At 37.8% G+C, this 133,958-nt stretch overlaps 2 protein-coding genes across 4 annotated transcripts; one reads left to right on the plus strand and one right to left on the minus strand.

The window, feature by feature from the left end:
* The first annotated feature begins 3,254 nt into the window (after positions 1–3,254).
* Positions 3,255–112,396, plus strand: SENP6 (SUMO specific peptidase 6). 3 transcript variants are annotated; one of them, XM_055137234.1, is made up of 25 exons: positions 3,255–3,639; positions 25,115–25,208; positions 28,232–28,292; positions 36,726–36,862; positions 38,561–38,659; positions 42,856–42,876; positions 50,882–50,952; positions 56,009–56,157; positions 64,577–64,871; positions 68,768–68,997; positions 73,831–74,001; positions 78,337–78,370; positions 78,784–78,978; positions 80,543–80,769; positions 84,354–84,463; positions 84,571–84,687; positions 91,443–91,565; positions 92,574–92,666; positions 97,138–97,568; positions 97,995–98,075; positions 102,642–102,745; positions 105,490–105,578; positions 108,871–108,939; positions 109,297–109,447; positions 111,025–112,396. In XM_055137234.1, the coding sequence occupies exons 1-25, from the start codon at positions 3,588–3,590 to the stop codon at positions 111,232–111,234; spliced, it is 3,414 nt and encodes a 1,137-aa protein (XP_054993209.1). In that variant the 5' UTR covers positions 3,255–3,587; the 3' UTR covers positions 111,235–112,396. The 3 variants fall into 3 exon arrangements, with proteins under 3 accessions (XP_054993209.1, XP_054993212.1, XP_054993210.1); XM_055137235.1 differs by lacking the exon at positions 97,995–98,075 and having other exon boundaries at positions 3,257–3,639; XM_055137237.1 differs by lacking the exons at positions 25,115–25,208; positions 28,232–28,292 and having other exon boundaries at positions 3,256–3,639.
* LOC129404449 (non-histone chromosomal protein HMG-17) lies at positions 52,060–53,245 on the minus strand. The gene has a single exon (XM_055137238.1). It carries the CDS (start codon positions 53,145–53,147, stop codon positions 52,875–52,877), a length of 273 nt encoding a protein of 90 aa, XP_054993213.1. The 5' UTR covers positions 53,148–53,245; the 3' UTR covers positions 52,060–52,874.
* Positions 112,397–133,958: the final 21,562 nt, after the last annotated feature.

Below are 133,958 nucleotides of genomic sequence, written 5' to 3' on the forward strand. Positions count from 1 at the left end.
GAGTTTTGGGTGCCAAGACCCTGTCTTCTTTTTCTTTTTTTCAATTTTCCTTAAAGGAATAAATGGGGGGGGGGTAGGGAAGAAAGCTTTTTATATCTCTTTAACTACTCATTCATAAAGGTCTAAATTTTTCTTCATTATAATTATTTTTATATCAGAATTAATTGTTATTAACATGATAATTAGCATATTGCCTGACAGCTAAGTAGAATTTGCGAAGCTTAAACAATAAAGACAGGCTAGGTTCTTAATAAAAATTGAATGTATAACTCAGAAAACTTGTCTTATAATTAGCCCTATTACTAATATTCACAGGCATTATCAGTAATATCCCTTAGGAACAAAATGTACATAAAAAAGCTACTAATTATTTGCAAATTTACTGAATATATATTTGTATATATTCTGAATGCATTTAAATTTTAGGGGATAGGTCTTAAATCTGATGTTTTGTGGACCCTGGATGTTGGATAAAGGAATACATAAAATTATCAATTGTCATGATCATATTCATACAGAAGAAATTAATTTCTAAAAATATCTTGTCATACTTTAATATGGAAATATCTTCAGTCATACTTGATCATTTCTCTAATAATTGTAAATTCACAGAAAAAGAACTGAACAGAAAGGACTTAAGAAACTGCTTAATCTAGTGGTTCTCATAGTGTAGTTCCTCCTGATTTGAGAAACATCAATATGACCTGCTACTTTTTTTTTTTTTTGAGGGGAGGAGGTGAGGAGAAAAGGGGTGGAGTTTGGCCCCAAACTGAGTGGTGCAGGGGAGTGAATAGGTACAGGGGACAAGCTTGCTCATATCCAAGTAGACCACAGGCAAACAAGCACCTTAACCTCTGTACTATGGCTCATGACCTGAGAATTTGTCAAAGCAAAGAAACTCTTAGAAATGTGGTAGGTGAATCAGTTTGAACTCTATTAGATGATCTTGACGTAAACTAAAGAGTGAGAACCATTGGTTTAATCCATGAAATCTCTTTCAAAAGTTGGAATTCTATAGAAATTAGCTGAAATGATATAAAACGATGGAAACTATTTGAATGATTGATGGTTTAATTTTGGGGTTTGTTTGGCTTTTCTTTTCCTTTTTTTGTCCCTGGCAGGACCCCAGGGATCAAAGTGGAACTGGAACTGGGGTCCACTGCGCAAAGACCAAAAGATTAACTTCTGTACCGTCTTTCTGTTCATAGGTTTTAAAAGACATCTTTGATAGAAGTCCATCTTGTTTGCCATCTATATGAATCAGTTTCCTATAGATGCTGCAATTAATTATCAGAAACTTAGCAATGAAACAAACTTTTTTTTTTTTTGGTCACACCCGGCAACGCACAGGGGTTACTCCTGGCTCATGCACTCAGGAATTACTCCTGGCGGTGCTCAGGGGACCGTATGGGATGCTGGGAATCGAACCCCGGTCAGCCACGTGCAAGGCGCTGTGCTATCGCTACCCACTGTGCTATCGCGCCAGCCCCAAATTTTATTATCTTACAGCTCTGCAAGGCCCAGTGATCCAAGGGCTGAATGGGTGGGTTGAAGATGGTGTTGCAACCCTCCAGGCAGAATTAGATTTCCTGATACTTCTTGCTTCCAGAGGCCTCTCAAAATTCTAGACTTCTTGCACTTTTGTCCATTTTCAAGGCTGCATGTTAGGTATGTTAAAAACATTCACATTCTCTAAAACTACATTTTCAGTCAGTACAAACAAGTCCAATCACTCCCATTTACCTACTCACATACCTCAGGACCACACTGGCTAGGGCACAGCAGCCACTAGTCAGAGGGCCAGAGGGCCACCAATTGTAACAGCTTCGAGTAAGAAACAATATTAAATTTATCCCATCAGCCTGACTAAATCAAGACCAGTTGAGGAGGGAGAGTGAGGTCGCTCATTCGTGGGAAGGAATTTAAAGTTTTAAACGATGATTTTTCTACTTCTGGCTCGTTTAACAGGGCTGTATCGAGCAGCTGAACGGCTCACTCCCTAAAGACAGCACTTAATCATGGGGTTTCTGCATCATTTGAATGGCTGCTAAATATTCATGGACACACAGCACGGCTTTTTATTTTTCAAACAGGTCTGAAAAGGGATCTAGGGAGCATGTTTGATCAAAGGACTGCAGAGTTTCTCTGCGAGCAAATCCCTCACATCGTCTTCTCTATTTTTCACATTTTCATTAACAGGCGCCCCCCCCCCCATTTTTATATTAAAAAGAAAAAAAAGAAAGAAAGCGAGCAGAAAAGAGACGAAGACATCTCCTGGGCTAAGGAATCAGAAGTCTGAGACACACATAGGACAGGGTTTCTTTCTTAAGTCCTGCTACCCAAAGCGTGACGGTCGACGCTTCCCCAATAAACTTATTTTGAAAACTTTACGAATGAATGAATGAAGCTGCCCCCCCCACCCCCCTCCCCCGCCCCCCCCCCTCGCAGCACGACGTTCTATAACACGGGATCGCAGTCCCGCGCGGGACCTTTCCCCGTCGGCCGGCTCGGGTTTAAACTCTCAGGCCCCCCCCCGCAGCGAGGCCTGGGAGCATCACTTCCCGGGCCGTCCCGGCGCCCCCCTCGCCACCCCCCGACCCTAAAGTCCGCCCGGGGCTACGCTAAGGCAGCCGCAGCGCGCCAGGTCCGCCATGGTGCGGTCGGCGCTAGGGATTTTAAACCCGACGCGTCGAGGTGACTCGGACGGGTGGGCCAGAGCGAGCGCCCGGGAGCCTCGTCTCCGGGTGGGCTGCGGGGGCGCCGCCCGCTCGGCCCGCGAGCTGGGCCGGGGCTCTCGGCGGGGGAGCGGCGCTGGGGGCGGCGGCGGCGGCGGCGTTCCGGGCGGGGGCGGGAGTCGGGCTGCAGCTCCGGCGTCCGTGGGGGAGGAGCGGCGGCGCGGCGGCGGCGGCGGCTGGGGCTGCTGTGGCGACGGACGCGAGGCGGGTGGCAGAGGAGACCCAGCCCTGCCCACATGGACAGTCGCGTCGGCCCGGGCTGATGCATTCACTCCTGGGCGGGGTGGGCGCACGGCCGTAGCGGCGCGGCGGCAGCGACGGTGGCGACGGAGAAAGGGGCGAGGGGGCCTGAGGGTGGCTGACGGTCGCCCGGACCTCGCCGCCCCGGTGCGGCGGCTGCGGCCATTTTACGGCCCGAGACGAAGGGAGGCGTGTTCCTGCGCCCGCCTTCGACCTCTTCCTGGGGGCCCGCGCTTGGAGGAAGCTTCTCAGGCGGCCGGGGGGCGGTGAATGGGGAGTCTGGGGCCGAGAGGAGCCGGGCCCGGGAAGCGCCGCCGCCGCCGCCGCCGCTCGCACTGCCCCGGAGGGCCCTGAAGGCCGCCGCCGCCGCCGCAGCCCAGGCCGCGGGCCTCAGCGCCCGGCCGCCGCCGCCGCCGCCGAGAGGCCCGGGCGCGCCCGGCCGGCTTTTGTGTGGGCCCGTTTGGACCAGGCGGCCGCCTTCCGCCTTGACGGCCGACTCGTAGGCCCGCCACCCTGCGGCGGCTCCCCGCGTGCGGCGCGGCCCCTCATCCCGGCGAGTGTGGCGGCCGTGGGGGCCATGGACTAAGGAGGCGGCGGCGTGGGAGGAGGAAGATGGCGGCTGGCAAGAGCGGCGGCAGCGCCGGAGAGATTACTTTTCTGGAAGGTACGGCTCATCGGAGACCTCGGCGCGGGGGGTGGGGAAAAGGCCGGGAAACGTCGACCCCCCCTCCCCGCACCCACAACACCCTCCCCCGGCCCCCCCACTCGCACCTCTCCCCCCCCCCCGCATCTTCATTTATTGGCGAGGATTGGGTTGGGGGGGAGGGGAGGGCTGCGGAGGTCGAGGGCGGCGGGGGCCGGCGGGGGCCGGCGGGGGCGCGGGCGGCGAGGGAAGACGCCCCGGGAGCGCGCCGGGTTCGAGGCCGCCGGCCCTGGCTAGAGGGGCTTGGCCGGGCGACTGGGCGCCGCTCGATCGGGCTGACGGCCGGGTTTGGGGGAGAGGGTGGCCTTTGAGGGCACACGCACAAGTCTTTTGACGTGGTGTGTGTATAAATCTCCCCCCCCCCAAAAAAAAATGGTGGTCGACTAAAACCCTTTGGAGCTTGAGCGGCGAGGGCGTTTGGGTCTGGCCGGGTGTGCGGCGACAAGTTTCCAACCCTCGGGCTAACGTGAAGTTGGGGGGCGCCACTGCTGCAGGGGTGGGGGCCGGCGAGGGGGTCGTTGCCCGGCGGGTGTTAACACTCTCAGAGCTCGGGACCTCAGAGGCGTTTTGCAGCTCGCCGTCACAGGAGGTTCGGGTCCTGGCCTGAAATTTTTGGCAAGTGTGGTGGGTTAAAATACGTAAAAAAAAAAAAAAAAAGAAAAGAAAAGAAAAGAAAAAAATCAGTCGGGGGAAACGGAGCAAGAGGTTCCGCGCGGCACCTCTTGATGCAGTGGGTAAAGGAAGAGCGGGGAAAGTTTTCGGCCGTTCCGGCTGCGGGTCCCGGGGAGGGGAAGTTCGGTCTTGGCCGTGGGGCCAAGGAACCGGGCCCAAGGCAGGTTTGGCTGTTGGTGGGCGACCCTGGCCCCTCGCCCATCCCTAGGAGGCTCCAGCTCAGTTCAGCCCGCCACCCGATTTCTAGGCCAGGGACGCACCATTTTCCACGTTGCTTCGTTAAATTCCGGATTCCGTGTTTGCCCCAGTCAGTAATTGAGATGGTTAAGTGTGAGGGACGTTGAAGGAGCTGTTTGCTTGTGCAGGGGATTTTTAAAAGTGTTCACTGCACTTTGATGACTGTAGAGGTACGTTCTCGACGTTGCATTAGCTCTGCTTGATGAAAAACTTAGAAGCGTTTCTTAATTTAGGAAGCCCAGTTTGAGTGTGGTCAGGGTTCGGTAGGGTGGATGGGCATGCCTCGTTTTACTGTTGCTATCTGTGCCCCTATCCCAATATTCTTCCATTGAACTGTAATATTAGGGTATCTTTTGGGGGAAATGTCTTAATTTTCTTAGTTTTGCTTTCTTGAGTATAGCAAGGCAAAGGGGGAAAAAACGAATTCTGCTGTGCAAGCCAGTTTTTACCGAAAAGTGGTAAGAGGTGTTATGATAGTCTAGATTAAAAAGAAAATGAAAATCTTGTACGTTTTTCTGGGCTGTTTTATTATTATTATTATTATTATTACTGACCTCCATGCTAGTTTGAATAGGATAGATACCTGCCATAGACTGAAGGTTTGGTATTTGCATTCTTTTCTGTTTTGTAAAGGAAATCTCAAAAGATGGCTTTTGAGGGTGCTTTTTCAGAATGTGGATGGTTAAACCTTTGTGCCTGTAAATTTGGGAGCTTCTAAAGGCTTTTGAGTTTGGTTTGGACTATATGAACATAAGGCTAGAATGTGTAAATAAAGCCAATAGGCACAGGGCTGATACGAATTTCAAATTTGGTTTTAGTTTGAGGATCTCTGAGTGTGCAGGTGTGATATCATGTCTTCTGCAGCAGTTGTCAAAAAAGTTGAGTAGTAACTTACTTAGAACATGATCATAAGATAAAGCAAAGATTTCAGTTCTCATATTGAGTATAATAGTCTTGAGCCCAAGATATAGTACAAAGGTTAAGGTGGTTGCTTTGCATGTAGCTGACCAGGGTTCAATCCCTGGCACCACATGTTTTTTTTTTTTTTGAGCACTGTCAAGAGTGATTTCTGAGCTCAGCCAGTAGTAAGCTCTGAGCACTGCTGGATATGACCCTCTTTATCTTCCCCCGGGGGAAAACCCAAACAACAGAATCTTTCTTAATAAATGGAATGTAATTAGTACTACTTGTATTTTTGTGTTTTCTTTTTCCATGATTCTTTGGGTTCCCTACACACTTTTAGTAATAAAATACTCTACAACTTGAATTACATTTTTATTACCATATTTTAAAAATATTTTCTAGTAGGGGCCTAAGATTCAATATTTAAAACATATGCGCCTATTTGCCATACTCTACAGTAGACTTAAAAATAAAACTGAAGTGGGTTTTCATTCATTCATTCAATATTTTTAACAGCCTTATTCCAGTAGACACTACCAAGATGACTATAGTGCTATATGGTTATAAGACTGAACCTATAGTTTAGTGGGAGAGGCTTTTAAATTATAAAGTAAAAGTCCATTTAGAACAGTCTTATTCTGAGTGTTTTTTTTTTTTTTAAGTTTATTCACCTTTTTCAGGTCTGCTCAGCTATGACAACCTACTTAATTTGTTTGAGTTTTGGCCACACTCAGTCATACTCAGGGATCATTTCTGGTGGTGGTTGGCAGATTGTTTATGGTGTTGGGGATTGAACTAGGATTGGCTGTGTGCAAGACAAACCATATTAAAAGTCCTGTTCTCTCTCTGGTCCCCTGACAACCTACTTAAAAAGAACACTGTCGTCCTCTTCCTCATGTTTACACATACAATATTCCCTATTACTTTTTTTTAAAAAAATAATGCCAGTTCATGTTTGTTTTTATATATTTGAATCTTATGAAATAAAGTATAATAAATGCTATAGAAGAAATACACAGTAATGAAACAAAGGGAAAATCATTTTACATAATGTTGAAGTCAGGAAAAGCCCTTCTTAACTAGTTCAGATAGCACCAGACCTGTGAGATTTTAGTCTGGCAGAGAATGAGACCTGTAAAGGTGGAGGTGAAAAGGAAATCACTGACAGAGCAAGGAGAGGGTGATAAAAAGGCAGCAGCCCTTGCATGCAGGGTATTGATAGCTCATTCCAGTTTACTTCTGCCTTACATGTATTACATCCTGGCTTCATTCAGTGGAATTAATACATTTCATTTATCACTTGATTCGTGTACATGCATTGATCAGAATAAACATTTTTATTTACATTAGAAATGCACTGGCAGTATAAGGCCAGAAGGCACAATACCAGAGTTCAGCATGTAGAGTACTATTATTCTGTGATTTTGGATGGATCACATAGTCTTTTTGTGTTTTTATGTCTGTAAAACTAGAGTCACAATTACAGTTTTATTTCCTGAGGTTAATATGTTTATATATACATAACATATATGTATATACATATATGTGGTATATATTTACACACATGCACACACATATATACACACACATATGTACTGGAAATGTTTTAAAATATGTAGTCAATTTTTAAAATAATTCCAGGCACATAAAACAATTATTGTGGGGCCTTTTTGATTGTATAGAGGGTCAGGCACTTCCCTTGCACATGGCCAACCTGGGTTTGATCCCCCAGCATCCCATATGGTCACTGAGCAGTGCTAGAAGTAACTCCTGAGCACAGAGCTAGGAGTAACCCCGGAGCATAGCTGGGTGTGCCCCTTCCCTTTCCAAAATAAGGACTGTTTGGGGCTGGAGTGATAGCATAGCGGGTAGGGCGTTTGCCTTGCACGTGGCCGACCCGGGTTCAAATCCCAGCATCCCATATGGTCCCCTGAGCATCGCCAGGAGTAATTCCTGAGTGCAGAGCCAGGAGTAACCCCATGCATCGCCAGGTGTGACCCCCCCAAAAAAAAAACAAAAAAACCAAAATAAGCACTGTTTGATGTTTTTTCTTAGCAGGTGGAAGAGAACTTTTTCTGATATCTCTCCTATCTTGCCCTCTCTTATTTGAATTCTAGTTACTTTTCTTTGATTTATTACCTTTTTCTATGTACTAGCTGATTGTTCTTGATGTTTTAGGATGTTGTTATGAGAGAAGAGAATAGACTTATGTATTTTGTGTCTAGATTTCTATAAGTTGATCATTACTTTTGTCTTTACAAACTTACATTAAATATTTGAGGGAATATTTAATATTTAAGAGTAAAATTTTTAATATTTAAGAGTATAAAAGAATATTTAATATTTAAGAGTATAAAAAGGTTTTGGACCAAGAGTAAGTTAGTAAGGAAATCAAAATTGCATTTTGAATTCTAATTTAGCTTTAGGTCTCTTTCAACATTGCCTTCCTTTCTCCCTTTCCCTGTCATTCCTTATCCCTTTGCTATTTTATTCTTTTCCTTATACACTTTTTCTATTGGTATAGGGGCTGGAAATAAATGGGAAAAAAAAAACCAACCTGAAAGTAGTGAAGAATTAACCATTAATTGAAACATCCCTTTAACATATTGACAGCAATGCTGCAATATGTGTTTCTTACCACCTGGTGGCTTCATTAAATTCCACTCTCTAAAAAAAAAATTATAGTTTCTGTTTGTTTTTCTGTTTTTTTTTTTTTTGGGGGGGGTGCACCTGGCAGTACTCAGAGGTTACTCCTGACTCTTAGCTCAGGGATCACTCTTGGTGGTGTTGGTGACCATATTTGGTGCTGGAGGTTGAGTCAGGTTTTCTGCATGCAAAGCAAGTACCTGACCCACTCTACTATCATGCCCTAGTTTTGAAATAAGTAAATAAAGTTTCAACTATCACAGCTTTTTTTCTGTTTTTCCAACCAATTAAACTATTGTACATATTTCGGAGTATAGTCTGTCAGATGTGACATAAAGTGTGAACCATCTGTGGTACGTGGTGTCTGACAGGGAGAGATGCAACTGCAAGTCACTGGTGATGTGTGCCATCGTCAAAATCTCTTAAGGACTAATTTCAAAAATTGCAGTGTTATTTTTGTCCACGTTCTGTTGACTAGAAGAGCTTGCCCAACCCAGAGATAGAGCTCACTGGCGCAGAGGGTCTGCACTGTAAGCATATGGTTATTAGTTAAAATGTGACCCATCTGTGCTGAGTGCTATCCCATCAACTCCACTGTCTGTGGTCACTGGTGCCACAGCGTTTTTCTAGCTGCACCACAACAAGGACTGCATGTGAACAGTTCAAAAAAGATGTGTGATTTCTACCCATGCAAGTGACCACTCGATGTAGATCACCAGAGGTCACACTTGCACTGCTAGGAAGTGTGACCCCTGGTGAGCAATATGAACACTACAATGTCTCTCTAATAAGCACGGTCCTATAGAGTGCAAGTTCTGGTGAGAACAAGTGCAGTGATGTAACTGTGAGACAAACCAAAGTGAGCAGTGTGGCTAAGCAAGCACCTACCTAGCCTTATGTGTGTAAACCCTCCCATCCATGTAACAAGAGTTAACAACAACTGAGCAGTGTGTGTAGTGGAATTAAAGTGACACTAATTAGCCACCCAGATTTAAGAGGAGGGGTACATTATCATTCAACAGGAATGGTGGCAAAGTTAGGGTCATCTTTTTTTTTTTTTAAGTGAATCACCATGAGGTACAGTTACAGACTTAAAAATTCCTTGCTTGCATTTTAGTCATACAATGGTCGAGTATCCATCCCTCCACCAGTGCCCATTTTCCACCACCAACGGTCCCACCCCACCCTGCCTATGTGGCGGGGCATTCCCTTTTGCTCTCTCCTTTTGGTGTTGTGGTTTGCAATAGAGGTATTAAGTGGCCATCATGTTTGGTCTATAGTCTACTTTCAGCATGTGTCTTCCATCCCGAGTGGTTCCTCCTATCACCCTTTACTTGTTGGTCCCTTCTCTGTCTGGACTGCCTTCTCCCCCAGCATGTGAGGCTAGCTTCTAGGCTGTGGAGCAGTCCTCCTGGTACTTACCTCTACTATTCTTGGGTGTCAGTCTCTCATTCAGTCAAGGTCAGTTTTGCACAGCCATCTTTCCCACCTGTTACATGTATTTTTTCAACATAGTTATAGTTTGGAAAGCTAAAAAAAAAAAGTAGGTGATAGACTGTAAAAAACTAATGCTCGCTGAGGGGGCGCGAGCACTCGCGGGCTCTCCGGGCGGCTCTGTCTCACCGCCCGCGTCCGGTGCCCCAGAACCGCTGTGTGTGCTGTCAGTCGAGGGCAGGCGACGGAAGGAAGAAGGAAGAAGGCCAAACTGGTTGCTCCATCCGTTTATTTCATTCTCTCCCTCCGCTTCTCTCCTGCTCTCCTGGATCTCTCCCCATGGATCTGGCCCTGTGGATCTGGCCCCCCAACCCACTCTTACAGCCTAGTTAAATCTCCACAGCATGAGGGGGTTGGGGCATACACATAGGTGTGGTCCCCATCAATAGGGTAAGGTTCCTTTCCCTTAGGGGATGCATCTCCTAGGACTTAATTCTCTTTCAGCAGGAGGATCCACCCAAGGGCGGAGTCCCATGAATGTGTTTCTCTTCTCCTCAGCCAGCAAACATATAAGAATTCATAATATTAATCATTTTGTATGGACACAATAAGAGATGCATTAAAGCTTATAGAATTGCTCTCCTGGGGCCATCTCAGTCTCAGACTACAGTGCTCAGGCCAGATCAGTCTTTCCTATCTTCCTGGCAGGGTCCCAGTCTCATAATTACTATTGGATCATGACAGCATTTGTCTATGATCAAGCTCTTAACTTATAGTTAAGAATTAGGCACTTTGGCCAGGCCCATCTCGATGCCAGGGTAGCACATAACTCACCGCTTGCCTTGGATCCTTCCCGTCCCACGTCGGGGACCCTACTTTGGGGTGCTAGGAACTGAGGGCAACTGAGGCTTAAGTGGAGAAAGCAGAGGCCCGGGAGGGAATAATATTTGAGGCCAATTAATTCCCAAGTTATAAAAACATAATATTGTCTTCTTGTGTCTATACAAAACAGACATAGCTTTAAAGTAAATTATTCAAAAGGCACAAGAAGAGGAGAAAGGCAATATTAACTTATATAATATAAATTCAGTATCCTAGGAAGGTCTGACCTTGCAAATTAGCAGTCAGATTAAGGGAAAGCCACGGATTAACTGTTTTGGGGAAGAGAACATGGAGAAGTGATTATAGCTAAACAAAGGGATGGGAGAGATTCGGGAACACCTTGGTGGGTGAGACTGGGGTAAGCCTAAACTCTGGGTAAAACCGGGACAAGCTACTTGTGGCAAGGAGGGAAAGGGCAAAGTAATGTCATCCTACAATAGACCAAGAAAGAAATGTTTATTGCTAATTATCAGAAATGCAAATCAAATAAAAGATGTGAGTCTACTTTATACCTGTGAGAATTTTCTACATCAAAATTTACAGAAAGTAGTGTTGGTAGTAATTATGGAGAAATGGGAACCCTCTTACACTTTTTTTGGGAATGTAAATTAGTCTGGCATCTCTGGAGATGGATGAATCTACTGTTAGAGTCAGCAGTTCCATGCCAAGGTATCCAAAGAATATCATCATCATCATCATCATCATCATTATCATCATCATCATCATTCTGTTGATCGTAGATTTTCTCGAGCGGTCTCAGTAACGTCTCCATTCGTCCTAGCCCTGAGATTTTAGAAGCCTCTATTTACTCATCCTTCTCAATGGTGCCGCATTGGAGGCGCTTTCAGGGTCAGGGGAATGAGAATCATCATTGTTACTGGTTTTGGCATATGAATATGCCACGGGGAGCTTGCTAGGCTCTCCCATGTGGGCAGGACAGGGAACTCAGGGTAGCTAGGCAGGATCTCTGAGAGGGAGAATTAGGCTATCAGATATTGCATGCGAGGTGGCCATGGGCTTCCGGGAGCTTGGTTTTATGGTCTCTGGATGTTGGTTGCTGATGGGATTACACTGTGTGTGTGGGGGGGGGGGGGCACATTTTCTGGGTGTGACTGCCTAGCTACTGGAAAATTGGGGATCTGGGCAAAAGAGTCCCAGTCAAGATCCAAGCAGGCTTGGAGATCTCAGCCCCGGGTACCGAACACCTGGGTTCCTCTGCTGGTTCCTTCATCCAAAGAATATAAACACGTTAATTTGAAAAGATACACGCAAACTTAATGTTCATTATAGCACTATTTACTAGAGGTCCTATGATATGAGAACAACAAATGCTCAGTGACTGACAAATGAATATATATGCACAATGGGGAATAAGTCAGTCATGAGGGAAAAAATGGAATGTTATGTTTCTTGACAATATAGAGGGAATTGTAGGGGATCATGGTAAGTGAAATAGAAGGAAAAAGACACAGACAAGAATAGATCACTCAGGATGCACAGAAAGATAAAGAAACAGACAAATCTAATGAAAGGCTGTGGTTATAGAAGGGAGGGAGTGGGGGAATTGGGTAGGGGAAAGGGGCTGCTGTGTACTGTGGTGTAGTGATTTGGTGGTTGTGTGTGATGGAATGACATAGGAAAGTCATGAAATTGTACCCCTAAAACCCATCTGTGTAAAGCAATGTTATGTCAGTTTCAATAAAGTAATTGCAGGGTAGGAGAGATAGACAGGGGTTAAAGTGCTTACCTTTCATTTCACCCTACTGACCCTGGTTTGAATTCCCAGCACCACAGGTTGTCCCCTGAGCACCATTAGGGGTTATTCCTGAGCACAGCCAGGATTATCCCCTGAGCACCTCTGGTTTGGCCCCACCCCCGAACCCCAGTAAAATGAGTGATTGGAGCAGTTTGTACTTTATTTCAAAGGTGTACATAGCAACATAAATATTGATTTGACTTCTTTGATAAGAAATGGAATCAGGAATCTCTAATACTGCAAATAGAAAAATTTTATTTGGTGATGTCTAATCTTTCTGAATATGTTAGTCTTTGTCATTTTTATTTCCTGAAGTCTTAGAAAACGTGTTCACAATTTTCAATATTAAAAAGGAAACTAATGATAAGAAAACTAAGTCAGAGACAGCTTAATGATCATAGTTACAACCCATTTGACTTGTACACTTAGTCACATTATTTTGAATGATACAACAATAGATGATTCGTTATTGTGAACTGCAAGTTATAGTTGCCAACCTCAGCAAAAAATGACAGTGAGTAGGGCCAGTGAGATCCCTTAGGCTGGATTACAGACAAGAGATCTGAGTTTGTTACCCAACATTATATGGTCCCCTGTGTACCGCTGAGTTTTGGAGAGTAGTTCCCCAAATCAAACAACAATAAAATCAACAAAAAGATCACTTGCAGAAGGTAGATTATGGTATCCATCTGACACTAAAAAGTTTTGCTCAGCAGCTTACTTTTTGGACTACCTTATGGTTTTGTACGTTCTTAAATTCATCTTCTCTAAAATGACCTTTGTGTCCTGAGGACATAGACTTTTAGTGCTAAAATTGGGACTGTCCATGCAAACTGGAATGTTTGCACACTTGTCCCAAGTTACCAGTGACTACCTTGAGTTCATATGAAAAGTTATAGTAAGTGGTAAGTGAATATTAAGTGAAGTGCAGTGAATAGTAAAAGATAAGTCAGTATTCTGATTTTATCTCTGGAGCTGTTTTTGCTATTTCAAATATGTTTAGCTTGATTTTCAATAGGGTTATTTTCCTACCCACATTTATTGCTGCAATCTTTAAAATAGGAAAGGGAGAAAAAACAGACTGCTACTATATAGTAAAAACAAATTTCTCCAACCATGGAAGATATTTTTTCTGGACAGTAAAGAGCAATAGCAATAGATTCCCTTACACCCATAGCAAATTGCTATTGTTTGTTTTTGTTTTTGGGCCACACCTGGCCCAAAAATAAGTGCTCAGGACTTATTCCTGGCTCTGAACTCAGGGATCATTGCCTCAGGAGTGCCAGGGATCAAATCCGTGAGAGCTGCATGCAAGGCAAGCACCCTACCCACTGTACTATCATTCCAGTTCCTGTAACTTGTTCTTTATTATATTAAAAAAAATCGTAAACACTTCGTATTCTCACAATCTGCTATATCTTCACAATCACAATATCCCGTTAATCACTGATTTCTCGGGCGGGCTTAGTAACATTTCGTCCTTTCCCTGAGATCTTAGAAGTCCATCTCGACTCAGCCCTCCCAACGATGTTGCACTGGGGGCTCTTCAGGGTCAGGGGAATGAGATCCAGCTTGTTACTGGATTTTGCATATGAATACACCATGGGAAGCTTGCAAGGCTGTCCCATGTGGGCAGGAAACTCAGAAGACTGCCAGTTTCTCCCAGAGGGAGAAGTAGGCTAAAGATATCGAGTGGCCGCTTTGCGGCCACACGCTTCTGAGAGCTTGTTTTTAAGTCTCTCTCTGGATGTTAGCCGATGATGTTATATCTTAATCTGCCATAAATCTTGGAGACATGGTATAGCTCATTGTTCTTCAACCTTTATATACTTATCAGGGAAAATAGAATTTATCTGTAGACTAATTGCTACGACAAAGAAAAAATAATGTAGATAGTATTTCATTTACTAATTCCAGTGTAATAAAATTATAATTTTTTAGCTAGTGCAATATCTGCTGCTGCTTTGCCACTACTTGATCAGATGAGAAATTTCTGGTGAACTGCCAGGAAATTTCCACAGGCTGATGCTGCTCCTTAAGCCTACAGGTTGAACAGGGGTGTAGCTATTACTTCTTATCACCATAACCTTTGTTAATTCTGCCTTCATGAAAGTCACTGTCTCCTGTCTCTTACGAATGCAGTTTGCATGAGATAGGATGCCAAATATTTTGGCGTTTAATCTCCTTCAGTCCAAGTTAGTCTTCTTTCTCTATTATCAAAGATAAAATCAGTTTTGCCATTATAGAAGTCTGACAGTCTTTGTCAGCATTAATTTACTAGCCTCTTAATTTCCCTTTTCTTACATACAGAGGGTTTGCTTGTTTCTCAAGTTTATCTTTTGTTTAATTATAAAGCTTTGTCAGCTTTTGCCTTGTTGAATTGCTTGGGCATTTGATTTTTTTATGATTGTTTGATTTGCCCATCTTACTGAGTTCTCCTGCTACCTTGAAATCCTCTTGTTTTGGAAACATTTATCTCAAAGTCCATTTCTGAGTTTTTCCTTTTCTGACACTTTAGAACTTGGTATGCACCAGTTTGAAATAATTGCTTTTGGAAATTATATATTTTAAAGTAACTACTTTGGGGATGCTTTTCAATTTCAATTTCATCGAAGGTAGAAATTTTCAGTAATTCTAACATCATCATACTATTTGCCGACTGACAATGATAGACTATATTTAGACAGATGTTTATTTAATACCATAAATTTGCTAAAATGTGCACTAATCTAAATATTAATGTTCTGGTTGCTGTCTAGTAACCACAAAATTGACCATTTCCTACTTTACTTTTTTTTTTAATTGAATATTTGTGAGATACACAGTTACAAGGTTGTTCATGATTGGGTTTCAGTCATACAATATTCCAATACCCATCCTTTCAACAGTGTACATTTCCCACCACCAGTGCCCCCAGTTTCGCTCCTACCAACCTCTCAGCCTTCCAGCCCCCAGCCTCCCCTGCTGCTATCATAGTCACTTCTCTTCTTTCTCTCTTGACTGAGGTATTTATTAACTGATTTTTTTTTTTTGCTGGAAGAGCTTGCCATTTGAGCAAGAAAATGTCATAGATAATACAGAAGTAAATGAGTGTGACTGTTCCAATTGGATACTAATGTTTGAATTTCATGTAATCACATTTCATAACTCCTTTTGCTCTCTCCTCCCACCCCCACCCATTCTTAACCTAACGACCTTATAAAAAGAGGACACACTAGATTTATTTGGATATACTTTGCTGACACCTAACCTAGTGTAACCCTTAGCAATAAAATTGACAAATTGTAGGGCACATGCAATTTCAACTTCTAACTATTACTAAATTGATCTCTAAATGATTCCACTCACAGTTTTAAAGTTTCTGTTTATGCACATCATTCTCTATTTGGTGTCAGATATTTTAGAGTTTCCAGGAGGTGTTAACCAGACAGTGATTTTAATTTATAATATCATTTTATAGTGAGGTTGAGTATTTTTATAACTATATTAAATTATTCAGTGTTTATTAAGCATAAAAAATACCAAGTGCCAACTTATTTAATTCCTATTTAGGATGTATGAGAGAACGAAAAAAAAATACCTTATTATCATGTTTTCAGTGCCAGGGACTGAACCCAGGTCTTATACATGCAAGACATGCACCTTTACTATTGAGTCACAGTCAGTGGGTAGTTTTGTGTTTTTATTTGTTTTACAGCCACATCTGGCTGGCTCAGGACTTACTTTTGTGTCTGCTTAGGGATCACTCTTGGTGGGACTCTGGGGACCATATGTTGTCTCAGCTATCAAACCTAGATGGGTTACATGTAAGGCAAGAGCCTTACCCACTGTACTGTATCTTCTGCTCCTTTGATGGGTTAGTGTATGTTACTTGTTCACATTATCTACTCTGTTGGTTTTTTAGGTTGGAATGTTAGAGTTCTTTTGTGACTGATTGGGGGGGCAGGTGTTGGGTTTTTGGGCCACACTTGGTGGTAGTTTGGGAATCCTATGTGCTTATTGCCTTTGAGTCCACTATCTTAAGGAAGAGTACTTGTTGGAAAGATATCTTAATTTTATTGCCTCTACTTTGTGATTCTGTTCTGAACTTTCTCTTCTGTTAATATTTGCCTATTCTTTTGACAATACCATGGTGATTGGATTATTATAGCTTTTTAGTAGGTCTAAGGGCAGGTATTCTTCTAGATTTTTCTATACTCAAGTATTATCTGGCGATTATTTTTTCTTTTAAAATTTAGAGACAGTGTTTTGGCATCAATAAAATAACTTGCTGAGAACATGGCTGCAGTTGTGTCAAATCTGTGAGAACTGGTATCTTCATTGTTTTTTTTTAAATAAAAATTTTATTTTATTAAATCACCATGTGGAAGATTACAATGCTTTCAGGCTTAGGTCTCAGTTATACAATGCTGAAACAACCATCCCTTCACCAGCACCCATATACCACCACCAAAAAAAAAAAAAGACCCCCCCACACACCTCCCATCCCGCCCCCCCACCCCCCGCCTTGTAACTATTGCGGCCGTGCGGTTTTGAATTTCCGTACTTTAATAACTAAGTCCAGGGAGATTTCTTCCAGATATTGGATCATTGCAGGCTTGAAAATCCAATCTGTGGTCTTCATAATATGGCGGACACCGCGCCCTTCATCCGAAGAGAGAGAGAGAGAGAGAGAGAGAGAAATCCGGAAGGAAGGGAGGGAGGGAGGGAGGGGGGAGGGGGAAGGAAGAAGGAAGGAAGAAGGAAGGGAGGGAGGAAGGAAGGAAGGAAGGAAGGGAGGGAGGGAGGGAGGGAGGAAGGAAGGAAGGAAGGAAGGGAGGGAGGGAGGGAGGGAGGGAGAAGGAAGAAGGAAGGAAGAAGAAAGGAAGAAGGAAGGGAGGGAGGAAGGAAGGAAGGGAGGGAGGGAGGGAGGGAGGGAGGGAGGGAGGGAGGGAGGGAAATCCCCCTCCTGGGCGGGCACGGGGCCAAGGCTTAGTTCTCAGGCTGGAGACATTCTGCGAGGAGTTGCCCACGCCGAAAGAGGTTTTGCTGGGTCTGGATTCACGCTTGTGCAGCTGCGGAGAGGCCGCACATGTGTGCGGCCCCCGGGATCACATCTCGGCGGTGCCTGCTTGAGCAAATCAGTCATTTTCAAACGTGTGAAACCTGAATAGTTGGAGCAAAAGCCACTTGATAGTGGTATATAATTTTTTTATTTTTGGGCCACACCTGGCTGTGCTTAGGATCTTTCATTCTTTTTTTTTTTTTTTTTTTGCTTTTTGCTTTTTGGGTCACACCCGGCAATACACAGTGGTTACCTCCTGGCTTTGCACTCAGGAGTTACTCCGGGCGGTGCTCAGGGGACCATATTGGATGCTGGGAATCGAACCTGGGTCAGCGGCGTACAAGGCAAATGCCCTACCTGCTGTGCTATTGCTTTAGCCCCAGGATCTTTCATTCTTGCTCTGAGCTCAGAGAATCACTCCTGGTGATTCTGATGGTGTTTGGGGGGACTTTGTGGTCCATCCTGGAAACTGACCAGGATTGGCAGCATGCCGGGCAAGGGCTCTTAGCCCCCCTCTACTCCACTCCCTTTACTCTTCTCTGACCTGCTAAAATATTACCTTTTTTTTTTAATGTAGGAGTAATGATATTTATTCAATCATTGATAAGGCTGATTGAATTTGGCATGAACTCCACTTTTTTTTTTAAGTTTTTAATTGAATATCTATGAGATAGACCATTACAAAACTGTTCATAATTGGGTTTCAGTCATACAATGATCCAGCACCCATCCCTCCATCAGTGTACATTTCCCACCTCCATCGTCCCCTGTTTCCCTACCACCATCCCCCAACACCCCACTCCCCCCCCCACCCCACCCCCAGCCTCCCTCTATGGGAGACACTTTCCTTCTTGCTTGCTCTCTTCTTTTTCTTTTGTGCATTATGGTTTGCAATACAAGTGCTAAGAGGTCATGGTGTTTTGTTCAGGGCATTCAGTATTTTTATCGGGACTATAAGGCTGGAAAATATTATTATTATTATTATTATTATTATTATTATTATTATTATTGCTTTCTGGGTCACACCCAGCGGGTAGGGTGTTAGCCTTACACGCGGCCAACCAGGTTATTATAAATTTATTTTATTTATAATAAATAAAATATATTTATTATTATTATTATTATTATAAATAAAAAGACTCACTAGCTGTTTTCTTTTCAGTCTTTCCAAAGAAATGACTTTAGGGTCTGTTGCTTCCCATTTTTTTCTTGTTTAATTTTTTTGGTTTTGCTATGCTTATTATGCTTTTTTCTGTTTGCTCTAGAATTAGCTATTAAAGATTAATCTTAGGTTAATTACTTTAAATTTTTCTTTTCTAATATATGCATTCAGTATTAGAAATTTCCCTAGAACACTGCTGTTAAGTACTTCTCAAATTGGGAACTTAGTTTTCATTTCCATTTATCTCAAAGTGGTATCATATATCTCAGATTTCTTCCTTGATCCATGTGTTGTAGAGAATAATGTTTAACCTCCTGTTAACTGATGAATAATACCTATTAACTGATTCCTAGTTTATGTTGTGATCAAGAATTGTATGATTTGTTTCTTTAGCTTTGCTAAGGTGTGGTTTGTAACTAATAATGCGATCTGATGATTGTATAATCAGTGAGCATGAGCACTTGAGAAAAAACTGTGTATTGTGGCATAGAACAGTCCATGTTGTCAGTTATCTTGAGGGGATTGTTGTGTAATAAAGTTTATCTATATTCGTATTGTTTATTGATAGAGGTGTGTTGAAGTCTACTATTAGAGAGGATTCACTTATTTCACCTTGAGTTCTCTTCTGCTTCTGTAGATTGGCACTCAGATTCTTGTATGTTAAGGATTGTTGTCTTCTTGGTACCACTTGTATATTATTTGGTTTTAAATGTATCTTTATACATTTATTATTTTCTTGGGGGGGGCTAAGCCACACCCAGTTTAGGGGTTATTCCTGGCTCTGCGCTCAGGAATTAGTACTGGCAATGTTCGAGGAACCATATGGGATGCTTGGGATTGAAAGTGGGTCAGCTGCATGCAAGGCAGACACTCTACTCATATGATCACTCTGGCCCCACCACTTTTATAATGTGCCCTGTTTATCCTTAACAACATTCCTTACTTTGACATCTGCTTTTTGGCTATTGTTAACATGCATATATTTCTCCTTTAGTTTTTCAATGAGAACTTACCTAATGGTGCTGAAAATGGAGTCTGGGACCACTCCCAGCAATGGTGCTCTTCCTTGGCGATTTGTGGGAGATCTCGCAGAACCAGGGATTAAACTCAGGGCCATGCATATGCTAGTCACGTACACTGCCACTTGAGCCAGATTCTCTGCCCTACCCATTACTTTTCGATCTGTCTTTTTTTTTTTTTTTTTTGTAAGGTGAGTTGGGGTTGGGAGCTACACCCATACACCTATGGAGTTTAGGATTTACTCCAGACTGTATGTTTAGAGATCACTCCTAGTGGGATTGGGACTGTATAGGGTGCTGGGAATTTGAACCCAGATCAACTGCATGGAGGGCAAGCACCTTACTCTACGTACTGCCTCTCTGGCTCCAGTGTCTTTTAATTTAAAGTAGGTTTCTTGTAGATAGCACACAGTTGTATTTTCTTTTTTGATCACTCTAATAAGCAATTAATAAATACCTCAATTTATGTATTTTGAATTGCTGTATATTAAGTGATTATTGGTACAGGTAGATTTAATAGACATATAGGGGGTTGGGCCATACCCAGGTGTATTTAGGGTTTACTCCAAGTTCAGTTCACAGGGATTACCCAGTGGTAATCCAGGACTTAATGTGGTGCCAAGAATCCAACTGGAGTTGGCAGCACGCAAGTCTGCTGTTGTAAACCTTATCCGTGTATACCTATCGTGCCAAATAGATCATATTTTTTACTATTTTCTATTTGTTGCATTTCTTCTCAAAAAAAATTTTCCCCATTGATTTTGTTTCTTTTGGAACACACACACCCTGCTGCTGGCTCTGTCCTTGAGGATCATTTCTAACAGTGCTTGGGGTACCATATATGCTGGTGATCAAACCTGAGTTGTCCAGGTGCAAGGCAAGCACTTTAATTCCAGTACTGTTTCTTTAATCCTGGTCCTCCTTTCTTTTTCCTGACCCTTTCCCCCCTTTTAAAATTTTTAAATTGTTCATTTTATATGTTTAAATTTTTGTGTTTTGGAACCACAGCCCTCTGGCTCTGCTCTGAAATGACTCCTGGAAGTGCTAGAGGTGCCCCTATGTGATGCTTGGGGGCGGCTGTGAACAAGTAACGTGCCTGATTGCTGTACTATCTCTCAGGCTCTGCTTTCATTTTTTTTTCTCACTTGCATTTCAGTTAATTATTTTTAAAATTTAGTGGTTGCTTTTAAATAGTTTGAATATTTACAACTAATCTAAATTCACTTTCAGATAGCATTACTGCATAGGTAGTATGAAAATCTTACAGCAATAGAATGATTTTATTTTAGTTATTTTTAATTTTTTAAAATGAGTCACTGTGAGATCGAGTTACAAAGCTGATCATATTGGGTTTCAGTCATGCCATGTTCCAACACCCATCCCTCCACAGGTGTACATTTCCCACCACCAGCATCCCCAAGTTTCCCTCCACTTCCCCCAGCCTATTTCTGTGGCAGGCACTTTGTTCCTCTCCTCCCTTCATCCCTTCCTTTCTCTCCCCCAACTCCACCTGCTTTGGGCATTATGGTTTGCAATATAGGTACTGAGAGGTTATCATGTTTGTTCCTTTACTAATTTTTAACATGCAGATAGAATGATTTTAATACCATTATCTAATCCCATATATTATTGATGAGGCTTACATAATCAAATGTATTTTTATTTTGAGCAACTTGAGCAAATTGTTATTGTAAATAAAAATCTAATAAAGATAGGTTTTTATTTTATCTTCCCTTATTTCTTCTGATGATTTTTTTATTATACGTCTGATTTTCTGACCTATGTATTTTCTTTCTCCAAAGAACTTTTAATATTTTTTTCAAGATTTAACTAATTTCCTCAAATTTTGTCTTAGGAAAACCTTACATTTTTTCTTCCCAGCTTTTTCAAACTAATTGCATACTTTTAAAGTTTTTGTTTGTTTTTGGGTCTCACTCAGCCATCCTTGGAGCAGGCTCTGGGCTTCGGGGACCATCTGGTAACAGGGGTCGGACTGCGTGCAAAGCAAGTGCTCTACCCACTGTACTATTTGTCTGGTCCCCTAATTGCATACTTAAAAACTACAATCCACACAGGCTGAAGAAGTGGATTGCACTTCCTCAGTTCTGGCATTCATGCTTTGCATGTCATACTGAATACTGAAGAGCATAACCCCCGAGTACCCTGTTGTGGTCCCCTATTGTATTTTCCAAGAATTAAAATCGTTTACCACCCTGTACCCCCATGGCTGGGCTGGAGCGATAGCAGAGCAATAGGGCATTCGCCTTTCATGCTGGTGACCCGTGTTCAATTCCTCCGCCCCTGTCGGAGAGCCCGACAAGCTATTGAGAGTATGGAGCCCGCACGGCAGAGCCTGGCAAGCTACCCGTGACGTATTGGATATGCCAAAAACAGTAACAATAAGTCTCACAATTAGAGATGTTACTGGTGCCCGCTCGAGCAAATCCATGAGCAACGGGATGACAGGGACCCCCATGGCTACAGTTAAACTGCAGTTCACAGCCCATAGTAGGGTGCTTTGGACTAGCCTGGTATTTACTATAGATTTTACTGTCATTCCACCTTGCCTATTTCTGCGCCGATACACCTCCTTTCCCTTCCTGGCAGTTATTGATTGGTGGTGGAGCCTTCATTATAGGAATTCTTGGTACTGTGATATGAAAAGGGGCAGCATAGTCATTTAAATTTGATCCAATCACATTATTTTCAGAGATGGTAATATTTGTTGGCTGTTACTCAATAGATTGGTGGCATTTGGCCTTAAAATTGGCTTTTTTTTTTTGCTTTTTGGGTCACACCCAGCAATGCACAGGGGTCACTCCTGGCTCATGCACTCAGTAATCACCCCTGGCGGTGCTCAGGGGACCATATGGGATGCTGGGATTTGAACCCGGGTCGGCCGCGTGCAAGGCAAACGCCCTACCCACTGTGCTATCACTCCAGCTCCTGTGAACTCATTCTTTAAAGCTTATTTTAACCGTGTATTAAATTTTATTTTTTCCTTAGAGTTTATATTTGCTGGTTATTTTGAGGCTATTTTTTCCCCTTCAAAATAACTTTTATTGTAACCTCCAAAACTGAACAAAGAAGACATAGACTCATAACATGACTATTGTAAGCTTTAGATTTTTTTTTTTAGTCATCCTAAACAGACATTCTGTACCCATTAGAAAAGATGACCCTTACTCCTCTTTCCCTTCAGAGGTAACTTTGGTTCCACTTTTTCTGAGTTTGCCTATTCTACAGTACTACTATAAAGTATCTACCTCCCTCTCCCCCCTCCTCTCCTTCCCATCTATTTTGTAGCATATATCAGATTTTCTTTCTTTTTTTTTTTTTTTTTTGGCTTTTTGGGTCACACCTGGCGATGCACAGGGGTTACTCCTTGCCTTGCACTCAGGAATTACCCATGGCGGTGCTTAGGGGACCATATGGGATGCTGGGATTCGAACCCGGGTCGGCCACGTGCAAGGCAAACGCCCTACCTGCTGTGCTATCACTCCAGCCCCTTTAATTTCTTATTGACTCTGTGTGTACCTTGTTTATTTGTTTACCTGTTGATGAAAATGTATTGATTGAAAAATACCCTTTTTGGTTATTTATTTTTTTAGTGGGGTAGAAGTTGCTACTTCTGGGCTATTCCACTCTCTGTGCCTCCGGGTTGCTTCTAGTTTTGCCTGGGTAATCATGTGATTCCAGGGCTTGTATTTGGGCCAGTTGCATCAAATTGTGTACTCCAGCCTGTTAAACACTTTCTGCAGCCCCATTTTTGTGGGAAGTACATTCCGAGTGTAAAAGTATGGTGTAAAAATATCTGAGTTTATGCTTTTATTTTGTTATATTTACAGGAAGTGGAAGTGAAGATCATATAGTAACATGTTTAATTTTATTTTTGTGGGGAGAGTACTGGCTTGCATACCGGGTAGTACTCAGGGCTTACTCCTGGCTCTGAGCTCAGAAATCACTCCTGATGGCTTGGTGACCATCTGGGCTGCTGGTGCCACTGTACTATCACTCCAGTCCCCTCGAGTGAATTTTTTTTTTTTTTGAAGAAAATGTTTACACCATTTTAAATTCACAGTAGGAGTGCAAAAATTTTTAGTTTCTTGATGTTTTTGCTAACACTAAATTTTCAATTGTGTTAATAGCCATCCTTAAAAACAACAAAATAAATTTGTGAAAGCTATGATGTTATTGAAAGGAATGAGGACAGGTGGAGGTTAGGAAGAAGGGGTTAAAGAATCTTATTGGTGATGGGATGTCACTGAAATTTTGGGTGGTGAATTCTTATATGCATAAAGTAAACTAAAAGTAAATCAGTAAAAGGGAGAGAATTTGGAAAACATTTTAAAAAATCAATCCATCAAATTTAAAAGTTGCCATCCTAATGGATCCGAATAATAGTATTTTATTGTTCTAATTTGTACTTCCCTAGTATTGAGTAATACTAAATATCTTTTCTTAAGTGTCCATGGTTTCAGTTATGAAATTTTGTGGCCTCTATATATTTTGAAAATTAGGCTCATGGACCTGGTAAATTGACGTTCATAATTAGGAATCTCCTAGCCATCAAGTAGATGCCACTTTGTCTTTTACTTCACCTTCAGAACTCAGATTCATGGACAAGACATTATAGCTATCACCACTCTTTGTTTTGTTTTAGGGCTACACTCAGCAGTACTCAGGGCTTACTCTTCACTCTCTACTCAGAAATTATACATTAGTGGTACTTGGGCATCATATGCAGTGTTGGGGATTGAACCAGGTGGGTTACAGGCAAGGCAGGGACCTTAACCTGTGCTATCTTTGTGCCTCCTATTCTCTTTTGTGGGTTAATTTTTTTTTCTTCTAGTGTACCCATTTGGAGTGATGCCACTTAGGAGTACTTCTCTCCAGTCTCACTTTAATCTTCTTGAGGTTTTAGCTTTAATTTTGTTAAAGCTCAGGCTGTTCGTCATTAGTTTTTTATCATTTGGTACTAAGACATTTTAAATTCTGTCTTTAGAACTTTTCTCTTTTTTAAATTTACACTTTCTAGTAGCTTCAGAACTCTTAAACCATATACCTAGATAATTTTTAAAAAGTATTATTGATTTTGATCTACAATTTTTTGGGGCATTGAAGTCACCTTATTGTCAGCACAGAAAGCTTTGATTTTGGGACTTGGGCAGTAATATAGTGCTTGCCTTGCACACAGCCCACCCAGTTTGATCCCTGGCATCCTATTTGGTTCCCTTAGCCTCCAGGATTGATTCCTGAGTAGCCCTGGGTGTGGCGCGCCCCCCCCCCAAAAAAAAAAGAAAACCTTGATTTGTTTCTTTTCAGTGATCTAGACATAGTATCATGAATTACAATTGCTAATTTCAGAGAAATAGTTAACAGACATGGAGATATAGGGTTATTTATTAAATAAATATATTTAATTTGCATTTGTCCCATTACCACCACCATTTTATTATAATTTGAAGCTTCTGTGTAATACATTCATGTAAGTGAATGATTGTAAACAAGTCAATTGAGATTTTAATTTAATTCTGATTTGCTTCAAAAGAAGCAAGATGTTTTGTAATAATCAAAAGGCAAACATTAAAATCTAGAGCAAGCAGAACCTGTGTAGTCTCGATTTTTATTTTATATCGAAGTTTATTAAAAATACTCATCTCAGTTTGTTTTTATTTCAGCTTTGTCTAGATCAGAGTCTAAGAGAGATGGAGGTTTTAAAAATAATTGGAGCTTTGATCATGGAGAAGAAAGTGAAGGAGATACAGAAAAAGAGTAAGATTTTTTTTCCCTTCAATTATGAGAGTGAAGATTTTCTTAGGACAGTTTATAGTTAATGGAAATAGTTTTTAAGTAATATTCTTAAAATACTGAACTCTTAAAAGATTAGTATTGAGGACAGAAATAGCAATTCTTTATTGCTGAATAATTTCACTGTTATTTCAACTTTGAAATGTGTAATATTTACATGTAATATATGCAACTTTAGATTGAAAATCAGCCATACTACAATTAAAGAAGTTATTCTACTATGAAACAAAAAATCCTGGCTGGAGTGATAGTACAGTAGGTAGGGTGTTTGCTTTGTATGCTGCTGACCCAGGTTTGCTTCCTGGAATCCTATATGGTCCCTCAAGCACTGCCAGGAGTGCAGAGCTAGAAGTAACTCCTGAGCATTGCCAGATCTGCCCACCCACCCTCCTAAGTCCATTGAGACAGTGATTTTTGAAGAGCCACTATTTATTATGAATAAGTGAGTCTAGATCAAGGGGTGGGGGATCAAGATCTCATTTTCGGTGGGGGATTCGGGAGGATGGTGGATAGAGGAGGGTAGGGGTGGGTAGGAGTTGTGGTTACCCCCAGTATGCTTAGGGTTTATTCTTGATGTGTTTTGGAGATCATATGGGATGCTAGGGTCGGATTTGGGTTGGCTGTGTGTGAGGCAAGCACCCTACCTGCTGTGCTATGTATTCTTGCCCCCAGATTCTGAGTTTTACATGAAAGTTTACGTTCCATAGTATCTTTCTTCTGTTGCTATTGTTTCAGTTACCTCCAGTGAATCGTAGATTAGATTGCCACCAAAGAGAGCAGAATCTCTGTTAATGATAAACATAGTTGTTCACCCAGACAGAAGTTAAGCAAAGTGTTTATTACACTTTGTTAGTGTATTTGGAATGACTCTTGTGTAAAAAATTTAATAATAATTCTAACATATTTGCATGTTGTGAAGTTTGTATTTCAAATTCATCCTGGCTTTTAGTTTCTTAACTTACTGATCTGGTTTTCTACTGGCCAGAATAAATAAAAGAAAACAGATAAACACCTTGTGTTCTATCTAAATTATAAATACATTTAGAAATTTTATATGAGAAGTCATTCAGAATATATTGGCTAAATATTGTAGGTGCTTCACTTCTGTCTGGGCACTAGCTCCGCTGATCATTACCACTTTATGTACCTTCACGTATCAGATGTTGAACTGAAGTTTATTTGAAGGAGAAATTTGAACTGGTAAGTTTCTCACATAAAATCAGTGTATTAGTCTTTTTTAAAAAATTCTGATTACTTTAAAATGAAGTACATTTTTGTTAGCCATTTAGTGTCTGCATATATATGTATATACATATATATAAATTTTTTAAAGTAAAATTGTTTCATGTAGAAAATTGTTAAGGAGAGTCAGAGAAAGTATATTACAGGTGGACAGTAGAGAATGCAATCTATCTGTTGTTTTTAGACTTCGAAATCTAACGTTGACTAGAAAGTATGTCACCTTTTGAGCATTTGTTGTAACAACCTTATGAAGTTGGGATAGTATAAATAATGAAATGCTTTGTTATCAATAGGATTTTACTAAATAGTGTAGCAGTGTTATCTTCAGAACGATGTACTTTTACTTTCATTGTTAGATTGGTGTTCTGTTAAGCACATGCTTGTATGAAAATTTGCTCTTTAAAGGTATTATGTGTTATGTATCATTAATGAATTACACTCTTTGGTACATGTATGTGAATTCTTAGGGACTTTGACCTTTTTCAACATGTTGATCAACACACTTTTTTTTATGTTAGGTCTTTTAGAATATCACAACAACCGTTTTCAGTGAGTTTATTTCCACAGAGGTTTACTTGGTTAAAATCATGAGAATTATTTTTATTAGTTAATATTGTCTTATTTCTTTCCTTTTCTTTCTCTCCCCTCACCATTTCTTTCTGATTTGGGGGCCACGCCTGGTGATGCTCAGGGCTTACTCCTGGCTCTGATCTCGGGTCAGTCCTGGTAGCCTTGGAAGACTATAGGGTGCCTGAAATTGAACCCAGATTGGCTGTGTGCAATGCAAATACCCTACCCACTGTATTGTCACTCCAGTCCACCCTAATAATTGCTTTCTTTTTGTTTGTATTGTGTTGAGTTATATCGGTTCCTTGTTCTGTGCTCAGGAGTGACCTCTGGTAGTGGGTTGGGGGACTATATGTGGTGGGGATTAAGCACTTTACCCTATACCATGTCCACGGCCCCAAAATTAAGATGGGGGGACAGAGTTGAACCATATCCAGCAGTGCCAAGGATTTAATTCTGGCTCTGTGCTCTCAGGGGTCACCTAGAAGGCCTCAGGGGACCATATGCAGTGCAAAGGTTCAGCTGCATGCAAGGCAGGTGTCTTAACTACTGTACTATCTTTCCAGCCTTGCTGAAATTTCCTTACCAGTTTTCTTTTTTCTTTTGTGGTGAAGCCAGAGCTCTCAGGCATGGGATATATCACTGAGCTACACTTATCAGTTTCTTCTCTCTGTTTTGTTTCTCTTTTCTAATTTCAAATCCAAGACAGTAAAGTATTTGTTCTTTTTTGTCAGTAACCAACAAACTTTTAGTCCAGGGGTTTGTTTCTATTAGTAGGTCTTTTTTTTTTTTTTTTCTTTTTTGGGTCACACCTGGCAATGCACAGGGGTTACTCCTGGCTCTGCACTCAGGAGTTACTCCTGGCGCTGCTCAGGGGACTATATGGGATGCTTGGAATAGAACCAGGGTTGGCCACGTGCAAGGCAAATGCCCTACCCGCTGTGCTATCGCTCCAGCCCCATTTTTTTTTTAAGTGACACTTAAAAGTCTATGTCTGGTGTCTTATATGTACAAAGTTAGATTGCTGTCACACAGATCATTGGGTCTGCAAGGCCTAAAATAGTGCTATAGAAAAAGTCTTCTAGGTTTTTTATTTTGGTGAGCAAAGATGATAACATTTCTTAATGTGTATGTAATATAGTTGTTACTTAAGCTTCTCCCCCTTATTTTTTATGTAGTGAGGCAAATCTACTTAGTGTAGATGAAGATGAAGATTCTGAAACTTCAAGGGGTAAAAAGGCAAGTATTTCTCTCTAAATTTTTTAGGTTATAAAAACCAGTACTTGACAACAAGATACTTATGTTTTTAATGTATATTCCACTCTACCCTCCAGCCTTTAATCATGTGTCATATCCAGTGCTGTTCCTAGTGTCTTGTTTATTCTTTCAGAGACATTTAGACTTTTAACTAAAAATTATCCTCTTTTTCAGTGCCTGTGTCTGATGAACTGATACCACCTATTTAATGAAAAATATTTGTGCTATGTACCTTTTCTCTTCCTAAAATAAATAGTAAATTAGCCTGTTGTATAGTTTGTCTTACATAGATGTGTAGGGTGAATTTTTAGAAGTAGAGCTGCTATGTCAATTTTGATATATTTCTAATGTTAGACTTGATTTATAATGGCGTTAGCAGTGTCTTGAGACTGCTGATGCTATTATGCAAGATTTTGTCAATGTTAACCTTTTGATCTGTACCAGTGGACGAAAAGTATCTCAGTGTAGTCTCAATTTACATTTCTTTCATTGTGAAATTGAACTTTTTTTTTCTCTCACTGCAGCTGTAATGGGGTTTGGGCCACATTGCGTTGTATAGTGGGTATTCCTGGATCTGTGCTCAAAAGTGACCTGTGGCGGTGTGGTCAAAGAGATCTGAACTAGGATTGTGGCTGCTGTGGCCAAATGCAAGCTGAATGCCTTACCTCCTATACAATCTCTCTGGCACTTAAACAGCTTCTCTTATGCATATCCACTTCATTTCAATAATTGTTGATAATAGCCTTTGCCAATTTTTCTAATTTGTTTTTGCAATATTACTGAACCACATAAAATTCTATTTATAGTGAATCTGAGACTTTTGTTTTTCTTCACGTTTTGACATTTCCAGAACTCTGGATATATCTTACGGTGATGTCATGCATAGTTTAGTTTTTTTTTTTTTTAATTTTGTGTTAAGTGTGTATATTAAAGCATCTTAAATATTTTTTTAGGTTTCTGAATTGTGGCAGTTTTGAGAAATGGGCCTATTGCTATCATACTGGTTTCCTCTCTTACCAAAATCAGGGTTTTTAATTGATAGTTTGGTTAGGTGACTTTGGGAGTTCTGGGAAGACCATTGCCATTCATTTACATGGGGAAAAAAATTAACCATTCCCAGGATTTAAAAGTAAACTACCACATGTCATGAAATAGGAACATTCAAAAAATTTAATTGAATCACTGTGAGATACAGTTACAAAGTTGTTCATGATTGAATTTCAGTCATACAATGTTCCAACACCTATCCTTTCACCTGTGCAGACATCTTGCCACCAGTGTTTCCAGTTTCCCTACCCCCTCCACAGCCTGCCTTTATGGCAGACATTCCCCCAGCCCCTTCTCTCTCTCTCTCTCATTTTCCTTTCAGGCACTGTAGTTTGCAATACTGTTACCACTTTACTTCCTTTCAGCACTCAGTTCTTGTCCAGAGTGATCATTTCCAACTATTGTTGTCATCTTGGTCCCTTCTCTGTCCTTAATTGCACTTCCTTTACCCCTTTGTGTTAAGCCTCCTACTGTGGATCATCCTCCTGGTCCTTAGTTTGTATTGTCTCTGGCATCATTGTTTTTTTTTTTTTTTTAATTTTATTGAATTACCTTGAGATAGTTACAAGCTTTCACGTTTGGGTTGCAATCACACAATTATCAAACACCCGTCCCTCCATCAGTGCACATTCCCCACCACCAATATCCCCGGTATATCCCTCCTTTCCCACCCTCCCCCTGCCTCCATGGCAGACAATATTCCCCATACTCTCTCTACTTTTGGGCATCCTGACTTGCAACACAGATGCTGAGATGTCATCGTGTTTGGTCCATTATCTACTTTCGGCACACATATCCCATCCTGACCGAGTCCTCCAGCCATTATTTTCTCTATTCCAGTTACCCTCTCCCCTTTGCTCATGAAGCAGTTTTCCAGCTATGGGGCAGTCTTCCTGGCCTTGTACCTACTGTCCTTGGATGTCAGCCTCATGTGATGTTATTTTATACTCCACAAATGAGTGCAGTCCCTCTATGTCTGTCCCTCTCTTTCTGGCTCATTTCTCTTAGCATGATACTCTCCATGTCTATCCATTTATAAGCAACTTTCATGACTTCATCTCTCCTAACAGCTGCATAGGGTTCCATTGTGTAGATGTACCAACGTTTCTTTAACCAGTCATCTGTTTTAGGGCACTTGGGTTATTTTCAGATTTTGGCTATTGTGAACAGTGCTGCAGTGAATATATAGGTACAGATGTCATTTCTACTGTGCTTTTTTGCATCCTCAGGATATATTCCCAGAAGTGCTATTGCGGGGTCATATGGAAGCTCTAGTTTTTGAAGGACTGTCCATATTGTTTTCCAGAAAGGCTTGACCATTCGGCATTCCCACCAAGTGTCCCTTTTTTCCCACATCCACACCAGCAGTGGTTGCTTTCGTTCTTTTGAATGTGTGCCAGTCTCTGGTGTGAGATGATATCTCATTTTTGTTTTGATTCGCATCTCCCTGATGACTAGTGATGTGGAGCATTTTTTCATGTGTCTTTTCGCTATTTGTATTTCTTTTTTGAGGAAACTTCTGTTCATTTCTTCTCTCCATTTTTTGATGGGATTGGAGGTTTTTTTTCTTATAGAATTCTACTAGTGTCTTGTATATCCTGGATCTTAATCCCTTATCAGATGGGTATTGGGTAAACATTCTTTCCCATTCTGTGGGCTCTCCTTCTGTATTTTGATCACTGTTTCTTTTGAAGTGCAGAAGCTTCTTAGTTTGATATAGTCCCATTTGTTTATGTTTGCTTCCACTTGCATGGTCAGTGCTGTTTCATCCTTAAAGATGGTTTCCTGTCTGTATGCCCTTGATATCTTTTTCTTGTCTAACTGCTATGGCCAGGACTTCCAGTACTATATATTGAATAGGAGTGGTGAAAGCGGGCAACCTTGTCTTGTACCCGATCTAAGAGGGAAGGCTTTTAGTTTTTCCCCATTGAGAATGATACTTGCTGTGGGCTTGTGGTTGATGGCTTTGACTATATTGAGGAAAGTTCCTTCGATGCCCATTTTGCTGAGAGTTTTCATCTTAAATGGGTGCTGGATCTTGTCAAATGCTTTATCTGCATCTATTGATATGATTATATGGTTTTTATTATTTCTTTTATTGATAATGGCATCATTGTATTTGACCCTCTCTCTGACTTGTTTCACTTTCCATGTTCACTCATGTATAAGCCAATTTAATGACTTCATTTTTCTGAACAGCTGTGTAGTGTTCCATTATGTAAGCTGTACCATAGCTTATTCACTTTTTTATTCACTCATCTGTTCTCTTGAGTTGGGCACTTAGGTTGCTTCCAAATTCTGGCTGTTGTGAACCGTGCTACAATGAACATTGGAGTACAGATGGCTTTTCTGCATTGTGCTTTGGGCTACTGGGCTATATTCTCAAGAGCTGTATTGCTGGGTTATGTTTCAGAAGCTCAGTTTCCAGTTTTTTGAGGACTGTCTCTATTGTTTTCTATATTGGGCCAGTGGGCAAACTCATGAGCAGTGAGAATTCCTTTTTCTCCACGTCCACACTAGCAGTGGTTGTTCTTTTTGGATGTGTGTGCCTGTCACGTGGGATCATATTTCATTGTTGCTTTTATGTCTCCCTGAAAATTAATGATATAGAGCACTTTTTCATGTGACTTTTTGGTCATTTGGATTTTCTTCTTTAAGGACATTTCTTGTTCATCTCTTCTCCCCATTTTTTGATGGGGTTGCATTTATTTTTTCTTGTAAAGTTCTTTTAGTACCTTATATATCTAATATGTTAATCCCTTATCAGGTGAATGTTGGGTAAATACTTTTTTCCATTTGTGGACTGTCTTTGTATTCTGGTCATTGTTTCCTTTGAAGTGCAGAAGGGTCTTAGTTTAATGTATGTAGTCCCATTTGTTTATCTTTCTTTCATTTTCTTGGTCACTACTAGATTTTCATCCTTGAAGATAAGATCCCTTAACTTCAGTGTCATGGAAGGTTCTGCCTATGTTCCCCTTTATGTACCTAATGGATGCAGGTCTGTTATCAAGGTCCTTAATCTATTTTGATTTCATTTTTGTGCATGATATTAGACAGAGGTCTGAGTTTACTTTTTTTGCATTAGCTGATCAGTTTTCCCAGCACCACTTATTGAAGAGGCTTTTCTTGATCCACTTCATGTTTTTTGCTCTTTTATCGAAGATAAATTGATCATATACTTCAGAGCTTCTCTCAGGATATTCAAATACATGCCACCAATCTGAGAGTCTGTATTTATTTCAATGCTATGCTGATTTGTTTTTGTTTTGGCTTTTTGAATACCATGCTGTTTTAATTACTACTGCTTTATAGTACAGTTTTAAGTTGGGCAAAATGATACTTCCTATCTTCTTTTTCCCAAGGATTGCTTTAGTTGTTCAGGGTGGGTGGGTGGGGGTGGGGGTTCCATATGAATTTCAGGAGTGTTTGAGATATATATATATATATATATATATATATATATATATTGCTTTTTGGGTCATACCTGGTGATGCTCAGGGGTTACTCCTGGCTCTGCACTCAGGAATTACCTTCGATGGTGCTCAGGAGACCATATGGGATGCTGAGAATCGAACCCGGGTCGACCGCGTGCAAGGCAAACGCCCTACCCACTGTGCTATCACTCCAGCCTCTGTTGATATATTTGTTTAAAAACTGTCATGGGTATCCTTATAGGGACTGCATTGATTCTGTACAATGCTTTGAGTAGTATTGCCATTTTGATGGCATTAATTCTCCCAATCCATGAGCAAGGAATGTGTGCGTTTCCATTTCCCTGGTGTCCTTTTTTATTTCTTGAAGTAATGTTTTGTGACATTCTACTTTTAGATAGATAGTAGGGGAAACCTGAAAGTATTAGCATTGGTCTTTGTCTTTTCCCTTGGTGTGTATTTTTGTTTTGTGTTTTGCTTTGGGGAATTCTAGATTTTTTGCAGGATGTTAAAATATATGGCAAGGCATGTGTCTCTGCTGAGTTCCATCTTCCACCCACCTCTTATATTTATATCAGTCTTTTTTCTTTAATGACTTTGGGTTTGTGCTTTGGTTCCAAATGTTATGACTTAGTTACTGACTTGCTTTATTTTAACAGATAAACCAATTTCAGGGCACAAAGCAAATACAATTACAAATGTATGATATTAATATATAATTGCTAATAATTAAAATATTTTTTGTTTCTTAACTATTTATTTCTTCCCTTAGTTGCCATTGTTGTGGTAACAGGGCACTCAGAGTACTTTATAGTGCTGGGGATTCAAACACGGGTTGACTGAAGACAAGGCAAACTGGTTCCTGTTTCCTGAGGTCCCTGGTTCCTGAGCTAATTCTTAATTTTTAATTTTCTGCCTGATAGCTGCCTTAGATTTTTCTAAAAAATGTATAATTTGTTCAGCTTTCCTAGTTTTCAAAGAATAGAGGGAAGATTGATGTTACCTAACCTGCAGTTGTTAGAAATGGAGGTGTTTTAAAGTCTCTAAAGAGTTAGAAGTTGAGTTGGAGCAATAGATAGGGCACCTACTTCCCTTGCGCACAGCTGATCTGGATTCCATCCCTGGAACCCATCCCTGGGACCCATCCCTGGGACTCCATATGGTCTCCCAAGCCCTGCAGGGAGTGATCTCTGAATGCAGAGCCAAGAGTTAGCTCTGAGCATTGCTGGGTGTGACCACAAAACAAAGCCAACTGTAGGATAACATAGCCTCAGGTAGTTTAGGTTTATTGGGTTACTCCCGTTACAGTGCTTCCATTCCTGTTTATTTGTAGCTTCTTTCTTAGTGTTCTGTTGACATGTAAACATTGTTTTTCTCTTCTCCTTTAGTCCTTTGCATAGTTTATTCAAAGCAATGTCCTTTTTGTATGGACACAGGAAGACTTAGCAAATGCTACCTGGGAGTCATTTGACTCTACATCATATTTTCCTTTTAGACATCTGTTCTTTCGACCTAAGCCTCAGCTGCCCTTACTTCCTAGCACCCCCAAAAGCACAAGACGGACCCAGGGCAAGTGGTGAGTTGTGTGCTACCCTGGCATCGAGATGGGCCTGGCCAAAGTGCCTAATGCTTAACTATAAGTTAAGAGATTGATCATGGACAAATGTTGTCATGATCCAAACAGTGATAACTAGATTTGGACCCTGCTAGGGTGAGGAATGATTAATCTGGCCTGAGTGCTGTGGTCTGAGTCTGTGGCAAGATGTTGCCAGGAGAGCTGCCTTGCAAGCCTCAATGTATCTCTTGCTATGTCCATACAAAAATAACTAGTATTGAGATGTTAATAAGTGTTTGGACTAAGGAAAGGAAAAAAACCTGAAGAGTCAGGAAGGGCTTTGGAATGCCCTGCCCTCAGGAAGGGCTTTCTTATGTTGATTTTGCTACCTGGCTGGGTGTAGCCAAGAGGACAAGGTGGGAGAGAGAAGTAGGAGGAGAGACAAGAGAAGTGACAAAGGCTGCAGTAGATCCAGAGAGGCCGGAGCGGAGAGTGTGGGAGATGGGAAAGATGGAAGATTGAATAAACGGTAACTAATCAGCAACCAGCTTGGTCCTCGTTCTTCTCTTGCTGGTCCTTGGCCAACGGCCGTCCTGATCCAGCCCATACACAGTGGTTCCAGAGCACCAAACGCGGGTGGTGAGACAGAGCCGCCCGGAGAGCCCACGAGTGCACGCGCCCGTCAGTGAGCCTTAGTTTTTTACAGCCAACAAAAAGTGCAGAAGTGAAAAAAAAAAATTTCTCAAAGTGAAGAAAATGATAAACTGCATGTCAATTTTTTCCCCCCATTTTCCACCAGGGTTTTAAAAAAGTGCCCAGGTGGTCAAGAGGTGCTGGGGATTGAACTCAGGGCATTATCTGTGCTAGGTATGTGCTTTTCTACTTGATTTATCTCCCTGGATTAATTTTTGTTGTTTTGTAAGGTAACTATTCCTAAAAATAAGAATGGTGCTGGCACATTGAACTCTTCTCAAGGGAATGTTTGGGGAGATACATATTTTTAAACCTTTTGCTTCCTTTATTGTTGTTGTAGTGCTCCACGTTTGCACAATTGGTTGTATGTATGCCAGAGATAGAAGTTGTTCTGGGAACCACAACAGCTGTTAGGGAGATTGGATTCTAGGCATTAATCCCTGCAGGGCAGGTGCTGTACCACTGAGCCACATCCCTGAGCTCCTGGGAGATGACTTTTTTTTTTAGTCAATTGTTTATTTATTCAGATAGTTGGATAGGGTGAAGTCCTTTTAAAAAATGGTTGTTTTAGACTGTTATTTCAAAAATAAAATGATTTTTAAATGTTACTTTGGGGGAAATTATTTCTAAGACCAGAGGACCTTTTCTTTCTTCTAGGCTATAACTGAGGTGCACAGGACCATTTCCTGAGCTTCGGGGCTCACTCCTGGCAATGCTCAAGACCATATGTGGTGCTGGGGAGTTAATAGGGGTTGGTGTGCAGTGCACTTGTGTTAACCCCTTCACTCTCTCTGGCCTCAGGATCTTTACAAATCTGAGAGTAGATTTTAAATTTTCTGTGGAAAGAATATAATTAAACTAGATTCTTTTTTGTTTAAAATAACTACCTAAGAAGTGGTGTTGTTGGGGCTGGAGCAATAGTACAGCGGGTACAGCGTTTGCCTTGCACGCGGCTGACCCAGGTTCGATTCCCAGCATCCCATATGGTCCTCTGAGCACCACCAGGGGTGATTCCTGAGTGCAGATCTAGGTGCATTGCCAGGTGTGACCTATAAAGCAAAAAAAAAAAAAAGGGGGTGTTGTCATGCTATGATTTCCTCAAAGTGACCTATTTATTCTGTTTGTTTTATCATTTGCAATAATGCAGTATGCAGTATGAAGGCATTTTGGTCTCTGGGAATTGGTGGGGTTTTTATATTTAGGTACAGGTGATCAAACTCATGTCCTTATACGTGGGAGGCATTTGTTCTTCCTCTGTTCCATTCCAAACTTACATGGGAGTTTTGATGCTAAGGCTGAGTCCTTGTACAAGTTGAAATTATAATGTCATATTTGACTGAACTATCCTATAAATATCATAAGATATATTAAGCAGGGAATATGTTTCTATTTTTACTCTCATCAAAGAACTGCCTTATGATTCTTTACCCATATCATCTTTTTTCCTTTTAAATTTTCACAAATTTTTTATATACTTTTATGAAAATATCATAAGCATCTGTGTTTTTATACACTTATGTTATTATCCTTGGAGGAAAATGCTGACAGTAGAATTACTCTAAGATTCATGTCCCTGTCACTCAAAACTGCCGTGTTATGACATTTTAAATATGTGGACTTAGAAATAGTTGTTGATAAATGATTATATCATTGTGGTTTTTGACTGATGTTTATGGATTCTTTTTATAGCTGATTCATCAATCTGAAATTGTTACTACTGGTTCTGATGATCCCTGGAAGACAAGACGAAACAAGGCTGACAGTACAAAATCTTTAAAAGGCAACTCAATTGGACTTAACATGTTGAACAACAATAAGAAATTGAGGTATTGGTGCTTCAATTATACATTTCTACAGAAAAGTTAAAAGGACTTGATGCCATAAAAGGATTTGATGCCAAGAACTAATTGCCGGGAGGCTCAACCTGTACTTTTTTTCTAGTTTTTCAGTAGGGCTAAGGGATAGGGAGAACTTAGTGTATTCTTTGAATTGAATTTTGGGGAAAGGGTTGATTTCAGTGATAAATTGGTTTTGAATGAAAATATCACAAGAAAAATTTTAGTAGGTTGGGATTTCACAAAATGAATTTGCTTTCTTGTAATTAGTAAAGTTCTTTTTGTTTGTTTGTTTGTTTGTTTTGGAACCACACTCAAATACTCTCAGTTTAGCCCTGGTGTTCCTTGAGGGGCAATATAGGATTCCGGGATTGAAACCTGGTTAGCTGTGTGCAAGGCCACTGTACTGTCGCAGCCTCTTATAGTTAGTAAAATCTTGAGAGTGGTCATGGCTTTGGGGAATGTTTATTAAGATTATCAAGATTAGGGTCTTAAAATGTGTGTTTCTTTTTATTCCTCTTGATAGAGCTCATGTTTCTTAGTGGTTGTCATAGTGAAGTACTGTTTTGCTTTGGGGATTTTCTTTCTAGGACCTGTTAGGCTTGTGCTCTTATTGAGCTAATTCCCTGGCTTTTGAATGTGATTCAAATTGATTGAATGTGTTCCTGATGTGATTGGGCTGTTTTATCTCCAAGAAACAGAGTTGGAAATAATTTAATTTTTACTTTGTCAATTAATTAACATACCTTTTATATTTTGGGAATTAAAGATTCTAAAACAGAATAACTATAGTCGGTGGCAAAGACTGAAGTAGAATTTAGGACTCATGACTTTTGGCCTAGAAGAGAACCTTGTAATACTTATTTTTTTATTTATGTTTATTTTTGTTTGGGGGGTCCATGGTACTCAGGGGCTTCTTATGGGTCTGTGCTCAGGAGTCATTCCAGGCAGTACTCAGAAGTGAATTCTGCTTGGCCATCTGCAAGGCAAGGACGTTAACCCCTATACTCCTGTATAGCTCTGGTTTTGGCACATGTAGTTTCAAAAGTAACCCTGAAGTGGAAAATAAGGAAGAAAAGTATATCAGAATTTGTAGGGAAATGTATAGTGCAGTACATTGATTTCTTGTTTCCTGTTTATTTGGTTTGGTTTTTGGGGCTACACCACGTGATGCTTTAGGTCTTCCAGGGACAGTACAAGTGATGTTCAGCGAATATGCAGTAGTAGGAAACCTCTACTATTTCTCTGGCATGAATTTTGGGTTCTTGATTTCTATTATGTTCTTTTTTTTTTTTTTTTTTTTTTTTTGCTTTTTGGGTCACACCCGGCAATGCACAGGGATCATTCCTGGCTCATGCACTCAGGAATTACCCCTGGCGGTGCTCAGCGGACCATATGGGATGCTGGGACTCGAACCCGGGTCGGCCGCGTGCAAGGCAAACGCCCTACCCGCTGTGCTATCACTCCAGCCCCTCTATTCTGTTCTTTTTCTTCTTTCACAAATTAGAAACTTTTCAAAGATGCGTTCAGGAAGTAGGAAACTCCCCCAAAAGACGATTTAACATAATAAATTCATTTATCTATAGAATTGATTTACCTATGTCTTTTAAAAGTTTGTAGGAGCTCGGATTTTGCATATGTCTATGCAATTCTTCTAATCATATTACCCTTTGTTTCTTGAATCTGCAGTGATAACACACAAAATGCTTCATTATGTTCTGGAACTGTAGTTCATGGTAGACGTTTTCAACATGCTAATGCACAGACAGTAAAAACAGCAGCCCAAAGGTAAGGGTTCTTATTGTCCTGTTTAGTATAGTCATACTATCTTTAATCGATTTTCAGTATATTTCTTAAACCACTTTTTTCCTCTTGGATCTGTTCTGTATTTTTACTGTCTCCAAGAAGGTATTATATATGAAAGAATTAAAGTCATAGAACTTTATATTTTCAATAAATCACATTCTGTATATACTTAAGGTATTCTTTTATATTATATTTGGCTTAAATTAATACAGTTTTACAATATTGAGCTTTAAAAAACATTTGACATCTTCAGCTGGCAATTTAGTTATGAATGAGACTGTACTTAATTTTTTTCCTAAGGCTCACAGAATTTCAAAATTGAAATTTTGATGAATTTTATTTCTGTTTACTTAAGTATATTTAGATTTCAATTCAATAATTTTTGCATTGAATGTTTGTGTAAAATTATGAAGTTTAGTACATATGTTAGATGGTATTCTTAAATTTTTTTCAAAAGTTTATGCAGAGGTATCCAACCTTATTTGACCTTACTCCCTTTTTAGTTGGGGGGGGGGGGAATCACGCAACACTTCACCTGAAAATCTATGTTCTTCGAGTGAACAAACAGAAAGTTCCTCTCGTCTCCACCCCCGGTTGAACCCAAGGGTACTACCACCCTTCTGGATACTGGAACAGTCTAGGGACCCAAAGTAGAAACAGTGATCTAGACTACTGTTTCTTTAGAAAGTGTCCTGGCTTTTAGAAATCCTTATGAAATTCGCTGTTTACATAGATTTTCTATAACATAGACCTTTCTACTTAAAAACACTAAATCTTATGTATTAGAATAAGGAAATCGTTTTTGCTTATATATGTTTTATGTTACTTTTTACTTAAAATACTTGAGCAATCCAATGAAAAGACAACTCTCTGCACTTTCCAAAATACTTGCTTTGCCCTACTGTAAAGTGTACAGATCATGCTCTCCGGCTTCCTTGATGGCACAGACATGAAAAATATATAAGAAAAGGGAAGCAGTTGGGAAAAGCTACAGTGTTTCTCACATACAAATTACATTAATAGACTGCATTGCTGATTTAGATGTCTCAATATTTAAAAAAGTCATCTCTAAATACTAATTTAAAATTTATAATCAGTGATACATTCTGCAATCCAGCTTGTTGCTGTTGAAGTTAATTGGAATTATTTGCATTCTACTTGTTCTCATCACTCCTCACTGGCAACATTAAAAAAACACTTTTCCCAGTCCAGAAATTATGTTTTTTATTTTAATTTAATGACATGATACCTTGCATGTATATCATTTCTTATCTGTATGAAACATTAGATTCTGTTAGTAGTTGCTATTTAATGGTAAAATACTATACAGAGAAAGAACCTGGGTTAATTTGTCTTTAAATAAACAGTACTGAGTGAGGGATTTGACTCTTCATATAATACTTACATGAGTGTCTTGTGTGTATGAGACTTTGATTCAGTATTTGGCGGGGGCAGGGGTGAGGGGAGAACTGAAGGAAAAAGGCAAGCAAGCAAAATAAGGACAATTCTGAGAGGTCAGCAATGTGGCAGCTCAGTAATAGAAATATGCCTTACATGGGTAAGTCACTTGATATGATCACAAGACTAAGAGGAATCGAGGGAGGGAGGCAGAGAGAGAAAGAGAAAGGAGGGAAGAAGAAAGGAAGGGAAGAAGGGAGAATGAGATAGAAAATACTTCATGCAGTAAGAAACATTATCTTCAAAAATTTAAAGAAGGTTAAGATGGTTACTACCAAACTTGGTTTAATACTAGTGTTGGGAAATTGCCTGATTGAATATATTGATTTTTATAGCTTTCCTCCAGGTTTCCCCCACACACACCCCTTTTTTTTAATTTAATTTTTTTTGGGAGGGAGGAATAGTTTTGAATAATTAGTGTTTGTTTATTTATTTATTTATTTGCTTTTTGGATTACATCCGGAGATGTACAGGGGTCAATCCTGGCTCTGCACTCAGGAATTAAACCTGGTGGTGCTCAGGGGACCATATGGGATGCTGGGAATCAAACCCGGGTTGGTCACGTGCAGGGCAAACGCCGTACCCGCTGTGCTATCACTCCAGCCCCAAATTAGTAATTTTTGATAACAATGTCAGCATACACTTCAGATGTTTAGAAAGAAAAAAACTAAAAAGTGTTAAAAGATCATATTAGCTACTATTTGGGAAATAATTTAAGATTCCATTTTTTTTTTTAAACTGTTATTCCAAATGTTCATTAATGTTTAAAAAGTAGATGGTTCATTTACCAATGGTGATGGCAGAGGGTATTAATAGTATGGAAAAAATAATGGCAAAAAATTTAAACTTTTTAAAAACAGTTTAAAACTTCATACCATATCCATCCCTACCTTTAGATTTGCTTTAAAAAAAAACACAATTTTATTGGTTTATGCTTTATTTACATTTGAACTTTGGTTTTATTTTTTTATTAAAGATAGACTAAAAGACTGGTAAGGGCCATAAGGGAAATGAATGCTTGCAAAAGCTTATATAATCCATAAATGTGAAAATGGGCTCCTGGAGTAACCAAGATTTAATTATTAATGAAAAGCACGACTTTGAAAGAATTTTTGAAGGCCTAGATCAGTTCATGGATACCAGAATCAATCTTTTTTACTTCCTTTAAATTTTTAAAAAGAACTTTAGTACAGCACTAGTTGAGGAATGAAATAGTCCAAGAAGAACGTAAGTTAACATTTTTACAAAGTTCTACATTACTAATCTAATAATAGTTTTGCCTCCCCATTTTTTAAGCTTTAAAAGAAAAAAAATACAAGCTTTTCTTGGGGAGAACTTAGTATTAAGTTAATATAGAGGAATCTAAAGGAAGTGCCATGACTTGTAAATTAGGTATGTCATAATGCATCTGTTTACGATGGTAAGAAAAATAAGCATGAATACACATGTGTATTCATGTATTTTTATGTGTAGATGTTTGTATTTGTTTTGTTTTCTCCCCAATTCCCTTGGTTTGTTAGAGAATACCAGATATGTTTCTTCTGTTAGTCTGTCCTCCACCATTTTCTTTACTCTGTACAGGTGAGTTTAAGAAAACAAAACAAAAACAAGAGTACTAAACTTCACTTTTGGGTTACAATGATATAGAGCTGGAAATTATTATACTTATGTTCTGATGCATTATTTTTAGTTTTCATTTTATATTTCCCAGAAATAAATATGTAAAAGACTAAATTAAATCTTTCATGTTACATTTTAACTTTAAAAGTGATAATATTAAATTTTACCATTTGTTCAGCATCAATTTGTTTTTTAGATTCTTATTTTTCTTTTCAAATCAGAGTATAGTTCCTAGATTCTTATTTTTCTGATAACAAAGGTAAAGTTTCAAATATTCAAATTTGGTATTTAAGTTCATCATGTTCCTTACTTTTGAAAATATTTTTAAAAGTAAGTTTTTAGTGTTATTTATATGAAACCAAGTGATTATTAACAGCTTTGTTAGGATATTTTCTTGGGTGTTGCATGTGAAAGGGTATGTTTCAATATGAATCTTGGCATTTTATAAATTATGTTCTGCTTATAGTTCTGAATATTTCATTTTTTCATGTATAGTAGTTCTAGAATATAAATTTTATTCTAAGCGGATAGTATTTTGGTAAGTGTACTCTTAGGCAATTGGTGTTAAAAACATTTCAGGTTATGTATGAACTTTGGAGAAGGCTTTTATACATTGGACTTCTGTTAGTGCCAGCATTTATATTCCATGTAATTTCCGTGTACCCCAGTCAATATGCTGCCTAAGACTGGTGCAGGTGTTTCAATCTTATAAACTTTTCTAACCTGGAGAAAAATAATCTGTAACAGAATTGGAGTCTATGAAAATGTTAAAAACTTTTAGGAAATTGTGACTTTCTGGAGGACTGTTTGTATAACTACTCTAAAATAACTCTTTAAAATGTTGGACAGTTAAATAAAGTTCTTTTAAAATGTTTTTTTATCTTTGTACCTCTTTTTAAGTATGTTTGGTGGTAAATTCTGTTGACAAAATTTGAAAAGCAATATACATCTTTGACCAGATTAAAAACATGACATGTATAATGTATTAAAAACATATAATCACATTAAGGTTTTGCTTATTGACTAATTACTAAACTACAATTATATATTCAAAATGAGGTCTTGCCTCTTACATTTTTTTTCTTTTTTTATGTTTTAAGCACTGTGGACCAAAAGGAAAGGTAAGCTTAATATTAATGAAATTAGAGCATGGATATATCAGTACAATGACAGTTTATATGCTTTGAAACACAATCATTGAATTAGTGTTCATTATTAAGGCTTGTTATTTTAATTAAGGAAGACAATAGCATGGCATGACATAGTTGTGCTTTAGGATAATTCTTAATGTAAACTTTTAAAATAGTTATACATTTATACCTCTATATTTTATTTTCCTTTTAAAAATAGACTATTTCAGTTCTTACTGAAGTTGAAGTTGATTTCAGTTACGGCATCAAATTTTTTTATTTTTATATTTATTAGTGATAATGCCATTCTTTTATTAACTTCAGAGAGAAATGGAGTTAGAAAAATATGATTGGGTAAAGTTAAAACTCTAAACTTTGACTGTGTTCCTATCCTGTTTCTATTCTGATCCTGAAATTTGTAACTTGTAACAGAATTTTATGATCATCATTTGTTTTGTTCCCTTCCAAATGATACTGACAAACACATTGTCCTTTAGTAGAAATGTAAAATATTGTAAATATGGAAGCAAGTCTCAAGAATACGTTTCTTTGAATAGTAAAAGGGCTGTAATTATTTTAGATCTAATATCCCCCAAAAAAAGCTTATCCTCCTGATGTGTGTATGTAGAAATTTTGTGCATATGCTTTTCTTGCTTTCTTGAAGTTCTCAAAAACCTCAAATGAATCCTCCTCATATAAAACATCTGACCAGCACTTTATGAGAACAGTGCTTTAATAAAATTGTAAGTAAAGGTAAAGCTCAGAATTTTGCTTAATTATAAAATTTTAAGTGCATAATTTTTAATACATAGAATAATCAAAGAAGACAGCTTGTGATATTTTACAATATATATTCCATCTGTATGAATACCAATTTCTGAAGCCTATTTAAAGATTATTTTAGAAAAAGTCTAGCCATATATTGTAATTTGAAGTAAGTTAAAACTCTTTCATGAGTTAAATGAAATGAGCAAATAATCTCCTACCTGTCTCTTAGGAAAGAAAAATATTTCACCATTGGTTTTTCTTTAAATAAATCATTACTTGTCAGATTTAGATTATTTTATATCAACTTTTTAGCATAAATGACCATTTTGGAGAAAGCCATTAATTAATCTGATGTTTTTAATAAAACTGAATTTAGACTGAAGAATACATAATAATAATAATACATATGAAATACTTCTGTTTTATCCAAATTATCTAGGTCTTTCCTATATGTGATAGTAGGTAAAATATACTGTTATATAGCCATAATAATAATAATAATAATAATAATAATAATAATATAAGAATCTTGGTCTTTTTCGTTTTAACTTTTTAATGCATATTTCTTAGTAGAAAAATTTCCATTAATACGTTCAGCAAAAATTTCAGTTATCTCTATGTACCAAGCACTTTTTGAAGATAATACAGAACTCCTGTCCTGGAAATGTAACATTCTCATTAGAATTACACTGGAATAATGAGTCTGAAGATTAAAAAAATCAAGTAATTGGTATTACCCCTCCCTCCCTTCCTCCTTCCCTCTGTTTTCTCTCTTACTCCCTTTTCTTCATCCCTTCCCTTTTTTTGGCCACACCCTGTGGTGCTCAGGGCTTACTCCTGGCTCTGCAGTCAGGGATCACTTCTAGTAGTGATGGGGACCCTATGGGTTGCTGAGAATCAAAACCAGCTAGCTGCATGGAAGCCAAGAGTCCTGTCCACTGTATTATCTCTGGCCCATGTATCTTAATTTGAAATGGGGATAATTCTGGGTGAAATAAAATAATCCTCACACTTCCCTAAGGAAAGATTTTTGGAGCATTTTCAGTGGTTTATTCATTATAAATAGTACAAAAGAAATTATTTCTGTTCTGCTTTGGGGCAGGGTTTGGGGTTTGGAATTGGAAACATCCAAATAGGGTGGTTGGATTGGTATTCAGATATTAAATGTAGTCAAATACGGTGGTGGGAAGGTATAACGGTGGTGGGATTGGTGTTTAGATATTAAACGTAGTCAAATATTATGTAATTACTTTATAAAATCAATAAAATTTTAAAAAATCAAAAATAAAATGGGGTTAATGCCATGTTTTAAGATACTTGAGGAACAAATATGTATTACACAAAACTCATTTTTTATGATAACACTTTTATGACACATTTTATTTTTTATAATTTTAACACACTTAATTCAGACAACATTAGGAAAAACAGAATGTAGGAGCAATGACTTAAACGGTTAAATCCAGAATTTCTCATTTTTTGAGGGACCATTCCCAATAGTGATCAGGGATTACTTCTGACTGCGCCTAGGAATGACTCCTAGCAGTGCTTGGGGGGAACACATGGGGTGCTGGGGATCAAACCCGGATTAACTGTGTTCTAGGCAAACACCCTGTCTGCTATACTACCGCTGTGGCTCCTAAATCTAAAATTTCTACAATAGGAATATGTGGTCACAGCTCTTTGTATTTTGAAGTAATGTTATTCCATTGGCTTGATTGGAAACAATTGTTATTTAGAAGATACCTTGTGACTATTTTACGGAATGCTTTATCTGACATCTTTATTACCAGTAGTTGGATTCAGACAATTAGTTCTTTGGAATACTTGTACAATTAATGTGTTTATCATATCTGAGATAAGCTAAGAATAACTTTTTAGCAGTAGGTTTTACTTTGTGTATAAATATATTTTTTTAAGTATTTTTCTCACAATTTTTTTCAGACCTTTAGAGTAGTAGATCTTTACCATTATCCCTAAATATTTGTGGGATTATATAAGCATTGTGTGTGTGTGTGTGTGTGTGTGTGTGTCTGTATACACACACATATATAAATTGCTTATACGATTTATTTGTAAGTGAATGATGTTTAATTTACTAAACAAAGGTACTTATGGAAGGTTAATTATTTACAGAATTTTTGACTTGCACTGTATGCATATGTATTGGCACAATGAGGTGCTTTTTTAGCTTATTTTTGGGCTACACCCTGTATTACTCAGGAGACTGCGGGCTCTGTGCTTACGGATTACTACTGGCTGTGCTTGTTAGACCCTTTGTGGTTTAGGGGATCAAACCTAGGTTGGCCATATAAATGGCAGTTGCCCTAGCCACTGTACTCTGTCACCAGCCATCTTGAGGTGCTTTTAATATTTAAAATTGAAATTAGAGACTAAGGGGTGTGACTCATTGGTAAAGTGTATGTCTTGCACGCATGACATCTGGGTTGAATCCCCCCAGCACCAGAAAATTAAATGTTGAAATAATAACAGTGATTAGTTTTGCCAGCTTAAAAAATAATATATATATATTTTAGTGTATGTTTATATGTATATACTTATATGTATATGTAGATATATATGTATATATTTGTATGTATACTTACGTGTATACATATGTGTATATATGTATATATATATATTATATATATTCCTATTCTCTTTGTTGTGGGTTACCTGAACAGTTTGAGTGATTTCTTTTTGTCCTATGAACAGAGAGGTTGTGAATACATACATACATACATGGTAGCATATATTCACCTAGAATGTTTAAATTGGTATTAGAATTGGTTTCCCTTCCCATTTTCCTTTTTTTGTTTTGTTTTTGTTTTTGTTTTGGGGCCACACCCAGCAGAATTTAGGGCTAATTCCTGACTCTTCCTAGATTAGTTATCTGGAAAGCTTCTCTATTAATATTCAGGGTGAGAAAAAATTAGCCACTCAGAAAACCAACTTAAAACTTTAGCATTTGTAGAGTAATAAAGTAGTCAGACATAAAAATTAGTATCAGGTTTGTTTATTGAACATTTAATCAAAAATTTTTTTTTTCTTAGTATGAATTTTCATTTTTTTTTAACCTGCTGATCTTTTTTTTGGGGGGGGGGGGGTTTGCACCCAGTGATGCTCAGGGGTTATTCCTGGCTCTGCACTCAGGAATTACTCCTGGTGGTGCTGTGCGGGGGGGACCATATGGGATGCTGGGAATCGAACCCAGGTCGGCAGCGTGCAAGGCAAACACCCTACCCGCTGCGCTATTGCTCCAGCCCCTAATCAAAATTCTTAACTGGGGCTGTATATGTGCCTCAGCCGTAGAGCTACATGCCTTGCTCTGTGTGAGACCTTGGAGTCTTAGCCCTGACACTGAAAATAATAGCAAAAATAGAAATTTCATTTATTTTTGGGACCTCCCAAATGGTACTCAGAGGGCTTGCGAGTTCACTTTAGTGGTACTCAGGCAACTAGTTCAGCAGTTCAGTGATAAGGCTCAAGTATATAGTGGTGCCAGAGACTTCTAGTGCTCCACCTTGTATTGTTCTGGAGGCCAGGTGGCACTAGGAATTGAACTTAGGTTGAGTACTGACCCCTGAACTTTCCGTAGTCCCTAAATAAAATTTTAAAGAACATAAAACAGTTTATGATTGGAAGGTTCTTTCAATTTTCTTATGAAGTTTAATACTGCTTTTATTCTGTCAAATTCTTTAATGTATGCTTTTATTTTTGTAATTTGTTGTAAAATTAATTTTCAATAATTTTATATAGAGAAACAACAAATACTGGGTACAAATGGCCATGCAGAGGATTTGGCATATATATCATAGTCCATTAAATTATACTCACAATGTTCTATTAAATTATAATGTTCAGTAGGGGCATGAATGTTACATGATATCTTCGATGTTGTTTTTCATTGGCAATGCATGGGTCAGTGTTTGCTGTGTTAAACTGCAAAGAGCACAGTCCGCTAATGTAGAATTTTCATCATAAATGTCTTGGTATTTCAGATCTGACTTTTGTCAGGAATAATATCGTGTTTATAACATACTCCAAATAAGTACTCATGCAGATTTAAACTGATAAATCCAAAATATTTGTATTTGCTTTTTTTTTTTTTTTTTTGGCTTTTTGGGTCACACCTGCCAATGCACAGGGGTTAATCCTGGCTCTGCACTCACGAATTACCCCTGGCGGTGCTCAGGGGACCATATGGAATGCTGGGAATCGAACCTGGGTCGGCCACGTGCAAGGCAAACGCCCTACCCACTGTGCTATCGCTCTTTTATGATCACCCTCTGACAACTTTTTCCTGTTAATCTTTAGTACTTGAGGCTATCCGCATTGCCTACCATATAAAATACATATGAAGGATAAGTTTTGGGACTTTACCATAAGATTATCTTCATATTTTGCTACAGATTTGTTGTTTCTGTTGAATTTTATAATTGGTCTCTTTTTCCAGAGTTAAGGAGATAGAGTTTTAAAGAATTGATTGCTCGACCTATTATGTATATAGTCTATTTTTAAGCTAAGGTCAGATTTTAATTAGGTTGAAATAGCTGAATGAAATTGATTTTCTTCACCAAAAGAGCAGCAAAATTTTCATGTTATTACTGGGAAAACCATATAATTCTTGTAGGTTTTCTAAATTTTTCTTATAAATGAAGATGAGGCAGAAGATACAGTCATGATGATAAAAAAAAAAACAAGAAAATGAATCTGTCAGTATCCATGGCATTTGATCTTATCTTGACCGTGAAACAAAGCTGTTCCCTATATGCCTACTAAAAGCTTATGTAGGATCAGCAAGGAATGGAAACAGCAACAACCAGATATGGAGCAACAGTGGCAGCCTCATCCATTCAAACTAATGGTTTTCTTTAAGTTGAAGTGTATATTGTCTTTAGTGTGAAGTTGTATGGACGTGCGTTTTATTTTAAATTCATGTAGTATAGGTAGGAACTGAAGTTCTAAATTCTTTTAAAAGCACTAGTACAGTCCTATTTTAAAGCAGTTACTATCTTCATAACATCTTGAAACTTTGGCACTTGGAAGTTGCCCAGTTAACCAAATACTAGTCAGATATGATAATAGTATATAACATGCATATGATAACATCATGCATCAATATTGGTTCAATATCCCAGTATTAAGATTCTGAGGGTTTTCCCCCCTACTTGTATGATCATGGGCAAATGAATAAACGTTTTTGTGTCTCCATTTCCTAATCCATTATGTGCTAATAAAATAGTATAAAATATTATTCATAAGATTATTATGATAGCTGAAAGAATTAGCATTTAGTACAGTACTTGACACAAGGTAGTTTCTTTATGTTAACTTTATGGATACCAACATGCAGTTGTGCTCTGGGGCTGCTCCTAGCTTTGTAAGCAGGACTTAACTACTGGTAATGCTCAGGGGACCATGCAATGCTGCACTTGAACCTGGACCTTCTGCATAGAAAGCTTTTGGTCATTGATCTGTTGGGCATCTCTTTGACTCTACTTTTTATTTCTGCTCTCATTTTATTTTTTAATTCTTTAAATTCTTTTAGTTTTAACTTCTACAATGTAAGAATATAAAATCTGGAACCAGAGCAATAATACAGTGGATAGGGCGTATGCTTTGCACATGACCAATGTGGGTTCTATCCCTGGCACCACATATAGTCCCCTAGCACCACCAGGAATGACCCGTGAGCACAGAGCTAGGACTAAGTGCTGAGCACAGCTCAGCACAGCTGTGGCCCAGCCTCTTTCTGCCTCCCATATGAAAATTCAGAGTTGTTGTTTCAAAGTTATAGCTAGTGATCACTAGTGTGAATGGATTCAAAAATACAGAGTAGTGTCTTTTATTTCCTACTTAAATAAAATGGGAATATTTTTCAGAGCTTTCTGTTTGTTAGGAAAACACTGTTAGAGCTCCATGTTTGTTGTACCTTTTGTGTATCTCCTTATTTTTACTGGTTTTGTTTTGGGGCCACACTTGGTGGTACTCTGGGCTTAATCCTAAATCTGTGCTCAGGAATTACTCCTGGTTGTGCTCTGGGGACTATATGAGGTGCTGGGAATTGAACCCTGGTCGGCCACATCAATGGCAAGCATCCTGCCTGCTGTGCTATTTCTCCAACCCATGTACCTCCTTATTTAATGTGTTATCCCCATGTTAGCCTTAGGATTTTTACATTTTCCAAAATTGAAGTTTTGAATTTACAGAATTTTAGGAGACTTATTCACTAGCATTATAGTTAAAATACTGAAAATCAATTGTTAAGTCCAAAAATAAAATAATTACAGCAACTTTATTTATATACCTTTAATATAATCATAGTTCAAGACTAATATACTTGTTTGCTCCTGATTGCTGGTTTTCTACATAACACTTTCAGTAATTTTGGAATTGTCTTCAAGGCCCGTATCTTATTAAATTCCTTTTATCTTTTTTTTTTTTTAATTAGCTTTGGTTTGGGGGCCATACCTGGTGATAATGCAGGGACTACTCCTTGTTGTGTGCGTGAGAATTGCTCCCAGTAGTTCTTAGGTGACCATGGGGTACCAGGGATCAAACTCAGACCAAGCTTACTTTCAACCCTATGAGTGGTCTTGCTCTGTCTCAAGTTTTGATCTCAGAGATTACTCCTGGCAGTACTCAAGGGACCTCTGGGATCAAAACCGGGTATGATATATGCAAGGAAAGCACCTTATTTCCTGTGCAATCTCTTTGGCCCTTTTGAATTTTTTCACAATAGCCAAATATTTGCAGTAAAGTCAGGCAAATTATGTATTATAGGTAAGTTTTTTTTTATAAAAAAATACATGTAGCAATGAAGTATTACAGATTTTTTATTTTTCAGACTTTTTTGTAAACTGAATTTGAAGGCAGTTCTGAAAGATAAAGCAGTTTTGTAGATCAATTATGAAGGCAGTTCAAAAAGAAAAATGCCAAAATTTTGTGCATTTGGGAATAATACAAGTTTCCAAAGTAACTCCTTTGAAAGAACATTCATTTGGATTAATTAACTAAATTTCTGTTTAAAAATGTTTGCTATGGGCATTAAGTGATTGGCAATCTAAATAAAATACAGTTACTCCCCATAGAGATCTTAAATATTAAACTTCATAATATCTCAGTATTATTTATAATTTTAATAAAAGTGTAAGTATCCCTTAACTTTTTCCTTCAGAAAACTTTTTTTCTGTTAGAATAAACAATCTAAAATTTCATTTTCTAGGAAAGAATACCCACCTCATTTCCAAAAATTTGGAAATAATCCTGTAAGGTTAAGTCGGCCCCAAGGAGTTGGTAAGTGTGTCATTTTTATTTGATTCAACTAAAAGGATTTTGAATATTTATATGCAAATTAAACGCAGTTATGGTAGCAGCTTTAGACTAGTTCCAGTATAAATGGAGTGTCATTTTCATCGTTGATATGAGATTTAGTTTAGTTTGACCTAAAATCAAGGAATGATAGCATTTTTGGGTGATTTCAGCTTGAAGTGGGTTTTTATTTGGGGGGGAGGTCTTTTTAAAAGCATTTTTGATGAATTCAGCACTCAGTCATTAAATATTGATGGATTATATAGCTTCAAAGTTTTTCTTGATGTATTGTCATAATACCGTATCATATAATTTTTGACATACTAAGCAACCTCTGAATAAAAGAGAGATATATTATTTACCTGTGTTAAAAGTAGATTTGGGAAAGAGTTGTGAGTAGATATTTGTATTTGCCTTGAAATACATTTTTTTCCATATTGTTATTGTGTTGCAAAACTAAAGGGGCCAAGGTATGGTTCAGCAGAATAGAACACTTGCCACTTGTGAAGCCTTTGGTCATTGCCGGGGGAGTGGGGAGGGGTGAGGAGATAGGAGGGGACACACTAATAGCACTTACTAAAAATGTTTTACTCTTAATTTGATTTTCACTACCCAGAGCAGAGATTCTAAACTTATTTGACTTTCTACTTTCTTTCCATAAGAAAATTAAGTATCAGGACCCTTCTGGAACTCTTCCTTCTTGAAACAACCTGAAAATGCCATCTAAGGCTATAAATTCAGCACTGTCTCCCTTACTTTCTGGGCAGAAGTATTGCCCACTTTGGAAAACACTGATTAATCTAGAGCACTGATTTTCACACACACCCCTCCCCGAGGGAGAAACACGTTTGGGGCAGTTGGCAGTGCTCAGTGCTTAGGGAATCATTCACAGCAGTGCTCAGGTGATCAAATAGGTCAGCTACATGCCAGACAAATGTCCAGCCAGCATTCTTCAGTCTTCACACACCCATAGACTGGCACCATACCAGTCTGCCAGACAAATGTCTTACCCCTGGTACTATCAAGAGCTCTATTGGCCTAGAGCAGAGATTCTTTTTTTTTTTTTTTTTTTTTTTTTTTTTTTTTCCAAGCCAAACTGTATCCAGCTTTATTAAAGATACTTTTCATAAACAATCATGGTATTTCAGGCAGGACATGGGCAGACAATCGTTAACAGTATACAATAACTTTCAAACTCCCTTCTTCAATGGACTACCAAAATCAGAAAGCCACTATAAAACCCAATGACATCTTCATTTGATGCTCTGAACAGCGAAAGTTTAGAGTGAGGGTTGACATTTCACATTTAGTATGTTGTTTAACAACTTTTCACAAGCCGACCCTGACTTTCAAGAAATGAAAGAAAAATGGCAGAATGATCAATCTGAAGATCCACAATCTAAAAAAGGAACCGTTCTTTTGAGGGCTGCCGTCTCAGTTGGGGCACTGCAAAATCCAGATGGCCTGACATCCTGGTAACCACTTTTTGGGAGTCCAGGCTCAACAGGTCTCTCTGGGGTTAAGGGAGTCAAGTCTATGCTGAAGGCGGAGAGGGAGACAGGACACAGAAACACATTTTAGTTTTTCCCCACCACAAGGCATTGGGTGCCAGGGTGGCTACCGTGTCAAGTCAAGGAATCCCTCCTCTTGGAAATCAAGAGGGAGTCTCTCAAAACTAGTGAGGAAAAGTTGTTTTTCCCCAGGGCAATCCAGTTTTGGAGACCATCTATTAGTGACTTATGCCCTTCCCCCAAAACAACAATGAAGTGTTCTGTGTGCTAACAACATAGCTTTAAAAAAAAAAAAAAAGTAAAACAAAATTCTGCATTTTTATAAAACTTGATAAAAAATAGTATTTCAAACTGTACAGTCACCAGAAGTACACAGTTATCAAAAATGCACACACTTCACTTGGCATCTCCAGCACCTTCAGCTTTCTGTGCCTGGTCTGTTTTGGCATCTCCATTTTCTGCAGGGTTATTTCCATCCTTGCCAGCATCAGCCTTCCCCTTTTTCCCTTTGGGTACCTTCTCTCCCTTCTTTGCAGGGGCCTTTTTAGGCTTGGGCTCTGGCTTTGGAGGAGCTGGTTTAGCTGATAACCTTGCGGATCTTCTCTGTGGTTCATCCTTCACCTTGGCTTTATCTCCTTTAGCATCCCCTTCAGCCTTTCTCTTGGGCATGGTGGCGACAGCGGCGGGACGTGGGCGCTGGACGCGGGGTGCAGCGGCGCGCGGGCTTTGGTCGGTCCAGGGGTCGTTCTCGCCTCTTCTTCTTCACACTGCTCCTAGAGCAGAGATTCTTAATACTGGTAGTTTTTGTCTGTTCATTCCAGGTCTTTGCGTGTTTAAAAAGCACCTATTTTTATCCAAAAATATAGCACTGTAGCACTGTCATCCCGTTGTTCATCGATTTGCTCGAGTGGGCACCAGTAATGTCTCATTGTGAGCTGTGTTTTTGGCATATTGAATACGCCACGGGTAGCTTGCCAGGCTCCGCTGTGCAAGCAGGATACTCTAGATAGCTTGCTGGGCTCCCCGAGAGGTACGAAGGAATCAAACCCAGTTGAATATACTTCTGTTTCATAGTGAATATTCCAAACTTTGTTGTAGACTTTTTACTCCTTTTCTTTGGAACTCTTAGATCTGTAAGTAAATAAATCACTTTTTGTGCAATAAAGTTAAGTCATTTTCAGAGATAACCCTGTTGTAGTATTTCTTTCTTATGCTCAGTGATTTGATTTATTTTTAATATTTCATATGGTTTTACCTTTTGTAATGTGATTTTTTTTTTCTTTTTGGGTCACACCCAGTGATACTCAAGGGTTACTCCTAGCTCTGCACTTAGAATTGCTCCTGGCAGTGCTCGGAGGACCATATGGGATCTTGGGAATCAAACCCAAGTTGGCCTCGTGCAAGGCAAATGCCCTACCCACTGTGCTATCGCTCCAGACCGTGTGATTTCTTAATTCTTAAGAAATCCTTAATCCTTAATAGCTTAACAAAAAATAGTTTTGAATTTACTAAATAAATATACCTTTGTGAAGAAAAGTTTATGTATTAGGGTGAAGCAGAAAGCACTTTGTAAAAATCCATGTCTTTGAGGTAAAGTTGATTGGAAATAAAACTGATCTTCATGTTTCTTTCACATCATCGAAAACATAGCCACTTGTTTGTGTTATATCACTTTGTTTAGAAGTGGGTAAAGATTTGAAGCAAGCCAGATCATATGAGAAGGAGATAAGTTTAAACAAATGTAATGTGCCAATGTGGATAAAAAGGAGTACATGTAGGAGCTTCTTGATAGTAAAATTTGCTTGAGTGTGAAGAAGGTAAGTATAAGAAATCGGTGAAGTGACTGCCTAGATTTCAAGCTTTATTGTCCAAGGAAAAGATATTTGAACTGCAGAGGTTGAGAAGGTGGAAATCACTCACTGAAAGTCTGTGGTATGACACTAAGTAATAGTGATACTCTTCCCTCCCTCCCTTTCTCCCTCCCTCCCTCCTGGCTTAATTCTGGCTCACTGTGCTCAGGGATCTGGTAGGTTCAGGAAACCAGATGAGAGAGATGCCAGGGATTAAATCCTTGTTGGCCATATGCAGGGACAGTGCCCTACCCACCGTGCTAATCTCTCTAGCCCATAATATAGATTTCTTAAGAGACAGTATTGTATAGCAAACTGAGATACATTAGTTAATATATTATTTTATATGTATAATTTATTTAAATTTGAAAGGTGAGAGAATATTACTAAAGATAGGAAAATACAGGTAATGATCAAATTTGAGATTATGCAGGTAAAAGGATTTTGACTCGCAGATTAATTAACTTCTGTTTTCTGTGTTTAGTCTTGTACTTAAATCTTCGCTGATGAAGTCAGATTGTAATAGTTTCAAGTTGTCCTATTTTGCGTTACATTAAATAAGTATTCTAGTTATGCTATGGGGATCTCCTTAGCATTGCTAGGAGCCACCAAAGTTAAAAATTTTCTAAATGTATCTTTAAAAAATAATAGACCTTTATTGGAAAGTTATTTTACAAAAGTCTTTTGTAAATAGGTCACTTTTTGACAGTTTAATTTTTTTCCCTTTTCTTTTTCCTTTGTGGTTGAAGTGACCAAGAATCACATACACTTGATTTTGACACTCTACATTTGTTTGGGATGTTCACACACTCAGCCAGGGTGTTTGTTATAAGTTATTCCCTGCAGTTTCAGTGCTAGAGCATATGCTTGTACGGGCATAGGGGAGGAAGGGTGTCACACTTAGAGTTGTCATGCTCACACATATTCTAGTTGTGGAGCTGAGGCTTGCTGATTCTCACATGCTTGCCAAGCTAGGGATTGTGCTCCTGGCCATGGTGCTTGCCCATCTTTTAGTTGCAGTGTGTGATGAGTGTTGTGCACTTTTAGTTACACGCATCACCTGGTGATCCTGGGTAGACCCATAAGGATCATGTTTGGCTTGTGTGGGCAATACCAGGGAGAGAGCTTAAAACCATCATACTTGCAAAGCAAGTGCCTTTTAATGATAAAACAACCTTAAACCCATTTTTTTGGTATTTCTGGGATGTGAAAGACAAGTAGGTATAGTATTTGTTCATTTTCCTCTAAACTTTTCTACGCAACTTTGGATTTTTTGAAAAATAAAATTTTCTGATTGCTACTAAGAATGTTTATACTTGTGTGATTTGGTGCAGGAATTGCTTCTGTAGCCTTAGTAGCCAGAGTAAATGAAAGGAATATTGATAACATGTGATAAAGTGGCCCACATTGTGGAGCTCCTGTTGAGTGAAAAATAGGAACAGTTAGGAAATGACTGCTTTGTCTTAAAGTTCTTGTTGTGGGGGTGTTGGTTAAGGATTAGGGAAAGGATACTATCATGGAGGGTGTGGTGTTAGAACACTATATGAAACTATAATTAACAGTCTTGTAAATTACAGAAGCTAAAGATAGTAACTTGAATTAAAAAAATTTTCATAGCAACAAGATACAAGGAATTTTTTAATAGAATTTCAGTTTTCAGATGTTTTTTTCTTCTTTTAGATCGTATAATGAAGAAAACAGAGGAGTCAGATTCACATCTGGAGTCTGAAACTAAAAGAAAAACACCACAGAAACGTCATAGTACTGTCTATCAATCTACACCTTCTACTCTATCTCCTGCTTCAAAAAAATGTTTAAGCGATTTAGAGGTTGGTACTAAAATTATTTGTTGCAAATCAAGTAGCATTTTTATTGTTTTAGTTTTAGTACTCATATTCTAGGGGTCCATTTCTCAGAACTAGAGGAAACCTAGAATATTTAGACAAACTTTGCTGCCATTATTAGATTATCTCAGCTTTCTAAAATGTATATTTCTGAAAAGAATTTATTAATCCCTCCTTACAATAGTTGCTCTAAACCATAATAGTTTTGAAAGGATTTTAAATTTATAGGAACTCATAAAAAAAAAAAAAAGAATGCCTGTCCATGTGTCCTATTAAGTTTTCCTAGCTTTTTGTATTTGTGGTATTCACTCTTCTTACCTTCTACCCCCAGATGTAGGGTGTGTGTCTGTGTGTTTCTGCATTTGTTATAACTGCCACAGATGCCCACTTACAATTAATATTTCAGTGGATGTTTCTTTCTCCTTTTTTTTTTTGGCTTTTTGGGGTCACACCCAGCGACACTCAGGGGTTACTCCTGGTTCAGCACTTAAGAATTATTCCTGGTGGTGCTCAGGGGACCATATGGGATGCTAAGAATCGAACCCAGGTTGGCCGCATACAAGGCAAACGCCCTATCCACTGTGCTATTGCTCCAGCCCCTTCCCTTGTCTTTTATTACTGTGATACTGTGGTGAGCATAGGTAACTGTCTATACCTACCAATACCTGTCTTATGTCTCTATGCAAAGCATTTTCAAGAGTTCTCAGAAGTGATAATTTTATCATTGCCTTCATATCAGCAGGCCTAGCTGTTGATTTTCCTATTATGTTACTTTTAAATTGCTTAGGGTATATTCTTTTAGATTTTATCTATTGTAAAGTTAGTAGCTTTCCATATATTCATCTATTGATATGCCACTGCTCTAAAGCAGGACTGTTTATTCTGCTATCTTAAGTATTTATGGTAATGTGGACATAGATTCTTATTTTATCGTAAAAACCCTTTTCATTGCTATCATTATTTAATGTTAAAACTCATTCCCATTTGGCCTATGGGAAGTTCTTCAAGCTGGCCTCTGTTTCTTTGAGACGGGTAGGAAATGAGAGAGAGGGGCTTAGAGAATGCCCAGCTGTGCTCAGAGATCACTCCTGGAAGGGGATCATATGTGGTACTGCGTGAAAAATATACGCTTGCGGAAGGGATGTGTTCGTGGGCTTTCTCGCCGTCCACGTTCGATGCATTCAATGCTCTCGAGCAGCTGTGTATGGACTGGATCAGGATGGCTGTTGGCGATGGGCAGGTGAAGAAAGAAAGAAGCTGGTTGCTGATTAGTTGCTGTTTATTCAGTCTCTTGTCTCTCCCATCTCACACACTCTTCCTTTATAACCCCTCATTCCTTGATCTCAGGTCCCCTGACTCTGACCCCCTCCGCTCTTACAGTCTTAGTTTATATAGCAGTCACTAAGTAAGGTGGTGATACGAAGGTGGGGTTGATCATTAACAAATCAGCAAAGAGAGGTAAGGCCACTCCTCCAGATTAACTCAAGGACAAAATTTCATCTAGGGAGATTACTCCAGATTACTAGGAGATCCGCTCAAGGGTGGGATCCCATCTAGGGTGTGTTGCTTTCTTCTTTCCTCAGCTAGTATCACTGTATTACTGTATTACTGTTGTCCTCTTGCTTGTCAATTTGCTCAGGTGGGCGCCATTAGCGTTTGCATTCGTCCCTGTCGTGTTCAGGGTCAGGGGAATGAGGCCCACTATTATTACTGATTTAGGCACATCAAATACGTCACGGGTTGCTTGCCAGGTTCTGCTGTGAAAGATTCTGCATCAGTCTCTTCTGGGAGCTTTGTTTTATAGTCTCTGGATCTTGGCTGTTGATGAGATTTACCTGGGGCTAGAGGGGGCGGCAGTTTGTGGGTGTGACTGCCAAGCTACTGAAAACTGGGGATCTGGGTGGAAGAGGCCCAGTCCTAATCAAAGCAGGCTTGGAGATCTCAGCCACGGGTCTCTCATATCTGGGTTCCTCTGTTGTTTCCTTCATGGGTGAGGCTCTTCCAAGCATATGGAGGTGGCCTTTGAGCATGACTGTGGCAGGGTTCTGGAGGTTTTCGGTTTCCAAGGCTCTGCTTGGAGCAGGGAAGGAAACTCAACCCACCCCCCTCCGAGGGAGCCCTAGTGAAAACAGCCTGGCAGGGGGCAGGAGATTTTCCTCAGCTAGTAATTCACTTAAATAGTTGTAGTAAATCTACTTCTAATATTTCTATCAATGTCATTCTGTATGAGCACAGTAAAAGATATATCAAACTTAAAAGTTTGGTTTTTCCTGAGGACATCTCACTCACTATACATTCCAAATTGTAGTCCTCAGACCAGGTTAGTCTTCCTAACCCCAGTAGGTCCTTAGCCGGTTATCTTTTTTGGGTTAAGTATTATGGCGCTTGGCCTGGCCCATTTCGATGCCAGGGTAGCTTGCAGCTTGCCCTGGGTCTATTCAGTCTCTCTTCGGGACTCTGCTTTTGGGGTACTTGGAACTAAGGGAAATTGAGTCAAGAAAGCAGATGCCCAGGAGTAAATACTATTTGAAGTTAATTTACTCCCAAGTTACAAAAGCATAATACTGTCTTCCTGTGTGCATACAGAAAGGACATTGCTTTAAGGTAAACTATGTAAAAGACATAACTTACAATACCAGATCAGTGTCCTTAGGAGGTTCTGATCTTACAAGCTTAACAGAGTCTGATTAGGGAAAAGGTGGTTAATTGGTTGGGGAGGAGTTTACAGATAAAGGAATGAGAGTGACTTTGGGGCACTGTGATGGTATAACCTGATAAACCTTAGTTCCCTGGGCAAGGCTGAAAGGATAAACCCAATGTTCTCCTACAGTACTGGGAATTGGACTGAATTTGGCTGGATGCAAGGCAGGTGCATTATCCACTACACTATGTTTTTGACAACTGGCTCTTGTTTCTTGTAGGCTGTCTCAGTGAACAGAGATGGGAAATATTTGTGGATATGTGTTATCCACAAATATTTCCTACTTAATGCATAATAAAATTCTTGAATTCACACTGGTACTTTTTATTTTTATTTATTTATTTTTTTGCTTTTGGGGTCACACCTGGCATTGCACAGGGGTTACTCCTGGTTCATACACTCAGGAATTACTCCTGGCGGTGCTTGAGGGACCTCATGGGATGCTGGGAGTCGAACCTGGGTCGGCCATGTGCAAGCCAAATGCTCTACCCGCTGTGCTATCGCTCCAGCCCCACACTGGTAGTTTTTAATTCCAGTTCAGTTTAACTTGTCTCATGTAGCATGCTTTTAACTTTAGTTAATGACAAGTTTCTAATATTTCAAGTAAACTTTTATTCTTTCCTATTTTTTTTGTTTTTGTTTTTGTTTTTGGACTACACCCAGAGGTACACAGGGATCACTCCCAGCAGACTTTGGGGACCACATAGAGTGCTGGGACTTGAACCTGGGTTGGTCACATGAAAGACAAAAACCCTTATAGTGTACTAGATGTCTGACCCTGTTTTTTGACCCTTTACTCCCCTGCCAGTTGTTCTTAAATTTTTTAGTGCATGCCCAGAATATATTTTATATCTCCTCTGTGTGGTTGCCTGCATGACTGCCTGCCCACCTACCCTCTTTCTTTCCCTTCTTTCCTCCCTCCTTCCCTCCCTCCCTCCCGCCTTCCCCCCCACCCCACACAGTCTAGCGCAATGTGTGTCTGAAGGTAAGATATTTGGCCCTGGCAATTTGGTTGCATTACAGTGGGCTAGAGAGATAGCGTAGCGGGTAGGGTATTTGCCTTGCATGTAGCTGACTCAGGTTCGATTCCTCTGTCCCTCGAGATCCCAGCAAGCTACTGAGAAAATCCCGCTCGCACGGCAGAGCCTGGCAAGCTCCTCATAGCGTATTTGATATGCCAAAACCAGTAACAAGAAGTCTCACAATGGAGACATTACTGGTGTCCACTCAAACATATCGATGAACAACGGGATGACAATGCTACAGTGGCAGGGATTAAAATTGGTCCTTCCACATGCAACCCATGGCTTCACCCCTTTGAATTGTTTCCTCTGGGATCACTGCAGATGGTGCTAGGGTGAACATATGTGTTGCTAGAGATTGAACCAACTTGGATTGCTCACATGCAAGATAGGCACCTTCTCCCCATTTACTTACTATCTGGCTCACGGTTTTCTAATTTTTTTGAGAAAGTGCTATTTTGTTATACATAGTAATTGCATTAATTTGCATTCCTACCAAAACTGTATGATAGTTCCTTTTTTTCTTAACATCTTTGCCAGCACATTTTTTCCTTTTTTATAATGCACTCTTTTCGGTGCATATGGTTGGTTATTATATATAGAAATTAGCAGATCATATGTAGCATATGATGGGATTTATTTACTTATTCTTTCCTTTGTATTATTGGCAGTGAGTGATGATTAGTGTCACACTCAGCTGTGGAATTCACAAAAAGATTGCACCTCTTTAGTTCTGTTTAAGCATATTCTAGTTGTGGTACTCCCTGAGTGGGGGTGAGGGGTGGTCACTGTGGTGCTCACCCATCTTAGTTTCAGTTGTGGGCCTTGCATACATCTGTGTGCAGTATGGTCATAAATCACTTGGAGCACAGCAGAGTTGACCGGTACATGAAGATTGCTCTTAGTTCATGTGGCAGTACCGAAGATTGAATTGTCAGCCTCAACGCTTGAAAGGCAGGTACTCTGAGACATTGAATTTTCCTCCTGGCCTCTAGATTTACTGTGTTTTATTAAAGCCTTCTACTCAACCAAAAGGGAGGAAATTAAATTTAGATTAGGTTTAATTAGATTTAATCTGTCTTCCCAAAAATGTACCTTATATAACAATGTTGTTATGGAAATCTATCCTGTTTACTGTAATTCAGTAGTGTTCGTTTTACTTTAAAACTGATAGATAATTAAATAGAATTTTTTATACTAATTTTATTTATTTTATTTGTTAATGAATCACTGTGGGGTACAGATACAGGTTTACATATTCTCGTGCTTATGTTTCAGTCATAAACAGCTTGAGTATCCCTCCACCAGTGCCCGTCCTCCGCTGATGACCCCATCATCCCTCCCACCCACTTCTACCCATTCCCCTCTGTTCCCTCTCTCCCTTTGGGCATTGTGGTTAGCAGTGGAGGTCTTGGGTGGCCAGTGTGTTCTGTCTATAGTCTGCTCTGAGCACGCCTCTCCCATCCCAAGCGGGTCCTCCCACCACATTTTTGCTTGGTATTCCCTTCTCTATCTGAGCTGCCTTTTCCCCCTTTCCCCCAGTGAGGCTGGTCTCCAAGCCATGGAGCAAATCTGGTACTTAGACAATTAAACAGAATTCTTAATCTCTTTATTTATTTGGATTTTAGTCCATACCAGTCTGTACTCAGGGTTTACTCCTGACTGTGTGCTCAGGGGTCACTCCTGTGGATTAAGGGCACTAATATGGTGTGTCGGGGATGAAACCTGGGTCACCTCTGTGCAAGGCAAGTGCTTTTTATCTGTTGTGTTTGACGGCCACGTCTGTCATTGCTTAGGGGTTTCTCTTGGCTCTACATTCAGCCATCACTCCTGGTGGTGCTCTGGAACCCTGTAGAATGCTATCTAACCTGCATCTAGTGCATGTAAGGCATGCACCCTACCACTGTACTGTGGCTCCAGCACCTGCAAGGCCCTAAGAGTGATTTACTCTCTATATTGACTCTTTGGACCTTTAGTTTCTAGTTTTTAGCATAAAAATGTTCGTATGGCAACATCTTTTCTTTGCTCATCATGAAAATGAGGTTTCACAGTGGAATTTAGATACTCTTATAGGATAAGGTACTTTTATATTGGTAGTAATATTTGTTTATGAGTTTTCTATTGTAAATGGAATGAGACATAGGCAAACATTTACATTTTTTGTAATGTGTTTAAATGTACTATTACTTTTCTCCCGTATTGTCAGTAATCTAAAATGAATTAGAAAATCTGTTCTGGGGCTGGAGTGATAGCACAGCGGGTAGGGCGTTTGCCTTGCACGCGGCCGACCCGGGTTTGATTCCCAGCATCCCATATGGTCCCCTGAGCACCGCCAGGGGTAATTCCTGAGTGCAGAGCCAGGAGTGACCCTTGTGCATCGCCAGGTGTGACCCAAAAAGCAAAAAAAAAAAAAAAAAAAAAAAAAGAAAATCTGTTCTGTTTTTGCATCCAACCGGTTTCCGTTGTTTACCTATTAGCTATGCACTTTTAACACCTAGGACCCTGTTAAAAATTGTAAGAACAAAGTAAAATTTGTACCTAGATTCTACAAATGGGATAACTTAATTCTTTATATTCACAGAGTTTTAAAAAATTAATTCCTGCTGAGAGCTCGAACAGATTTTCTGAGTTCACTTTTGTCCCGTTTGTTTAAAGCTTGGTTTTCATTCCTTTTTGTTACCTGGGATAGTTCTTGGTTACACAATTTGGTATAATATAAAGGCTTAATTATGGTCATATAGGGGAAGGTATATAATTTGTCAATTTCTTTCTACAAGGGAATGAAATGTAGAGCAGTGATACCTTCTCCTTGTATAGTTACTACAAACTTGAGTTAGAAATTTACATATGGATGGGGCTGGAGTGATAGCACAGCGGGTAGGGCATTTGCCTTGCACACGGGCCGGGCCGACCCGGGTTTGATTTCCAGCATCCCATATGGTCCCCTGAGCACCGCCAGGAGTAATTCCTGAGTGCATGAGCCAGGAGTAACCCCTGTGCATTGCCGGGTGTGACCCAAAAAGCAAAAAAAAGAAAGAAAGAAATTTACATAGGGTAAAATTTACAGAGTGCTCAGTTCAGTTAATTTTGAAATTGATGTGCATGCATGTAATTACAAAACTGTCACCTACCTACTAGTCAGTCCTCTTGGTAGCATTAAAAACACCATAGTGCATGATAATTGTATTTACATTCAGCATTTCATTGTGTCAGCAAATATTTATTCACTTTTTTCCTATAAGACTGAAAACATTAAATCATTCTTTTGAGTTATTTTGATTATTACTTCATTTGATTTGAAGCTATTGATAGAAATTTAAATAATTTCATGACATAAAATATAAAATTGCAGATATATCTTTTGTCAGTCATTAACTTTTTTCTCAGTTACATGTGTCTGTATAAACATACTTACATAGTAAGATAGAACTAAATATTTATATTTTTCTTTATAGATGTGAAGAACCTTGTTTATAAATATGAATATGAAAAGTTTTATTAAAACCATTCAGTTAACACCTTGAACTCCTTCTGAATTATAATCTCTAAGTCACATGATAATTTACTATGAAAAAGCCTTTCTTTTCTTCTTTTTTGGGGGGTAATGGAGATTGAGCCCAGAGCTTCACACATGCAAGGCAAACTTAATATCACTGAGCTACATCCCTGGCTCTTACATTATTTTTATGGAATATTATAATTAAAAAATTTAAATATTTTATGCACTAAAATTTTCATAACAGTTTTTGTTAACCGTTTCCTAGATTCAATTTAGTTTACTAATATTTAAAGTTATTATTGGTTCTCTGGTTTTCATAACATTAGGCAATGAATTATTGTGTATTTTGGGGGGGAACCATAGCCAGTGGTTCGTAGGCTCTGTATTCAGAAATTACTTCAGATGGTGCTCAGGGACCAGTGGAATTTCGGGGCAAGTACCTCATCTGCTGTACTATCTTTCAAGGCCCAGGATTCTTTGTACAAAAGAAAGTAATGGTTATGACAGCATATGTATATAAACTAACTTATTTCAGAAAGATTTTCTATAAAAATTGAGTATCTAGAGCATTGTTTCCCCAGGTGTGTAATTTCAATGGGAGGTGAGTTTTGGAAAGATTCTGATGGTAGTAGCCTCATGTGAAATTGGGAGCTTTCTGTTTGTTTGCTTAAAGGTAGATTTTTGTTTGGTGGTGCTGAGTAATTTTTTTTTTTTTCTGAGATGGGGACAGTAGGACAAATAAATATGGAACTCCCTATTGTGATATAGGTATTGATTTTCTTAGATTGTTTGTGGCCATCCCCCTCTATGTACCCCTATCCCCAAGGAGTTTTTAATAAAGCCTTGGGTGCTTTAGGAAATGAAGCACTCAGAATATCCCATGAAGTGTTTAAATAGTTTGAAGGTTTGCTGGATTAGCTGGTTTTGCATTTTCTTTTCAGCAAATTTGATATTAAATCCCAAATAACATATTTGGAATCTTCGCTATCAAGATAATGATGGGAAATGAGAGACTTAATCTTGAGTTTGTTTTTTGTTCCTTTCATGCTATGATGTTAAACTAAAATTCCTAAGTTTTCTGTTTCTTTAATTCTTTTGGAACTTAAGGGAGACTGTTGTGTAAAGTAGAGAAAAGAGAAAAATCAGACCAAATGCCAAAATTGTGGTGTTCTTTTTCCTAAGGATTTGCAAAAAAACTGCAGACAAGCTGTAACTTTGAATGAATCCTCTGGACCATTGTTGAGAGCATCAATTCATCAAAATTGTGGACAGAAGTCACAAAGCACAGGATTACTACCCAGAAAGTTTTATGGCAACAGTGTGGGAAAGGTTCCACTTGATATCATTGTGAGTTGTGATGATGGTAGACAAAATTATTTACAGCCGAATGGAAGAGTACTTTTACCTAGGGCAAAAGTAGCCAAAATCACAAACTTGAAAGAAAGGAAAGCAAGCCTGTCTGATCTAAATGATCCAAGTAAGTATTTTACTTCTTAATTTCACTTAGATTTATAATGTGAACATGGACATATTTGAGAAATGTTTTTAAAATCAGTATGTTGTATCATTTTTTTAAACTTTTTTTCCTTTTGAGTAAGATGATTAAAATTGTCCAAGTAGTTAAAACTTGATTCTCATCCTTTACAACATAGATACTAAAAAATGTCTCCCCAGCTCCAAACCTATTCCACTTTTAGGTCATGTGCCAGTTAGTCTCATCTTTATTATTTCAATGGGGTTAGTTTTCCTATTCTCTGTATGTGTAGATTTTCTAGCAAAGAAGTGTTTCTGAGGAAGTAAGTGACACAATGTCTGGCATACTATAATGGTTTACATAAAGTATTCAGTGGAACTTGAATTACTCTACTAAATCTCTTCCTCTCTTTAGACCAGTATTATGTATATGTGATAGTCTTTGTGTATTCTTTATAAAATCTTTTGCTCTTTATTACATTCAGCATCTAATTCTAATTAAATTCATGGTGTGTATAGCAGTAAAAAGGGAGAAAGATGAGATTCAATAAAATGTGGAGTGAACTCCCAAGATCTTAAGTCAAATGAATAAAAATCATGCAAAGTATATATAGTATGTTACTCAGGAAAGGGGGGTTATGGGATAGTGTTTTGATTTGTTTAAAATAAATACAAAATGTTCCAAAAGCTAAATTTAAAAGGTTGTTAGGGTTGGAGATACAGAACAAGGCTTGCCTTTCCCAGTTTGATTTCCCAGTCTCTTTTGAGCCCTGAGCACTGCCAAGTGTTACCCCAAATGCCAAAAATTAAAAAAAAAAATTAAAAATTGTCACATGAAAATGGAAGGAACAGCATAGAAGTTATTAGTGGTTGCTGTACTTCTCCAAATGTGTTTGCTTTGTAGATTTGACAGTGGAGTTATATAATTGTTTTTTACTTGGAGTATAAAACAGAATTAAATTTAAAAAATGTTAAAAACAAAATATCCAAAGTTAAGCAAGTAAACTTAGTTGTTTCTAGTTGGTGACATGTACACAAAATAATTATTTCAAATGAACTGAAGATAATGATAGGGCTACAAATTCCTAATTTTTGTTCCATAAAATAAGATTTCTTGTGAAAGAGAATAGACATAACAAAAGTGTAAAATAAAGGAAATAAAATCTTCAAATTTACATTTAAATTGGAGATAAAACTGTGGACTTTATCTAGTTTTCAATTTTAAGGATTAATATACCCTGTTTTATAAATTAGGCAACCTTTACTTGAGATTGGTAACTTCTCAATATCATACGAACTTATTGGAACTTAGATTTTTCAAAGATTTTTCTGGTTTCCAGGTCTTTTTTTCTTTATATAATTGTTCTTTAATTTGTATTACTAGTAACATAGTTTTTGTTTCAATTTTTATTTTATTGTAGATGATCAAATGACAAAATGTGTATAGTATCCCAAGTAGTGATTCTTTAATAGAAAATTGAAGTGCAGGTGTTTGGAGTAGAGTGATATTTGTCAGTGTTTGGATGAAGAAGGGTTTAATATATTAAGAAGAGTTGTGCACCTTTGTTGGAATATAAGAACAAAACCTTATATTCTGCTCAGCACCCCAGACTGAGTGACTTGAGCAACAGAATTTATTTTCTTAAAATTTTAGGACTAGAAGTCTAAGATCAAGGTGCCGTCAGAATTGATATGTAAGGAATTCCCTCTTTTCTGGCTTCCAGATGACTGCCTCATAATGATCATTCTCTTGTTTGTGGATAGGGTGGGCAAGGGGAGAGAAAATTCGCTACTTTGTGGGACACCATTTCCTGTCAGATTAAGGCCTCACCTATATGACCTATATAACCATTGTTGCTCCTCTTTAAAATCAATCTTCAGTTGTTACACTAGGGACCTGGGGATTAAGGATTTTAACATATGACTTTTGAGGGGACTCAATTCATTGCATTACACCCCGACTTCAATATATTTATATAGAATATATTATTTGATGTAGAATTAAAGCTCCTATGATAATGGAGTTTTGTTTTGTTTGGGTGCCACACCTGGTGATGCTCAAGGATCACTCCTGACTCTGCACTTGGGAATTAATCCTGCTGGTGGTCACAGGACCATAAGGGATGCTGGGGATCAACCCCAGGTCATCTGTTTGCAGGGCAAGCACCTTATCTGTTGTACTCTCTCTCCAGCTCCTATGATAATGGTTTATTATGTACATAACTACCCTCATTTGCTTTAAAGTTATGTTTACATTGAGTTCATTAGTTTTATGATACTAGATAATAGATACATGTAATAAAATTCTACCCATTGTAGTATTGGAGCTTTAAAATAATTTTTGTGTATAAAATTAGCTTTATAATAAAACTTAAAAAGTAAAATTTGTTGTTCTTGTAGGAGAGTACATATATATTAAGTTATCTGTATGACAGTCTTTCAAATAAGTTGTCATTAGTCACAGTTTCATATAGAGGAGACTTTCGTGTAGCTGTTTAATGATTAGCCAAACTCCAATTTTCAAATAAGTGTTAAGCTAATGAGGCCTGTTAGATTTTTTTTGTTAATAAAATCTGAAAAAGTTCAACTTTTAGCATATGCTTTTGAAATTGGGCAGCAGAGAGCAATACTAAGAATGATCCTCTCTGAGACAGGAATATTGCTCAAAAAAATTTATATGTGATATACTGCACTGTAGCACTGTTGTCCCATTCATCAATTTGTTCGAGCGGGCACCAGTAGCGTCTGCATTGTAAGACTTGTTACTGTTTTTGGCATATTGAATACGCCATGGGGAGCTTGCCAGGGATACTCTTGGTAGCTTGCCGGGCTCTCCGAGAGGGACAGAGCAATCGAACCTGTTTGGCCGCATGCAGGGTAAACACCCTACCGGCTGTGCTATCGCTTCACTCCATATGATATATTACAAAAGAAATTTTTCCTAGAAATCTGTGTACTCTTAATTTTTTCTATGTAAATACTGTTAAATTCTGGGGATTCCTGAAGTCAACATTTCTGCTTTCTTGACGTTTTTATAAATTAGGAAAAAACAGATGAGCAAATAAGTATCCCATAATAAAAAGCAAGAAGCTTAATCGGGTTTGTACCTGTATGCTTTTTTGGTTACATTATCAAGAAGTGATATTTAAGCTAATAATGCATGACAAAATGTAAAGTGTTCAGGAAGTTGTAATCTAGACGGGAAGGAATGCTTGTTGTTTTTTGAAGAGAAGGTAAACAAAGTGCCAGGAGCATAGTTAAAGTATGAGAAAGTTGTCAAATACTAGTGTAAGATTATGTACATTTATAAACCAGACTACAAGGTAGTATTTGACTCAATTACAGTGTGGCTAGCTTTAGGGAATTATGTTGTAACAGCATTTTATAAGATTCAATGAATACAAGATATAAAAAAGTAAATATAAGACTGAATTTTCCTGGGCAACAATTAGGAATTACAGTTATTTTTGTATGAATTAAGTTATTTGGCTACATAGAGTTTCAGGGATGCTTAAAATGTCTCCTATTTTGTGAGCAATATGTATCTCTATTATCTAGATAACTTGAATTTTCTTGAGCTCTATCTGAATCGTGCATACAGATACTTAATTCTTGCTGTAACGTGAGTATGTTTCTGTGGGTGATAAGTAGTAATGGACTCTAAATTCAGTTTCATATTGTATATTATTTTAAAAATTCTTTATTTTTAATTCTCCAAATTTAACATTCCATCAGATATAAATTATAGTATTGTTTTTATATAAACAATTAGATTGCATATGTTTGTATAGTCTATTCACTTTTCATTTCAAATCTAGATGGGATCTGAAGCAGATTGTTTATCAACATTATTAACCGACGGAAATTAAAAACCTTAAATATGTAACATTTTCTTCATAGTCATTTTGTCCAGCGATGATGATGATGACAATGACAGGAATAACAGAAGAGAGAGCATATCTCCTCAACCTGCTGATTCAGCATGTTCTTCCCCAGCACCATCCACTGGAAAAGTAGAAGCAGCACTAAATGAAAATACCTGTAGAGCAGAGCATGAGTTAAGAAGTTTTCCAGCAGATTCAGAATTAAGTACAGTTACATTGCCAAGAAAAGCAAGAATGAAAGACCAGGTACTTTTAACATTTATTCAGATAAAGTCTCCTCTCTGGTATGTAATTTTCTTTTGGAGGGTAATGTGGCAGTTGTCAATTTGAGAAAATATTATTAATGAGGAAAAATTATTAAGTGGGGCTTACAAATAATATATATAGAACAGCACTAAGATACTAAGATTCCCATCCATATTTGAAATGAAAAGTGAACAGACTATGTGAACATATGCAATCTAATTGTTCATATAAAATAAGTTTTATAATAAAACAAAATAAATTTTGCTGTCCTTGGAGGAGAATACATATAGAATACTAGATTTCCCTTTTAATATATATGTGTGTACTTTTTTTTTTTTTTAATAACATAAGATCAGGGAGAACTATCTGCTCAAGTAGTTAGAATACATGCCTGGCATATACAATGAGGTGAGTTTGATTCCTGGCGTCAAATGGCTTCCCAGCAGTGCTGGGTGTGACCATGATGTCCCATCTTCTTGTTTGTTTAAGAAGATGTATCAACTGTGTATGGTTCAGTTGCTTTTTGGGTCACACCCGACAGTGCACAGGGGTTTTTCCTGGTTCTGCACTCAGAATTACTCCTGGCAGTGCTCAGGGGACTTTATGGGATGATGGGAATCGAACCTGGGTCAGACACGGGCAAGGCAAACAACCTACCCACTGTACAATTGCTCCAGCCACGATGTCCCATCTTCTTGATGCCCCTGCTTGGAGGAATAACAGTGCATCTCAGGCCTATAGCCCCATCTCAACTTTGCCCAGGATGGACACCTTCATTTCTGGGAGTCGCCCTAATAAATTTTACATACAGAAAGAAATTTCAATTAATAATCGTTTAAAGTATCCAAAAAAAAGTTGAAGAAGCAATCTAGAGCAAAATTGTAAGAGATTTTATGTATACTTGCATAATCTAAGGACAAGGTGAAGTCACCTTGGATGCATTTTACTATCACATGTTTTATATTTGTTTTATATTTCAGTACATAAAAACTTCCAAGTGTTCACATGATAAGTTTCTATATGACATAGCCTGTCAGTATACAATAGATATGGAGAGGAATATTTATAATATGGAGTACTATTTTAGGACTATGAGCTCTAAAAAGTTGGAGCAGAGAATAAGAAAGACACGATTCAAATAAACAAGTGAAAAGTGCAAATTAGTTAAAATATTAATTGAATACTAACAGACATACACAGTTTATACCAAAACATTTGATTTGACTACTGGGAAGATGCTAAGAGGAGTACTTTGCTTATTTGCTGATGGAAAGCACTGTAGTGCTGTCATAGCACTGTCATCCCATTGTTCATCGATTTGCTCAAGCGGGCACCAGTAATGTCTCCATTGTGAGACTTCTTACTGTTTTTGGCATATAGAATATGCCACGGGTAGCTTGCCAGGCTCTGCCATGCAGGCAGAATACTCTCGGTGGCTTACTGGGCTCTCCGAGAGGGACGGAGGAATTGAACCTGGGTTGACTGCGTGCAAGGCAAACGCCCTACCTGCTGTGCTTTTGCTCCAGCCCCATGCTGATGGAAAATAGTAACTTATTATTATGACCAACTTATTTTAACTGTATATATCAGATGGCCAAAGATTTTATTTCCTAAAGGAATCTCCCCCTTTGCAGTATACATAAGATTTAGAACTGGTGACGTGGGTCAGTGGTAGAGCACTTGCCTTACATAAAGTGAGGCCCAGGTTCAATCCTCAGCATTGCTAAAAAAAAAGACAAAAAATTCAGTATGTATGACTATGACGATTGACAATCAACTCTAAACAAAATCATTGCCCAATTTATGTGTAACTGGCTGAAGAAATTGTGGTGTGGCTGAAGAAATTGTGGTGTATCGATACCATACATTTTTCCTGCAGGCCAGACTAAATTCTAGAGCTTTAAATAAAGGATTTCAGATATTTAAACAGTGCTATTTTGTGGCAGTACTAGCCAGTAGAATTGAGTATTTGTTTCCATAAAAAGGACTTTTTAGTTTTTTATTTTTCTTTGGTTTTTTTGAGCCACACTCAGTTGTGCTCAAGGCTTACTACTACTCTGCTCAGGGATCACTCCTGGCAGGGGTCATGGGTCATATGTGGTGCCAGGGATCAGCTATGTGCAAGACAAGTGCCCTCCAAACCGTGTTATCTCTTGGGCCTGCAAAAAGAACTTTTAAAATAAAATCATACCTTACCCATGCAGTAGTGTGTTATGTATATATACATGTTTTATTATAAAAAATATAGCTAAATATGGAAATATATTTTGAGATGGGAAAAATGAAAATCAAACAATTAATGCCATAAGATTGATTTGAATGAACGTTTAAAGTTCAAGTTGTCTTGAGCTTCCCAAAAAGTGCTGAGGGGACTTGGAGGCTGTGTTTGGTGATACTCAGCTGTGTATGGTTCAGTTGTAAGGTTCAGCATCACACCACTGCTTGGGACTGCCAGTGCTACATGCAGGTCTCCAGGGTGGCAGGGGAGAGGCATACAGTACAGTAGATAAAACTGGGGTCCTTGCCACATGCAATGGATTAATTTCTGAGCTCTGAGTTCTCTCTCTGACCTTGAATTAGTACATTTAATATGATGTTGAAGATGTTTTCCCAAATATTTTAGCACAAAAATTGTAAATGAGCAGATTGATGTATTTGGTTAAGTATAATATCAGCAAGTAAAAGATCAGTAAATGCAAAATAAGGAAAATAAACTGTGATGGAGAATTTATCTTCTATCAGTATTTTAGTTAAAAGCCAAGAAATAAATGCAAACCATAGAAAAAATGAATAAATAAAGTGAGAATATCTGAAAGATAGGGTTAGGACAATAATTCGCACCTGGAGTGTATATCTTTTATACATGAGACCCTGGGTTTAGTTTGTAGCATGAGTGGTGTGACTGGTTAATTACTAGTAAGTAACCCTGTACTGCCAAGCCTGAGCCAGTGCTATTCACTCAACCCAAGCATTATATCATATGGGCTTACTACCACTTGGAGTCTCCCATAGGCCTCTGATCCATGCAGGTTTTAGGTGTGTGCCCCCCCCCATAGGAATATATTGATCTGTAAATTAAAACTATCAGATGGCTGAAAAATTAAAAGTATTTTATCTTGATTAATGTTTGTGAGAATGAAATGCTTTATGTGTTATAATTGTGCTGGCGGATAATTTGATAGTAAATACAATGTTCTAAGATTTAATGGCAAAAGTACTCATTAGAGATTTAGTGTGTCATGGGGAATGGTCAGAAAGGAGCTCAAGATACCTGTCATAGATATGTTCAATTAAATAATTATTTTTATATATTAGAATTTGTTGGTGAGCAGTTTCCAGATTGATAGACACTCTGAAACAGTATTTAAGTGCCATTAGAGGCATGTTGAGAGGACTACCCAGTTTCTAGACTTAATTCTTCTACTATGGATTCAGCTGGAATAGTGATTAAATTATTTGATTACTGTGCTAAGTAAGTCTTTTCTTTTGAGAAATTTTTTAAGAAAGATTGTTTGATTTTGCACCATACGCCTGACACTGCCCAGGATTTACTCTGTCTCTTTGCTCATAGATCCTTCCTGGCAGTACTGAAAGTCCAGACCATATAGGTTGCCAGGGATCTATCTGGGATTGCCTATGTGTGAGGCAATGGCTTTAAAATTGTACTATCTTTATACCAGATTTCGAAAGTTTTAAAACTTCTAGTAGGTTTTATTCATAAATAAAAAAAATTGGTTAATACTAAAAGCAGTTTACAGAAATATATATGTATACATTACATTTTATTTAGATACTTCATTTTACTGACAATTACAAAAATGTCTCTCATGCCATGGACATTTTTTTCTCTTGTTTTCTATGAAGATAGTTTTATTCTTGTGATGATAAAACTTTTAGCAACAGTTTTAATTATGATTGAAATTAAATGCTTATATATGTTATTTGATTCTATGATTAAGTTGCTTTTGGAAGTGATTAAAATCTGAATTTAATGTCAGTTAAAATTTTTAGAGAGGTCTGTAACTTGGAATGTAGCTTAAGTAGAGGTAGTCTTATATGTGTAAGGCCTAAAATTTACACTATATTCCCTCAGTCCTCCCCCTTTCTCCTCACTCCAGCTAAGCCTGACATAGTCCTTGTGGGCCCAGCTTTGGCCATGACCCTCACAACTGACAATTCTTTAAAAAAAAATTTGGGGGGTTGTAGAGGGAGCGTAGGGCAGTGCACAGGGTTCACTCCTGTGCTTTCCACTCAGGGATCACCCTTGGTGAGTGCTGGGGATCAAACCCCAGTCAGCCATGTGCAAGGCAAGTGTTTTACCTGCTGTATTATCTGGATCCTAATATTTTTTTAATATAAAAGATTTATGGTATAAATAATGTTCTCCTAATGCACATATTTTTTTAAGAAATTGATTTAATCCAAGAACTTCCACCATTACCACCTTTCTTTCATCCAGCATTATATTGTGCATGAAACTTAGTTGTTTATTTACATTAACTTTTTATAGTAGATACTCTGTTGGACAATTTTGAAAACCAAACCTTAAAGGAATTATTAATATAGCCTTGTTAGATTATTAAAAGTGATAATAGCTCTGATTTGAACCCAGGTAGTATGATTTCCAGACTATTATCTCTGACTTATTAAAGAAATAACTAGATTAATATGATTATAAAGTATCATTGTATGAACTCAGTATATTTTTAATTTACACTGTTAAGATTAATTTTATGTTTTGATAAATTTATTATTTTGGATCTTGCATGTTTGTACTTGTCCATCCTTGCTTTTCGTAATTTACTAAGTAAAAATTTTTCTCTGTCTTTTCAGTTTGGTAATTCAGTTATCAGTACACCTCTAAAACGTCGAAAAGTGATTTCTCAAGAACCTGTAGTTGATCCTGTATCTTTAAGCTGCCAAAGTTCCTTTGACAGTGTCATTTTGAACTGTCGAAGTATACGAGTAGGAACTCTTTTCAGGCTATTAATAGAGCCTGTAATTGTAAGTATATTTTTTTCGCCCTTTGCTATACCAGTTATATGATTCAAAGTAGAATTGCTATTGCTAATAGTAATACTGTTACTTTTTAAAATTAAAATAAGTAATAGAATATTAGAATTATTTCAGTTTTCTATTAAGAGTATGAACAACTATTAATAGTTTCTCATAAAATCAGCGAGTAAAAAATTATGCTGACGGTATTGACATAAGAAGATACCTCTTTTTGTAAATTAAAAAAGCCTTCAGCATATTTATGTTTTTTCTCATGCCAGCTTATTGCATAAAAGAATATTTAAACTGTAATGAGACATAAAACAGTCCAAAATTTGGAAATCTGCATAAAAATGTCTTGAAACAATAGGACTCTTCAAAACAGAATATTGGACATTATTTAATGGCTACTCTGGAAGGGCTGCTTTTGGAGCATTTATGTAACTAAACTACAAAACTACAAAAGCGCTTTCTTTAGTTCCTTTATTGCACTGGTCATACCGTCTACTTGTCATTCTACTGCTGAAATCCATTTCATCTCTCTCTCCTGCTCTCGCTCTGTCTCGCTCTCCCACTCACTCACTCTCTCTCTCTCTCTCTCTCTCTCTCTCTCTCACTCTCTCTCTCTCTCTCTCGTTCTCTCATTTTTGGGCCTCACTGACTATGCTCAGGCTCTGCACTCAGGAATTACACCTGGCAGTGCTTGAGGGACTGTATGAGTTGCTGGGAATTGAACTTGGGTTGGCCAAGTGCAAGGCAAAGGCTTACCTGCTTTAATATTCACTTTGACCTCCAAATCGTTTTCTATTTGAACTTTTCGTAAAATCTCATTTTTGCAATATTCATTTTTTTCTTGCCATACATTTTTCTATCCATTGTTGGTAGATTGATAGGACTTGATTTTATACTACCTTAAGTTAGCTGTTGTTGATTTTCTCAATTATTGGGCATTTTCCCTGGCTATTGTCTTAAACTAGTTTTTCACTTTGGTTTTTCTAACACTTGCCTGTCTATGTAAGTTCATATCTTTAAGAAAGTACACCTTGGGCTGGAGTGATAGTACAGCGGGTAGGGCATTTGCCTTGCACACGGCCGACCTGGGTTCAAACCCCAATATCTCGTGTGGCCCCCCTAGTACCACAAGAAGTAATTTCTGAGTGCATAGCCAGGAGTAATTCCTGAGCATCGCTGGGTGTGACCCAAAAAGCAATAAATAAGTAGAAAAATAAGAAAGCACATCTTTTGTTACATCAGGAAAGCTCATATTTTTGTTACTTAAATTATAGTAAATTATAGCTCTTTATTTTCTACTGTTTGTGGTTTTAGAGTACAGTAAGGTCAAAAAGGAAATAAAAACTGGGTTAAGTGTAGGAGATGAATAATATCTGAATCTGATTTTCTTTATTTTTGTGGGGGGACACCTGATAAATCTCAGGTAACCCGTGATTCTACACTTAGAAATTAGTCCCAATGGGCGTGGGGTACCGTATGGTATGCTGGGGATCAAACTTGGTCTGCACGTACAAGGCAAGCGCCTTACCCTCTAGAATTGCTGTGGCCCCTAAACCTTTTTTCTTTAGGAGAAAAGTTCTATGGGCATCCAACTTTTTTTTTTCCCCTTTTGTTTCAGAAAGTTCCAGTTCCTGGTGATTTTTGTTGCTTTTTTTTGGCGGGGGGGTCACACCTGGCAATGCACAGGGGTTACTCCTGGCTCTGCACTCAGGAATCACTCCTGGTAGTGCTTGAGGGAACATATGGGATGCCGGGGATCGAACCCGGGTCAACCGCGTGCGGGGCAAACGCCCTACCCGCTGTGCTATCGCTCCAGCCCCGTTCCTGGTGATTTTTAAAAACTAGAAAGTTTAAATGTATTCTGGAAATCTGAGGGAAATATGTAGTGTGTTCATTATTAGCAGTGTGCCATTTATCGATTATTTTATCGATTTGCTCAAGCGCGTACCAGTAAACGTCTCCATTGTGAGACTTGTTTTTGGCATATTGAATATGCCACGGGTAGCTTGCCAGGCTCTGCCGTGCAGGCAGGCTACTCTTGGTAGCTTGCCAGGATCTTCAAGAGGGACAGAGGAATCGAACCCGAGTTGGCCTCGTGCAAGGCAAACACCCTACCCGCTGTGCTATCTCTCCAGACCGTGTTCATTCTTTTTTCCATGTTCATTATTACCCTGACAAATTGTAGTATATGCAAAGGTTTTGTTTTCATTTAATTATTTTTGTTTCGGGCCACACATGGACTTACTCCTGACTCTGTGCTCAAGGATCACTCCTGGCAGGTATTGAGATCGTATGGGGTGACAGGGATCAAAACAAAGATGGCTGTGTATTTCTAAAGCATGTATCTTCAGTTTCTTTGTTTGCAGTGTTTCCTAGGCTACCGTTCCCTGGTCCTGATATCCTGAATTAGCATATTGCTTTCAGAATAGTCTTTATAAAGTATATTTAGTGATGTTTTCGACTTTGTATTTCTAACTGCTAAATCTTTTTTTTTTTTCTTTTTTGGGTCACACCCAGCAATGCTCAGGGGTTACCCCTGGCTTTGCACTCAGGAATCACCCCTGGCGGTGCTTGGGGGGTCGACCATATGGGATGCTGGGGATCGAACCCGGGTCGGCCGCGTGCAAGGCAAACGCCCTACCCGCTGTGCTATCGCTCCGGCCCCGCTAAAATTTTTTATATTAATGGTTTTATTGAAGAATTTTCAAACATAAGAGTTCAAAGAATTTGATAGTTGAGTACAGCTAGTTTCTGTTGTTGGTATTTAAGCTTGCTTTTCATGTCTATTTATGCCTTTATTATTGACTAACTTTTTAAATGTATTTCCAAGTTGTTTTTTTTTTAATTTTCTTAATTTATACCTACACAGAATGATTATTAATTCAGGATAATATCAGATTTGGTATATCTTCTTCACATTAAAATAGTGTTACCTTTTTATAACTACTAGTAGCAACTGGTTCAGGCAAGATCTTCAGTACATGCCAAAGACCACTCATTGAAAGTTTATTAGGTAACAGAATATGTGTAGTCTATCTCACTACAGATTATTATTATTTTTATTGTTGTTGTTATTTAACCAAAAGGACAAAACACTGTATAGTAAAAATATATCATGCTGCTTTTCCCTAGTGACTAAGCTTGTATCTATTGGGAGACAGCCTGCATGGGTTATAGTGGGAGGTATAAGAGATTAATTCTGTGCTATGTTTCCTGAAAATGTTTGACTTGAATTTTAAATCGGGAAACACATGCATAAGCACATTTTGCAGAGCCTCAGCTGGGTTCTTCAAAAGCTATATTATGAAGAACAGGAAGAGGCAGGTTTCTGGTGTAGACTAGAATAGACAAAATAGGCGAGTGTAATCATAACAAAAGCATGCATTTTTGAGAAGTTGAAATAGCTTTAGCTATTATTGAATAAAGGAGAAATTGCCAAGGGGGTGAGTGGACTCCCCAGAAATGCTGGGCACCATGAAGGATGCCTGGGCAATGTTTGGGAGGCCATGTGGTGGAATCTGAGACTAGGGATGGAATTTGGGGCCTTGTAGCAAGGTGTGTATACCAGGTAAGCATTCCAGCAAGCTCTCCAGCCTAAAAGACAATTCTGAGTGGTTTGGGAAGATTGAATGATTTGCTGGATGAAGTTTATCTTGATTTTCTCACATAGCTAAATAATGTTTTAGTTCTGTAGAATGACTTGGTTATTCTACATAGAAGTATGCTGAAAAAATTTAGAGATAAAAATTTTATGATGTTCCTTGCTGCTTAGCAAAATGGGAAATGTGTATATACATTATACATAGACTGATGGAGTTTACTGTTAAGATATTAACAATTAATGAATCTAGGTAAGGAGTATTCAAATGCTCATTGTAATATTCTGAAAATTTCTAACACTGAAGTCTTTTTTTTTCTTTTTTACTCATATATGTGTGTATATATACATATACGTGTATATGTATATACACACACACACACACACACACACACATATATATCCCCCCCTTTCCCAAGAGATCATAATCCTGATCACCTGTCCCTGATCCAGAGACTGTTTTGATTACCTTGTCACAAGAGTCAGACAAGGAGGCTCCTCCCAGCCTGTGCTTGCCACACAAGCCAGCACCTTAAGCTGTTGAACCATCCTCCAGCTACTCAACCTTTTCCTCATGGAGAAGAGGGATTATCTCATCTTATATTTAAAAACTTTGTAGATGGTTCCGTTTCTCCTTCCTCCATAGTCTAAATCTCAGAAAATATGTCATTTAGAATATTTGTAGAACAGTCTTTATAAACCTATTCTTCGTACTAATTTATCTTACTTTTTAGTTTTGTTTAGATTTTATCAAGATACAGCTAGAAGGTAAGCTGTTTTATGTCTTTACTTAAGCTTTGTTTATACTAAAGTACATATAGAGATAAATGATTAAATGATATTTATAAAGATCATTGGTTGCAGCATTTATCTTTTAAACCAGGGTGTATATGCCTTGACGGTATAAGTTCATTTTGTAATTGTCAGAACACCCAACTATAGTTTATAAGTATACTTTATTAGAACCCTCTTTTTATTTAAAAAGAAAATATAGAAGATTCTTTAAAATGTTTTTAAAGATTTTTCTACCTTTGGGAAAAATCTCCCCAAAGGAGAGCACACTGTTTACAAAGAGCATTGTACTTATGTTTTTAACTTGTAGCATTATTTACAGTGTTCTCCACTTAGTTTGCTTTCTTAAGAATTGATTCCTTTTCTGTTTCCTTTTTGTTTTTCTCCAGAACCAGAAAATGATCCTGTAGGGATTACCTTAAATACCTCTGATTTAACTAAATGTGAATGGTGTAATGTTCGAAAATTACCAGTAGTGTTTCTTCAGACAATACCAGCAGTTTATGAAAAACTGAGCATGCAACTACAAATGAATATGGAGAATAAAGTTTGGAATGATTGTAAAGGAATAAATAAATTAAAAAGTAAGTTATGTAAACCAGAGTACAATTAATTGAACAGAAGAATGTATGTGTATGTTGATACAGGCCTTAGGATGACGTATATTACTTAGGATCCTTAAGGTAACTTTGTAAGATAAACACTACCCCCCATCTTACAGATAAGGAAAGGCCACAGAAAATGATAGGTCTGAAGGTATATCCAGGTTAACTCATTTAAAAAGTTTTTAAATTGTGGAGGCTGGAGCAATAGCACAGCAGGTAGGGCATTTGCACTGCATGCGGCCGACCCAGGTTTGATTCCCAGCATCCCATAAGGTCCCCTGAGCACCGCCAGGAGTAATTCCTGAGTGCAGAGCCAGGTGTAACCCCTGTGCATCACCAGGTGTGACCCAAAAAGCAAAAAAAAATAAATAAAAGTTTTTAAAATGTGTTAAAACTCAAGATGATTGTATTAATATTGTTATTCTGAGTAAAATAAATTTTCTTAATGTACCGTTTTAACTAATAAGCATTTTAACTAATCCACTATATATATATATATATATATATATATATATATATATATATATATTTGCTTTTGGGGTCACACCTAGCAATGTTCATGAGTTACTCCTGGCTCTGCACTCAGGAATTACTCCTGGAGGTGCTTGGGGGACTATATGGGATGCCGGGGATTGAACCCGGATCGGCTGCGTGCAAGGCAAATGCCCTACCCATTGTACTGTCACTCTGGCCCCAGCCATATAAATTTTGAATCCATAAAAGTTTGGAATAGGAAGGCTTGTAGACTGGGTTTTCATCTCTTTCCATAGATAGATGTGGTCTTCTAGTTTGTACCTCATCACTCCTCTTATGGCATAGCATGGCTGATTATAATCTAAATCTGTCCAACAATCTTTGCTGCTTCAGCTTAATCACGAGTAAGTGATAGCTATATTAAAGCAATAAGAATTGACACATTAGTGGGGCTGGAGAGATATAGCACAGAGGGTAGGGCGTTTGCCTTGCATGCGGCCGACTCGGGTTTGATTCCTGGCATCCCATATGGTCCCCTGAGCACCGCCAGGGGTAATTCCTGAGTGCAGAGTCAGGAGTGACCCCTGTGCATTGCCAGGTGTGACCCAAAAAAGAAAAAGAAGAAAAAAAAAGAATTGACACATTAGTAACAGCAGTTTTTGCAGTTAAATCTCTAGTTAAATTTCTAGTGTTACTACCATTACATTTGGCAGTTACTTATGTTTGACAAAGAAAATGTTCATTGAAAATACTGAAAACTAAGCATCTTTAGATTCTGTCAGATGAAGTAAGTAGTACCATTCATCTATGGATTTGTTATATAGATTTGCTGAGCTGCTTCTCAGGTAATGTGTTCTGGTTCCTTTTTCATAATAACTTATATAAATTTTCAGGTAACACTTCGCTAGTCTTTATTCTAGGAAATATTGTGTACTTATTGTATGCCAAATGTTGTTTTGAACATTTATATGAGAATTTATGCTGATGCTATTATAAATACCTAGCTGTTACTATTTCTAACATCTACGTAATTTTTAATAGTCTAACATTTATATTTTTTTCTTTCCAGATTTGGAAGAAAAGTACATAATTTTAATTTTTCAAAATGGCCTTGATCCTCAGGCAAACACAATATTTGAAAATATTATTAACGACATTGGTATAAAGAATAATGTGTCTAATTTTTTTGCGAAAATTCCCTTTGAAGAAGCCAACAGCAGACTTGTTGCTTGTACAAGAACTTACGAAGAAAGCATGAAAGGAACTTGTGTGCAAAAAGAAAGCAAAATAAAAAATGTAATTATTTTTTTAAATGTTATAATTAAAGTAACAGTTTTAAAGGGAAATATGTTTCATTATGTTGCTCATTTCAGAGTTCAAGGTTTCTTCATTTGTATTTTTTATAAAGTTGTTCATAATGACTTATCTCATTCAATAGTCCAACACCAATCCCACCACCATTCCACCTTCTCTACCATTATTTCCAATTTTCCCCAGATCCCTCAAGTCTGCCCCTATAGCAGGCCCTGAGTAATTTATATTGCTTGTTATAAATAATTCACAGAAAATGATCAAAAAATGTTTCCTCAGAAGATAGTTTGTGAAGATTATTGTATCTCACCTTGGAGTCATTAAGACATTGTATAAAAAGATTACTGACATGTTGTTATAGATTGAGCCTTGTGTGTTTATATTTTCTCAGTTAAGATTAGTTGCTTCTACTTTTCATTTCATCCAATGTGGTATGCTACTCCCGGTTTATCACTGATGTAGAGTTTGAGATGTTACTCCAGGAAGTCGAAAATTTTTAATGTGGTGACAACAACTGGAGTTAAATTTTTAATTAGATGGTGACATTTTGTGCCCCAAATGATTCATCCAAGCGCTGGGTTAGGAAGCATTCCTGCAACTCATTGATCTTTCGAAATCTTAAAAGTCTGTGGATGATGGCCGGTTAATGAGCTTTCTTGGGGTCAGAGGTGGTTCATGGGCATGACTGCCAAGGCTTCTGGAACTACATGGAAATGGGGGAAAGTAGCCCATCCCCAGCTCCATGAAAGCTTAAGAGATTTCAGTCACAAAATCCACATACCTGAGTTTTCAGCAAATTAATTTTTTGATGAGACTTGTCCAGAGCGATGGAGTCTGGAGTTAAGAACATGGCAGTAATTGTAGAGTGTGGAAGTTTTTGGCTGCTTGAGCTCTGTTTGGGTGGGTGGTGGGCTTATTTACTTACTCCTCCCCCCCCCCCAGTACCTCAATGACTCAGCCTGGTTCAGGGCCTGAAGCATCTCTGTAACTTGTTGATCTCTTTTGAGATTTATTTATGAGTCTCTGGATCATAGCTGGTTAAGTAGCTTACTTGGGGCCAGAGGTGGTTCATGGGCATGGCTGCTGAGGCTTCCAGAAGTACAGGGAGATGGGGGAGGTAACTCATCTCTGACTCTGTGAAAGTCTAGATTTCAGTTACAAAACCTGTATGACTGAATTTTTCAACAGATTAATTTCTGGATGAGGCTTATCTCTGGCAGTGAGCATGGCAGTGATGGTGAATCCAAGGAGGTTTTCAGCTGCCTATACTGTTTGGGCAGGTGCTGGATTCACCTGGACTCAGTCTGGCGTGAGGTCCAGAAGCATCTTGAGTTTAATCTTTTTTATTTCATTTCAAAATTATATATATAAATTGTATAATAATATGTACCAAAACTTTAATGGTAGGTGAATGACTTGTGACAAATAGTTCTTAATTATAAAGTCTCAGAAGCACCTTAAGATCCTCTCCAAACTCCATTTTTGTCTTTACTTCTCATCTGCTTTTCTTTTTCTTTTGTCTTATTTTCCGTTTCCCCAACATTGAGCATACACGTACTTATATGACTACATTCAAATTGATTGTTACTCCTTAAATTTGCTAGTGCTTTTCAGTGATGCCTTTGGCTTCAATACAAATAATGGACTTTAGAAAGTTAGGGAGATAGCTTAGATGTCTGGAGTACATATCGGCAGGAATTAAACCCAGTACTTAATCCCTAGTATTGCATGGTCTCCGTTTCTACCAAGTGTGACTCAGCTGTGTAGGTGGTTCCTGCCCTGAGGACGCCCCTCCCCCCCTCCTCCTGAGCACCATTGAACCCAATCTGCACTGGAGTGTGTTGCTGGGCCCAAGCACTGAACTGACCTGTCAGGTGTGTGCAGTGTAAAGCTGCAAGTTAATCCTGGACTCCCTCAGTGCTGCTAGGTAGGCTTCCACTCAAGGAAATATAATAGTATCTAGGTCCCTTATAACATTGTACATTTATGTCTGTCATGTACATGTGTTGTTGAAAACTCGAGTAAAACTTATACCTTTGATCTTCATGGTCATCATACGAATCCAGTTCTAGTAAAACTGGATAGTAGGTAAGTTTGGAGCCACCGAAGCAAAAGCCAAAGTGGTATGGTAAACATTGTATAATGTTAAGTTGCAATATTAGTTACAAAGATAAATACTCTGATTCCTACTAAAGCAAACAAATTTTGCTAACCTAATTTATTGGGAATGCTTAAATGTTTTTCATATAAATGTTCCATATTTCATCCTGGCTGCAGTTTTAAAATGAGTTACCAAGGCACAAATCTTGGTTAAGTTGAATAAGACCTCACCAGAGAAGACTTACTGACATGTAGGGGTAGGTAAAGGACAGAAAGAAGGGAAACTATTACCCTTTTCCAAAACTGACTCTAGAGGAAGTAAAAATCAGCTGAAGTCAAATAGTTGTGATGGACTCAAGTTTCACTAGACTTTTCTTTTATCACATTGAAGCTGATGATGTGATTTTTGTTAGCTAAATCACATCCAAGAGTGATCCAACCAGGAGTATGTGCCAGCATCAGCTTGTTAAAGTTCCCTTTATTTTGGAGAATTGAAGCTCATTACACTCTTTACCTGAGACTCTTGTATCCACTGATTTAGGTATACTTCTGCTAATAGAAGAATAACACTGCTATATCTGTTCCTGGAAGTACTGATCATCTATTTTAATATTGATAGCAGAGATTTAATACTAGAAAGATGCTATTTTGTATATGGCAGTTAGAGAAGATAAATGACCTTCAGTTTTGCATATTTATCTTTTCCTTCTTCGTTGTTGCAATGACTTGATAACATTTGGTATTGATGCTTCCATCTTTAATATTGGTGCTCTTAGCTGTCTACACACTTTGTGTAGTACCCATGCAAACATTTGGTTGCATTGCACTAGAGATTGAACAGTAATGTGACATTAGGGATCATAAATGGTGCCACCAGGATTGTGTTTGGCATGTGGGACTTGCTGGTGATCCAAGTCAAGATCTCTTGCCTTCAAGAGAGGCACCATTTCTGAGCCATCATTGTCCATGTTTCATGATTGGGGGCATGGGGCTTGTTTTGTTTCTTTTTTTAATTGAGAAGTGTTGTTCTTGCTCTTAAATAATATATAATGGGGGTATTCTTGATTCTGGCCTGTCTATGTGAGCCTGATGATTCAGTCTAGTATTGATGCTTGAGGGCAGTGCTCAATAATTGGGAACCAGGGGAACAATGTGGTGCCAAGGATTGGAGTCATGCATATGCCAGGCATGTGCTTTTCTATAAACCCTTTCAACCATATTTTCAGCTTCAGCTTGCTCTTTTTATTAAAAAAATTTCTTGGGCCAGAGCACTAGTACAAGAGGGTGGTGTGCTTATCTTGCACATGGTCGACCCAGGTGATCCTGGCACCATACCCTGAGTCCTGCCAGAAGTGATCCCTGATTATAGAGCCAGGAGTAAGCCTTGAGCATTGCTGGGTGTGTCCCCGAAACAGAAACATACAAAATTCCCAGTTTATTTATAAGTTGATGTTAATTTTCTTTATCAGGTGCCTCTTGAGTCTAAAATACAGATGAAGAATAAACAAGAATTCCAGTTTTTTGATGATGATGAAGAAACTGGAGAGAACCATACCATCTTCATTGGCCCAGTAGAAAAGTGAGACAGTTTCTTTATATTTGTGACACTTTTAAATTTCAGTTTAGTACAATTAAATAATATGCCTAAGTATGTATTTGTTTGCTTACTTTTAAATTTTGTTCCAGATTGATAGTATATCCACCACCACCAGCTAAGGGAGGCATCTCTGTTACTAATGAGGACCTGCACTGTCTAAATGAGGGAGAATTTTTAAATGATGTTATTATAGACTTTTATTTGAAGTAAGTTAATTTTCTTCTAACCTTTTAGCAAATCCTTAGTAATGTGTAATATGTATGTTTCCTAGAGTCAAAACTGATTTTGACTTTTAACACTGCCATTGTGTATGAAGCACTGAAAAATTATTTGCTCTCTCCCCGTGATTCCTCACTTTAAAAATGGCAATCACTATCATGATCATCCCATTGTTCGTCGATTTATTCAAGCGGACACAGTAACTTCTCTATTACACTCCACCCTGAGATTTTAGCAGCCTCTCCTTACTCATCTTTCCCAACAATTGGAGGCTCTTAGAGGGTCAGGGGAATGAGACTTATCGTTACTGTTTTTGGCATATCAAATACGCCAACGGGAGCTTACAATAATAATATAAAATATAAATATAAATACATAATATGTTATATATTATAATAATATAAATAGAAAATAATATAAAAGGGGTGGGCGCTGGAGCGATAGCACAGCGGGTAGGGTGTTTGCCTTGCATGAGGCTGACCTGGGTTTGATTCCCAGCTTCCCATATGGTCCCCTGAGCTCTGCCAGGGGTAATTCCTGAGTGCAGAGCCAGGAGTAACCCCTGAGGATTGTTGAGTGTGACCCAAAAAGCCAAAAAAATAATAATATGAAAGGGATTGTGAGAATTAAATATTAGATACCAAGTGGTAGGAAAAATTTTTGGCACGTGCAAAATGTTATTAAATGATAGTTAGGTTGTTATAATGTGTTAGGTCTGTAAATTACTATTCTAAATGAGGAAATAATCTTTTGAGCAAGCCAACTATATGATTTTGTTCTACCTGGTAGAAGGTTGTCAGGTACCAACTTAGTGCTGAGCACTATTTTAGAAATTCATGATCTTACAAACAACCCAAGTTGGGGAGTAGATTCAAAGAGAAAGAAGCGTTAACATGGCACAGACAAAACACAGAAAGAATGCTGTATTCTCTCTGGGATTGGAAAATACAAAGAAATAATAAGCTTTCCTGAACAAGATTATATCTTGATCAATTAGAGATGCATATAAATGTATGTGCAGTGTTTACACCTTTATAAATTTTTGTGTTTTCTAATTGGTAATTTTTAAATGGTCTATATATGTATGTATACACATAATGTATGAAATTAACTACTGGAATATTGCATTAATTTTGAGTTTTTAAAATATTTTTCAAATTTATGGTTATGGTTCAGGAACAAAACATTAAAAAGTTAAATATTTTGATTAGAAAAATCGCATTGAGTTTACATGTTCATTTTGACACATGTTCACTATGCATGAAGATTAGTGGTTTTCAATAAAGGATCTGCTTTTTTTATATAACACAAGTTACTCCTGAATTATGGGGTGGAAACAAAACATCTATACTGCCCGCTATGACCGGTGTAATTGGCAGTGTATATAAATACATTGGTTTTCTATTTTTATCCATTTGCAGTTGAAAAGCTTACAGTTTTTCATTGGAGAATAGATATAAATTCTTATGTTGTCAGTTTTTATTAGGTAAGCTTGGTTTATAAGATGATGTAATTTAACAAAACAGTTTTACACTTCCAAATGTATGTTGTAATATCTAGCATGCAACGCAAGTGCTACCACTGTCCATTAAACCCCTTCTGCCCACCCTGGGGCATCCTCCATGGCTACCCCCAGCAATGATATGGAGACCATGCTAGGGTTCTAACTGGGATCAAGCAATGAATCCAGGCATGCTTTTAAACAAACCCTGTTTATCTCTCAGTCTTCCCTTACCTCACCCTTTTGTTTATCTCTCAGTTCTTCCCTCCCTCACTCTTTTAATATTCTGGTCTCTTTCCTCTTTGATAGTTTCCACTTAAGTCAAGGGTTTGATTTCTTTTGCTCTTGTTCGTTCCTTTGGTTTGTTAATTAGAGGTTCTCAGGGTAAGATTTGTCTTTTTGTTGTTGTTGTTTTGTTTTTGTTTTGGGGCCACACCTAGTGGTGTTCCTGGGTTACTCCAGGTTCTGCTCAGGAATTACTCTTGGGGGCTTGGGGAATCATATGGGATGTGGGGGAATGAACCTGGGTTGGCCAGATACAAGATACTACCCATTATAGTCTCTCTCTGTCCCCAAACTTTATCTTCTTGATTTTTGCTTAGTGTCACCTCTAATGGCATAAGTATTATTAGAACACAGAATTTCATCTTTTTTATAACTGAGTAGTAATCCACATCTGAGTATAAACCATATCGTTACATGTTCGTCTGTCATTGGATATTTGAATTGTTTTTGTATTTCAGCTGCTAAAAGTAGCATTGCAGGGAATAGAGTGTGCATATATCCTTTAAGATTAGTGCTTCTGTGTTCTGCAGATAGGTACCTAGGAGTGGAATTGCTGATGATATGGTAGGCCCAATTTTTAATATTTCAAGAGATTGCTGTACTATTTTCTGTTGAGGCCAAACCAGTTAACCTTCACACCAATATTGCATGATGATTTATTTTTCTCTATTCTCCAGGTATCACTACGTATTTCTTGCTTCTTATAACAATTTATTTTATTGTATTTCTGTGATGATCAATGATAATGAACTCTTTGTTTTTATTTTATTTATTTTTATTTTTATTTTTTTTTAAAAAACTTTTTATTAAATCACCATGTGGAAAGTTACAAAGTTCTCAGGTTTATATGTCAGTTATACAATATTCAAACACCCATCCCTTCACCAGTGCCCATATTCCACCACCAGAAACCCCAGTATACCCCCCGCCCCCACCCCTACCCCCTACTGTATAACTAATGAATTTCACTTCATTTTTTCTTTACCTTGATTATATTCCATAATTCAACACAAAACTCACTATAGTTGTTGGAGTTTCCAACCAAGAGACACAGACCTACTACATTTGATAATTAGTTTTTCATTGCTGGAAATGAAGAGATATGTAGCCCCACTGCTACAAGTACATAACTCTCTCTCTCTCTCTCTCTTTTTTTTTTTTCCTTTTTCCTTTTCCCTTTTTTTTTTTCTTTTTTCCCCTCATCCCCCTTCCTGCGCCTCATAGTATGGTGTACGCCACGCCGCGTCGGCCAGCGTGGGGCTTTTGCTTAGTTCACAGTCCAGAGAGGTGGCTGCTGCATTAAAAACCTTCAGTATTTCAACAAAAACTTACTGTTATTATTTGGAGTTTCCCCCCCAAGTCAGACCTGTTCAAATGGAACCGTTTCACATTGCTGACAATTATAAATGTTAAGTTGTGCGGACGCAGCAGCGTCCGCACGGTTTTGGATTTCTGTATAAAGTCCAGGGAAAATTCTGCCAGAAATTACATAGCCCAGCTCACAGTCCCAGTGCATTGCTGTAAGAAGTCTCTGAATTCAAAGTCTTTAGGCGCAGAGTGTCCGATTCGCGCTCAGCGGCTCCGGATTTATCTGGGCCGAGGGCGTGCCGGTTACGCCCCCTTCCCATGAGTTCCTGGGAGCCCCAAAAGTAAAAACCGAATACCTCTGGGTTTGGAGTCACAGAAGATGGCGCCTGCCACATGGGTGCCGCCAGGCCGCCGCTTTCCGTGCAGGAAGACAGGGTGGGGAGGAAAAAAATCCACCCCCGGCAGCACAGAGTTGTAGCCCAGTTTGGTGTCCCAGTGCATCGCTATCGGATGCTGCGCTGGATGCCCGAATGTGTTACATCTCTGGAATCAAAGTCTTTAGGTGCAGAGGGTCTGTTTTTATGGGTTCATGTATATGTATGTCTTCTTTGGCAAGTGTTTAGCTGTTTGCATTTTTTTGTTTTTAATTAAAGTTTGTTTTATTGTTGCATTTGTGTATTCTTTATTTTATTAAATACTAGTGCTTTGTCAGATATATAGTGTGCAGATATTTTCTCATTTAATAGGATATATTTTTGTTCAAATGAAGTTTTTTGTTATGTAGAGGTATTTAGTTGATATAATCCCATTTATTTTTTACCTTTTTTTCTTTACTGTTTTCTCTTATGTTAATATCATTAAAAATTGTCTTTTCTTTTTTATGGTTTCTAGTACCTTATATTCTGTCTCCCAGTATCTTAAATTGTGGACCATGATCCTATATGGGATTATTCAGTTGAATGTGGGGGTTACAAAAAATTAGCAATAGTTAGAGGTTTCTGAATATGCAACAGCCAAAAGATAATCCAGAATCAAGTGCATAGTGAATATGAGATGTTTCTGGCAGTGCTTTTCTGTGTTGCATTTCTCAAGCAAAATCTGAAGTACAAAAAAATTTTAAGAAGTTCTGATCTTAAGGGGCAGTAGTGACAGTATTTTGTGTAGGGTGCTTGCCATGCACACGCCAACCCAGGTTTGGTGGTTGGCACAATGTATGAATCTCCAAGCTCCTTCGGAAGTGATCCCTGAGCACAGAGCTAGGAATAAGCCCAGACCTCTGCTGTGTGTGGCCCTCAAAACCAAGAAAAATAGGAAAGAAGCTCTGTTCTAGTTCACTAATTTGATTTATAGCTTGTGCCATTCAGCTGCTGAGCACCTTTATAGAATTTTTAAGCTTTCTGACTCTGTTTTTCACTTTGAGTTGTTTGAATTTTCTTAATTTGTTCATGTCCTTGCTGAAGTTACTTTCCATTGATTTCCACATTTCAGTGAGCATCATTTGGATTGTTGCTTTGGTCTTCAAGAGGTTTACACAGCTCTGTTATCATGGAGTTTTTACCAGACTTTTGTCTAGATCAGTCATTCTTTTTTCTTTTAAGTGGGTCATACTACTTATCTGGAGTGAGCTGGTTTAATGGGGGGAGGGAGGGTGCTAGTGGCCTCTGGTGCATTTGGGAAGCATTAAGAAGGGTAGAGGTTTTTTTCCCTCTCTGTTTACTAATAAAATGTAGATTTCCAGGAGATGGCTGACTTTCTTTCTTTCTTTCTTTCTTTCTTTCTTTCTTTCTTTCTTTCTTTCTTTCTTTCTTTCTTTCTTTCTTTCTTTCTTTCTTTCTTTCTTTCTTTCCTTTCTTTCTTTCTTTCTTTCTTTCTTTCTTTCTTTCTTTCTTTCTTTCTTTCTTTCTTTCTTTCTTTCTTTCTTTCTTTCTTTCTTTCTTTCTTTCTTTCTTTCTTTCCCCCCTGAAAAGGTGATGGTAGAACAGATAAATTTGGGAACTTATGGTTACAAATCCATCTATGCAAGTTCTTGTTTCCTTATTATCTGGTCAGTGAGAACCTGGATCCAGGTGACCAAGAGTTCGAAGTCCTTAAGTGACTGGCAATGGCTTGACTGGTTCAGTTTGAGCTGAATCAGTGACTGGTTCAGTTTGAGCATATTTGTATGCACGTGGAAGGTTTGCTGTTGTAATATCAGTTGTAGCACCAAGATTGATTTGGCCTGGGTAGCAACTAGGTTCTTCCTACTGCAAATGTTTGTGACATTGACTGTGGCAGCAAGGTCAAGAAGCCTTGGATGGCGAACATGGGTTTGCAGTGTCAAGTGCCTGTCATCTACAGAGGTATCATGATCATCCAGACGTTGGCAGCAGTCAGGGTTTCATATAGTCTCCAATGCCTGGCACCAGTTTTGGTGCTGACATTGACCAAGCCCCATTGGCAACATGGGTACGTTCTCCAGTTCCTGGCACTACCTGTAATGTTTCAGTCCTACAGCTCTGTGTATCTGTGGGAGTTGGTGGGGAGTTTTTCTCATTTTTAAAAAATTGTCTTTTGCCTTTGTCACAATGCTGGTTACAACACACATTGTTCTGGTGCTTAACACATATTTGTTGTGGTGGTATTCGGGAGTTGATGGTTCAGTTTGTGACACTCATACACTCAGTTGTGGTGCTTGCTTGTGAGGGGTTTCATTCTGCTTGCATATTCATTTTTTAGTTGGCAGTGCTTGCGGTAGGTCACACCCCTTAGGTTGCAGTTTATGCTCATATTTGGCTATAATGTGATCAGAAATTGCCCATGGTACCAGGGATCATAGATAGCACACTACCAGACACAAATAGTGGAGCTATTGGAACCATCATCACAGTCAATGAGGTGGTAATAAGGAGGTTCTTACGTAACGCTTTCAGAGCAAGTACTCCAAAGCATTGGGAATCACAAAGGCCCCAGAAGTCATATCACATGATAACTGGCTCCTTACTTTCAGTCTGTTAACATGGGTAGTGGTTCCCATATTGGGTCATCTCCCAATTGTTTTGCTTTCAACAACATTGATAGAGGTCACCAAAATGACAATGACAATCTTATATCTGGATTTTCATTTTCAAAACTTTTCATATATACAGAATGTGGGGGTCCTTTGTGATGATCTTTTATTTAGCATAATGTTTTAAAGTTCTGTGTTTTAGCTTCTGTGTTTTAGCTTCTATTGTTTCTTCTTATTTCTGAACGATCTGTTATATGAATATAGCATTATTTTTTTATTGATCCGGTTTTCAGCACTTTATCATTCCCACTTTTTTGACTACTGTAAATATTGTAGAGTCCAGACATGCGATTTGGTGGTAGAACTGTCTTGCTGTATGAGAACTTGTGTTAAATTTCCTGCACTACACACACAATAATGACAAATTTTTAACAAATAAACTTGCTGTTGAATACTCATAATGTTTTAGTTTTCGAAAGGTTAGACCTTTTCAAGTCAGGTTTACTTGTATATCTCACGTCATTACTTGAGAATAATCAGTTATTGTTTAGATTTGAAGTAAACTTAAAATGGTTTTGTTCTAAGGGATATAGATTGGATTGATCTGATCACTCTTCCACTTTAATATCAACTTAATTTACCTATTAAAAATTTCTTACTAGATATTTAGTGCTTGAAAAACTGAAGAAAGAAGAAGCTGACCGAATTCATATATTCAGTTCCTTTTTCTATAAACGTCTTAATCAGAGAGAAAGGAGAAATCTTCATGAAACAACTAATCTATCGTAAGTTAAGCCCTTTGAAAATATTGATGGGTGTAGTAAATCACATACAGTAGTAAAAATCACTTCTATAAAGACATTACAGTTTTTATAAAATTAATTTATAATCTAAATATTTTTAAATACTTGGAATTAAAAATTTAGGTCTAATATCTAAATGAGTATCTGATTCCTTTAATGGTTAAAAAAGCTACATGGATACTTTTAAATAAAGATGCTCAGTTTATCTTGTATGTTGCCATCCATATTTAAGAATATCTGAAGCTTAGGTAGAGTATGGCAGGTAAGGGCCTTGCAAGTAACTAACATAACATTTGCTTTTGATCCCAGAACCCTGTTTGGTCTCCTAAGCCCTGACAGGAGTGACCGCTAAGTGCAGAGTCAGGAATAAGCCCTGATCACTGCCAGGTGTGGCCCCCAAACAAAACAGCAATAATAAAAATTGTGAATCTTTACTTTAAATGCATTCTTTGTATAACTCTTCAACCACCTAAATTATTTGTATTTTAATTCCTCTCCCTTGTGGGACCATTACTGGCCCTTGGTTTTGACCAGTGCATAGTTTCTCTTGCTTATTTGATATAAGTAAACAATGCTCACTTTCTTTGATCTCAGCTATCATAGTTAATGGTCTGTTCTCATGGTTGATAGAACTATTTCTGCATTGCTAAAAATAGATCGGTTTCACTCTAGTTTTTGAATAATCAAAACACAATATTTCGGCCCTCCATATTTAGTACTGGGCATTTTCATACCTTTTTAGCTTCACCTTTGATGTTGTTTTCTTCCCCCAAGCAGCTCAATCCTTTATTTCAACGGTTGGATCTTTTATTATGTTCATCTTCAGGCTCACTAAAAGGGTTCCTGATATTCAATCAGGCTCTGGATTCAGTTCCCAAGGCTGGGGGTGGGTGGAGAGAATACACACAAATCTCCTAATTTGAACATTGCCACATGTAAACTGAATTGTAAACATTAAAGAAACTTGACAGTTTATTGCTTGTATTACAGGATACAGCAAAAGCGACATGGGAGAGTAAAAACATGGACACGACATGTAGATATTTTTGAGAAGGATTTTATTTTTGTACCCCTCAATGAAGCGTGAGTAAAAATTATCTTTAAATCTGGAGGCAGTATTTTAAAAATGTACTCAAGAAGTGAAGAGCATATACTTTCATAACTTTTCTGAAATGTTTTACATTTACTTATAATTACTGTTTATTTCATGAAAACTTGATTTTCTTTTGAGATACATGAAAACATTAAATTTTATAAACTGGTTAATGTTTTTGTTTTCTTGGTCAGTGTGAAAAATCTTTTTTTTTTTTAAATTATGCTTACTGTCTAGCAAACATTCTGTAAGAAAAAATACACTCTAATAGGGGCCAGAGAGATAGTACAGTGATTACAGTGCATGCCAGAGTTCAATCCCCAACATTCCATATAGTCACTCAATCGCCACCTGGAGTAATTCTTGAGTTATAGAGTCGGGAATAACTACTGAGCATTGCTAAGTGTACGCCCCTTCCCTCAAAAGAATACTTAAGTCGAAAGAGGATTAGGTCACAGAATTCTAATTTTTATTTTAAAACATACTTTGGCTGCCAATCAGAAAAAAAGACACCCACATTTATGCCTCATTTGTTTATAGTGAAAATTAGAGCTATTCACAGCAGAAAGGGCGTTTGCCTTGCATGCAGCCGACCCGGGTTCGATTTCCAGCATCCCATATGGTCCCCCGCGCACCGCCAGGAGTAACCCCTGAGCATCGCCAGGTGTGACCCAAAAAGAAAAAAAGAAGAAAATTAGAGCTATTTTCTAGGTTAATTTCATCCAGTGTCTAAATAGACATTGATGTGCAGAGTTGTGTTATTATGCTGTTAAACTGAGGGGATTTTGGTGCTCCCTCCCCTCAATTGAAGTAACATTGCATTATAACATTATATATGTTTCAGGCATCTGAATACTTTGTTGAAAATCATCATGTGTATAAAGGCATGTATACGACATTAACTACATCAGCTAAAGAATCTGTATTTTGCTGTGGTTTTCTTGCTCTCCAGATCAGACTCTCTCCCTCTTCCCTCATCCCCACTCCCACCCCGCCATGCACTGCAGTTGAACAACCTAGGTTTATTAATAGCATCTTGGGAAAACACAGTTACGGCCAACCATAAAGTGTCTCAGTAAATGAGTGTTTGAAAGAACTTGAAATTCAGAGGGCTTTGGTTTGGTGATTTGGGGGACAAACTAGGGGAGCAGGGTTTTTTGCTTTCATTAAGAAATAGCAGTTATTCAGCAAGTAAGTTATATGGTATTTTGTGGGTTGCATTGTGCCCTTATGTTTGTCTCTGCTTGGACAAATTATACAACGGCCTTGCTTTGTCTCTTTTTATCATGATTGTAGAGTAACCTTGTCTGAAGTTGATATTTTGTGAGATTGTATGTTTTATAATCCTAGCTCTGCCAGACTATCTTCTAAATGTACTCTTTTCTCTCTCCCCCCCTTATTTCCTTTCTTTCTTGAAAAAAAGATTCATCATATGATATAAACAAATTCTATATAAAATCATGTTTCAGTCATAAGATATCATATTCTATTTGCCTAGCCAAAAAGGCTAGATCAAAATATTGCTATGGATATATAAGTATATTAAAATGTATATTTTATCTTAATAAGCTTAAAGCTAAGGTTAAAATCTCACATTGGGAGTACAGCACAGAAGGTAAGGGTGTTTGCCTTGCATGTGGCCAATCCAGATTCAATCCCTGGCACCCCATAAGGTCCCCGATCCAGCCAGGAATAATATTTGAGTGCAGAGACAGAAGTAACCCCTGAGCACCACTGGGTATCATACCCAAACCATACACACCTGGCATTCCTTCTCCCTCAGGTGGGGGGGTTCCTTTCTGCCTCTCTTGAAAGTAAGGTTTCTTGACACTAATTTGTCATCAAAGTAATGTGAGTTGCTTAGTAGGTGAAAGGGGGCTATACAAAAAGCTGTCATGGGTAAATTAAAAGTTTTTAAAAAGAAATGTAATTTTAGGAAAATATGTGGCTCCAGATTCACATACCTCTTTATCACGAGATCCCATATAGATGGAAGCTCTTATTATTTCCAACCATCTTGATATGATTGGTAGAAATGAAGATGTAGAGTAAGGGAAGTATTTTGTAAGAGACATAATGCTGTTCTGATATAGAAGGAATATTAACTTCCCAATTATGGAGGCTTGCTTTTTAAAGAAAAAATTGTTGATGATCATAATCAAGAGTGTGCTTGAGCTATTTTCTGGTCTATGAGGGCTCCTTGTTTTCTTTTTAGTGATAAAATGCAAATTATACATCACATCTTGTCAGATAAGTAGCCATATATTTTTGTCTACTTTTTTTTTTTTAGTGTTTTTCTAGTGGTTTTGGTTTTTTTTTTTTTAACCCTTAAATGTTTATAAATTGGGGCTAATAGATACTATGTGGTAAGGCATGACTCTTGCATGCAGCCACGGGGCTCGGTTCCATTGTAAATGTTTGCCCCATTTACAAATATTTAAGTGCTAAAAAAAAAACCAAAACCACTAGAAAAAAACTTAAAAAAAAAAAAAGTAGACAAAAATATGGCTACTTATCACCTATGATACCTCCGGCATCCCCAAATGATTCTGAACACAGCCAGTTGTACACCCTGAGTACAGCTGGATGTGACTCAAAAAACAAAAATGAATTAGTAAAAATTAAAACCTTTTTTGTTAAAAATTGTCTCAGGAGTTGACAAAAGTTTGACAGTTGAATAATTCATATGAAGTAAAATCAGCTTGTTTTTTTAGCCTCTCTCCCCACTTTCCCCACTGCTTATTTATATAACTACAGTTCAGGAGGAGTAAAACAAAACTCTTTCTCACGAGTTTAATGTGATCACTTATGTATCTGGTTCAGTTTTCTTCTTTCAGGTTGGTGGAAAATTCTGTAAAATAAATTTTAGGTGAATGAAATTAATGTAACTTCATTAATGGCTCATTCATACTTTGTCAGCTAAAAAATGCTTAAAATGCAGGATTTCTTAATTTTTTTCTAGTCACGCCCTCTATTTGCAGGAAAAATTTTTATGCAACCTTGAGTACATAGAAATACAAATTAACCATTACTGATAATTGTAAATTTATTTTAGAATGACCCCCACATTCAGTTCTGTGACCTCAGTGACTTATGACCCACAGTAAACATGGTAGGATCTGGTTGATAGTTATAGGTTGAAAATCACTATACTTCATTGTATTTAATAATTTTTAAAACACTGTTGACATTTAACTTTCTGTAATTGAAGTGACCTACAATCAGAGAGGACTCTCGAAGTTGATGAAATGATGAAATTGATGTGCTACTTTTTGCTCTCTTAACTTGACCTAAGTCTTTAAGATAACTGAAGATTAATAAGAAAAGGGAGGGCTGGAGAAAGAGTGCAACAGTCTGGAGTACATGCTGTGCATGCAACGGCCTAGGGTAAATCCCTGGCACCTAATGGTTCACTATCACTGCTCAGTACCACTGCTGAGGGGTGTCCAAATCAAACGTTCCATAGAGGAATAGAGAAATAGTTCTCCATTTGGCTTTAGCAGTACCAAGGGTGAAGCCAGCCTTCTGTGACTTCTACTTATGCTGTTCAATGAAGAGATAGTACTGTTAACTTGGTATTCTTGTTATTCAACATTTTGCATAAATGAGAATAAAATAATCTTTGTGTCAAGATACTTATTTTTTCATTTAAAAATATCTTTTGATCACTATATGAAAAATTTTATTTAATTAGTAAATTCTCTTTACATTTATAGCCTTACACATAACATTATGTCTCGCAAATAGTAAGGCTTTAATAAAATTCTTTGTTGGATTTATATTCTCCTGTTGGGAACTACACTACTATTATCATGAATATCCACCTAATAGTTGAAATTTTATTTATTTTGTGGTTACGCTTAGATTATATACATTATTTCATTTTAGTGTACTTAACATTCCATTGTAATATGAGAAAAAAGATTATTTGATATTTTAATTTTTATTTCTATCTTACTAAAAAGAAAAACAAGGTAAAAAACATAGTGTATTTACAATATTTAACATATTTTCAAAATTATATGACCTAATTAACCTTCAGGAGGCATTTTAATTCTGAGGCTAGATAGGTGTTTGTTTTTTTTTTGTCTTTTGACATAAATAGTGCAATGAAAAAGTGAATGAAAATGATCGATTACAGTGATGTAATTTAATTTACATTTTATTAAACTGTCTGTAAAAATAAGGAATTTTTCAAATGTCAGAAAAGGTACAAAGGATTGTTTGCAGATTGAATATAGGCTACATAATTCAACAAAATTTAATGTTATTTTTGAGTAGACATTATATTCTGTTAATGAATTAGTGATCATATAAATAAATGGATTAACCTGAGAACTGAAAATGGGCATTTTTAATAAATTTGTTCACAGAAGCTCAAAAGACATTTCAACTGATAATATATTGCCAAATATAATAAATTTTTCTAATATATTCAGTAGTTTCATTTGTTTTTTACAGTGCACACTGGTTTTTGGCTGTTGTTTGTTTCCCTGGTTTGGAAAAACCAAAGTATGAACCTAATCCTCATTACCATGAAAATACAGTCATGCAAAAGTGTTCAACTGTAGAGGACAGTTGTATTTCTTCTCCTTCAGCCAGTGAAATGGACAGTTGTTCACAAAACTCTTCTACCAAGCCTGTAATTAAGAAGATGTTAAGCAGAAAGCATTGCATAGCTGTAATTGATTCAAGTGCTGAACAGGAAGAAAGTGACACTCGTTATCGGAGAAACATATGCAGTGTGAAATGTAGTCTGAAAAAAATAAATCATACTGCAAGTGAAAATGAAGAATCGAATAAAGGAGAATCTGCATGCCAGAAAGTTGTTGATAGGACTAAAAATGAGAATGGCCTACAGAGTGAATATTTAAGTTCTGTGCACCATACAGGTATGTCTCTAAATGTTTTGAAAGAATCAAGGAATTCAGCATAAGTTGAATTTGTTTAAATAGGATTAAGATTTCAGAGTACATCTTTTTAAAGTCAGGTAGTTGAGGTATGACTTAAATATTTAGTTGTTTTAGAAGAATAGCTCATTGAGCTTTGATCCATATATACATACATATCATTACCGCAGGCAAGACCTAGAACTTTTTAATCAATCAAAAAAATTTCCATGTGTCCCCTTTGCAATAAGTTCTCCCCCCCACCTCTGCAAAGAGGGCATTTAAATAAAATTACAGTAAAGAATATATATTTTTCTGTTTATAAGAATTTTGATTTATTTTAGTTCATAGGAAAATTACTATTCAGCATAGCAGTAGTTGCAGTCTTAGACTTGTAAGGTGAATTAGTTCAATCTTCTCAATTTACAGATGGGCAAATAAAGATCAAGTGGCCAGAGGCAGAAATTAAAGCTTTTTCCTCCAAAATAGTTGTTGACATTCAAATTCAAGGTTAGTTCCTTATTCTTCATTGTTCTCAAAGGGAAGTGGGTCACCCTGATCCAAGAACTGTTTTTTAATTTCTTTTCAATTCTAGTAAATTGTTATTTATCCCGGCTGGAATCAGTTATATATTTCTAGCACTTGTAATAAAAATGTAAGGTCTGTGTTTTAATACTTAAATGTCATATCAAATAAGTATATATTTTTTCCAACCTCAGAGTAAAATACTCAATAAAACCCATAGCTCATTAATAGTATTTACTTCCAAATTTATTAAAATAACTATAATTAGATGTAATACATTTTATATGGAGGAAGAAGTCAATATAAGGAATATATGAAGTAGTGAATTTAGAAAGAACTTACGAAAACTTACTAATACTTAATGTAACTCGATAAATTCATGAACTTCTCTTTTAATCAGAAACTGCTGCTTAATGCTTTTAAAAATATTTGACACATGAAGCTACATAAAGCTGAAATTAATCTGAATTATTGATTCTTGTGTCCCTTAGGAAGCAGTAGTGGGAAAATTAGGAGATTCAGAATAAAAATAAAAACACCAAAAGTAAATAGTACCATTTTAGCTCTGTTTATAGTCTAGTTATCTAGGAGATGGAATAGAGGTAGTCAGAGTAGGCAACTATCACTGCCTGTATATATATATATGTTTTTCTCTTTTCTCCCGGTTTTATAATTTTAAAGCTTGAGCAGGGGAGGGGAGAGTAAAAATGTGGTGAATAGCCATTTCTCTAGATTAAATACCAGTTCAGGGACTCTACTGACTTAAATTATTATATCATTGTGCATTGTTTCTCATTTTTTAAAAACAAAGTCCCATCAGTAAAAGCATGTGAAAAATACTGCACATTATTAATAGTAAAATATTAGACAGCAGTGAGATTCCACATCAACATGGCTTGAATCAAAAATTTAGCAAGTGCTAGCAAGGATATGGAGAAAATGGTTGGAATGTAAAATGGTACAGTTTGATAATGCAAGAAGTTAAACATAATTTTATCTTATGATCTAGGAGTTCCACTCCTAGAAATATACCAGGAGAAGTAACTGGAGTATGAGTATTTATAGTAATATTATACATAATAGCAAAAGATAAAACCAACCTATTTCAGTGTTTAACTGACAAATGAATAATCAAAATATGCTGTATACACCCAAAGGAATGTGAAGTCTTTACAAAGAAATACTCTATGTACCACAATGTTGATGATTCTTGAAAACATAAGTGAAAGTAATCACAGAAAGACGACATGTATCTGATTTCATTTGTATGAAAATGTCCTAAAGAGGGGCTAGAGCAATAATAGCACAGCAAGTAGAGCGTTTGCCCTTGGCCGACCCAGGTTCGATTCCCAGCATCCCATATGGTCCCCTGAGCACTGCCAGGGGTAATTCCTGTGTGCAGGGCCAGGAGTAACCCCTGTGCATCGCCGAGTATAACCCAAAAAGCAAAAAAAAAAAAAGAAAGATTTGTTTCTTTCTTTTTACTTATGTCCTAAAGAGAAATAACTAGTGTCTTCTTAGAGCTAATGGTGAATGAAGTTCAATGAATGTGTGCAAAGGGGAGTGAAAATAAATTAAAGAATTTAGGGCCCTTATTTTTGGTGCCTGGGATCAAACCCAATAACACATGTGTGCAAATCCTGTGCTCTGCCACTGAGCTACTTCTTCCACCCCAGTAGTCAGGTTTCCTTTTTTTCCCTTTTAAATAAGTCTTCTAAACTATATTGAGGTGTAACTGATGCATAAACATACAAATCTAAGATGCACAAACGTTCCATTTTAACGCTTAAAAGCAGGCCCCAACCCATAGTACAGTTGGTAGGGTGTTTGCCTTGGATGTTGTCAACCCAGATTCAATCCCCAGCATCCCATATGGTCCCCAGCACCGGTCCCCAGCACCTCCAGAATTAATTCCTGAGGGCAGGCAGCCAGGAGTAACCCCTGAGCATTGCTGGGTGTGGCACAAAAAGCAAAAAAATAAGGCAGTTGGAGGGGATGTTTTCAAGTTGACACTGGTGATAGTTGTATACATATGTAAATATGCTAAGAACCTCTGAATTGTATGCTTCAAATAGGTATATTATCTCCATAAAATTTCTTAGGTTTCTTTTTTGTCTGTGATTTCATACAATTTAATGAGAATTCAAATTGAAAGTGAATTGAGGTGCATGATTTAAATCAAAGCAATGGAATGGATCCTAGGGATTCATGTATACAAATTTGAAATTCCTACCATTATAATAACAATAAGTCTCTCAATGAGAGACGTTACTGGTGCCCATTGAACTGTTGCTCATTAAACAAATCAATGAGCAACAGTGACAGTGACCATTCTAGTCAAATGGTAGTCATAATAGCCAGTTAAATTTAATATCCTCACAAGTACTCTTGTGGAGACCAAAAAATAATGTTTCATGTGGTTTTTCATATCTGTTTCTTTATGCATTTGTTTCTGTTTGGTTTTATTAATGTGTGTCATCTGTATCAATTGTATCTTCCTTAAGGGAAATTTTTTGGCATACATTATTTTATTGTGCTTTGCTTTAGTGCACTTCACAGATTTTGTGCTTTTTACAAGTGGTAGTTTTGGTGCAACCCAGCATTTAGCAAATCCTTTTCCTCCATTTTTCTAATAGCTTTAATATTTGTTAGAAGTTTTAGCAATAATTTTTTCAGTTATGGCTTCTTTGCATTTTAGACATGATGCTTATACACCTTACAGTATATTATAGACCTAATTTTTAATGTACTAGAAAGCAAAAATTTGTATCACACGCTATTAGCTTAATTACAGTAGTCTGGAACCAAACCCACTATATCTTTATTGTGCATATTACACTGATATTTTCTGTTCTTGATGTATATTTAAATCCACTGATGATAGTGTTACACGGCTTGAAAAATGCTACTTTAGAGAGGATATGGAAATTGCATTCTTTCATTGTATTTTCAAGGGACTACATTAGAGTACTCTGGAGATATTTTCACTGCAGAGAGGATGGTTACATATCCTCTCCTACCTAAATGATAACATTAAAATTAGGATGAGAGTATGTAAAATTTTTTTGATAGATCCCAGTAATTAATTTCTCTTTGTTCTGGGAATATAGTTTACAAGACTTAAATTAAGCATTCTAGTCATTTAAAACTAATTTTACCTGTGTAACACAAGTGTTCACTACTGATGTCAGGTAATTTGCTGTAGCAAAGATGTGGAATTGTATATTATCACAGAGATTAGATTTAAGATCACCTCTAAGAAAATGATGTATGGTATCACTATTTTATTTGCTCTGTTTTCAGATGGACACCATATGGAATAGTTGCCTCACTTTGGTACATGGAAAATGTGTTTATTTAAACCCTAATTTCACACATAAGCATCTTTAGATTTTTCTTAGAGTAATAAAAGCTTTCAGACTGGGACTGATTAAGAGAATATCTGATTTAGTTTTAAACCTTTAAAATTACATGGGGTCTTTGTTTACTGAGTAATTGAAGGACTTGAATTGCTTTTTTGGGGAATGCATAAATGTAGTTCAGGCTTATATATATTTGATACATTCTATAGATGAGAATTATTTGAAAATACAATAAGGTCTAATGATTTTAATGACCTAATTTTAAATCGCCTGAGTTTGGACAAATTATATTCAAAAAGGTAGTTTTATTTCAAGCAGAACAAAGTAGTTTTCTGAAAGATAAACAGCAACTATCATTATTTGCATAACAAAAGTATTAACCGTAGTGCTTTATTATTTTTATTTTTATCACATGTGTATGTATGTATGTATGTATGTATGTGTATGTACATGTATGTATGTATATTTCAGGGAGCATATATTTTTCTCTTCCTATCTCACCTTGCAAATATTAGTAGTCTTAATTTCTTTTACTTATGCAAAAATACATTAGTCTCTCCATCACAGTGAGTTTTTAATCCCTGATCTAGGGACTGTTGATGACCTGCAGATATAAAAAGGTTGAGAATCACTGACCTGAAATAATTTGGAACCACTCTTAAAAAGTGGTTTCAAAATATTTTATTATATAGAGCATGTCAAATATTGGATATGACACGCTCTAATAAACTGTTATGATTGTTATTCAAATTTCTTGGCAAAACTTATTTTTCCATGTGAATCTTAAATTTCTTTAGATATTTTATTACCTTCTTTCAGAAAAATAATTTTTAAGGATTTAGATTATTATAACATTTTAAAATACTCATTTCTGCCTTATGTTTATTTTCATACCACCAGCACCAACATTTGGTCTGTGTTGTATTATTTTACTAAAAAGTATATAAATACAACTAGTCATGAACAAAATCTTAACAAAATTAGGGAAACTCATTCATAACTGCTACCTTAACTTGAATATTTTAGTTTTGTAATTTTATTCAAAAGCAATTTTAATTTCATTTGTGTTTAGTTTTTATTTGTATATGCTTAGAATTTTGTATACTTAGCTATTATTATTAATCACTAAAGTTAATGTTAATATCACACTATTATACATATACTATATTAATGTTTCTTATTGATACAGATGGCTTAAGCAAAATCAGACTAAACTATAGTGATGAATCAACTGATGGTAATAAGATGCTTGAAGATGAACTCATTGACTTCTCAGAAGATCAAGATAATCAGGTGAAACTTGACAGTTCTGTATTTCTGAAGTCCTGTAGGCAGCTTTTTTGTGATTTATTATGTCTTGTGGATTTATACCTTACCTCAAAAAATCAATTTAGTTTCAGTTCCTAAGTTGCCAGTATGTTCAGTTCTGTTTAAGTTTATTTTTGCTACTGTGGAATATTAACCACTTTAGAAAGTTTTGGTATAAAATGACCTTTTATATTAATTTTTTATAAAATGAATTCTCCTGACCTAACTATCCTGTCTATTCCTCTAGTCTAATTTAATATTCCAAAGGCGGATGTGGGAAATATTGCATAATGTTCAGGGTTGTTTTTTTTTAATATATTTTATCAAGGCAAGATATTTAATATGTAGATAAAACTAACATAATAACAATTCTAATTTCTTAAGGGTTTCATTTAGTCTGATATCACCAAGAATGAAGTTATATTTTTGGAACTATTTTATGACTTCACTGTAAAAGGACTTCATATTGAGGGGAAAATGTCTTTATAAAATATAAAGAATCTTCAGCAAACCATTTGATTCTCTGATTTTTCTTGTTTTTAAGACAAACTGAGTTTAGTGAAGATAGGTTTGTGCTCCACCTTTCTTCCTTGTTCATTAATTCATTTCACAAGTAAAACCTTTTTTTTTTTTTTTTGTGATGTCCTTCAGTTTGTGAGTGTGATATCAACATATACAGCCACACATAGATTACGTTCAGGGTATATAATGAGTACTTATTCCTTTGCTCCTTTGAGTAATAGCTATGTGAACTATCTAATGTAGCTGTTTCATTATTATTATTATTATTACTATTATATTCCTCTTGATTATTTCACAGATAGGATTTATTCTTTTCTCAAAGAACACATTTTAAAGGTTTGTTTATTTTATATTCAAGTTTATCTGTTGTATAAGACATAATTTCATTGGGGCTGGAATGAATAGTTTAGCAGGTAGGGAGATTTTTCCTTACATACAACTGATCTGGGTTTGATCCCGGGCATATAGTCTCCCAAGCACTGTCAGGAGTAATTCCTGAGTACTTAGGAGTAATCTCTGAGCATTTCCAGATGTGGCCCTGGCAAAAAGAAAAAAACAGAAAAGAAAAAGAAGGCCTAATGTACTAAGTTAACTCGAGTGAAGTGGATATTTGCTGTAGTCAAACTATTTCCAAAAAATTGCTTAAATATTTCTTTTTGTTATTATGTTTTAAGTTTTTGTTTTATTATTGAAGGGGTTTTTTGTTTGTTTTACACCACTCCTGGCAGGATTTGAGGAACCATAACCTGGGTCTGCCTCATCTAAGACTGCTCAGGCCCCAAATCCTTCAAATATTTCTGCTTTGCAATATCCATCATTAGCTGTTCACAACACAGCATGAGGCACAAATATCTAAATCTCAGGCGAATCTGTTTAGTAGAACATTTAACAAAGCATTTACACTTCCAGAGAGATTTAATATGGAAATGCATTTTCTTTTCTGTGTGTGGTGCTGGATTTAACTCATGACTTCAAAATTGCAAGGCAAGTAATCAACTTAGTTGACCTACATTTTTATTCACAAGTAATGGGTTTTTTTTCTTGTTTCATTTTTTGGTTTTCCTGTTTTGTTTTGTTTTTCCTGGTCATACCAGCAGTTCTCACAGGGAACCACATAAAGCTAAGGATTAAACCTGGTTTGCATGCTTCCACATTCAGAATGCTTCGGTCCTTTGAGCCATCTTTCTGGCCCAATAGTCATATTTATGTAGCTATTGGTTTCATTTTGAATGCTTGTCTTGTGTTTTTACTCTTCTTGGATTAAACCCAGAGACTCAGGCATAGCAGGCAGGCTTTCTATGACTGAAATTTGCACTAAAATTTGGGAGACTCAAAATCACAGTGAAATTGTTTTTCTGTAAGCTAGAAACCAAAGTGATGAACTATTATACAATAATTATAGCAAAATATAAATTATTTATCTTTCAACGCCTTACTTCCATTAGTGTTAGTGAAAGAACCAGTTGCTAACCTAAGAAATACAAAGCTAAGATAGGTAGAAAATGTTCTAAAAGTTACATATTTCTATCATTTTCTCTCAGCTAACAGAGTAATTTCTTAAAGTCTAAGAAAAATATGAACCAAATAACCTTCTGATTTGAAAAAATTACTATGTAAAGGCTGACCGGGTTGGTTTGGGTCTGATAAATGCACGCGCATCTCTTCCCCCACTTCCCCCATGAAGGGGGTGCCCGTCAGCATGAATTAGCTCTAGATTTACCACCATTATCCAAGTAGGAGAGGAGCGTTCAACCAAAGGAACCATAACTGATTTAAAGAGCCATTGGCAGTTTCACTGTACTGGCCTGGGTAGGATACTTGCCTTACACTTGGCCAACCCAGGTTTGATCCTTTATACTCCTTTGACCCTATGAGGAGTCACTTCTAAACACAACTAGGAGTAAGCCGTGAGCACCGTTGGATGTCCACGCCTAATAAATTAAAATTGAGAGCAGTGACATTTGACTAGAGAAGAATTAATCGTTATATGTTTATTCTAGATTGAGAACATACAAGTTTTTCATAATTGAGACTTTCATTGAAAATGCTGTTGACTGTAGATAATTTGAATCAAGTTGATGCATAGCATTTTCCAATATACGATTGTCTAAGTCAAAAAAATTTTAATGTATTTGTTACAAACATTTTTGTCCATGTAGTTTTATTTTGGGTTATTTTTAGTGCTAACAGTAGGTTGTTTTTGGTAGGATGATAGCAGTGATGATGGATTCCTTGCCGATGACAACTGCAATTCAGAAATAGGACAGTGGCATTTAAAGCCTAATATTTGTAAACAGTAAGTATTAACTGATTTGCAAACTATATATTTTTATTTTAGTCTTGTCAGAATATTTTAAAACGAAAGTTTTTATTTAAACAAGTTCTTCACATCAAAAGACTTCTTGTTAACAAAAGCTATTGTGAAAAGATTGTTTCTTGTCTGTCGTGTCCATGTATTAAGTTGCAGCAAATAGTCGTTTTAAGTCCTCTATTTGTTACTTGCATCACACACAAACACATTTCCTTAGAGAACCCTATTCCTTTGAAATGGTTATTTGAGACAGGAACAGACAAGGAACTGTCTGAGATTCATAATGAGACTTGGGGTTTAGATTTCTTTTTTTTTTTTTTTTTTTTTAATTTTATTGAATCACCATGTGGAGGGTTACATAGTTCTCAGGATTATGTCGGTTATACAATTCTCAAACACCCTTCCCTTCACCAGTGCCCATCCTCCATCACCAACCCCCCCAGTAAACCTGCCGCCCCCTCCCACCTCCCCAGTCCCCACCCTTGTACTTGATAAGTTTCACTTCGTTTATGCCTTATCTCGATTACATTCCATGTTTCAACACACAACTCACTACCGTTGTTGGGGTTTCCCCCAAAAAAGAAAAGCAGTCCTATTGCCAAGGAGGCATTTGATAGTTCTCCACTGCTAAGAATATAGAGATATTAAGTCCCGCTGTTTGTTACATAACTTTTCTTTTTCCCCCTTGCCCCGCGCCACCGAGTTCACGCCTGTTTAGTAATCGCCACGCTGCCTGACAAGGGGAAAAAAAAAAAAAAACGAAAAGGATGGTTATTTCCCGTCATCAGCAGACGTGGGGCTCTGGCTTAGTTGATAGACTAGTAGAGTGTCTGGAAGCAGTTTCTGGAACCGAAGGTCTTGCGCTGGTATCGGCTCCGGCTCGAGATTCCACCAGCGTCCCACTGTTCCATGTACATAATTTTTCCCCTTATATCCCATTCCCACGCCACCAGGTCTGTTTGCTTAATGGACATCACACTGTAGTTGACGACACGCCGCGTTTCTTCCCGAGAAAGAAGAAAATTTCTTCTCAGCTGGCGTGGGGATATAGCTTAGTTTAGTCTAGAGAGATGGCTACCGTTTTGATTGCCTTCAATATTTCAGCAACAGACTTACTATTCTTGTTAGGATCTCCCACAAAAGTCCGACCCATTAAAAGCGAACCATTACATATTGCTGATGCTAAGATGACATTAGGTCGCGCGGCCGCGGCAGCAGCCGCACGGTTTTGGGTTTCTGTATAAAGTCCAGGGAAAGTACAACCAGAAATAACATCACTACAAACTTTTACCCTTTTATGGTGCTCATAAGATGGAGAAGTCCTGCGCTGTGTTCAGGAGGGAGGAGTTGAGAGAGAGAGACAGGTTAAAAGAATTGGGGGATGCCCGGGTCCCACTGTTTCAGCGCACCGTGGGGTCTCTGGTCCCATGCCGGAATTAGTTCAGTGGGCTGCCTGGAGTCCAAGGGCCCTCCCTTGGGCTCTTCTATCATGCTCGCTCCGCAGCCGGATCCAAAGGGAAGCACACGTGGGGGAGGTGGGTTTAAATATCTATCTGCTGTGGGCGGGGGTCGCCGCCCCCGACCCCTGGGGTCTCCCGCAAGCGCGCGAAAGCGTCCTGTTTCAGCTGGATCGCCGGCTCCATTTTGCGCTCCGGAAAACCGTGGATCGGGGTTTAGATTTCTTTGATAGCTATAGTAAGAAGGCTGTAGAATGACTTAGGGCTGTCCCAAGGAACAGATCAGATGGGAACTGCAAGTAACAATTTGTTTGGTTCACTGAAGTATAAGTAGCATCTGTTTCCAGACTTCATCTCTTTCCGCCTTTTTTTTTTTTGTTTTTTAGAGCGAAACTAAGTAGTAGCAATAGTACTTAGTTTCTGGTTCATTTTATTTATTTCATATGTTGAGGATCAAGCCCAGGTCCTATGGATACAGAGCACGAGTGTCACTTTTAGACACATTCTCGGCTCTAAATAGCAAATTGAAAAGTAAATATATTTTGTTTGTTGTTGGGCCACACCCGGTGGTGCTCAGGATAGACTCCTGGCTCTGAGTTCAGGGGTCATTCCTGGAGGGCTTGGGGAGCCATCTGGCTTGCCAGGGATCAACCCCAGTTGGCCGCATGCCAGGCAAGTGCCCTACCTGTTGTACTATTGTTCTGGTCCCCTGAACAGTAAATTTTATTTGTAAGTGAAAATCAGAGATTTTGAATAGTTTAAGAGATTTATTTCAAATTCTCATAAAATTTTAAACAGGAGACTCTAGGAAGTAGTATTCCAAGTCCTTTTGCAATAAATTAGACTTTCCCGGTCTTTTAGTGTTGTTGGGATATTTGAAGGTTGAGTATTAGATTGAGCTTGCTGTAGTGGGATCCAGTATTTTTTTTTTTTTTCTTTTTGGGTCATACCCAGCGATGCTCAGGGGTTACTCCTGGCTTTGCACTCAGGAATTACTCCTGGTGGTGCTTGGGGGACCATATGGGATGCCGGGGATCGAACCCAGGTCGGCCGCGTGCAAGGCAAACGCCCTACCTGCTGTGCTATCACTCCGGCCCCCCCTCCCCCACTGGATTTTAAATGAATTCATTTATGTTTTGATTGTTGTTTAAAATAGGTAAAGTAGGACTTTTTTTCTACTTTTGGTGATATAAAATATGAAGATGTTAAAATCTTTGGAATTGCTTGGGCTTTATTCTAAATTTTGAAGTATTTTTAGGAACCAACTGTGGAGCTTTAATGATATATTTTAGAACTGGGTTACGGTTAAATCTTTTTAAATTTAGTATTTAACCATGTATTAAGAATTATTGGGTATGCGTCAGTAAGACTTTACTAAGACTTACAGAGGATGCTGAAATAAAAATTTCACTCTCTGCCAGATTTTCTTGAATATATTTGTATAAAGTATACAATTTGACAATCTTTTCTGGTTTTGTGTGGTTATGGGAAAGACATCTATCATAGATAGAAATGTTAGTTGATAAAAGAATTTTATAGGGAGCATAAATGTGTCCATGCGTTTTTTGATTGGCTGTTTGGTTGATTTTTGGGCCACACCTGGTAGGGTTTATTTCTACCTCTGCTCTTAGGAATCACTCTGGGAAGGCTTGGGGAACCATACATGGTACTAGAGGTGAATCTGAGTAGGTCACATGCAAGGCAAGAGCCTAATCACTCATGTTATCATTCCAGCCCTATAAATGTTACTGCTAATGCACATCTTTTTATGTCTTCTTAGCATTATGAAGTACTAATATTTGGTCATTCCTACCCTGCAGACCTTGTATCCTACTAATGGATTCACTCAGAGGCCCTTCTCGGTCAAATGTTGTAAAAATTCTAAGAGAGTAAGTAAAAAAATCATACCTAGTGCTTTGTCTGCTTGTTCCTTTTTTACAAAATTTATTTGCATTTTGGTTTTGGGGTCACACCGGGCAATGCTCAGGGGTTGTTTCTAGTTCTGCGCTCAGGAATTAAGTTTCTGTCTTGGCTTGAGGGAACCATATGGGATGTCAGGGGAATGCCCATGTTGGCCACATGCAAGGCAAGCACCCTGCCCCCCCCCCCCCCCCCCCGTGCTATCGCTCCAGCAATTACTTTGTCATCTTGTGGAATGAGGGACTGTGTATATTTTCTTATCTATGTGTGCTTGTGTGTGTGTATATGTAAACATGTATGTTCTTGATATACATGTATTATTGCAGGTATTTAGAGGTGGAATGGGAAGTTAAAAAAGGAAGCAAAAGAAGTTTTTCCAAAGATGTTATGAAAGGCTCTAATCCAAAAGTACCCCAGCAGAACAACTTCAGTGATTGTGGTGTTTATGTATTGCAGTACGTAGAGAGCTTTTTTGAGGTGGGTTTCAGTTTGTTGATCTGTATGATAGTGAATAAATATTTGACTTCAGTTTAAAAAAAAATACAAACGTGTACACATATTTTTAAGAGCTCACAAACATCCATTTTGGAAATTATTCCAGGAAAAAAATCTTCCAAATTGGAGAGTTTTAAGATATAAAAAGACTATACTTCATCAGACCTAAGACTTGTTGATCTCATTTCCTCACCGTTAATAAACTCTTCCTCTCATATTATCTCCTCAACTTTTAAGAGATCTCCCTCATGATTTGGACTGCTTATTGTACTCTCTGTTTTATTAACTGCTCCACAGCCACAAATCCTGTTTTTCTTAACTATAATCTGGTTTCATTCTCACTGTTATGTTCAAATGGTTCCTAATTTACGAGCATCATTTGATAATATTGACTATCCCTTCCTCAATACTCTCTTTGACTTCAGAGGTACAAAACAGGTATAACTCCCACTTGAAATTCATTATAGTTATCTTGGCTATTTTTTTTAAGTTTTTATTGAATATTCGTGAGATTGACTGTTACAAAGCTGTTCATTGACTATTACTTCTTATCCACAATCCAATATACCACAAAGTCCTCTGAATTATTTGACTTAATGTCATTGTTTGACTATCTCCACAGCTTCTAAATCTATCGTACTAGACTACTTCAAACTGCTGTACCAGTCTTTCGGTTTTTTCACTTGAAAACTGAAGTGTAATTTCATTTTGTGCTTTAAATCCTACGGTGACTTCCTATTGCTGTTGAACTAAAAAACAAAACCTTTCATGCTGTCTGCATGATTCTACTCTTATGCAAGCCTATAGCCTCATCTCCTGTCTCTTACTCTAGCAGTCTATATACTAGCCACCTGAGTGTCACATAGTTTCTCATACTCTTTCATGTTCTTTCTTGTTCTATGCCTTGATTTATATTTTCTTACCTAGAATTTTCTTCCCTAGTATTTCCGTCATTCATTCCTTATTTGGCAAATTCATACTAATTTGCAAGTCTTAACTTTATTATCACTCTTTAAAATATCCTGAGATACTCTGCTTTTCATGTCATGCTTGTATATTCATTGTTTCCATTGGTTAGGTTATCTATTTAGAACCTAAGTCACCAAAACAATTTTCTTTAAATAAAAGACTAGGTAGTAAATATTTGAATATTTGCAGCCTTAAGGGTAGTAGCTCTCAATCAGTGCTCATGGGAATCCGGGGGTCAACTCAAAACAACAGCGTAGCTGTGCTCAGCTGCTAAGGCCCAGTAGAGGACTACATCCACAATATTTAGAGGGTTCAAGGGGTGCTAAGTCAATGAGGTTCATGGAGGGTCCTGAAATGTATCAAACCTCAGGACTCTTACACATGCAAAGCTGTGGTCTAGCCTTTTGAACAAGCTTCCCATGTTACTGTAGCATGAAAGCATACACAGATGATGTAAATAAGTTAATTTGCTATGTTCTAATAAGACATTAAATGAATTAACTGCTTTTTGTTCTTAACTCTGGAATGTTTTTGTAATTAAAAGTAAAATATTTATAATTTTCGATTATATGTAATATGTTTATTTTCAGAATCCAATTCTGAATTTTGAACTACCTATGAATTTGACAAACTGGTTTCCTCCCCCAAGAATGAAAACAAAAAGAGAAGAAATTCGAAACATAATTCTGAAGCTGCAGGAAGAACAGAGCAAAGAGAAGAAGAAACCTAAGGACACTCACTCAACAGAAACATCTTTAGGTGAAAGAACAGATCAGTATGTCAACAATATCTCAGATTGATCATTTCTGATGCTTGTCAGTATTGCCTTCAGAAACTGTGACTTTCAATTTGGTTATAGACAGTAAAGAACTGAAATGCTCACTTCTCAGTGATTTGAAATGTTAATGCTTGTATAAATGTCATATAATTAATTTTCAATGGAGTATGTATTAAGTAAAAGTTTGTAAATATGTTAATGAGGCCAATTTTTCCAGCATTTATAATTATTTTTTTCACTTGTTAGGAAGCTTTTGTTTTGTATTTTCTGTTAATAGTACTTAAAACTGCTCTAAACGCAAAATAAATAAAAAGAAAATATTTATAGGAGGAAATGATTAATTGATATTCTTTAGTACTTCTGTATCAAATCCCTGTTGGTTGTGTTGCACATTTCATAGGAATATTCAATTATATAAATGATAATCTTGGTGATGAAATGAGATTAAATCTGAAGTATTTTAAAGGAGAAAAGACATTTTCATATGCTTACGTGGCTCAGAATAACACCTTTTAAATTTTTACATTCCCTCATGTTGAGAGAACCCCAAAATTTATACATATTTATAACAATACAACACAATTATCTAAGAAGAAGCAGTATTGTGAGCAATTCAAAGAAAAACAGTCTGAATCAGAGTACCAAATATGTTTATTTATAACATTATTGTTGACTACATTTCTGAAGACATCAAAAACTCAGGTTTAAACTATTTTGGTAAGTGCAGCTTGAACTCCAAATATCCCATGTTAACTTTCTATGTTATACCTTTAAAAGTATACTATAATCTGTGTGATATAATTAACTGGTAAAAATTTTTAATCTGTGAACACAAATTTAAATAGGAAATTTACTATTTTTTGTAATGGTTTTTAGCTATTTTTTCATTGCTTGTTTTCTTGTTATTTTGATAAAATTTCCAACCGTTTGTGCTTGAATTTTCAGTGTAAATTATTTTTACATGTAAAAGAATCTTTAAGTGATCGTTTTGATGACAGATTTACAACTCATGTAGGGATCACGCATATATCTGTTGAAACTTATTTTTCAAATGAAATGTTATACATTTCTTTCAAATTAACTTTGAAACTTGAAATATATATTTTATAAGTTATCATTTGCTTAGTAATGAATTTAAGTGCACATTTAACAAAATAGTTGAGAATAAAAGGTAGTTTATTTTATCAACAGCAATTGATCTGGCCATCTCTGGCTTTGCCACCAACATTTTTATGTTGTTTTCTTGACTTTACCAGAATCCATAGTTGTGTTGGGAGTTGATCTAGGATTTGTTAACAACAACCAAAACTTACTTTTGAGACACTCATTAGGGAAATATTTAGATATCAGTTGTAGTTTTTGTTACTTTGAACTATCTTAACATTTTATTTCTGAGTACTTTTGAGGGCATATGACTAGGTTGTGCTTTGAGCCACATCTGGCAGTGCTCAGGGGCTACTCCTGGCCACGTACTCAGAGGTTACACCTGTCAGTGTTCAGAACCATATGCCATACCAGGGATCAAACCAGGGTTGGCTGCATGCAAGGGAAACACCTACTATCTCTCCCTTCTGTGCTGATTGCATTTTTTGTTTTGAGGAATACTATACTGCTATTAGTTTAGATGTGAAAACGAATTTAATTTTATTATTTTCAGAGTATGGAAACATGGTTTTGGTGTTCTGATCAAATTAAAACTAAAAATGGGGGTGAAAGTATAGCAGTAAGTAAAATTAGCATATTTAATTTTCTAATATCCTGTTTTACCCATGAAAGGTACTGAAAATACTATTCTGAAATGCTTTTTAAATTTTAATTTCTAATTGTTAAATTTATTGCGTTAATTTTTTTATAAGATAAAAATATGACATTCCTTAGACCAACTCAAGTCAATCATTTTAACAGATTAATACAGATTAATGTCTACAAACTTTTTGACGTACAATATCCAGCTATTTGATTGTATATCTCCCACCACATGTACAGTTCCAGTTTTCAAAAGTTACGATGATGACTTGAAGAAAAAAAATTTACATACGTATATAAATCTTTAGAGACTGCCAGGTTTATTTCTGAAGCTAAACTTGAGAATCTCCAGTGTATGTGGCCATTCACTTGGTAATTATGTACTCCAGTGGTTCTCACATGTAGTTTAAAATGATTATCAGCGTTTTGTGAATGTTATTAGTTCTTGCGAGTGGTGAAACAATTTTAAAGTTAGAGGTTTGTTATTAGACACTGAAACTGCATGATGAGTATCTGGTGTCTTAACTAATTAGATAGAGCTGTTGTATTTGTTTTCTTGTTGGATAGAATAACAGTTGATCATTTTTAGAAGAGTTTTAGATTACTAGCTATAAAATTTGTATGCCTTTTAGCTCTGGGTAGTTTAAGAGGAAGGTGGCAGCTAGCTTGGTTTTTTTCCCTTTGACAATTCTAAAACAGCTGAAAACTTAATATTATTCCAAGTTCACATATACGTAATTCAGCTAAGCATGGTAATCTGTGCGTAAGCTACTAGTCAATTAAATATGGGTTGTTATACTTACTGGGACAAAATAATCATCTGAATTATATTTCAGTCATGAAACTGAATTTAGTATTTTCTTTATAAATACCCACTCTTGTGGCCCAAAGAAATAGTATAGCAGGTCAGATGCTGCCCTTTAAGAGTTGACTGAGTTTGATCCCTGGCTATGCATGTGGTCCCGTGAGCACTGCTGTACATGGCCCCAAAATAAAACAAAAACAAAAAAATTGACTTCTGACAACTCAAATGTATTATAAAAATAATTTTAATTTTATAGAAATAAAAAAATTAAGATATCAGACAATAATAAAGAATATTTTAATATATAAGAATTGGAGAGTAAAGCTACTGGAAATAACAATTGAATAACTTAAAGCAAATAAAACCCCTGAGATGAACTCATATAGTGTAGTGCTTTAAGTCTCAAAGGGATAGAAATAACAGGGTTGCTTTAAAGATCACTTTGAAGACAAAAGGAAAGGTAAGAGATTACATAGTACAATTGTGCCATGGGTTATTTAGTCAAGTGAATATAAAAGTTTAATAAGACGAAGTCACAGAGACAAAATTATAATTGTATTAAGGAAAAGTAATCTAAAGAATGCTGAAGCAGGATATTATGGTATACTTAAAATTATCCTACTCTTTGGAAAAAGGGTCAGGAAAACTGCTATTTAAAACTTTGATGTAATTACAGAGAAAAAAATGGTTGATGGGTTAGAAGAAATAAGCGCTTTGGGAAAAATAATCTTTCCCTTCAGGGATCTGTATCAGTAGTAGGTTCCTTGCCAATGGTGCCATCTTTTTTTACTGGGGGTGGGGATGGGAACCTCCCTGGAGATGCTCAGATTGCCCACTAGTGTGGGTCTTGTGATTCCTGGCTTGCACCTGGCTATGCACTGATGCTTGGGTTTAGCAGTGCTTGGGGGTAGTGACAGAACTACACCCAGCAGTGCTTTATGGGGCCATACATTTCTGGAAATTGGGACCTTATGCATACATTCCCATAGTGTTGAGAATATTTCCCCTGCCCTTCTTAACACCTCAATTCTGATAAAGTCAGATCAAAGAATACGATAGAGTACCCTAAACCAGTGTTTCTCAACCTTTTTATGGTCATGACCTCCTCCTGACCTTATTTCCTTCTTGTGACCCACCTCTCCTACTGGTTGATTCCCTAGTATCCTGGTGTTACCCGCTATATTACCTGTCACCCACTGGTATATCCTGGTGGGCCACTGAAGGGTGGAAGGGGAGGGGGTTGCATATTGAAAAACATTGACCAAAAACTCTACTAGAACAAAAACATTGAAGAAAAACTCTACTAGAGAGTACTCAGAAAAAATGACCTATCAACTTAATGGCCTAAAATATTTTAGAACAAATTAAAAAAGCCTATGGGTTTTCATTAACATTATTACAACAGTTGATTTTGTTGTTTTGTTTGTTTGGTTTTTTGGTGTGTTTTGTTTTGTTTTTTTTCTTTTTGGATCACACCCGGCGATGCACAGAGGTTACTCCTGGCTTGTCTTTGCACTCAAGAATTACTCCTGGCGGTGCTGAGGGAACCATATATGATGCTGGGAATCAAACCCAGGTCGGCCAAGTGCAAGGCAAACGCCCTACCCACTGGACTATCGCTCCAGCCTCACAACAGTTGATATTAATTGAAGATGGTTATAGTGAGGAAGATTTTTCCAAAAGATTTTATTTCTAAACTGTGCATCAAAATTACCAGGGAGTATTTAAAAATACCTTTGGTTTCAACCCTAGTGGTGCCATGTGTTTTTTTTTTTTTTTTAATTTTTGACTCTGATATGCAACTCAATACAAGCCACTCTTTTGAGGGAAATAATATGTGCCCTTGCTAGCTTTTATGTCAGTGGTGCCAAAGGTAATAAGGCTTTTGTGCATTTTCTTACCTCAAATGCTTTAAGATGCCCCTTTCCCCTTATGCCCATTACATTCTTGTTAGTTACTAAAATGCTATTACTATACTTTTAAGAAGTTATAAGGAAAATTACTAAGTTAAAGACTTAGTTCCAATTAGACTGGTGTCTTAATTTCAAAAGATCCTTCACACTACTAGATAAAGCATCAACTATTGATAAGCTTCTAAAATGAATTATTAATTGAATGGTTTGTGAACTCTTGAAGTGGTTACCAGGAGGTATGTCATAAAAGTTGTTTTATATCTTTAATAGTATTCTAGAAATTTTCATAGGATTTTCTCATTATATTTGAAAGCTCTAGTTTTGGAGAATATTTAGAACATCTGTGGCCAAATGTGTTTGGAAATATATAACTGAATTAAACAGGTTTCTTGTACCATTACTATGTACATGAACAGAATGATTAAAAGAAAAATACAGCATGACATATAAGATATAAAATATTGCTATTTCCTCTTCAGGCTGGCTTGCACATTTATAGGAAGAAAGAGTAAACTATTCAGGAAGTTTTTGAAGTAAACCTTACTAGATGATGCGTTTGAAACTTGTCTATGATCATATTTTTACATTTTTAAATGTAAAAAAGCTAGTTGGGTATATGACTTGGGAACTTGAAAACTGTCTTTGCAATGAAAACACTACAGTTCTAAATTGTATACAATTAGATTCTTGGGAAAAATTGATAATATTAATTTGGTTGCCAAAAGTTATCACCCTTAAAGTCATACACAGATATAAAATGTATAAAAATATGAAATTCAGTTGAAAGAGTAGATGGAGGCTTTTCTTTATTTCTGAATCACTAATTGCTGGTTCATACATTCCTAACTTTTCACTTCGTAATCCACTTTAGAATTTATAAGCTGCAACAGACAACTTTTATACCTAGAAAAACTATCTTCTGGCAGAGCCTGCAAAATGTATACTAAAAGCTAGTAAGTATTTTTTATTAACTTAATGTATTTTTATTCCCAAGTAAGTGAAAACAAGTTGTTTAACCATGTTATAGGACTTAGTATGTGAAATGAAATTGATCTTTAAATATTACATGTTTTGAATAGCTACTTTGTATTAAGTGTTTGGGATCTAACACAAGGAATTAGATACCATATTCTTTTCTAGAGTTTCTTTGTAATATAATGTGAGGGACATCTCGTAACCAGCCTCACAAATGAATCATTACAAATAATATTCAAGAGAAGCATAAAGTATATCAACACAATATAGTTTAATCTGTAACATTGGGGAACTTTTCCTTGAACTGTTGACGGATTAAAGAGTTTCCTCAGCAAGGCTGGGCTTTGAATGCTCTCCTAGAAACTAATATGGCTCAACTAAAAAAGATGGAAATAAATAAAATGTCCATATTTTTTTAGTAAATGCAGTGTGACTATGGAAACTGGGAGGGGGTTACTGAACTATGTTATATTTTAGTACATTTCAAGATATTCATAATTTTTATAATAAAATTAGAGACGTGATTAACAAGCACAGATTTAAGGTGGAAAGTAAACTGGGAACTGATCTTGAAGTGCCTTAAAGCTGTGTTTATTATTTATACGTTATCCTAAAAATTCATTGAAGCATCTAAACAGGAATAAAATGACTATAATTGTTGAAAAGGTTATAGTGATGGTAATTAAAACACTAGAAGAGAAAGAATGAGTGCAAACTAATTATGTAGGGTAAAGGATATGAAGAAGCCTGTGAGCCTGAAATAAGACAATTTGGATATTTGAAAAAATTTACTGAAAGGGAAGGGGGGGGATTAAAAAACTTATAGTTTGGGGCTGGAGAGATAGCACAGTGGATAGGGCGTTTGCCTTGCACACAGCTGACCTGGGTTAGATTACCAGCATCCCAAATGGTCCTCCAAGCACCGCCAGGAGTAATTCCTGAGTGCAAAGCCAGGAGTAACCCCTGAGCATCACCAGGTGTGACCCAAAAAGCTAAAAGAAGAAAAAACTCATAGTTCATACTCAGTCTTTTTTTTAATGAACAAAGAATTTAAAAGAAATACAAATAAAATTGGACAAAATAACTGGAAACATTGACCTGTCTTTTTAAAGAATTATAAAGTATGTGAAACAACAATTTTTAAGCATATTACATCTTAAAAATATTTTTTAGGGGCCAGAGCGATAGCATAGCGGGTAGAGCGTTTGCCTTGCATGCGGCCGACCCGGGTTCAATCCCCGGCATCCCATATGGTCCCCCCAAGCACCGCCAGGTGTAATTCGTGAGTGCAAAGCCAGGAATAACCCCCGAGCATCGCTGGGTGTGACCCAAAAAGAAAAAAAAAATTTTAAAGCATAAAAGTGACATAAAAGCTGCTGGTGATGTAGCACATTGGTAGAGCATGTAAGAGACCCTGAATTCAATGTCTAGCACAATTTTTTTTCATTTTTTAAATTTAATTTTAATGTTTTTAATTGAACCACAGTGATATACACAGTTACAAAGTTGTTCATGATTAGATTTCATAAAATGTTTTAATACCTGTTCCTTCACACCATTGTACTTTTTCTACCACTAAAGGTCTCAGTTTCCCTCCTGCTTGCTTCTATAGCAGACACTTTCCTTCTCTCTCTCCCTCCCTCTCCACCTCTCCCCCCCTTTTTTTTCTGGGGGGTTATGGTTTGCAATACAGATAATGAAAGTTTATCAGGTATATCCCTTTACCTACTTTGAACACTCAGTTCCTGTCCAAAATGGCAATTTTCAACTATTATTGTCATGTTGGTTCCATCTCTTACCTTAAATACCTTTTGCATCCCACACATACTTGTGGCAATTTTCCAAACATTGACCATCCTTTTTTCAGCCTCTGTTTACTGTGGCCTTGAATATTAGTGTCAGACTTTTTTTTTATATATCCCACAAATGTAGTCATTCTATACCTGTGCCTCCTCTTCTGACTCATTTCACTCATCATGATACTCTATGTCCATCCGTTTATAAGCACATTTCATGATTTCATTCTTCCTAATGACTACATAGTATTCCATTGTGTAGATATACCATAGTTTCTTGTATGTAGTCATCTGTTCTTGGGCACTTGGGTTGTTTCCAGATTCTGACTTATTGTGAATAGTACTGTATTGAACATAGAAGTGCAGATAACCTTTCTGCTGTGTGGTTTTGGGCATGCAGAGTATATTCCCAGAAGTTGTGTTGCTGAGTCAAATGGAAGCCCAATTTCTAGTGTTTTTGAGGAATGCCCATATTGTTTTCCAAAGGGGTTGGACCAGTTTGGGTTCCCACCAACAATGAAGAATCCCTTTCTCCCTGCATCCACGCCTGCCCTGGTTGCTCTTGTTCTTTTGGATGTGTGCCAGTCTCTGTGGTGTAAGATGGTATCTCATTGTTGTTTTGATTTGCATTCCTTGATGATTAGTGAGGTAGGGCTTTTTTTCACGTGCCTTTTGACCATTTGAATTTCTTGAGGAAGTTTTCATTTCTTATCCCTATTTTTTGATGAGATTGGAGGTTTTTTTTCTTGTAAAGTTTTACCAGTGTCTTATATAACTTTGATATTAACTATTTATCAGATAGGTATTGGGTAAATAATTTTTCCCATTCTATGAGGTGTAGAAGCTTCTTAGTTTCATATTGTCCCATTTGTTTATCTTTGCTTCCACTGACTTGGTCAGTGGTGTTTTATCTTTAAAAATAGCACATTTTTTTAAAAAATGTTATGTTACTACAAAATAGCTTAAAATTTCAATTTTACAGGAAAATTACATTTTCAATATAAATTTAAGGTCACTGTCACTGTCACTCCGTTGCTCATTGATTTGCTCGAGCGGGAACCAGTAGTGTCTCCATTATGAGACTTGTTACTGTTTTTGGCATATCGAAATCGCCCCGGGGAGCTTGCCAGGCTCAGCCGTGTGGGCAAGATACTCTCGGTAGCTTGCCGGGCTCTCCGAGAGGGGCGGAGGAATCAAACTTGGGTCAGCAAATTTATATTTTTATTTTTATAGTCTTGAATTTCCTAATTATGTTCCTTAGGGAAATTACTGAAAGCACCCATAATATAGTTGTTTTAATTTATTGCTTTCTCATTACAGGATTCAATCATAGCTAACTGAATTTGGGGTGGACTCCTGATCTCAAAGAAAGTTTGTAGTGAGGTGACTTAATATTTTTTTTTAAGGCTAATCAGATCTTCAGAATATAAAAATATTCTGGAATTATTCTGGAAGTAAGGGAAAAATTTGTAAATTGAAAAGACATCAGTGTTGGGACCAGACCTGTAGTACAGCAGGTAGGTGCCTGCATTACACAGCTGACCCGAATTTGATTCCCGTCATCCCATATGGTCCTCTGAGCACTGCCAGGGATAATTACTGAGTGCAGAGCCAGGAGTAACCTCTGAGCATTGCTGGGTGTGGCACAAGAAACAGAAGAGAGATAAGTGTTGAATTATTTTTAAAGTAACTTTTTCTTTCTTTATTTTTTCAGTATTGGGCCACTCCTGGCAGTGCACCAGGGCTGCTCCTGTCTGTTCAGGGATCACCCTGTAGCAATGCCAGGAGACCATGTGTTGTACCAGGACTGAAGCAGGTTGGTCGCAGCAAGGCCAGTTCCTTACCCCTGTACTATCTCTAGGACAAGATAAACAACTTTAAAAACTTGAACCTCTAAATTAAGACCTCATTTTAATCAAGAAACAAGCGTTTGTTTTTTCAGTCACATGGAAGACTTGATAAGAAACACTTTTATTACTGGACTCATTCCCAGCTTCTGATTTAGGATTGTCTTCAGTGAGACCTGCAGTTTAAATTTCTAGCAAGTTCCAAGGCAAGACCATACTTTGATAACTACTGATTAGGCTTAGTATTTTCAGACAGATGTATACAGGTAAAGCTAAGCAACACATCTTAGATTTATTGAACTACATGAAATTATTTAGTCACACTTCAGTTATTTTAATTTGCAATGATAAATATGAAAATTGATATGGGATCACACAGCTTTGCATTATTTTCCTTTATAACTTATTTGAACAACTTTGTATGCATTCTTTCATATTTTTCCTCAGTCACATTACTCCTGTACATATATGTTCTGTTTTTCTTATAAAAATGGGCTAATAACATGTTTTAGCATCTTTATTTTGTTTCTTTAAGATATTTGTGAAAACCTGGGGGCTGGAGCAATAACACAGTGGGTAAGGGCGTTTGCCTGGCACGCGGCCGACCCGGGTTCGATTCCCAGCATCCTATATGGTCCCCTGAGCACTGCCAGGAGAAATTCCTGAGTGCATGAGCCAGTATCTTCGGGCGTGACCCAAAAAGCAAAAAAAAAAAAAAGATATCTGTGAAAACCAAACTAGTATAATGAAAGTCAATTAAATTTTGAGCCATTTTGTTCATCTTTTATCATTCGTGATATACTTAAATTGGACTAATAGTAATCCAAAATCGCAGTGCTCTGCTCCATCTAATGAGTTGTTTGTTGTTTTGGAAGGGTTTGGTCATATAACATGTCAAAAAGAGGAAGGGAGGGGAGTTCTGCTCATTTGTTAACTTTGTTAACCAAAAAATGAAGGTAGGTTGTGCTAGATGCTTCCAAAATGACTACCTGGTGAGCTGCATGTTGATCAAAGCTGCTTCTGCTCAGAGGGGCAAATCAGTCTTGCTCACACTATACTGGCATAAACTAGTTAAGCAATGCTCCTACTTTTGAAAAGGACACAGAAATGTACTTTTACCATATTTTCAGAAGGAGCCATAAATATTTTTTAGTAACCTAAGTGTACACTACTGATGATCACTATATATATTCCAGTTTATTGAATTGTTTATAGAAACAACAGTTCCCCTATTGCTTATGTTAATACTTTTATTTACTTTAAATAGATTCCCAGGAATTGCAGGATCAAATTTATATATTTTTTTGAATTTTATATATGCTAGCTTCTTGTTTGCAATAGTTTGTAAAGTACACACTTCCACAATTTATTAAATGGCACTATTTCATGCATCCAAGTAGCAAGTATTGTAGTTCTTCATTTTGTAAGTTTTGTGCATACATACAAGTTTTTTATTATCACTTTGATTTATCGCTGACTGAACAGTAGTTGTTTTTATATATAAAAGTAGTTTTCTGTATATAAATATATACTCCTGGTGTGCTCCGGGGACTATATTTTATGCCAGAGATTGAACCAGGGTATTGCTCTGACCCCTTTTCTGTGTGTTATATTGTCTGTTAACATGTCTTCTTAATCTGATTGTAGACTTTGCATATAAGGTATTTTACATATCAAAGGTTTTATGTATTGTTTTTTATCTTTTGGTTTAGAAGCTACTACTTCTTTTGTTTAGGGCCACACCTGGTGGTGCTCAGGATCTACTCCTGATTGTGTTTGGGTGACCATGTGGTACTACAGATCAGACCTGGACCTTCTGCCTACAAAGCATATGCTCCAGCCCTTTGAGCTATCTTCCCAGCTAAGAAGCTAATTCTTCACTCATGATAGTAGATGCGATCACATTCTTTCCACAACATATTTAAAATGTTAATAAAGATGCTAATAGAACTGAAATTTCTGTATATGGGAGTTAAATATTTTACTTTAAAAATGTATTTAAATTCTTTAAAAATTAAATTTTCAACTTTCATCATGAAGATATTTTGTTATGCCACTTTATTCCTTTTACAATGCCAAATTGTTTTATTTACTCACCATTATATCTGCTAATGAAAGCTGTAGCCAAATAAAGTTTATAGACTATTAAACCCCCAAATTAAAAGAACTAAAAGCCACATGTTACGAGTTTAGAAGCAGACAGCTGGGGAGATGGCTGAAAGGTCTGCAGGAGGCCCTGGGCTCCATCCCTCTGGCAGCATCTCCCATCCCCGCTCCACTGCCAGGGGCTCCTTGGTGGCTCCCAGGCAGCATGCATCTTAGATCTGAGCACCAAAACTGGCAGGATGGAAGTCACCCTCCAGGCCCTCCCCACAAAAAAGTTAGGTACAGGAAAAGATACTTTCTTTTTTATTGTTAGGAAAGGAAATTCAGAAATAATAAAATTAATGGTTTAGAATTTATATCACCACATTACCATATTTTGTCCAAAATACCTCTTGCATAATCTGGGCTCTTGTTTGTCTTTTTATGATAACATGTTAGGTAAACTTAGGATCACATTTTCAAAAGCTTAAAGGAAATAAATATGTGATAACCTAGAAAGTTTAAACATAACTTTTAACAAGACAAGGAAATGAAATGCCATGTGTAACTATTTTGTGGTCACCAGGCCCTGCTCAGAGGGCACTCCTGGCACTGCATGGGGGACCATTGACTGTGCCAGGGTTTGACTGGGGCTTCAGCCATAGCCACATGCTAGCAAGCACCTTAAACTGTTAAAACACAGCTGTATCACACAACTATTTTAAGAAGTTGATTATAGAGTTAGTCTGAAGTTACTTAAATTACTTCAGGGAACAGAAATTAGTAAGACTCTCAGGCAGGTCTGTGTAAAGACAGTCTAACTTTCATTTAAAAAAAAATCTTGAGGAAGGCTCAACTGGAAGAACGTACCCGGCATGTTCTTGGACCTGAATTCCATACCAAATCCCCACACATACACATACACATACACATACACTGAATGCAGACCTGGCCTCTCCCACTACAGAACTTCAGACTGAGATTATCACTGGGTTTAGATTTGCCAGGATTTGTCAGAATCAGGTCCTTTAGAACCACTTTAAAGGATCTTGATTTTTGACACCTATAAAGATGGTGTCAAAAGGAAAATCAAGGAATTATGTAATTTATAATTTTAAAATAAAATATTGACAAGTAGACTAGTAATAACAAGTGATAGCTTATGAGGAGGTTTAAGAATATTCTGTATCAGAAACTCAATTTATGTCAAGAATTAAAGGAAATTTAAATGATCATATAAATTCAGTTATAGCATTATTTTAAAATTTTATTTAGGGGGGCTGGAGCAATAGTACAGAGGGTAGGGCATTTGCCTTGCACGCAACCGACCCAGGTTTGATTCTCAGCATCCCATATGGTCCCCTGAGCACTGCCAGAGGTAATTCTTGAGTGCAGAGTCAGGAGTAACCCCTGTGCATCGCCAGGGTTGATCCAAGAAGCAATAAAAAAAAATTATTTAAGTACTGTGACTTGCAGTAATGTTAATGTTTCCAGCATATAATATTGTTTTACTCACCAATATAATACATTCTTAAATAAGAACAAATGAATTTGTTATGCTTTGGTATGGGTCATAACTTATTATACATTAAACAGTGAAATGCGTAAACTAATGTAAAGACCTAAATAACTTCAACATTGTTTTGCAATATGACTCAAAAATGAAATGTATAAACTTTTTCTGTTTTATTTTGTACTTACCAGGCACTCCTCAGGGGTATTCCTGGTTTTGCTTGAGGGACCATAGACCATGCCAGGATTTGATGGGGGCTGCAGCCATAGCCGCATGCTAGGCAAGTGCCTTAAACTTCATAGTATCTTTCTGGCCCTGGCATAAACTTTTGAAAATAAGAAATAAAAGTGATTTCTGTTGACTAGGTGATAATTCAGAAAACTCAGGAAACATACTGTGTTGGCAGGGGCGGGGGGGGCACAGAACTTGGTATAGTTTGTGGATACAGTGAACCTAGAGATGAAATTGAAAAAATACAATAATGACCATTAAACAATAATAGACTTCAAAATAATGTAATAAGTAAAACATATTAGGTGAAGGAAAAAATACATAATTTGCCAAAGAATAAGACCTACAGGAATAAAATGATACAAGTAAGCATTTTATATGGGAAAGTATAATGCTGTAAAAACATCACTTCCTTTCTAGTAGTATAATTTTAATTTTATACAAAACCATTAGTATTGCTATTTTAGATTTAAAAGTCTCAAAGCTCATAAGGAAAAATGCCTAAGAGGAACCAGGGAAAGAGATGAATGTATCATACATCCTTAGAATGTATGATAAGGCCACTGTAAAGTCAATATGGAATCTGGAGAAGAATGGGAAAAGTGACATCAAAAAAACAGATTAAGGCAGATTGGAGAGATCACGTGTGAACGAGGTATCAAAAACCACACACAAAGGTAAAAACAACAGCAAATACTGGAATAAACCAGCAATTCAAATTGTTCAATTTTTGCCATTCCTGTACCTGCAGTTCATTTTCAGAGGTTCCCAAATTAATTTGGTCTGTCACCCCCTGCTCAGGAAAAAAGTTACTCAGCACCTCCCAGGAAATTTGAAGTGAATTAATTGCTTCTAAAAGCAGTACTACTACCCTGGATTTTTCGGGCAGTGCCTTCCCATTCCCCAGGCTCCCCCCGACCCCCGACACACACAGCCTCCGGCCTATGGGTGGCATTGTGCACACAGAACTCTCCCACCTATGGGTATTATTACACAAACATGCACATAGACACCTCCCTCCTACTGGTAGGGAGTGTTGCCTGCTTTGTGAAAGGCTGTTTTAGATTCATAGACTTCAGAATAAATCGCACCTTGTCAGCAGTATTTGCAATGCAGTTAACCTATGATGACAACAGTCCTTCGGTTGTTTTTATGCTTAAACCATTAGAGACTTTGCTATAAATAAGATAACCATAGGACTCCTGGGAAGAAACGATTCTCTAGACAAAGCATTGGTCATGGTTTCTTCAAGTTGCCAAGTAACCTAATAGGCTTAGGTCATGACTAAAGTTCATAAAATGAACATTTTATCCTTTATGGGATAGGTAATGGATGTAACAACTATAAGACTTTCTTTGTCAGGCTTTATAGCAGTGACATTGATAAATATATTTTAGATTGTGTTAAGCTTCTCATTGCGTCTGAAGATATAGTACAGTGAGTGGGTAGGGTGCTTGCTTTGTACACAGCCTGCCTAAGTTCGATCCCCAGCATTACTATGACCCATGGGCACTGCCAGGAGTGATCCCTGAGCACAGGGCCAGGAGTAATCCCTGAACACAGTGGATGTGGCCCAGCCCCTTCATACACACAAAAGAGAAAAGAAACTTCTTAAAATTCACTACATTATTACCATCAAAAACCCTACGGTTTCAAATTACAACATAATGTATACATCCCTGTTGGTTGATCTCTTGCAATAATTATGTAAACTTTGGCTTAAAAAATTAAATCTCTGACTTAAAATAAATTTTTTTTTTTCTTTTTGGGTCACACCCGGCGATGCACAGGGGTCACTCCTGGCTCATGCACTCAGGAATCACCCCTGGAAGTGCTCAGAGGACCATATGGGATGCTGGGATTCGAACCCGGGTTGGCCTCGTGCAAGGCAAACCCCCTACCCGTTGTGCTATCGCTCCAGCCTCCCTCTGGCTTAAAATTTTTTTGAGGATAATTTTGAACCTCATAATCGGGGTATACATATATCGAGGCACCTTGTTTTCTAATCTCCTTATCATTATTATTGACATAATCAAATTGGAATGAGCAATACATTTCTCCACAAATATTTACTGTAAAATATTTCAAGAGAGTATCCCACCCGCACGGCAGAGCCTGGCAAGCTCCCCGTGGCATATTTGATATGCCAAAAACGGTAACAATAGGTCTCATTCCCCTAACCCTGAAAGAACCTCCAATCGTTGGGAAAGACAAGTAAGGAGAGGCTGCTAAAATCTCAGGGCTGAGTGTAATAGAGACATTACTGGTGCCCGCTTGAGTAAATCGACCAACAACGGGATGACAGTGATACAGTGAAAATATTCCAAAGTGTCCCAGCAGGTGAGCTATACATGTTTCTGTGCTGCAAAGTGACTTCTGGCCATTCCACCGCCACAGTGTTTATATGCACCAAGAAGGCCTGTGAACCCTGCTGAGCACTGCAGCTAAAAAAATAAAAGATGATGAAAGTGTGGAGATGGCTTAATGAGCTGGAGTGCAGGCTTTGCATGCAGATGGCCCAGGCTCAACCCCCAACACTTCATGGTTCCTAAACATGGCTGGGTGTGGCCCCAATTTTTTTTTAATAATGTAGGAGTGTAGGATTACATAGCCTCAGGTAGTTTAGGTTTATTGGGTTACTCCCATCACAGTGCTCCATTCCTCTGTGTTTATTTGTAGCTTCTTTCTTAGTGTTCTGTTGACTTGTAAATATTGTTTTTCTCTTCTCCTTGAGTCCTTTGCATAGTATATTCAGAGCAATGTCCTTTTTGTATGGACACAGGAAGACTTAGCAAATGTTAAGTATGCTTTTGTAACCTGGGAGTCATTTGACTCTACATGATATTTTCCTCCTGGGCATCTGTTCTCTCGACCTAAGCCTCAGCTGCCCTTACTTCCTAGCACCCCCAAAAGCAGGGTCCCAATGAGGGACGGGATGGACCCAGGGCAAGCGGTGAATTGTGTGCTACCCTGGCATCGAGATGGGCCTGGCCAAAGTGCCTAATGTTTAACTATAAGTTAAGAGCTTGGTCATGGACAAATGCTGTCATGATCCAAACAGTGATAACTAGATTTGGACCCTGCTAGGGTTAGGAATGATTAATCTGGCCTGAGTGCTGTAGTCTGAGTCAGTGGCTAGATGTTGCCAGGAGAGCAGCCTTGCAAGCCTCTCAATGTATCTCTTCCTATGTCCATATAAAAATAACTAGTATTAGGATGTTAATGAGTGTTTGGACTAAGGGAAAGAGAAAAACATCTTAAGAGTCAGAAAGGGCTGGCCCTCAGGAAGGGCTTTCTTATGTTGATTTTGCTACCTAGCTGTGTGTAGCCTAGAGGGCAAGGTGGGAGAGACAAGTAGGGGGAGAGACTAGTGAAGGAGGATTCAGGTGGCAGGAGATCCAGAGAGCAGACGGAGCTAGAAGTGTGGGAGATGAGAAAGATGGAAGATTGAATAAACAGTAACTATTAAGCAACCAGTTTGGTCCTCGTTCTTCCTTCACCTGTCCTTGGCCAACAGCCGTCCGGATCCAGCCCATACACAGCGGTTCCAGAGCACTGAACGTGGGTGGTGAGACAGAGCCACCTGGAGAGCTTGAGAGTGCACACGCCCATCAGCATGCCTTAGTTTTTTACATAGGAGTACTGCTATTTATTCAGCGATTGATTAAGCTGATTGAATTGGGCATGAACTCCATATTGATTTTTTTATTCAGAATGTTAATTTTATTTTATTATTTTATTATTATTCTTTTTTCCCCTTTTTATTAATTCACCGTGAGATACAGTTACAAAGCTTTCATGTTTGAGCTTTAGTCATACAATCCTCAAACACCCATCCCTTCACCAGTGCACATTTTCCACCACCAAAATCCCTAGTATTCCCTCCTCAACCCCCAGCCCCACCCCCATTCCAACCCTTCCCCTGCCTGTGTGGCAGACGATTTCCCTTATACTCTCTCTCTACTTTGGTTACATTTGGTATTTCTACACCAGTCCCACCACTACTCAAACGTGCTGAAAGGCAATGCTAGACAATTTGTTTTGTATTGCTTGTTATGGATAGAATATAATGTCCAGGAAATTCTGTGTTGTTCTTTTATGGGAGCTTTAGTTTATAGTCTCCTGGTCTTGGCTGTTGATGAGATTACATGGCCTTGGGGGCAGTTTGTGAGTGTGACTGCCAAGCTACTGGAAAACTGGAGACCTGGGGGGAGGAGGCCCAGTCCGGATCCAAGCGTACTTTGAGGTCTCAGTCACAGGTTCCCGTTTATCTCTGTGCCACTGGCCCTAACTGCATCTTTTGATCTCTTTTGAGATTTATGGGTCTCTGAAATAAGGACAATAAATGAGCTTATATAGTTGAGCCAGAGGTGGTTTGTGGGTGTGGCTCCCACATACCTAACTTTTGGCTGTTTAATTTCTTGGTAAACTTGGCCCCAAGTTGTTGGGGTCTAGCCAGAGGCACAGCAGCAATCTTGGGATATCTGGAAGTCTGAAGACACCATCAGGCTGCTGATGCACTCACCCCTAGGTACAGGTTGACCTGCTGGCAGCACCATACTCCCCTTTGTTTTGTTTTTGAGCTGTGTTCAGGGCTTAACTCCTGGCTCTGTGCTCAGGGATCACTCCTGGCAATGTCCTGGGGGACTATATGGAATGTCAGGGATATAACTGGGTTAACCACATGCAAGGCAAGTGCCTTTCCTGCTGTATTTTCTCTACAACCCCTCACCACTCATTTTTTTTTCTTAATTGAAAGCGCCAAGGCTAGGAACATCTAGCCTCTGTGAGCACAGCAGCAACCAGTGAGCATGTGCACCTCAACTAAAGAGTGTTGCCCTCAGCAAGGGTGTTGCAAGCACTGCCACTACAGGAGCACAACCTTTGGTGAGCACCTTGGCTCCCCACAGAATGTACAAGCACCAAAACCAGAAGCATAACCCTCAGAGAATACCAACAGCTGAAAATGTGCGTGGGCCAGTCAGGAGTGTTTGTGGGTTCTGCTCATTGCAGCAATGTCAACAAGAACGAGGACAACAAAGGAAAGGGGAAGAAGGGGGCGGAAAGGAGGTTAGGAAGATATCAAAAAGTAGAACCAAGACACAACCTTTTCCGAAAAATTAAGAATTCACTATAAAAATTTTTCCAAGAGCTGGTTCTGGAAATAGCAGTAGAGTGCATATATGTATTAGCATGTATGAGCTCCTGGGTTCAATCCCTGGGATCCCTTCCCTGCAAATCCAAAGCAATATTTAAAAGTATTGTTATATTCATAAATGATCATGAACATTTTTATAAACTTTCCTGAGTAAATTAACTTATTTTCACAATAAATGTGCAAATTCAACATTCTTCTTAGGAACATCACCTGTATCACTGTATCACTGTCATCCTGTTGCTCGTCTATTTGCTTGAGAGGGCACCAGTAACATTTCCATTGTGAGAATTGTTGTTACTGTTTTGGCATATTGTATACGCCATGGGTAGCTTGCCAGGCTGTGCCGTGCGGGTGAGATACTCTTGGTAGCTTGCCAGGCTCTCCAAGAGAAACGGAGGAACCGAACCTGGGTTGGCCACGTGCAAGGCAAACACCCTACTCACTGTGCTATCGCTCCGCTACACTTAGGAACATATATTATTTATTTGGAAAGACGTGTTTTTCTCTGAGAAATGTCAGGGTTTCATTGAGCTTAGAAGAATTCAATGGCTTGAAGCAGTGCTGCTCAAGCTTTTTCTTTTGGTCACCCCTCTTTCACCTTGTTACCTTCTTGTGACCCTCCTGTCTCCTGTTTGCCCCTAGTCTTGTGCTGTGGCCTCCTTTTATGTGATTTTCAACTGTGGCTATCTTGGAGTATCCTGGGGCCCAGAGTATGTAGTATATGGCACCAGGTTGAGAAATTCTAGCTTAAAGCACCTGCCTTGCAAACATGCAGTCGCTCAGATTATGCACTGAGCATAATCCTGGTAGTTCTTTTGTGATATGGCTATGCCACAACTGGGTAGATGTGAGATTTCCCCAAAGGGGTGTATGGCATGTCCGGTAACTACAAAGATGTGTGAGCCCCGTGGCCAGGAAAAGTGACCTCCTGCAAGCACATGTGGGCACCACAGCCATCCTCTGGCAAGCATCATTACCGTGTGTGTGTGTGTGTGTGTGTGTGTGTGTCTGTGTACTTTAACTAAATGTGTGGGTCTGGGCCTGTGTGCAAACACCACAACTAACAGAGTCCAAACCTCATTGTGCACCTAGACCCTCAGCTGAGTGTACAAACATGCAACCTGGCTGCCAGGGAGCACTACAGCTAAAACTGTGGGAGCACCTTAGAAGTGTTTACAACCTTAGTCATCACAACATCGTCAACAACAATGAGAAATGGAAGGGGGGAATACAAAAGCCTGATTTTCTTATTATCTCTATGATATTCATCTCTCCATAATTTTAATTGAAATAATATTGAATTATGACATTCTACATCTTCCAGATGTGTATCATTGAAAACAAACATAGTTTTAAAATTTTTTAGGGGTAACACCTAATACTATGCTCAGGGTTCTCAGCCAGCTGTGATGGACGACCTTATGTAGTGCTGGGATTAGGACCAAGGTCATAGCACAGGCCCATGTTGGGCAAGTGCTTTAACTTTTGTTCTACCTCTTCAGCCTGTCATGCTGGAGTCATTTCAGTGAAATTCCTCTAAGGGAAAGTAAGTGAAGATTCAGAAACTAAATACTAAAAGTGTTTTAACAAGATATTTCTTTAAAATCTAAGCTTCTATTTAGACTATAAAATATTTATATAGGGCCAGTAATATAGTTTGGTGGTAGAGCAATTGCCTTGCTTGTGAGACCAAGATCATGGATTGGTCCTTGGTACCACAAAAACAAGTAGAATAGATCTAATATACCTATAGAAAAATAGCCAGATCACAAATGAATATGTAGGTCAATGAGCTATCACCAAGTGAAACCACCTTTGAACTATCATCCAGGTGGAAGAACATTGCCAATAACATATTTTAGAGCCAGGTCACACAGCAGGGCGGGGAGGTGGTGGGTGCCACTCCCGAGATTTGCAGCTCCCAACATTGTAAGCTCCAGCCAGTGGTGGAGACCAGCTGGACCATGCCCGGTGGTACAGCCCTTCCAGTGGGCATATGCTGCTGGAATTGAACTCAGGGCCTCACACAAGCCAGTCATGTGCATAATCCTGACCCCTTCATTTGTCTCTTCTACCAACTCTTGTTATGTCATCTTGAATAACTAATGGAATAGATTATTAAACAATTGCTCATCTAAGAGTCACTATCCAAATATTCCAGTTCTGGTCTAGAAAGAGAGCCCAGGTAAGATGCTTTCCTGGTATGTCACCAACACTGGTTCGATCTCCAGCACTTCATATGGCCCCCCTGAGTATCACTGGGAACAACCCCAAGCACAGACCTGGGAGTAGTCTATTTTGGGGGGGGCATGGGCACATACTCAGTGGTGCTCAGAGATGACTTCTGGCTCTGTGCTGAAGGATCACTCCTGGCAGACTTGGGGGAACATATATGGTGTCGGAGATCAAACTCAAGGCAGGTGCTCTACCCACTGTTCTATCACTCCAACCCCATCCAGGAGTAGTCTCCTAGAAACACCACGTGTGCCCAAACACTCCTCCACACAAAATAACAGATTCTTCCTTCTGCCCATTGATCTTGGTCACCTGAATGGAACAAAGTGGGAAGAAGCCGCAGTGTTCCAATTCTGTGTCTAGCTTTAAAAGGCTGTGTTCCTGGCATGTGAAACCAAGAACACTTCCCAACCAGTCACTGAGTTGACTGCAGACTGAGCCTACAATGAGACACATAAAACAGACTTGAATTTACTAGCAGCTTATATTAAAAGTCGCTGCAGGTGACCTGTATACTTGTCAGGGAGAAAAATGAATCCTTTTTTGTTAAATCCCAGTGAAATTGTGTTGGCCTACCCAGTAAAGTTTGACTAACAATCATTTGACAAATCTCAGTAAAAGTCTAAGTGAAGGAACTGAGGTTATTACTTTCTGAGCCCATCTAATGCTTTGTTCATCTCAAGCTTAAGTTTATCCTTAATTATTTAACTCTGATACATGTAATTAGATACCTCCTGGTCAGTGATTATTTGATTTCTTCACGGTCTATTTTGAGATACTACTATTTTGAAAGCAAAGAATTCTCCCACTACTATTTTTTTTTGGGGTCACACCTGGTCATGCACAGGGGACACTCTTGGCTCTACACTCAGGAATTACCCCTGGTGGTTCTCAGGGGACCATATGGGATGCTGGGAATCAAACCCGGGTTGGTCGCGTGCAAGGCAAACACCCTACCTGCTGTGCTATCTCTCCAGCCCCTACTACTATTCTTTTTAACTTTTTTTTCTTATTGAATTTTGGGCTACATCTGGCAGTGCTCAGGGCTTGGGAGTTGCTTCTGATGGTGCTCAGGGACTATGCAGTGCCAGGGCTGGAACATGTGCCTCTGACATGCAAAGCATGTTCTTCAGCCCTTTGAACGATCACCTTGGATCTATTTAACTTTTTAATAAGATTTTTTCCCCCAGAAGAATATTGCATGTCTATGATTTCTTCAAATAATCCAACACACACCAAGACTTTTTATATTACTAACAATACGTACATAGGGCCATAATATTTGCATAACATTAATGGTATTTATATAAAAGTGCATGCTTTGCATGTCAGAGTTTGACTATTCTTGGCCCCACATATGCTTTTCCTAAGCAATTCCTGAACACAAATAGAAATAGCCTCTGATAGCTAGATGTGATCCAAGAATCAGGATATAATAAAGTGGGAAATTTTTTAGAATTAATCACTCTGTCACTGTCATCCCGTTGCTCATTGATTTGTTCGAGCGGGCATCAGTAATGTCTCTCATTGTGAGACTTATTGTTACTGTTTTTGGCATATCCAATACACACAGGTAGTTTGCCAGGCTCTGCCGTGTGGGCGCGATACTCTCTGTAGCTTGCCGGGCTCTCTGAGAGGGGCGGAGGAGTCGATATTTTAAAATATAAATTTCAATTTTTTATACTCAGATTTCATAAAAACTATAAAAAATAAATTCTATAATGATTTATATTAATCTGTTTAAGAAGGGGGTGGGAGGGGTTCTTTGGACACTGGCCAATGGAAGTGGACACTGGTGGTGGGTATGGTGTTGGAGTAGTGTGTGCATGGAACTATCGTGAACAGTATTGTAAATCATGGTAATTCAATAAAAGTGGGTGAAAAACATTAATTTCCGATAAATTTTAGCATTTATTTTACTTTCAAAGGTTTTCTTCTTCAGATATATTTACAAATGTTTCTACCATGTAACAATTGTAATACAAATGAATGTATTCAGTGTTGTTTATCTTAAATTGATACTATCCTGTTTGTAAGCCTCTATGTGTTTGCAAGAAGTTTTAGTTTTTGTATTATCTTACTTAACCTCTTTCTTGTGGAGGAGGAATTTCACCACTGCTGTTTTACTGATGAGTAAACTGAGGCTCAGAAAGATTAAATGACATATATAGGTCAGAGACCTGGACAGCCAGGCCCGAAGCATGGCTTCTACTTAGACTTTATGTCAAATATATTTAGTATGATCCTACCACAATAGTCTTGACTCATTTGCTTTCTTCTAATTTCCACAGTGAAGCTGGATTATATTTGACTCATTAAATAAAAAAAAAAGTGACTCTTCTGCCCTTCTTCAAATTAGCATACGTGAGCTGAAGATCACTGGGTTGGGCAGGTGAGGTGAAAGATGAAAGACATAATTCAATTAAAGTGTTTGGGGCTTGA

This window comes from Sorex araneus, chromosome 4 (assembly GCF_027595985.1).
Source record: "Sorex araneus isolate mSorAra2 chromosome 4, mSorAra2.pri, whole genome shotgun sequence".
Classification (NCBI taxonomy): Eukaryota; Metazoa; Chordata; class Mammalia; order Eulipotyphla; family Soricidae; genus Sorex; species Sorex araneus.

What these genes read in the sequence shown, in the direction of transcription:
- LOC129404449 (XM_055137238.1), bottom strand. Translation starts at nt 53,147, where the DNA reads ATGCCCAAGAGAAAGGCTGAAGGGGATGCTAAAGGAGATAAAGCCAAG.
- SENP6 (XM_055137234.1), top strand. Translation starts at nt 3,588, where the DNA reads ATGGCGGCTGGCAAGAGCGGCGGCAGCGCCGGAGAGATTACTTTTCTG. An exon ending in AGAGATTACTTTTCTGGAAG is followed by an intron (nt 3,640 to 25,114) that starts GTACGGCTCATC and finishes TTTTTATTTCAG; the next exon opens with CTTTGTCTAGATCAGAGTCT. An exon ending in GTCTGATCTAAATGATCCAA is followed by an intron (nt 64,872 to 68,767) that starts GTAAGTATTTTA and finishes TTTTCTTCATAG; the next exon opens with TCATTTTGTCCAGCGATGAT.